The sequence below is a fragment of the Coptis chinensis genome, chromosome 6 (assembly GCF_015680905.1).
Source record: "Coptis chinensis isolate HL-2020 chromosome 6, ASM1568090v1, whole genome shotgun sequence".
NCBI classification, from domain to species: Eukaryota; Viridiplantae; Streptophyta; class Magnoliopsida; order Ranunculales; family Ranunculaceae; genus Coptis; species Coptis chinensis.
The window spans coordinates 30,570,207-30,699,739 of record NC_141461.1 but is presented as its reverse complement, the minus strand read 5'-3'; the positions used below and the strand labels follow the sequence as shown (position 1 = coordinate 30,699,739).

General features: G+C 37.7%; 6 protein-coding genes, 1 long non-coding RNA gene and 2 pseudogenes across 10 annotated transcripts; 7 read left to right on the top strand and 2 right to left on the bottom strand.

Annotated features, from left to right (window-relative positions):
- Positions 1 to 6,184: 6,184 nt before the first annotated feature.
- LOC147492551 (uncharacterized) lies at positions 6,185 to 6,910 on the bottom strand. Its single transcript, XM_086567542.1, has 2 exons — positions 6,785 to 6,910; positions 6,185 to 6,499 (listed from the first exon to the last, which is right to left on the bottom strand). Exons 1-2 carry the CDS (start codon positions 6,908 to 6,910, stop codon positions 6,185 to 6,187), a joined length of 441 nt encoding a protein of 146 aa, XP_086423668.1.
- Positions 6,911 to 36,637: 29,727 nt separating this feature from the next.
- On the top strand, positions 36,638 to 42,913 carry LOC147492550 (Transducin/WD40 repeat-like superfamily protein). Its single transcript, XM_086565768.1, has 10 exons — positions 36,638 to 36,923; positions 37,013 to 37,042; positions 37,112 to 37,416; positions 37,494 to 37,557; positions 37,662 to 37,769; positions 39,080 to 39,233; positions 39,873 to 39,962; positions 40,669 to 40,724; positions 42,022 to 42,079; positions 42,483 to 42,913. The coding sequence occupies exons 1-10, from the start codon at positions 36,738 to 36,740 to the stop codon at positions 42,635 to 42,637; spliced, it is 1,206 nt and encodes a 401-aa protein (XP_086421894.1). The 5' UTR covers positions 36,638 to 36,737; the 3' UTR covers positions 42,638 to 42,913.
- A 2,314-nt stretch (positions 42,914 to 45,227) lies between these two features.
- LOC147492549 (putative disease resistance protein At1g61300) lies at positions 45,228 to 55,342 on the top strand (the record flags this gene model as incomplete). The annotated part of the gene is given in 6 exon segments (XM_086567541.1): positions 45,228 to 46,211; positions 51,774 to 52,037; positions 52,039 to 52,283; positions 52,465 to 52,484; positions 53,087 to 54,474; positions 54,578 to 55,342. Coding segments are annotated over 6 exon segments (3,513 nt in total), but the record flags the coding sequence as incomplete, so codon positions are not given.
- Positions 55,343 to 61,069: 5,727 nt separating this feature from the next.
- LOC147492548 (zinc finger BED domain-containing protein RICESLEEPER 2-like) lies at positions 61,070 to 63,426 on the top strand. Its single transcript, XM_086565277.1, has 2 exons — positions 61,070 to 63,259; positions 63,361 to 63,426. The coding sequence occupies exon 1, from the start codon at positions 61,070 to 61,072 to the stop codon at positions 63,083 to 63,085; it is 2,016 nt and encodes a 671-aa protein (XP_086421403.1). The 3' UTR covers positions 63,086 to 63,259; positions 63,361 to 63,426.
- Positions 63,427 to 74,816: 11,390 nt separating this feature from the next.
- Positions 74,817 to 89,933, top strand: LOC147492547 (GATA transcription factor 28-like). 2 transcript variants are annotated; one of them, XM_086564642.1, is made up of 12 exons: positions 74,817 to 74,948; positions 75,036 to 75,409; positions 79,178 to 79,264; positions 79,338 to 79,471; positions 79,893 to 80,018; positions 80,097 to 80,211; positions 81,302 to 81,361; positions 81,521 to 81,577; positions 88,144 to 88,212; positions 88,939 to 89,010; positions 89,537 to 89,605; positions 89,702 to 89,933. In XM_086564642.1, exons 2-12 carry the CDS (start codon positions 75,086 to 75,088, stop codon positions 89,708 to 89,710), a joined length of 1,122 nt encoding a protein of 373 aa, XP_086420768.1. In that variant the 5' UTR covers positions 74,817 to 74,948; positions 75,036 to 75,085; the 3' UTR covers positions 89,711 to 89,933. The 2 variants fall into 2 exon arrangements, with proteins under 2 accessions (XP_086420768.1, XP_086420767.1); XM_086564641.1 differs by having other exon boundaries at positions 89,528 to 89,605.
- A 164-nt stretch (positions 89,934 to 90,097) lies between these two features.
- On the top strand, positions 90,098 to 94,160 carry LOC147492546 (uncharacterized protein At5g43822-like; annotated as a pseudogene). The gene is made up of 7 exons (XR_015199469.1): positions 90,098 to 90,311; positions 92,035 to 92,132; positions 92,213 to 92,306; positions 92,477 to 92,570; positions 93,025 to 93,081; positions 93,408 to 93,472; positions 93,594 to 94,160. The product of XR_015199469.1 is annotated as an uncharacterized protein At5g43822-like (transcript).
- A 7,780-nt stretch (positions 94,161 to 101,940) lies between these two features.
- Positions 101,941 to 106,252, top strand: LOC147492545 (uncharacterized). Its single transcript, XR_015199205.1, has 4 exons — positions 101,941 to 102,063; positions 102,156 to 102,271; positions 102,762 to 102,818; positions 104,174 to 106,252. It is a non-coding gene; the product is annotated as an uncharacterized LOC147492545 (long non-coding RNA).
- Positions 106,253 to 108,762: 2,510 nt separating this feature from the next.
- LOC147492544 (DNA-directed RNA polymerase V subunit 1-like) lies at positions 108,763 to 110,498 on the top strand (annotated as a pseudogene).
- Positions 108,857 to 114,429, bottom strand: LOC147492543 (F-box/LRR-repeat protein At4g14103-like). Of its 2 annotated transcripts, none has more exons than XM_086566740.1 (2): positions 111,973 to 114,429; positions 108,857 to 111,865 (listed from the first exon to the last, which is right to left on the bottom strand). In XM_086566740.1, the coding sequence occupies exon 1, from the start codon at positions 113,050 to 113,052 to the stop codon at positions 112,198 to 112,200; it is 855 nt and encodes a 284-aa protein (XP_086422866.1). In that variant the 5' UTR covers positions 113,053 to 114,429; the 3' UTR covers positions 108,857 to 111,865; positions 111,973 to 112,197. The 2 variants fall into 2 exon arrangements, with proteins under 2 accessions (XP_086422866.1, XP_086422867.1); XM_086566741.1 differs by having other exon boundaries at positions 108,857 to 111,855.
- Positions 114,430 to 129,533: the final 15,104 nt, after the last annotated feature.

Below are 129,533 nucleotides of genomic sequence, written 5' to 3'. Positions count from 1 at the left end.
TAGTAACGCATACTAAAGTTGAGAAGTAGTAACTAGCATCTCAGTGCCATATTTCACCACCGTTCCCACCCAACTCAGTTACAGCTTGACCATTGTTCAATATTTAAAAAGTTTTTTTTATACAAATAACCAAAATGTTTCGAAGTCCCACCCTTTGTAAAATTGACCAGAATTCGAAGTTGTTGATAGTTAGTACCTTGGAATATGTCTGTACGTAAATAAACTGGTGAGATGAAGAATTTAGTTTGGGCGGGAAAAATCTTTGCCACGTGTTAGGTACGATACGATAGCATTAATTATTTGCCGAACAGTTGAAGAAATAATGGTTTTTTAACCTTTAATTGGTACGTGTCGGTAGTAATATGTGTGTGCTATAAGGACTATTCAATGTTCATTTTCGGGCAAAAAAAACTGCCCAAATTGAAACCCTTGAAGCCCTAATTTTCCGACCATTTCCAATCTTTCAAAAATGAGAAAGCTTAATTTGACTGTTTGTATGTCACTCGATAAAATGCATAAATTTTTCAAGACATTCACTACTGCAGAGAAGTGAAGATTTTGAGAAGTCTTGCTTCGGGAAGTTCTTAAGCATTAACGAGAGAATACACACCACTACTACACTAGTCTATGCTGTAGTGGGACACCAAGTGGGTAAACTTTGCTACCGAATCTGTAAGAAGGATTTGGTGTTTAAAAAAAGTGATGTTGCTCTTATAATGGGTCTTAGTGTGAAGGCGGTTTCTAATTCATTTTACACGGTAGACGTGAAGATCATATCCCATCCCAATTTCGTGCAAGGTTTTTTAAAGGAACCACGGCTTATGAAACAGAAATATTGGAAACTAGAAAGTTGGCAAAATCAAGTGTTAGTGAAGAAAGTCAGAATGATGTGTTTAGGCTGAATAGGTTGTATGTGCTGTTGCAGGTTGTGCTTCCAAGATCTACTAGGACGTTTGATGGGAGGTATATTGATCTTGACGAGAATTTAAATGCATTTGACAACTTTCCTTAGGGCACACCTCTGTTTGAAATGTTGTAAGAGTCTTTGGAAGACATATCTAATCATGTGAGTGTCGGAAAGGATTATTTTGCAGTTTATGGTTGTTTAATTTGTTTTGTTATGTGGGTATATCTTCACATCCCATCTCTTGGGGCTCGGAGACAAGTTGATGGTAGGTTCCCAAGAATACTAGATTGGGTAGACTTGCCTTCCAGAAACATACATCTACATACTTATAAGAAAAAGATTTAGTCTCTTAAGGGGAAGGCAGTGGTGTTGGAAAGTCTAGATCTGTCTGAAGGAGAACTAAATGAATAAATGATAAAGGATGTTTTGGCGCAACAACCCATGCAAAGTGGTGCAACAGTTTCAGGGAAATACAATAATGATGAACTGTTTCAAAGACAGGCAAAAGTAATTAAAGGCCTTGTAAGTAACTTGTTTTCTTTATTGTTTTCAACAATATTGCATGTTGTATCCCCGAATATCTCAGCAATACTTATAAGAAGTACTGATAATATATATAGGTAACCAGTTTTTAACATTTGAAGTACTCATATAATCTTATAATGTTATAGAAGTTATAATATGATATGGGTACCCTATTATATAGTTTTGAATTGGAATTACAAACGTTAGAAACTGGTTTTATATGAAGCACTGATAATGTTTTGTTGTAGAACTACATGTCTCAGTATTTGTTCATATATGAAGCACTAATATGTTACGGTACCATGATTGATATATTGTTGAACAATATATGTCAGCAACAATGTATATATTGTTTTTCTGTTGTGGTTTACAAATAGTGAAGTGGGATCTTAATTATATTCTTTGTTATGTGCTATGATTAATCTAAAACAAGTTACTAAGGAGGTTAGGGTTGTTGGGGATATACTCCAGAGTGAAATAAGGACTGGCATGGAAACAATAATTCAAGAGATTGTTCATGGTGGGTTGAAAGGTGGTATAGAAAGTTCAGAGGTTGAGGTTGTGAAAGGGCCTAGAACAAGGGGTAGAACAAGGAGTATAAAAAGGAGTAGAAGTTTAGAGGTTGGGCCTAGAACAAGGGGTAGAACAAGGAGTATAACAAGGAGTAGAAGTTTAGAGGTTGAGGTTATGAAAGGAGCTAGAACTAGAAGGCCAAGGAAGGCAAGCAATGTAGGTGCTGATGTTATACTGAAAACACCAACAAGGTCTTCCGAGAAGAAGGTTCACTCAGAACCTAAGAAAGGGAGTTCATCTGCTTCTAAGAAAGTTACCTTTGAGGTTTATCCTAATTCCTCATATCAAAGAAAAAGAGCATTGGACAAGGATCAAAGCCTTGAAGTTATGGGAGATACTTCAATACTGCTCAGTATAAAATAAAGAAAAGGAAAGTGGTCAAAGGTTGTGGTACCGGAGTTCAACCATCAAGGGCAAGCAAAGATGAGCCTATAAAGGCTAGTGAGAGGCAAAACTTGAAGAAAAAATATCAAATCAGTAAGAGAACAAGGGAACGGGAGATGAAGCTTAAGGAAGAAGAGACACCCAAACAAAGAAGAAAGTTGATCCAGGTTGAGTCAGATGGAGATGTTGAACAACAACAAAGAGGGCAAAATGATTTGGAGTCAGGTGCTGTAAGTATTTTGCAAAAGATTAGTGAGGACATACCAAAGAGGACAGACCAAGAACATATTGTGGAGTTAGAGGAGGACCTGGTGGGGGTAGAGACTGCTATAATACCTTATGATGAATCTACAATGCTTGATCATGCACCCTTTTACTCTCCTTTAGCTTGTGCTTTAGTCCTTCCTCCTGGTGATCTTGATAGGGAAGCAATCCTTAATAAAGAAATGGAAAAAATTAGTTTTGCTTCACTATTGGCTGGAAGTGCAGAGCTCCCTGACATAACCGAATTGCCAGCCCTATCACCATCAAAAGGAGCAAGTACTGATAATGTTGTGGCATCTATAGATGGTAATCTGAACAGTGTGGGTCAGCATGAAATGGAGGCCCCTTATGTGGTACTCATTCACAATGAAATGGAGATGGAAATGGATAAGAAAACTGAAGAGAGTGGCCGTAGAAGGAAGAGGAGGGAAAAAAACTAGGAAAAGAAAGTAATAGTTTATGGGAAGAGAAAATGGGAAAGGAATGTGACTCATTGATCAAGGTTGCTCTGTCATCAACGTTTTACAAGAAAACAACTACCACAGGTGAGGTAAATATTGTCAATTATTACTGGAAAAAGTTCAGTAGGAAGAAGGATCAACATAGCTCTCCAAATATGAGAGTTTTTGGGTATGATCTAGTCATTTTAGTGCATAATTTTTATTCATTACATGGAAGATAGTGGGTGGATGGTGAGGTAATGAATCTACCCTTAGTAATTTGCTCTACAACTATCAACAACTTGTTATTAATGTGCAAAGTAAACTACTACAAAAAGTTAATTGTTATTAATTACTATATGATTCTTTTCTAGGTTCTCAACTTATATGTCAAGCTATTGATCAAGTGGTATAAGCAGCACTGTAAGGAACATGTCATTCCAGAATAAAAAGTGTATATTGTTGTGGAAGATGTTTACTTTGCTGTGAGTTCTCTATACTTTAATACTAAGTTTCTTTTGAAGCTTACTCACTATTCTTCCTTAAGTTTGATAAGCTTCATCATCACTTTGTGGATGTAGAAATTCATCATAAGAGAGTATGGGATATTCAAGAAAAAGCTACAAGACCTAAGTTTTCGAACTGCAAGCTCAGATGAGAGTGGATAATGGTTTGTACCATACAGATGAAATTGTTAAAGAGTATTTAGACCTCTTTGAAGGAAGGATTAGAAATCAACCGCACCCAGTACAGGGTAAGGGAGTAATTGTACCTCTTCAAGTTCATGGTAGTCACTAGATTGTTGATGTCTTTAACCTTAAAGAGATGAAAGTGTGCACCTATAATTCTCTTGGTGGAAACCAAATTTCTGATGAACAACTGGCTTTGAAGGGAATGATTCCTTATGTGCTCAGGTGTGTTGATCCAAACTCCACTGTTGATTTGAACATATCATGGGCTCGTGAATTTGTTAGTGTCACACAACAACCAGATTTTAACAGTTGTGGGTTGCATTGCCTTGCCTTTATAGATAGTCTTCTTAGAGGTGTTCCTGATAGGGTAAACCACATTGACATGCAACCATTTAGAATGCGGCTGAGGATTGGAATGGATATTATATCTTGTGGATTAAATCCAGATGAAGTGGCTAAGAAGTGAAACGAATTTGAAAAGAGGTTGACAGAAGGAAGTCAGAAAGCAGAGAGGACCAATGACACCCTTCAGTGTGAGCAAGAGGAGAAGGGTATTGAAAGCCAAGTGGCTAAGGATGCAGCTGCTACTGAGAAAGAGGTACTAAGGCAAGTTGACATTGGCATAGAGCTTCAGAGTGAAGCAGATTCAGCTGGAATTGACAAAGAGCCCAAGGATGCTGAAGCTACTACTGAGAACCATGTGGACATTGACCAAGACCAAGAGAGTCAAGCAGACGTAGCTGGAAGTGACCAAGTGAACAAAGATGTTGAAGCTGCTACTGAGAACCAAGTGGACATTGACCAAGACCAAGAGAGTCCAATAGATGCAACTGGAAGTGACTAAGTGAATAAGGATGCTGAAGCTGCTACTAAGAACCAACTCCACATTGACCAAGATGAAGAGAGTCATCATGATGTAGCTGGAAGTCAGGTACAGATAAAGGATGCATAAAATAACAAAGATAAAGATGGGAACACTGCTGAAAATGGTGAAGAATATGGGTCTGATGACCAGCAGGAGAACATAGCTACAGACAAGAACTAGTGGATATCGAAATGCTGATATATGGTGCCATTTAAGATGTCTGTTATTATTTTGGAACTTACGTGTCTCATTTTGCACTGCTTCATTTTGATAAATGTAATATTTTGATGTCAGTGGTTTGTTTTGATAACATCTCTTATTTTGAAGTTACAATCCTAAGTGTTTCAATTGTGGTGTTAATTTTATAGTATTTCTTTTCTTTGCTACCTTACATATTGATATCTTCAATAGACAAAACACCTGCCACTTTATAAACAACAAATACCATTACATTAATTCCCAAATAATTTTACAAGCGTAATTGCTGACATTACTTCTATATGTAGCTGATGGTTGACTCAAATGAAGTCTTCGTTGTTAAAATCTGGCGGAACCCTAGATGAAAAGTCAATCTAAGCAGCATCATATGTTGAAGTAGGGTAGGGTGCTCTGTTGTACGTGTCAAAGGGCATCACAACGGCTGCACCTTCTCCTTTGCACTGGCACACCCTCCCCTTTAGAATGTTTCCTCTTCTTTTGGGGCTTGCTAGGCATTACCTCATCTGTGGGAGGACGGACCAAGATGTTGCAACTTCCCCAATGCCACTATTCTTTGCCCTTCAAAGGTGTACAGTTCTCTCAATAGGTATTCATCATCGTTTCGTTTGAGTAGCACGGCAGGCAGCAGTCATACACACTGAACCGACCATCGTCAATGACCTTCATCACATGGCTGCAAGGAATACCAACTTGTTGAAAGAAACCACATATACAACATTTATTTAGTAATTCAACTATACCCGTGCACGGCCTACGCTAGTAACTGAGTACACGTACTCACTAGCCCTTATTGTAGTGAATGGCCGACTAACATAACGAGAGGAAATGATTACATCCTCAGCTGATTTTGTTACCTTTGAAGCCATAACCCGATAGTCATAAAAGTGCCTCATAATGTTCATTCGAATACCATTTAGCAGAGATGTAATTGGCATAGCTTGCTCCAGCATAATCATCTTATTCCAGCTCTCGATATGATTTGTATAACAATTCCATACCTTCTTATTTCAGCATAGGTAAATGACCACTGTTCCTTAGGAATCTTTATTATTTTTCTGTAACCTTTACTATCACTACACCAAATGCGACACATGATTTTCACAAAGTCAGCTTTATCATAAGTTTCTACTGCAGCCTTAACTCTACCTTTGGTGTCTTCTTTGCTTACATTGTTAGAGATATGTTGTGCACAAAAGCAATGATACGCATTTGGAAGGATTTTTGGCACGGCCTAGAGAATGCTTGCATGCTTATCTGATAATAGAACAAACTTATCTATAGGACCAACTACAACATCTCTGAGTTTCTGAAGAAACTAATCCCAATGTTCATTGTTCTCTTTTGGGACTACACCAACTACAATTAGAAAGCAATGACTATCTCCATCAACAGAAAGAGCAGTTAGGATGATAGACTTGTATCTACCCTTCATGAAAGTTCCATTGATCATAATCAACGGACGAAAGCACCTTCTGTAGGCACGAACAGTTACGCCATAACTCACAAACAAACGCTCAAACCTGTGCTTGCTTGTTGTTATTATATTAGTGTGGCAATCTGGATCAATTTTCCTCAGTTCTTTAAAATAAATTGGCAGCATCTGGTATGATTGACTGAAGCTTCCCCTTATCTATATTGAAACAAAATAGACCAGCTGAGGTTACACATGCCTAACAGTTACTGAATTAGTTGCTGACAGTTACAAGTCATTTAGCTTTCATAACGCCATGGCAGATACAAGTCAGTTACAAGTTAATCGGAAAGATGATACATGTTCTTCATAATATACTCTAAAGAATAATTTGGTGTACAAATAGATGTTCTTCATAGTATACCCTAAAAAAATAGTACTAAGACTTTACATATTCCTACTAGTTCTCCTCATAGTTGCTGACAGTTACAATAGTACTCTGACCTTTTCTAACGCAATTTCTCTGGCTCTCCACGCAACTTTATATGTCACATCAGTTAGTTGTGCCTGTTTCACCTCCAACTGCAAGTTCTTTGCAGTCACTTCTTCATTGTCCTTAAGCTTGGACATAACAATTTATGAAACCCACTTTGCATCTGCTTGTGAATTTTTTGAAATAGCCTTATCTTGTGCACAAATGTGTGCATCTCTAAAAGTTATAACCACCCACATATCAAACCCAGTTGCAGGTTTTGCATACAAATGAAATAGACAGTTAGTTATCTTACACTTCATTACCACCTTTTGGGAGGTAGTATTGCAACGACGTAAATCAAACATGTGTGCAATTGCATAAGATTTCATGTCTTTCATGAGATCATCTCGAGTGGCGTAATGCTGACCTACTTTAGGAGGTACAAACTTCAACCTCTCATTACAAGGATTTACAACCCCACTTTGGTTCGTATGGGTTTTTGGACTATGAGAACTGATAAATGTAAAATGAATAGTTTACCTACGAAATGAACGATGAATTCAATCCGTAAGTAAACTAAAACTAATCTTTTATCTCTTATGTTTATCAAAGCTTCTACTCTCGATGCGAATTGCACTAAGTGGAGTAGGAAGTTCGTTCCACTCCTAGTTCCCTAGCATGGATTGTTCTCTAAGTCTAAGAAATCAGTCTTAAGTCAATGAGAGCTTTATGAAGGGGAATTATACTATGATGCAATATGAAATTGATTATTTGAATTTAATCTACGAATGCTATGGAAATACGATTGTTTTTGAATCTAGATAAAAGATTAGAGGGGAATTGAATCCACCTCGAATCCAACTTAATATCCTAGTATAGATTCTTGTATCTCGATTCTCACGTTCTTACGGCAAGAAATTCGAGTTCTAATCCCTAGTGTTCATGGCCATTTTACCGAGTACTAACTAGCATGTGAGGGTCGTCCACCCATTCTCATGGCTAAACACGACCTTCTAGAGTGGAATAGAATCTACAAACAATTACATACTAACAACTAAGTTTTCATCAAGGCTTCATCAACCCTCTAACAGAGGTTTTAGCCTTGATTCATCAAACTAACATTTCCCATTGAATCTAAACTAAACATGATATAAAGAATTGAAATTTACTAATCTAATTTAAACAATAATTAAAATCTAATTACTAACTAATAATTGAATGACAAGCAATAAATGAAATCAGATCTAACACAAATGTAAATGACAAGAATCTAAATTTAACAACTAGCTATTTTATTAATCAACTAATTAAGAGTAATGATTCTAATAGTTTAATCTAAGACAAGAATTTGATTTGAAACTAAACTTAAGTAAAACAATTCAATAAAACTAGATCTAGAAGCTATTTTAATGGCTACTTTTTACTCTAACCTATCTTCCCTAATTCTCTACTAATTAATCTACTATTAACAAAGAGCTAAGCTTTTGTTTTTATACATCCAGATCCAAAAATTGTGCATGGGCTTGGAGCCATGCTTTGGGCCAGAGAATCAGGCCCAAAACCCAATTCTTTCAGTCCAAAAAGGCCTCTTCAGCTAGATTCGGCTTCAACAGACTTTTCGTCTACTTCTGCTCCTCTGATTGGGTCAAGGCTTGGACCATTGCAAAGCTCTTTCCGAGTCGGTCGTTTTGACATAAGGTAGGCCCAATTCCGAGGTCTGAATCCAAAGATATGGCATTCGGAAGTTCTGCTGACTTTTGCTCTTTTATCTCGCTAAAGTGGCACATTTACGCACATAATGGACTTTGAAGCCCTAAATGCATAAAAACACGTAATCAGTATTAACTCTTACTTATTATTCACATAATTGGTCTAAATTATGATTATTATTAAGGGGTTAAAACTATAGTTTTGGGCTCTTATCAAACCACCCCCAACAAAGATTTTGCTTGTCCTCAAGCAAAGATGAGAATTTAGAATAAGTGACCAAAAATGGAGTTCTAACTACTCTCGTTTTTGAGTGCGATTGCATTGACCAAATGCAACAAGGCCTTAAACCACTAGGAATTCCTAGTGGGCCGAGTTATAACCTCGTGAGAGTTTTCCAATGAAGGTACTCACAAACTTCATCTATACTTCAACGACTAAGAAAATAAAACTATTGTTTCCTTATTCATGCTCAACTATCTATACATCTCTAGCAATTGAATTGAATAAGAATAACCAAGTCGAAACCTAAGTTAATATATGCATAATAATCTATCATCTACAATAAACATATACACAATGATAGGTAGTCTATAAAAATGTTTAGCGGGTTTTGTTTTAGAACTCGGGATAAGCGTCCTTAAGTAGGTTCTCACAATAATAGTCAAGAAACAACACTCTGATTTTTCCTCAAGTTTAAGCTACTCCAAAGTATGCGGTGGGCACACTTTACCTTACAATCTCAATGACAACAAGGAAGCCGGAGTCGATCAAACACATCGCCACTTACTATCACACTAACCTATTCCTAATTGAGCTAGAGGTCTTTATTAGGTGTTACGGGATTAGGAGATGGTTTAAGAAGGAAGGAAATGGATATTCTAAAGGACAAGTCTGAGATAATAGAGTCTTCATATTACGTAACTAGAGAAACCTTGTTATTTACTTTTTTGCTTCTACACTTTGTTTCCATCCTTAGCCATATTTTTCTTTTTTTTTTTCTTTGGCTTTTGACTCCGCTTTTATTCTATTTTTGGAGTTTTATTTTATTTCTATTTTTATTTTTCTTTTCTTTGGATGGAAACTTCTTTTCTTTATTTTTTTCTCAAGCAACTAACTAATTTTTGTTTACCGCGGGTTTTTCTCTTCTTCTTTCTTCATCATTCTATTCTCGGACTTATTCTAAATTGGGTAGGTTGATTTTTTTTTTTTTATTTTGTTTTTGTAACAGGGGTAAAGGAATTGTGGTTTATGGAAAGGCTAATGAAAGGCTCGATTAAGGGCTTAATAGCGAAAAATATACTTAGGTCGAATTTCTAGCTATATCGATCCAAAAAGGGCCTAAATTCTCGCTTAGGATATGGTTTAGTGATCAAGCAAGTGGGCGTGTGATTTCTCTATCCGATTTTACTTCTCCCTTTGTGTCATTTCTCAAATGTTTTACTCTATAAGGGCTTTAGGCTATATTCTCACGGGATTTGTAGAATAAGTACTCTAGCTTAGATTTCGAAACTTACTGCTAACAATCATAGATACTCATGTAATATATTTATAGATAGATGTAAAGATTATTACCTATATATTAACCTAAGTTTCTAACAATTATTCTCGATGCAATAGCTCATTGAGACTTCTAGATTGTTAAGAGCATGGAGAAAGAAACAATACCAATATTCCTAAGTGTATAGCATAACTTATTTATTTATATTTTTTTGAATTTTTGAAATTTTAACTAGAAAACAAATGCATATTATACATATTTATATCCTAGCGGATGTCTTAATTACATGTTTTCTATGCCCCAAACAAGAAGCATGCTTTGTCCTCAAAGCATTTAAATAAATAGGGTAGGAAAAATACCATTGAAGGGGTGAAATTCGAAACATCTGCAAAACAATGTTAGAACGCACTAATATAGGAAATAAAACTGACGAAACTCTATAAGAGTTCCACCCATTATGGGGTTAACATAATTAAATTGCTTGGGACATAAGCGGCACACAACGTAAACTAAAACTTACCTCCACTCCCGCTGTTATTCGTCATCTTCGCCATCCTCTACTTCTATAAAGAAGTGAGGCTCTTCCTTCGATCCCCGCCATGCTATGATAATTTGCCGGGCTTCACGCCATTTATCATCTATGGTTGCTAACCTATTAAGTGCCACTTGGTCCGATGGGTGTAGGGTGCAACTTTGGTGGTGAGGTTGTATCCGCCACCCTTGCCAAGTCATTGCACGGAAAGATCGAATAATACTATTGGTGGGTCGCACCGCGTCTACCCTAATCCAATCCGGTGAAACGTGTACAAAAAAGCGGAAAGAAACATAGCATAATACGTGAAATTAGAACAGGCATAAGAAGGTACTTATGCCTCATGGTATGGGCTCGTGCTAAACTAGACATCAAAATTCGGGAAGGTCATAGAACCGGGCGCCCCGTGGCTAAAAGCAAGGAAAACGCGGCAAGTGGCGCCATTCACGTAAGAAAAACGCTATTCCCTAAAATGTTTAGCATAATCCAAAACATAACAGTTCTTATGTTCATGGACCCGGGCTACCAAGGGCAACGCGTTATAGTCCCCTTGGTCCTCAATCTGAAAAATGCCTCGCTCCATAAGCCTCGTGCAAAACTCATAAGTGTAGACATGCACATTATCGAATCTAATAGCACCATGGGTCTTGTATCTTAGCGGGCATAGCAAGTCCAAGAACAAATGCTAGCAAGAACACGGTAATTTCCATTGGTTCATCGTCAATGTTGATGGAGAACACTTGTTCTCCATCCGGTCTCTCAAAGAAAATGCAGTTATTATAAAAATAAGATGCAAGTCTTTGGAGAATAAAGTTCAGCCGGTCTTACCATAAGAGGTTCCCGGCCAACGTATGTGATCACCTCATGAAACCAAGCACCGTAAGTAGTGCTTTTGAACAAATCTTTGAAAGACTGTTCGGTATTATTATAGGAGATGTCATCTCAAAACTACGCTCTGGAACACTGCAAAACAACCGGCACAACTTCGCGGAAAACTGGAATTTTTCTGGTCCACGGAAGTCGAAGTCGCAGCGCTAACTAGGGCGCGAGTCGCTCTTTGTATTTTGGAATTCCGGTGTTTGGCGAAGTCGCTTGACTTGAAGCGTGATCCGAGCAAAATTTTCGTGTCGAAGTGTAGGCGGCGGCCTCCTCAGAGCGTAGGCCCGAAGTTCGCGATTTGCTAAAATGGAGACCGAAACGCGGGAATCGCGGGTGTGAAGGGTGCGTGATGGAAGTTAGATGTAGTGTGAGTTGTGAGTGTAGAATGTATGAAGTTTATATAGGTTTTAAGTTGCTAAAACGGATCGGAAGTTGCCAAAAAAGTATTTACGGCGCTTCCTCGAAATCCTAAAATTTCCAAACCAAAACTAAACAACTCATTTTCTTGATTCTAATTCAAACCCAAGATCTTTTAGGTTGATTTTATGATTGAATGTACCTATTTAATCTAGATTTCATCCTACAATGATTCTCAATCATAGATATGCCTAAACGACCATATTTTCACCTTACTCCAAATAAATTCTAACACTAGGGTTATATAAAAATAAAGCTTGAATTGATAAAACCACCCCCAAACAAGTTGGGAAGGTGGGATCAATATGAAACAACCACACATACTGAAAATAACCCCTTATATTAAAATTTTCATTGGAGTACCTTTCACTACAAAATTCAAATTCACGAAAATAAAAGTTACATTACAATAAAACAACAAAAAAATAAATAAAACAACAACCACTATCAATCCTCACACTCTCTAAACACCTGCGCCACTAGCCGGGCGGAGGGGCACTCTCTAGTGGTGGCTCCTGGGCTCCCGGGTCCAGCAGCAGTCGTCCTTCGTCGACGACGCCATGCCTCGTAAATGTCCGTGGTCCCCGAAGCGTAGTGTGAGGTGGGAAGCGTCTGTGCAAGCATATCCACTCTAACCGGGCGCTGGGCTTCCATCTCACCCTGCTTTGTTCCCGTCTCTCATCCTCTCTCGGGGTGCGGATCTCAAAGTTGTGATGAATAGTCGCTGTCGAGTCCGGAGGTCTGCATGATAGTGTGTTTAGTGAACGATGCCCCTATGAAGCCGCGACCCATGCGTCGCATCGGACCAACACCTCCGGGAAGGCATCCGTATCAAAAAGCAAGTCACGCCCTCCTCATCCTCCTCCGAATCATCCTCATCCTCCTCCTCTATCTCATCCTGTTTCCTATCCGCGGGCAATATCCAGCGTTGTTGGACACACTCCCTATAGATACGCGGGTTACGGTCGCGGGGTAATGTAAATCCTATCGACGAGAGAGCGGCTTTCATCTTCAAAGATGATCTTGGTAATTAACACGAAAGAGGTGCCAAAGACTTTCCGACCCCCTAATCATGCTCAAAGAAAACTCTAAGATACAGAAATCGCATTTCCGCTCCCCTGGAGTACCCATAAGATGTGAAGGCGGGCGGACCGATGTCACCGACCTTTGTCCTTCCCTAGGACATTCCGACCAATCCACGGAAATGCAGCCACCGGTTGGTCCCTGAGGATGTCTGGCGAACAACAATGGGAGTTTGTATTGTAGCTCCCATTGATGGCCGATCCCATCAAAGGCTCTACCCGTCAAACCGGGGCTCTGTAAAGTGGCATCGGATGGATTCTAGGCGGAATGCCTAGAATCTCGACAAACGATCGATGAAATCAACTCCTTCCTCTTCTTCCTTACCAACACAAAAAATCCTACTCCCTCCAACTCCCCGTGTTGTAGAACCGTCGGACCAAGTCTTAACGTGGTAGAAGGCTTCGGTCGAAAGTACCATAAACTACTCCATCTCTACTAGCCATTTTGTCACCGTAAAAGCGGTAGCGGCGAAGTGGTCGGCGGTGAAAAACTTGCTCCGGTAAAATTCGGCGTTGTTGAGCCATCTAGTGTTTGGAATGGAGTGAGGGTTGAAATGTGATGTGGTGGTGGGATTTTAATAGGCGGTTGAAAAACAGGTGTGGTGGTGGAGTGGTGGCATTAAACAAAAAATTATGAATTTTCGGTGGGTTTTAGTGATGGAAATCGGTGGGGTTGTGGTGGTATTGTTTTAGAAGATTTGGGTTGGGATTTGATTTTGGGCGTGGGTTTATTGTATTTTCTTTTTAATTTTTATTTTGTTTTAGGTTTTGGAGCTTTGTTAATGGCGGATTGGAGGAAGAAACGATGAACTGTAGGTGAAGGTAAGGGCACGAGCGCGCGGTCGCGCTGTCGGTGGGCGCGGGTTGGGCCCAAGCCCAAAATCGAAATTTTTGATTTTTTTCGATTTTTTCGCGAACTTCAAATCAAAATTGCCGCTTGCTATCGGGTCCGATTTTTAATGAGATATGGAAATGATCAGGAGAGAATTTCCTATCCAATGATCCATAAAACACTCTATTCCGACTTCAGAAGATATACGAGATAGTGGAAAATGCCTCGAAGTGCGTGCATGACGTAAGTTATGCGAACGAATGAACTCTAAATTAATAGATTATGTCAATCCGAATCGTAATACAATAAAACGGCCTAAGCAACTCTAATGGGACATAAAACATTTTAGTATGGAAATTTTAACACCCACCCCCAAACAAATTTTTTGTGACGGCTTAGAAAATTTGTTTTTAGCGATGGTCTTTTATAGTCGATTCCCAGACTTCCTAGATTACTGTGTTTATTTTTATTTTTTATTTATTTATTTATTTATTTATTTATTTTATTTTATTTTATTTTATTTTATTTTTATTTTATTTTTTTTTAGAAGGAAAAAATAAACAATTAAGACATAATTCACACCATAGAGAAACATGACTCAAAAAATCGAAAAACATGCAAGAGTGGAAAACGTGAACTATGTGAACCGTGGACTTAGGATCCGGTACTTTACAGCCACACACTCCATAGGAGGGCCCGTTACCTTAATGGTGCACTCACCAATATATTAAAGTGAAAGGAAGTGCACCAAAACACGTAAATTGAGTCGCTTTATAGTCGGATACTGAGACTTTATCTAAAACATATGTATGAATATGCAGTTGATCATATATCAACAACCTAAATAGTTGTGGATCATTCCATAAATAAATATCACAGAAAACATATCCAAACACAATCAAGCACCAAGATTTCCTACGACGCAAATTTTTAGTGGAATCCAAACGGAGTCGGATAACCCTATTGTGTAACCTATCATGCACCTTCTTTTTAATTTTTGAATGCGTGGGTGTTTTAGTAAATAAGTGTGGAAAAGTGAATGGTTGTGGAGAATATTGTGGATATGGATAAGTTGTAGAAAGACACTGCATACCAATGAGGGATGTGGTTTTAGCACCAACTCATTCATTGTGTGTGTAGGGACTTGCCTCAATTCTGAAAATGAAGGTGTCAAATAGTTTGTCCTTCCTCAAGTATCTCGTTTGCTGCTGGAGGATTTAAAAATTATGAAGCACGGGAGAAACAAAAAGGATCGAAAAGTAAAACTTCGAGATTCCTTTGAAAGGGTGGAAGGAGGGGAGTCGAGGTGGATGTTGTGCCGTTAGTTCTTGATAGGGTGAATTGTCACCTACTCGAAGAAACTCATCGAATTCCTCATCTAGATTGGTCATATCCACATTACTATGGTAGTCCTCTACATCTTTGAGAAAGTCATCTATCCCGGCCCTCATCAATAATATGTGTATCTAGTGTAGGAATGAAAATGTTGAGTCCGACTTTCCAAAGGAAAGAATTTTGGGAATATGATTATCGTGGAACGTGTTGTTGAAATAATCTCGGCTTAAGCTCGATCATGCTAACCTCTCCATCCATAGGCGATCTAATCGGGTAATCGCGGTCCTTGTTTTAAAAACATTGACTTCAAATGCAAGATGGCCAAAAGACATGGACATTGAACCATCCATGCAATTAATGAGCGATTGGCGGTTGCGGAAAAGGACCCTAAAATGATCGGACAGTCGTTAGCGACTTACGTATCGAGGACTACAAAATCAGCCGGATAGTAGAAATCTCGAACTTTTACCAAAGACATTTTCGACTACACCCTTAGGATACTTAATAGACCGATCGACTAATTGCAACGCCATTTTAGTGGGTTGCATCTTGTCTAGACCTATTTGTCTATACAAATAAAATGGGAGTAAGTTAACACTAGCCCCCGTGTCTAATAACGCTGGTCGTCAGATAAGAATCTCCTAAGGTACATTGTACTGATGGGGATCGACCGGGGGTCCTTGTACTTAACAATTCCATTATGTTCGATAAGGTTGGGAATTGTTACGCTAAAAGGCGCTTTGGTATATTTGTCTTACGCCTAGTAGTACACAATTCCTTAAGAAACTTAGCATGATGTGGTAGCTTTTAATAGCTTCGAGGGAAGGGAAGGTTTATAGTTAGATTCTTGAAAACGCCCCTAATCTCCTCGTAATTTGTATCCCTAGTTAACATGGCTAATTTTTTGTGGAAACGGTGGTTTCGCTCTATTTTAGCAATGGTATCACCGGATGTTTAACCGCGGCTTTCTGTTTCTTAGGTCAGGTTGTAACCGGGTACCTCTACGGTGGTAGGCTCTTCCCGTTTCTATTTCGGTATCTAATAAAATAGTAGGTGTAGGGTTATCTTGGTGGGGTAACTATAGGTATAGTTACCTTGTTATCAACCACTCTGCCAGAACGGAGAGTGGTGATGGCATTTATCTCACCTACATTTTCATATTCATTACTAGTATTATTGGTTACCTCAAAGGTGTGTTTGTTGTTTTAGGATTAGGTATTGCGTGATCTAGCAACACACCTTTGGTTTGGGCTTTATCTTGAGCCAACCGTTGGGTTAAATTATTAACGGATTGTAGAAGCCGTTGGTTAGATTGAGCCATGGTTTGGAAAAGTTTTGGCTCACTTGTATGAAGGTGTCAAGGCGATCCGGTTGTCCAGGTGTAGTAGTCACGGGTGGTGTGGATGGAACTATTTCACGAATTATTTATGGGTGGATTTTGATAATTATTATTGACCTAACGATACCTCTATTAACATTATAATTATTATAATTACCTTGACCTTGTGCTTGACCTTGTCGAGGTTGCACTTGGTTGTTATAATTATTAAAATTACCACGACCGCCCTCCTTGTCATAGTGGAGCTTGGTTAAAAGGCTGCGTGGGCCTAACATATTGATTATTGTACCCTTGAGGTGTGACTTGTTGGTTATTTCTCCACCGAGTTGGGATTTTGTCTCCAAGGGGTTAGGTTCACTATTAATGGAACAAGCCCGTTCATAGGCTATAGAGACGATGAAGTCGGGATGCTCGGGGACTCAAATCGAAACTACATGGGTTTGAATTTACATTCATGATGGGGATAGGCTTTTGTTGTCTGAAAATGGCCTCTACCTTTTAGTGAGTGATTCGATTAGAGTTTTAAGCTCGAATCGTGTTTAATTTCAAACATACCGGGCGCCTTAACTGTATTAGTAGAGCTAAGCGGAGCCGGGAGTAATCGTCACTACCCCCAATTATTATTTCGCTTAGTTTGGTCCTCTAAAATTTATAAGCCTCCGGGGCTCCTTTGCTTAAGAAACTACCCCATTCATTATGTCAAGGACTTCTTTATGGTGGTGTAGAAGTCCTTTGAAAAGGCACGAACTAACGTGTCTTTCGCTAAGTTATGATGTGGACACTCTATAAGGAGATCGGTGAAACGATTCCAAGCCTCTCAAAATGATTCATGAGGATTAAATGGGAAAAATGAATCTTGGAAAGCATCTCATCCGTCTTTAGGGGTGGGTAAAATGTTCCATAAACAAATTGAACAAGTTTAGCCCATGAGTCCACGAGAATTAGGGCGTTTGGGCGCTTAACCAAGACGCACCTTATCGGCTAAGGTGAAAGGGAATACCCTTAATTTAATTTGTTCCGCACTCAACCGTAGGATGGTGGAATGTTGTTAGGACTTGTTCAATCCTACTGACGTAATGTGATATAGGTTTTTCATGGTCTAAACCATGAAAAAACGGGTAACAAATTAAAATATTTGGAGGGATTCTCAAATCCCACTGGTCTGCTAGAACGATGCAAGATTTGGGGCTATCGCCTCAAGGGCTTTGTAGAAGTCCGAGAGAGGAGTCTCTTTCTTCCCCATTATATCGGGTGGTGTGTGTGAAATAGTAGTTAAAGGTGTAGTGGGTGGTATACTAGATAGATTTGATTGTTGATGTTGTTGTGTATTTACGTTCGGTGTTTTGTTCGGCCGGACCTTAATCTCATGCAAGACTAAGTCGAACTTAACTAAACATGCAACACTCCAAACAATTCTCGATATACTAGTAGAAAACCTCTAACCGGAAATGCGAGGTATGGAAGAAAGGAATACGATAAGCGCCCTTGCTTTCGCTTATGAATAGCGTCTTGTTTACGCTTGTTCGATTAGTATAGAGCGAGTTAGAACACCGAAAAATATGAAAGATCAAAGTTTGAATCAAAACTGCCGAAATCCGAAAAATTTAACATTTTATTTCCAAGGCCAGATAAGCCTGTCGCGCTCGAAAGTAATTTTCAAATTACGGTGTTTTTAGCGGTCGCGCTCCACATAAGGCGGGTCGCTCGGTGTAAATTCAATTACACGGTGTTTGAGCTGGTCGCGTGGTATGGTATGGCGGCTCGATGGTAAACGAAATTCCGGAACTTAGCTGGTCGCGCTCTCCTTGAAGAAGCGCTGGCGCTGCCCGGTGTATTTTCTCGAATTTGTCAAAGCTGAAATGGGCAACCACGGTATGAAACAACGAAGGGTGGGTGGGTTTAATGGGACTTAAAATGACTACTTCTACTATGAAAACAATGCTAAAGTGCAACTAAGATGGCGGCAAATACATTTGATAAATGTAAAATGAATAGTTTACCTAAAATGAACGATGAATTCAATCCGTAAAGTAAACTAAAACTAATCTTTTATCTCTTATGTTTATCAAAGCTTCTACTCTCGTCAAATTGCACTAACGGAGTAGGAAGTTAAGTTCCACTCCTAGTTCCCTAGCATGGATTGTTTTCTAAGTCTAAGAAATCGATCTTAAGTCAATGAGAGCTTTACTAAGGGGAATTATACTATGATGCAATATGAAATTGATTATTTGAATTTAATCTACGAAATGCTATGGAAATACGATTGTTTTGAATCTAGATAAAGGATTAGAGGGGAATTGAATCCACCTCGAATCCAACTTAATATCCTAGTATAGATTCTTGTATCTCGATTCTCACGCTTCTTACGGCAAGAAAAATTCGAGTTCTAATCCCTAGTGTTCATGGCATTTCTACCGGTACTAACTAGCATGTGAGGTCGTCCACCCATTCTCATGGCTTAAACCACGACCTTCTAGAGTGGAATAGAATCTACAAACAATTCTATACTAACAACTAAGTTTTCATCAAGGCATCATCAACCCCTCTAACAGAGGTTTTAGCCTTGATTCATCAAACTAACATTTCCCATTGAATCTAAACTAAACATGATATAAAGAATTGAAATTTACTAATCTAATTTAAACAATAATTAAAATCTAATTACTAACTAATAATTGAATGACAAGCAATAAATGAAATCAGATATAACACAAATGTAAATGACAAGAATCTAAATTTAACAACTAGCTATTTTATTAATCAACTAATTAAGAGTAATGATTCTAATAGTTTAATCTAAGATAAGAATTTGATTTGAAACTAAACTTAAGTAAAACAATTCAATAAAACTAGATCTAGAAGCTATTTTAATGGCTACTTTTTACTCTAACCTATCTTCCCTAATTCTCTACTAATTAATCTACTATTAACAAAGAGCTAAGCTTTTGTTTTTATACATCCAGATCCAAAAATCGTGCATGGGCTTGGAGCCATGCTTTGGGCCAGAGAATCAGGCCCAAAACCCAATTCTTCGATCCAAAAGGCCTCTTCACTAGATTCGGCTTCAACAGACTTTTCGTCCACTTCTGCTCCTCTGATTGGGTCAAGGCCTAGACCATTGCAAAGCTCTTTCCGAGCCGGTCGTTTTGACATAAGGTAGGCCCAATTCCGAGGTCTGAGTCCAAAGATATGGCATTCGGAAGTTCTGCTGACTTTTGCTCATTTATCTCGCTAAAGTGGCACATTTCTGCACATAATGGACTTTGAAGCCTGAAATGCATAAAAACACGTAATCAGTATTAATTCTTAGTTATTATTCACATAATTGGTCTAACAGTATGATTATTAAGGGGTTAAAACTACAGTTTTGGGCTCTTATCAAGAACCACACAAAGGATCATATCCTTGACGTAGGTCTTCGGAATTCAGATATTTAGCACCAAAAACCATAACATCAACCATTCCCTCCAATTCGAAATCAATCTCACCTTCCCCATCACCATCATTCACAACTGTCATAGGTGTGTCTCCCACAAATACTCTTGACTTCGGCTCGGAGTCGACCATATATCACCATCATCACGATCGTATTCTTCAACTTGATCATCATCTTCATCATCATCATCAACTACCACAACTTCACCCGCAACATCATCTTCATATTTATTTTGAAATTCAACCTCCTCATTACTTCGAGAACTGTCGATTATGTTTTCTTGAGGAATGTCAGCTATACCAACTAAATCATTTAGTATTTTAACTTCATCATCATCTTCATCTTCATTTTGAAATTCAACCTTCTCATTACTTCGAGAACTGACAATTATGTATTCTTCAGGATGTCAGCTGTATCTCCATATGGATTTTGCGATCAAACTCTTCATAGTCGGGTTGATCAGCATTTTCAACACCAGTGGGATCATCTTCTGCATTACAATAGCTCAACCATTAGTGCTTAGACTATCAACAACTTAAACTATATTATCCCTTGTAATATTTATACTACTCACCTTCAATGACAATTGCAAGAGGTATCCTTCCGTCTTTTGATTCCCAACTACCAACTGCACTTGAGCTTCCCTTTGGGAACAAATCTAAAGCAGTTACTAAATGTCAGTAATTTAACAGGGATATATCAGTAACTAATGCATTTACAAGTGTACAACAAAAATGTCATCCCTCACCTGCCATGACCTTTTCTAACGTCTCCAAGCTGTGCGGGACCTTTTCAACGACATTTTCATTTTCCACATATTACAATTGACAAGTCCCAGTTGAAGGTTGTTCTAGCGGACTGTCTGGGGAACACAATGTTTATAACCGTCAGCAACCAAACCACGTACTGGAACTAAGCATAACTAAAATAAAATTAGTCATTTACCTTTTGGTTCGACCAAAAGTTTAAATTGATTGAAAGAATATTTCTGTTGAGCTAGCACTTTTTCTTTAAAAAAAGATTGTTTTCTAAGAGAATCAGTTATTGGAATTTCTTCATTGAGTTTCTTCTTCATACAATGTTCTCCACCACTTGATCCAGGACTTGCACTCTTTGGCAGAGAAGGTTTAAATAGCTCACTACAAACTTGTTTCTTCTTCATACTAGGAACTCCATAACTTGATCCAAGACTTGCACTTCTAACCATTTCTTGTTTAAATAGCTCACTACCAACTGGTTTATTCTTCACACTAGGTTGTCCACTATCTTTTCCAGGAGTAACACTATCTTCTTTAAACAACTCAGTATGAATTTTTTTGTTCTTCACACTAGGTTGTCTATGACTTGATCTTCTAATTTGTCCTGCTCCCATACTACATGGTGTGATGATGATTGTTTCATTGATAACCCAAACTTTCATTGCTTTCATTGGAGTCTTCTTCTGCTTCTTAATCATGTTCAAGTAGTCAGTTTCTTCATCAATTCTACAAGGGTACTTGTTCATCAAATACCTAACAGAAAAACCTAATCTCATGCGCGATGACACAGCTTCAACAAGACACATGAATCCTTCAAAGGGAGTATCCACATCAAACACTCTCAATTTCACCTCACCCCTAGATACTTCATCACACCATGTTTGTCAGATTTCATCTCGCCATCATAATAAATAAGCATATCGAATGAACTTGCAAAAATACAAAGTTAGCACAATAAAAAGTAGGCGCTTCTAATGAAACGACAGTAAAGTTCTTTCATTTATTGTTCTACATTTATGACATTGTATAAATACTATAACTATGACAACAAAATCAACATGGAAATGGTAAACAACCATGGAAACCTTATAAAAAAACACTCACACTTTTATGTAAAACCACAAAGAAACAAACCGAAACATAAACATACGTAGAAACAAACCAACACTAAAGACAACAAAACAAACATCAAAACTGACCATTATCAAGATTTGTGTTGTTTTCATCCATCAAAATCCTTAGAAAAATCGAAAAGGAGAAGACAAAGTAGAGGAACAAAAAAGAAGAACCCGGAGAAAAAAGTGTAGCTTTAGAGCTTTGTAAAAACTTTTTGAGGTTGGCACAAAAAACGAGGTAAAAATATTGTCTTGTATTTGAATTACAAAAATAACGAAAAAGTTACTGATAGTAGATCCATAAGTTGCTGCTTCTTGATTCCCACAATAGCTAAAGTCCATTTTAATTTTTGCTAGGTTGAAATCCAACAGTCATTAATCGTTAGTACGTATCGCTAAGAGAATCTAACGGATAAATATTACTATGCATGTCACATCAGAAGTACGCAAAGAGAAAAAGTGTATTGCAGAGGAGAGAGAGTGTGGCAAGAGAAAACAGAGTGTTGTAAAGAAGGGCAAAAGAGTCAAAAACCCGTTGAAAATGTCAAAATTAAAAGGCATGGCCAGTCGGAGCACAATGTGCTTTTATCGTGGCTAAATTAGGCAATTACCCTTTATATGTTCTAGACGATAATTTATTCGTTTAATTAACTAGCCTTGTGCACGTGGCAAGCCACGTTTTTTTAACACATTTTTTATTACAAATTTTTTAGTGGAGCGGAGCCCACATGAGTTGACGAAATTATTTTTTTTGTTTTTTTGTGTGTGTGTGTGTTTTTTTTAAGATTTCAAACTTTGCCATCGTATTTGATGAAATATACAGAACTGCCACCGTTTTGCCCACAAAAAACAAATAACGAAACTATGAAATTGGCACGCGAACAAAAAATTTACGATTCTACCACTGTGACAGAAACAGAAACTACTATTGCTTAGACCCCATATTTTTTATATTGTTTAGATTTAAGTATTGTAATGGTGTAACCTTGTAAATTTACCATGTTCACTTGGTTTTATTTAGTTTATTAATTATTCAGAATAGTCCAACTTTTATTTAGTTTATTCCGTGCACATGATTATTATAATTTTGTTTTCCGCGTCCAACTCTAGTTAGAGAGAAACAACTTGGGTTGGGCTGTAGGTGACCCGTATCCAACCCAAGTACTCTTTCTCGCCTCTCACTCATCCTCTTCAACCAACGAACTTTCTCTTCTGATGCTTAAAATCTTTATAGTTTTTGATACACTCAAAAATAAATGCCTAGAACTGTGTTTATTTAGTTATGGAAGTATCAGTCGAGATATATAATATATATGGTTTACATGATCCTATTTATATTTATTGATTATTTTCCTTCTTTCTTTTTACCTTTCACATTCACCAACAACACAAGGGATGTCCAAATGGGTACCCAACCTGGCCCGAACCTGACTTTTTGGGTTTTGAACGGGTATCGGGTTACCTGAACCCAGACCGGTTTTCAACAAGTCGGGTATTTTATTGAGAAGTGTGACCAAACCCTACCCTAACTCTATATTTCGGGTACCCATCGGGCTCGGGTTCGGGTTTTGGGTAGGATAAAGCTCGGTATAAATGAAGAAAGAAGACAATAAGAAATTTTATTTGAAATATATATATACATTTTATTCTTTCTTCGGCTATCCACCAATCCTTCAAACAAAATAAAACTTCTAATGAACTTGGAAATAATTATCACCTATACTCGGACATAATTATTTGATATGATTTAAAAATAGATGGACTCGGAATAAACTATAGACACATGATCACGTGCAATTACTGAAAAAATTGGAAATCCCGACATAAATTTTTTCAGAATCCAATATATTAAATAACTCATCATTGTAAACATGAATGAGATCATAATCCAAATATTTATCTAACTCATTATTTTATATAAGATTAGTAGTATGTAATTGAAACCGGATTTGGGGTTCGATTTTGGTCCGGATTCGGTTTCGGGTTTTTTAGCCCTTTTAACGGGTTTAGGGCTAAATTATCGGGTCGGGCTCCGATCGATCTAGGCTTAGAGAGTGTGACCAAACCCTACCCTATGTATTTTGGTTTGGGTTTGGGTTTGGGTTTTGTCTGGTTCGGGCAAGGATCGATGCGGGTATTTTGGGCAGATTTTGGGCGGGTTTCGGGCAAGATGGACATCCCTTTACACACTACAACACTCTAGATCGATTTGCATTCTCGTTTTAATTAGAAGTGTTAGATTTTTCATTTTCAATAGCAGATAAACTTCCGTTTTAATAGGTTAAGGATTTCCATTTTAATTAGAAGCGTTAGAACTCTCCTTTTCAATAGGATAGGAGTTCTCGTTTTAATAATAGATGATGGAATTTTAACAGAGCTCCATGCGACAATTCCTACAAATGTAAGGGGGCTACACAATAAACTTAAAAAAAAAAAAAAAAAAAAAAAAAAATTGCGCTAAAGCTATCAAGGGCTAATGGGCTTAACTCCTAAGAAAATTTTGAGGGCGGGCCTCACATAAGTACCACTCCATGTTTCAATTTTTTTTTTCTTCAATATTCGATTGAACAAATAAAAATAAAACAAAAACCCAAAATGAAGCTAAAGTGAACTGAATATCTGATGTTTTTTGAAAAACCGCTTCAACACAACGAGAGCAATGGTAAAGAACGACTAAAAACGGATGAATTTGATGTTGGGGAGATGAAACTAACCAAATAATGGCTGCCCTCGCACCCAAGATCTGTTATCTAGGGGATCAAGTTTCCACGTAGTTCCTTATGAAAAATAGTTTGATATTTATAGAGGTAGAGTAGAGAGTCCTTGTAGCTCAAGTAATCTTGTATCTTGAGTAATTGTGATAAAGTATAACTGTCAACCGATAACTATCTCTTTGATGAAAATGAATCGGACATAAATCAACGTATATTGGTGGCAAGCCATGTGTCTAAGGTTCAGCCTTTAGACACATGAGTTAATGGGCCTATACATTGATCCATGATATTGCGAATTGGGCTTTAGCCCCGCTTGATTAAATGAATAAAATAGAGACCCCTACTAATGGGCGTTTTGCGTAGGTGGGGTCGAAACACCGCCTTCTTTGTCGCGAACAAAGTTCCGCGTGGGCAAAAGAAGAGAAGATAAATCCGCGGAAAACGTGAATTAATAAAAAAGAGTAGCGGAGTATATAACAAAGTGTCGTGTGAACGTAAATGATAAGAAAAATGGACAATCGGGAAAAATTAAAATGAATTAGCGGAAATGAAAAATGTCAAATTAACGCATTACCGGACTCAATGACGCGTAGTTAAATAAAAAGCGCCGAAACGCATAGATAGAATAAAAGATGCACATAAATACGGGCGAAAAATATCAAAAAAGAAATTGAGTGCGAATCTCGTACCGCAACGCATTTCGTGTAACAAGGCAAAGTGATGTCGATGGATGACGCCACTACCGAATAGCAATACTAGGATTAGGCCGTTGAAACCGGAGAAAAATCCGCAAAATTATCCGGCCAGACGGACATAAATCGGCGAATTACTGTGAACGAAATAATTGAAATTCGATATATGTCCGAAATAACGAGAAGATGTGTACGTGAAAATACCACAGAAACTAGGACTCCAAAATTAAATCCGGATTGGATAATGCTTATCATCAAGTCTTGCACATGAAGTCGGTTTGGCTAAATAGAATTACATACGAACTTAAACACTGGACCAACGTATATATAAACAGATGAACACAGAGAAATACATACTTAGCAGAAATCTTAGAGAGAAATCACGATTTAGCACTGACAAACGGTAGAAAACACCACCATGTTCTCCAAAGTACTAAACCCTTGTGACAGGAAGGGTCCGTCGTCTTGGGCGTTAGTGTCGCTGAAGAAAAGTTGTGGATAGACGAAGAAAAGGTAAGTATCGTTCTCATCCACCTATACGTTCCTATTGTTTCAGGCAACTCCTCTCCTCATCGTCTTCATCTATGCTTACTATCGCACCAGTAAAAAGTGATCGGAAAGATCACGAAAAACGGCTATTCACAAAGTCATCCTGTTACTGGCGCCGGCAAAAGATTTTGTTGTAGCTTTCGCTATAGCAAGATTTGAGAGCGGAATACGCACCCTTTAGCGCATCTTGGAGGCTGATGATACTGTGGTAAGTAACCCTTGCGCATTATGCTGTTTTTTTTTTTTTTTTTTTTTTTTTGTTTGTTTGTTTGCATGGGCGTTGAACTGTTGAACACCTTTATCAGGAATCATCTTTGTTGCGAACATGTGTAGACGCCGACAAAAAGGATACGTTTTGGTGTTGTGCACAACGTCTGCATAAGTTGCTGAAGAATGAAGACGATGATGGCACTGTAGCTAAAACAATATAGATCAAACACGATATGGTGCAACGCCTTCTAAGGAAGGGCATCGTAACCACTATTTTATAATCCGGCTTGGTGCATGCGGAAATTATCAACACACATGATACGGTGAAACGCCCTTTAAGGAAGGGCACCGTACCTGTGTCCCATGAGTTGGCCTGGTTCGTCCTTGTGGACTTAGTGAACCCAGTTTTCGAGCAATCTGACCCGATTTTTCTCTTCATTTTTTGTAGGTAGAACTACTGTACTATACTGGCGAAAAATACTTTCGAAGGAAACTTCGATGACAACCGCAGACTTGGTGAGGTGGAAAGAAGGTGACCGATCTGGCTGACACGGAACCGCGTCGATGGTCGCTTAAGGAAATACGAAAAATACTAGGACTTCGAAATTTGAGATGGAGGAAGTGTACGAATTTGAAATGAAAGTCGAAGAAGATGAAGTAGTAATGACTTACACACAATTAAATTGCGGGAATGCAATTCCGTTGAAAGCAAAGAAATAGTGCAATTATCGGAGTGGTGGCAAATTTGCCGGGACAACCGCCAATATCATTCGTTTAATCTTTACGAGCGACCGCTTACAAAATGAATTTAACGAAGGTTGTTCGGGCTCAAGAAATCTTCGCGTTGATACGGAATGACCGAAAGCCATACCGATGAAAGGGTACATAAAATTTGAAGTTGAATTCAAGGATTCAAACAGAAGTTTTAAAAGGTTTCCAAAAGTATACACCGGATGGAATAGATTTACATACGCCATGCGAGGGAAGTGGAATCCGACAGAGTTTAAAGTGCCGAACAAATTTCGAGGTAAGCCAAAACATAAGTATTGAAAATAGTACTATGAGTAAACTGTTGACTAACACGAGTTATTTTTTGTGTCTAACAGAAAACGCGAGTACACTACCAGATATTGAATTGGACAAAGAAGTAGAGAACAACCTTCGTTTCTTCTTTCATGAATGCTCTGACGAAAGATTGGTAGATCTGAGCTACTTTGATGATATCGTTGATTTCCGACATTATGGGGGTATCGAACAACGGCCCGATAGGTCCAAGGTTCGGCAGTAAACTGCTTCAACACAACGAGAGCAATGGTAAAGAACGCACTAAGAAACAGATGAATTTGATGTTGGGGGAGATGAAACTGAACCAGCGTAATGCTTCTCCCTTTAGAGTCGATGGAAAATAGCTTACATATGAGCGGATCATCTCCACCCCATAACACCAACTTATTTTTGAACGATAGAACATGCAAGCCAGGATCTCCTTCCGACTCATCATAAAGTTCAAAATCGGGTTGTTTGAAGTCGGGATGGTGGTAAGCTTCTTGAATGTCGACCGAAAACTTATCAAGTACGCCATCATTGACTGTTAAGTTTTTCGTTCTTACATCCATTGACTCTCTATCGTTAAGTTCTTTTGCAATCAACTCTTTCACCGTTTATTACATTAGAGTTAAAGTATTGGCTCGAACAACCGGGCCCCGTCGTGCCCATGTGGAGACGGATACCTTCCATTATCTCTTATTGGAGTTAGAGATCTTTGGCGGTACCCACGATCAACTCAACCGGTGATTGTCTTTGTCTATCCACAGTAACCAGACGCCTTTGCAGGGTAGTCACCCCCTGGCCGGTGGTCGGAATAATTATACCACTTCTCCATGTTTTGTTGCTCTTTATGCGGGATGCCCGCCTTCCGATTATCGTGTTGACATATCTCGGATGGCGGTCTTCCCGAAATTGCTTCTCGAGGTAAATCTTCCCTTTGAGATCGGACATGTCTAGGGTAGTAGTTATCCCCGCCAATCCGATTCTCCCCATAAGTGCGGGTAATAGGGTCATTACTCCTCTGAGCGCAGTAATTTGGTTGATTATTACTTGAGAAATAGCACGTTCTTTGAGGGCGGCGAAGTGGATCGTCAAGACGGTCCCATACACCGGAATGGCTTGCATCCGCCTTAATTATTCCTTGATGTTGTTGAATTTGCAACATCGCCCACCGCCTTTGCCTCTTTGCGGCTTCCTTCTCAAATTCCTATTTAAATTTTTTTGACTCGTCGTAACTCCCCTCCAACCGTTATTAGGGGTGAATTGGTCATTACTATCACCTTTTCCGCTAGTTGGCGTGAGAGTGATGTCCACGTCCATATCCATGTCAACTGGAAGGATCGACATGACGAATGGACGGACCACCATGGGAGGATTCTTGACTTGTCGATTTTCTTGTTGCAAGGTCATTAAGGGTGGCGGCACTTATCTTGCCTTTTCTGGGAGGCCGGAGGAAGGTGGCGGGTCTTGTTTACTTCTGATCGGATGTTGAGAATTGATCCTACTACTAGGAGCAACTTGATTGTTCAACGGTTCATGCATCGGCCGATTTGAATTTCGAGGGTTGCGATTCTTGTTAGTAGGAGGAATATGTTAACTATTTGGTCTACTTCTCGTGCTTACCATATTGATTGTTTCACGTGATAATGAATTCTCTGTCCCCACAGGCGGCCCAATTATGTTTCGCAAGAAACCTGCTTCAACACAACGAGAGCAATGGTAAAGAACGCACTAAAGAAACGGATGAATTTGATGTTGGGGAGATGAAACCGAACCAAATAATGGTCCCACGCACTCCCAGATCCGTTCTCTAGGGATCAAGTTTCCACGTAGTTCCTTATGAAAAATAGTTTGATATTTATAGAGGTAGAGTAGAGAGTCCTTGTAGCTCAAGTAATCTTGTATCTTGAGTAATTGTGATAGAGTATAACTGTCAACTGATAACTATCTCTTTGATGAGAAATGAATCTGGACATAAATCAACGTATATTGGTGGCAAGCCATGTGGCTAAGGTTCAGCCTTAGACACATGAGTTAATGGGCCTGTACATTAATCCATGATATTGCGAATTGGGTTTTAGCCCTGTTGATTAAATGAATAAAATAGAGACCCCTACTAATGGACGTTTGCCACGTAGGTGGGGGTCGAAACATACAGCATAGGGCTAGATTTCTCGAATCCAGGCTGAAGTTAGGGCATCACCAATGGGGCCTCTATACTGGGCTTTATCTTTAAATTTGAAAAACTCATTAAAAAATAAGTCCTATTAATTATTGGCTGAAAACCCAAGTTACAATCCTTCGTCTCCATCTCCTTCTACTCCACCAAAAACCCTTAATAATAATGGCTAGCCATTTCGCCTATTAGCAATAATGAACATGACCCAGCCATGCCTTTTGTGATTGATTCATAAGGCTCTGATTCACCTACTATCTTAAAAATATATGACACTAATTTACCGAACATAAACATTTAGCTTCCAAAAGGCCTGCGTGTGCTTTGTAGGGTGGGTTCAAAAGGCCTAACCTGGCTTTGTGCGTCAGTTTGATAAGGTCAAGTTATGCTAAATAAACTTGTTTATTAAGGCCCAATTTGGTCATTTAAAGATTTTTTTTTTCTTAACCGAACATACATACATCCAAACCAAGCAAAGGATCCCAATTGTTTAATGATGTATTACACTCCAAAGGATCCCAATTGTTTAGTAATGTAGTAGTAGCTGGTTTACCTTATTAATTAGTCTTGGTCGTATTTAAGATAAATGTTTACCAAAAACAATTTTTTTTGCTAGATGGAGTCATGGAGAAGAAGATAAGTATTTTCTCATATCTTAAATCACTAATCACAAGTTCACAACACACAAATCAACTAGCTGGAAACAACTAGATCTCAAAAATATTTTACAAGTTTCTAGATGGAGTTTTTTTTTGCTAGATGGAGAAAAAGGTCATAATCGGTATTAAACAAAAGTAAATTGCTGACGTCATCCCAAAAATGTCCTAAAATCGAAATTATTAATGATAGCTGCTTATGTTTTTTGTCCTAAAACCGAAATTACTGTTCATCTGAGCCTATAACCGAAATTCTTGGTCAATTTATTTATGTGTGTGGGCCTAAATTTGTCTAGTGTGAGAAATAACTCGGGGTGGGCTGGGTTGTGTTTTAGGTGCCGACTCGTAAATCCAACCCAAGGACCTATTTCTCGACTCTCGCTCTTGCTCCTCTCTTTCTTAAAAATATGTATTTCTGAATACACAAAAAAGTAAAATAACTCGAACAATAGCGGCAGTGGAGAGGAAGCTGTTAATGGAGACTATTCACCGCTGCTATTATTCGAGGCATATTTATGTTTGTGTGCTCAGAGGAAGTTGTTAATGGAGACTATTCACATGGAAAACTTGTAGATACTTGTCTCATGCTCCTTGTACCAGATCTACATACATAATATCTGATTTATATGTTATAGATAGGGGTATAATACGGGGCGGGCCGGGTCAACCGTGGGTCAAATAGTGATGGGTCGGGGCGGGGCGGGTCTAGGGGATACAAATTCAGTGATCCCCGACGGGGAGGGGTGGGGCGGGTTGAAGTGTCATGTCTTAGTACCATCACCCAGCCCGTTGGGTCAGCTTACGGGGCGGGTTTTGGGCGGGTCATCTGGGTCGGGTGGAAATTATCATTTTAACCCAATTTCACTAAAAAAAAAACCTTTCTAATTCTGCAAGTAATATATTTCCAATTCACAGCATAGAGAAAAAATGGAATCAATCAATAAAAAATAAACAAAACTAAAAAAACCTGAATTTGAACCCAAAACCATATCTATAAATTTGAAACTTATTTATCGTGATTTACCATTTGTAAATTGATTATTTTCCATAGTATGATAAAATGAAGATGGGAGCAAGAATCTATAGTCCAAAATAATAAAATATAAACTAAAAGAATTCGAAATTAATACAAGGATGAATGATTTATCTTCTCCAAAATTCGAAAGTTGAATTTGAACTTTTGATATTTTTCAATGTTCAAACTTGAATATGTGAAATTGATGTTGAACTCATAAGTTTGTATTCATATCTCTCAAATTCCTACAAAAGTTAAAAGAAATTATAAACAAAATACAAAAATATTAGAGTTAGAGTCTTGAAATTGTGCGGGTCAACGGGGTTGGGTCAACGGCTTTTGACACGGTACGGGTCGGGCGGTTTGACGGGTCGGGTTTGAGCATAGAACCTACACCCATAGCCTGACCGCATAAAAATGGTGGCGGGGCGGGGTAGGTCTATTTTCGGGTCAGTGCGGGTTTGGATGGCGGGTGAAGACCGGGTACCCTACCGGATGATGGGTCAACGATTTTTTTTTTACACTCCTAGTTATAGACGATAACTTATTCGTTTAATTAATTGAAGTACTGTAACTTTGTAAATTTACCGTGTAAACTTGGCTTTATTTAGTTTATTATAATTCCGAGTGCGTCAATTATTCAGAACCGTTAGGGCCGGCTCTACCCCATAGCATAATAAGCAGCCGCTTGGGCCCCGCAGCCCAAGGGGCCCCAATATATTTTAGCCCACTGTCTACTATTGTTTTATTAGCTAAAAAAATTGTTATTATTTTTCATTTATTTTAATCCGTTAGATAAACGTTTTTACATTGTTTATCTTTCGCATAATCCGTTTTTACATTATTTATTTCGCATTTATATTTTTACATTGGAAAATTAGAAACTAGAAAATCACGTTAAACCCCTTTGTTTCTTTCGCATTTTCGAATTCTCCAACAAAAAAAACATACACGCCTCTATAATTTATTAAAGTTCTTCATCACTCTAAAACAAATAATCAAATATATATGAGCAAGGCATTAAAGCCAACACTTTAACCTTACCTCTATCATTCTTTTGTCTTGTTTGGTTTTTCCTTATAATCCCCCATTCTTTCCATATATATTGTTTTATTTGGTGTAGAATTCTTCTTCTCTCTCTTATGCATTTTTTCGTTAAATAAATCTATTGAAGTTTCAAGTTTATGAGATGACTATTCAAGAAAGAAAAAAAAATGTTGGGATCAATTTTTACAATAATTGTTATCTTTTAATTTTTTTTGTTAAATAAATTGAGGTTTGCATTCATATAAAAGAACGTACACAAATCCATAAGATGCAACAATTTTATTGGTATATATTAATACTAGAAGACCCCATATTTGAACTTTGCTTAGGGCCCCGATTGCCTTGAGCCGCCCCTGAGAACCGTCCAATTATTTAGTGGTTGTTTGTTTTTTCATTTTTCAGCATTAAGAGGCGCTGAAACATTTGTTTTCAGCGTTTAGTGGTTTCGATTGTTGTTTGTTTTCCAAGAGTCCATTCAGCGGCAAAACGTCTTTAGCGTTCCACAACAAAATTCATGTTGAATTTTTTATTCTTGTCGAAGCATCATGACAAACATGTCATTCATCTTCCCAAACTCATCTATTCTATTTAGACATAGCATATATATAGAGAGAAAGTTCTCTAATAGCCGCAAGAGGGAGAGATCGAGAGAGAAATAGAGAGTGAGGAGTTGTTTTGAAACTAACCAGTGTTGGTAGGTTTAAGACAAAGAATTGATGTAGTAGTAGCAAGGACTACACAAAACTCAGTATGTTGGGTATTATTCTTTGCTACAGCTAGACCCATCACATCTTTTTTGTCAAGGGCCTTTACATGTTACAACCAAACAAAAAATTACACTTCAAAATTGAAAATTAATGTAAAAAACGAAATCAATTTTAATTTTTAAAATTACTATGATATGCTTTATTTAGATTGTATCAAAGTCTTACTAAATATCATAGCTTGTTGAGTTTCATCCTCGTATGTAGCTTCTACAATCAAAATACATACAAATTTCAAATCCAAATAATTTGATAGAAACACAAGGGTAAAGTGGGCAAAATGATTTGTATTTAGCATTCATAGGTTAGTTCACTTGACAGAAAACAAACATATTTTTCTGAGTTCAACAATCAGAGCATGGGCCAATTCAGGATTCAGCACTCAGAGGCTACTATATAGTTAGAGAGAAACAACCTGGGCTGGGCTGGGCTGTGGGTGACCCATATCCAACCCAATTAGTTAACCCTGCTCTTTCTCGCGTCACTCATCCTTTTCAAAGCAACGAGCTTTCTCTTGTGCCACTTAAACCCGGCCTAAAATATTTATTTCTAATACACTAAAAAATAAATATGCCTCGAACAATAGCAGCGATGGAGAGTCCAAGTTGTCCATTAATAAGAGCTCTCTCTTGCTTCTCTCTTCTGTCGCTTAAACCCCAAGAATTCTTTTTTGCCCTTTCTTAAAAAAATTGTATTTCTGAATACACAAAAAAAAGTAAATGATGAGTCCAGGTTGTCCAGTCATAAAAACGCTCAACCATACCTTTCACTGCATCGGACATTTTTCGATTTGGCTTTAGGTGGTTTCTTTTTTAGGGTGATACAAAAGAGTGATTATATATGCTCGTCACAAAACTTCCTAACCTCCCATTTCATTGTGGTTCGAATGAGCTTAATATACATTTGTGCTTTGCATTCCCCTCTTTGTGTTGAGGTAGGTATTCAATCATGGCCTTGACACCTCCTCATTAAACTTTTTTTTTGTAAGACCCGAAATGCGAGCATGCAAAAGATATGTTTGTCACTTTATCACAATTACTCCATGATTTGTTATGATTTGTTAGACGATCTTTTAATGATTGAAAACCCATTGCTAAGACCATACTTTTCGTAGTATTCTTTCGCCTCCTCGCTTGAATCAAACCCCATGCCCACAAATAGTGTTTGAATATTATGTTCATCATCCTCATCAGGAAATCTGGTGACCTGCCTCATATCTTCAAACAATTATGTACATAATTCTTCCATTTTTAACAACACCGCACCTGTAGTAAAATGTTAGTGATTAGTCACTTAATAATCCAAAAACTCAACTAATTTTGTTTATCTCAAATATTGCTTATTTCTTTAAATTAAGAAAAGAAGAAAAATAAAAATAAATAAATCATAACTAAAACACTATAAAGAATAAAAAAAATATAATACAAGTAAATTAAAGGAAACAAAAAAAAAAATCAAATTGAAAATCTTAATAAATCTTGTAAATGAAAGTGTAGGTTGTCCTAAAAAAGTGTAAACTAGAAGATAGTGTGTCTGTGAGCACCGAATTTTTGGTAGATTTTTTTTAACGAATGGAAGAGAGAGAGAGAGAGAGAGAGGAGAGAGTTTGGTTAATGGTTTGCTTGCCCATTAGTTGAGCCGAGCCGTTATTTTCAATTTTTGAGAGTAAATTATGAAAGCTGGACTCTCTTGAGGACCTTAGGATTTGATGTATTGTAAGCTAAGGCCACATTCATTGTAAGATCTGTTGTACAAAATCTGTTGTATACTGATCACTTAAAAATCCAACATGTCGATCACTAAAAAATGTCAAAATTCTATCACTTGAAATAATAAGTTTCAACTGTTCTAGGAACCAAAACCAGTTTGCATAAGTTTCACTAACCACTATAGCAATGGCCAACAGAAACATCCCTTCAAGAATAACCAAAATAGAAAATAAAAATAAAAATGGTTAGTTTAATATGCAGTAACAAACATTATTACTAGCTAAGCTTCTCAATAACAATATAATACTATTTCACGATTATATAGATAACAAATAATCAATGCATTCTAAACGATATGATATACTACTTTGATTTCCATTTTTGGCGTTTGCAGCTAACAAGCATCCCTTATGCTTATTCTTAAAAAAAGTACCATCTAAGTACATCATAGGACGACAATTAATGGTTAAAACCATAGCTGGAACTCCATTGTTCTAAAAATCAGTTTAGGCGGTCTCTAGGCGCTAGGCGGTGCCCAACCGACTCGCCTAGGCCCTAGTCATTTAAAAAATCAGTGGACCGACTAGGCGGGTCTAGGCAGACCGATTAGGCAGGCTAGGCGGGTCTAGGCGGTCCAGTCTTTTTTTTTTTTTGAATGATTAAATGTCGAAAAATAAAGGCCCGTGTAGGCTTAAGATTTGAATGAGTTTAAAAGACTTAAGTCTAATGTAAATTATATGCCACTATAACAAAGAGTATGTTTTTATATGAAGTCAATATTCTTCAACTATTACACATTTTTGTAATAAGTGTCTTTGTTTGTGTTTATTTTTTGAGTTATGGTAAATGATTTTCTTCATTTCTTATAGTATATGTGTGTATTACTATATATATATTGGAAAAAAAAACTGCCTAGCGCCTAGCCCGTTTAGGCACTGCCTAGAAGGCCTAGGCGCTCTCCCACCGCCCGACTACCGCCTAGCGTTTTTTAGAACACTGGCTGGAAGCCTCAAAACATATGAACATTCTTTCAAACTTTTTCGCAGAGTCAATATCCATAATAGCACGACTTCCAGGATTACTTTCTACGATTGCATTCTTCAACCATTTAAGCAACTGGTGAAAACACAGTCCATCTATATCAAGAATCTCCTCCAAACCCTTCTTTTTAGCCATATATACGCATAGGAATATGTAATGTCAATCCCATATACGTAGTCAGTCTTCAATGTAGTCATCAAATATTTTGGCTTTACCAAAGGCATACCGTACCGCACACAATCTCTAAAATAAGATTTTCTACTAGCTTTGTCGACATCAAACAACTATTAACATCTTTGTAGACGAATCCACAAGAGTGCTCAGAATACATAGTTTTTATCACAAAAGAGTCAAACTCAGAAACTACATGTACACGCCACGAACAACCAGTACTCTCCATATTAGCACAATAAACGGTAACTCTCCTCGGATCATTCTTTGAAAACTGATATTTATACCCAGTCTCAATAGAATATTGCAATACTTTAACATGGAAATCATTAACATCAACAAATGTTTGACCAACATGTTTGAGATTAAAAGCCCACAATCTACTCCTCAATTCTTTAGTAGGCACTCTTTCACTGACAATACTACCAGAAGCACAAGAGCTACTATAAGAATTAGAAGAACTACCACCAGATGTACTACTCTCACCTACTCCATAAGAACACAACAAGTTTCAAAGAAACGTCAATGTTAAATGTAGAGAAGCCCTTTGCAAAACTGTAGCACGCTAAAGATTGAAGCTCTGCATCATTTTGTATAACAAATGATTTTCCATCGTGAGTGAAAAAATATCAAAGCACGATGGATTTAACTCTCCATAATTGACGAAGACGGACCAATATGACTCGCAAGAGTCAAATTTTTGTAGGATATAATTGTAAGAACAATGAAATCCTTCCTACACAAAATTGAAATAAAACTATAAATTACAACAATTCCATCTTTCAAAAGAGTGCAGGTATTATTATATAATGAAAAAATTTATCTAAAAAATACCTAGTTAACCGTCAAAAGGAGAAAGGAGAAAACATGATCTCAATTTCATTCCAAATTCATGATATGAGAAATCACCATCAGCAATTTCTTTCCAAATTCACGATAATAAAAACCTGAATTGAGTAACAAGTTTCATATAAAAGGGTATATACGGTATTTTGAAAAAATAAATAAGGTACCGTTGGTTTTTTCTCACAACTTAGCAAAAATGGAACTTTTATTTCACACTTAAAAAAACTGGGTGGGCTTTTTAGACGTAATTCATAAAGTCAATGGGGTTTGGGCTAATAAAGACTGGAATAAGTTTAAACCTAGTTTTATGTAAAAATAAAACAAAAACACAAAAAGTGGTCACTCCAAAGAATTGACGTGGGCCTGGGTTTTACCTAACTCGCTCCTGCTCCTCTCATCCTTAGAAAATAAAATGGCGGCGGTGGAGAGTCGAGATTGTCCAGTAATAAGAGCTTTAACATTTGACGTACTTGGTCTAATCAAAGCCATCCAATCGTCATATGCTAGTACTAGTCCTAAAATTGTTGAAACGTGGGGCCACCCTGATTCTTCTAATTCTATTCTCTCCGCTTCTCTCAACGACTCCAAATTTAACCCCGTCCGTATATCAATTCACTTTCACTTTTGACTTAACTCAACTCACTTGACATATAATTTTTAACCTCTTTTTCTTCTTCTTCATTGCAGTTGCTAGCTGTTGCAAGAAAAAATGGTCATGTAAGTAATGTTTCATTTTATTTTATTTTGTGGGTTTATATGTATTTTACTAATTAATTAATTATACAGATTGAATTGGTTAATCCTTTAAATGGAGATATTCACTCGTCTAGAATAATTGAAAACGGTGTGGAAGATCCTATTGTTGCTCTTCATTTATTCAAAAAAGACCCAACGGACTCATTGTCTAGGGAGTGCACATTGGTTACGTGTACTAGGAAAGGAAATGCGGCTTTAAGGTCACTTGAAGTGGATAAAACACCTAGTGAGGATTCTACGTGTAATGATTCTGTTACGACCTGGAATGTGTGTTCTTCTGGTGAAGTTTTATGTTCTGCTGTCCATGGAAATGAAAGCCAGGCATTATTTGGAGGGTAAGTTCTTGATATTTCGTTCCCACAAGTGTAAATTATTATTCTGCATTGATGGTTTTAACTTGTTTATATCACAGGAAGGGTGTTGAAGTTAATCTTTGGGATCTTGAAACACGTAGTAAGACTTGGAGTTCAAAAGCTGTAAGTTATATACTATTACTACTTTAAGATACACCTGTTTTTCTAATTTCTTAGTTTTGAAGTAAAGCTATCTGATGCTGTTTTGTTGTTTTGCCTTTATGAAGCCTCCAAAGAGCAGCCTTGGTATATTCACTCCTACTTGTTTCACTGCTGCAACGTTCCTTAATAAAGAAGATCATCATAAAATTGTAGCTGGTACCGATAATCATCAGGTGTCTATCTCCACTAGTTTCACTAGGATTACTGTGAAATGTTTTGATTGATATCTGCTGTTGATAACTCCCTGTTAATTGCTTGTTGCTATTATCTATGCATATGGAATCCTGGGTAGATTCTAGAATGTTTTTTCATGTACAGTTTTTTTGCATTGCTATTTTGAGGGCCAATATGCTCTCTATTTGTTCACGACTCAAAGCTATTCTATGACTATGTTGTGGAGAAGACATACACAATTGTGTTGGTCATGGACATGGGTACGAGGGTACTTGGAAAGCCATGAGACTGACATGTCGATATATGAAGCATTACATAAAATATAGTTTGGTATTTTAGCTTTTTAGCCAAGTTCAGCTCATGAATCATTGTGGTATATTAGGTTTTTACATTTTTAGCTAAGTCCAGCTCATGAATCAAAGTATTTGAGAAGAAGCTAAGACCATGTCATGGACATGGACACATGGTACAAGGTATCAGACGTCATAATCCACGTCTTTACTTTTTAATGTGGTGGTTTTGCCGAGCTAAAAAATAATAATTGATGGATGTAAAATACAGGAGTCCTGTTAATGTGCTAGCAGGTGACTGTCATGTTTGGTATGATGGTGTTTAAAAAATTAAGTTCCACAAAAATGGTACTTTTGACACAGGAAAATGTAAAAGAAAAACTTATTTGTAATCATAGTTAAAAAAAAAAAAAGATTTCCGATACGACAACTGGTTTGTGTTAAACTAATTAGCAACAAAGTGTGCTAGGGCTGTCGCTTAGGTTTGGGGGAGTTTGTGGCTCTTTTGTTATAAAGCATCAAATCCGCTAAAAACAAATTACATGGAGCCATGCAGGTTATGAGGTGTATTAAATCAGTTAATCAGGTGAAAGGTGGGTTTGTGCACTATGTATGGATGTAGTCTTGTTTTTCATGAATTTGGATGTTAATTTAAATTTTGGAATAGGTAGAAGTTTTCCCCCTCACTCTTTCTAATTATTTAAAAGCTTGTTCATGATACCTCCTACATGTAACATGTTGGTTTATACTCTTGGCTTTAGCAAGTCAAATATGTAGCCCTCACACTTTAATGTTTAAACAACTACATGCTGAGGTAAATGAATTGGTTTTGTCTTTCACGCGAACAGGTCTCATACCCATGAAATTGATCCTATTGGTTGTTCTGCGGCTTGTATTATGATTTAATGCTGAAATGACGCAGTGGATTAACTAAGTTGATTTGTATGTAATAATATCAATTGAAATGGTGCTTCTTCTATAGTTACTTGGTTGATAATGACTCTTCAGACATTTTACAGGTTCGTCTCTATGACATTTCTGCACAGAGAAGACCTGTAATTTCTGTTGATTTTCGGGAGGCTCCTATTAAAGCAGTCACTGAGGATATAGATGGACATACAATATATATAGGAACTGGATCGGGTGACCTTGCTTCTATAGATATCCGAACAGGTACACATTCCAAATTTTGAAGCAAGAGAATTCAGGCTTCTTTGTTTACCCCCATTTATCTTTATTCCTACTGGTAATTGCAATTCTTTGTGGTTGCTTCTCAAAAGAAAAGAAAAAGAAATTTGCAGTTGTGGCTGTAACTTATAATTCTTTCTTTACTACAAAGAAAAGAGGAGAACAAACAAAGCAAAAAACAGAACATTTTGTTACAATGGTTCTTGTCCAAGTTGATACAAATGTTTACTACAGCCCTGAAGAAAAAAATAATACTAGGAAGTGCTCCTAAGCGGATTGGTTAAATGAGGCAAAAACGTAAGCTTCAAGGAAGTATTAGTTTAGGCATAGGCCTGAAGCCCATCATTGTTATTGCAAACATTGTGATTTCTACTTCCCGTTGTTCTTTTGTATCTTTCTTTTTTATTGCTTCATATGGGCCCCACTTGTAATTACAGTGTTTTGAGGGATAAAACCATAGAAAAGTAAATGTTGGAGCTATTTATCTGGTTTTGTAATAAATCTTATTTTAAGGAAATTAGATTATAAAGTTAATTGATATCATGCTGGTGATTTCATGAGCCTCTAGAGTTCTTTGGTAGGAACATGACAACCAAATAGATTAATCATTCTTTTTTATTACAGGCAAATTGTTAGGATGCTTTCTGGGGAAGTGCTCGGGGAGCATTAGATCCATAGTACGGCATCCAGAGATTCCATTGATCGTTTCAGTTGGTTAGTTCATTTATAGTAATAGGTTTTTTTTTTTTTTTTTTTTTTATATATATATATATATAGTTGTGTCCTGTGTCCTACTTGTATGCCTTATCCTTGTCGAACACTGAAACACGTATCTGTGTCAATGTGACTTACGTATCTTGAAGTTGATAGTATTTTGTATATCTAGATCATCTAGGTGTGAGATGTAAATGGATGCTTGGTTGACTGAAAACATTTCATGAAGATTAATTTCTCTCTGACTTGCAATCAGAAAACATTGTTCTTTATCTAATAGCTGGACCCATTAACATTTTTGCTCTGGATATAAAGAAAACTGTTTTCGACCATCAATATCATCTGCATTGTAGCGAGTGTTAAAATATATTCATCGAGTATGCGGAGTAGCTAACAGGGCTTTAATAGTTTCTGTTCCTTGTACAAAGTCATCCTAGGGCATCAAAGAATGCATGAAAGTATCCTGCCTTATAATTTTTATTGCTGTCCATATGTTTGGATAAGAACACTCTTTGCAGAAATGGATATTTATCATCTAATGTGTCTCCGTTGGCATACTCATTAAAGTCATAAATTTCTTTGCTTATTTGAGGGTTTTGTGGGTGCATATTTCAGTAAAGTGCTTACTCTGAAAGTTAGGGTTCTATACTTTGTAGTAGATTCTCTCTTAATTCTCGTATACTGAAGAACTCAATTTGTCATCTAGGACTGGATCGCTATTTACGTGTTTGGGATGTAAAGACACGGCAACTTCTTTCAGCGGTGAGTATGCTGAATTTGTCACTTTGTTAAGCATTTTAGGAGGATTTTGAAAGTGCTACTTTTGCACCAATTGTAAAGAGCTCCAGGATTTATGGCCTCTTATTATTTGGGCAAGTTATCTACTTCATCACATGGTTAAAACATTGGATTGGTGATATTTTTGTTGCAAATATCTTTTATAATTTGATTGACGGTAATAGGGATGTGATGTATCATGTATGTCACTATATTCTCAACCTCTCAAATGAATTGATCTGTATTTGCTGCGAGATATAATTATCCCTCCAATTAAGTTTAGTTTAACTCATCCAATTCACGTTGGAATGTATGAACCACTGTAAATAGTATCTAAATATTTGTTGTGCAAAATGATATCATGGATATCGATCTTAGATAGGCACTCAATTATTGGGATTTTGATGGTTTAGTTGCTTTGTTGGTGAGATAGGACCTCCACCTTCACTTAAGTATTATCAGGAAGACCAACACGTCTAGGCTGATGACCCCAAAGGTATGCGGCCTTGCTCCATTTTTTTCCAAACAACCTCACCTTAGTTCTAGTGGGATAAGAAACCGTATGAAGCAATCTATTGTTTTGGAATTAGGTATTTAGACCAGTCAACAGACATTCTATCTGGGACTTGTTCTTGAAAAGCTTTAAATGTAGTACCGCTTATGATGACTTCTTGTTGGACAACTTACAAAATACAGGTTGGAGATTTCTCATCTTTCAATCCTTGCTAATAAGTTTTGGAAGTTACTACGTCACGCTATATGTTGGAGGTTGTGGAAAGAAAGGAGCCATAGGATATCCCCCCTAGTCCTCATTTAACAAATTACTTGAGATGCAAGATCTTTATTGCGGAAATAAGCATCCTCAGACATTCGAATGTGTTTTATTTTTGGGTGGGGTAACCTTATTTTGGAATAATTTATTGTTATCTTGCGGTTCGTAATTAGACTTTACTACACTTTACTTTTTTTATAATCAAATAAAATTCATTTTGTGCTTGCCATTAAGAAGTATTATTATCAACTTTTTATCCATGTCATGGATTTAAAAGAAACTTTGTCCTTGGTATTATGCATTTAGGGCCAAGCTCTTTAAGCAATTGTTTCATTAACTTGTGAGGTACTAGTAATTTAATTTATTTTAGCTGCTGTGACAAATACGTAGATCTCTTAAAGCAAATGAGTGGGAGCTGTAAATTGTTAGCTAATTTTTTTTTCTCACTATTACATTGTGTATGAACTTGTCAGATAATACTGTTTTTACAGTATGTGGAATTGGTTGCAGGTTTTCTTGAAGCAGCATCTCACGAATGTTGTAATTGATTCAAATTTCTCTGACCTAGGTTGGTGCTTCTGTTATGTGTATCTTAGAAATATTTTCATGTCTATTAGCATCAGCATAAACATCAAGAAAACCTCTTCTTAAATGTGTGGAGTCATCTCATCCAAATTTCATTTTCCCTGTTTAGTGAGATGGGATTGCTCAATTTTTGCAGTTATTTTTCACTTTCTGCACTTCATTGCACAAATGTTATTTTTGGAAATCGTGGTGGTATGTCGTACAGGGCCAAACTTGTCTGGAAAAACGAGAACCAAACCATAAGTCAATTCAATTGATAATTTTGATTGTGTTTTTTGCTCCTAATTTGTCAGTTCATTCGTTTTAGTTAGACCTAGGATGATAGGAGGATCGTGTTTTGCTTAGCAAACATTATTACCTGTTTATTTGCTTCGATTGCCAAACAGGAACAACTGGTATTGCAGTGGATGCACTGTCAGATGAGGCACAGTTGAACCAGAATGAAGTTGATGCATCCCCTCCAGTGAAAAGGAAAAAGGGAGACAAAAAACTCAAGTCCAAGAAGAAGAGTAAGAAGATAGTCGAAGAGGAAGATGATTAATCTATGCTTATCAACCATACTTGGTGCACTTATGAGTGAGAAAGCAGAGGGTGTGATGGCGGCAAGTTTTATTAGATCACATTGGATTCCGTTGGACACTTTCAAGCGGAATCTGCAGTTCTGTCAAAGTGGCAAAATTTTGATGTTTACCTTACAGGGTATTTTTTGTTGTTTTTTTGTTTGTATGTGTTTATCAAATTAAAACATAGTGATTGTAATCTTGGGGCTATATTTCTATTTTAGTTAGTAATCTTCCAAGTCCCCGTTTGGTAAGCATGATCCATTGCTCTCTGGCTAGGTTAAAGTCCTAATTCGGTTCAGCCACACGAAGTGAGAATATAGGGTCCTCAGTCCTCACAATTAACTTTCCTATTGGAACTAATCCTGACCTTCTTAGCCAATTCATAGGACTTACTATTAAGGGACTTTGAAACATGTCTAAAATTACAGGATTAGTTCACTAGTGGTTGATTCTCCATCAGTAATTTCCCAAACAGACCAAGATAATGTCAAGTTGTTCCCAATTCGATCAATGTCAGCCTGACATAACTCTATTAGTTGCTGGTAAACTGTGGTTTGGTGCTGATATGTACCTAATTGGGAAAAAATTGACATTATCGTGGACTGTTTGAGAAATTACACATCCTCCATTCCACACTTGACTTGAGTGTTTTGAAGACAGCACCATTATTGCCTTCTATGATGACCTTCAACGTTAAATTGCTTTCCTATCTGTACATGTTCCACTTCTATAGATCCAGCTTGCTTTGCCGACTGTGGTTGTAGCAATTGAATGGTATCTATTGTAGTAGCCACATTAGTACACAAGTAAGGTGGCATGCAATCGGCCCGAAACAGAACATAGTTATGGGCAGTGGCGGAGCCAAAAAATTGAGTGAGGGTGAGCCAACCCGCACAATCAAACATATAAAAAATAAAAAGAAAAAAAACTCATTTTTTTTTTAACTAGCTGGTTCCAAAAAAAATTCAATCAGGCAAAAGTACACTAATTACAACTTTTTTCAGTTTATCTTCTACCATCTAATGGTTAATGATTTCATTGCGGGTCATGTTGCTTCCTTTTACTATGGATTCGAAGATAAATTTTACAAAGAATGGAGCACGCATATGCACCTAGTACCTACCTATATCTTCATCGGAAAATCGTGGGAGATATTCAGCGAAAGTAATGGCTCCATCGTTATCGTTATCCTTATTGTGTTCATTCATCTCCTTTTGAGTCCTATAAATTAACTGGTCAGGGCATCACCAATGTAGGCCCTCAAAATAGAGAGCCACATCACCATTTTAAATGTGAGGTTGAAGAAGAGACTGGGTATGAAGGATCTCTAAATCAACGCAACTTTTATAATCAAAATTAAAATCCAAAGGCAATGAGAATCTGGTTTTCAATGGACTAGTGGCAAAGTTTGTGACCAGAATAATCTCGAGGGTGGGCACGGTGTGGGTTCAACTCTTAGCAAGAACATTTTTTTTATTTCTACAATTCCAGCCTTTTGTAACTCAAAACAGTTAAATTTTTTTTTTTATACAATTCCAGCTGGGCGTGGGATTCGAACATGGAAGTTACCCATTCCAGAAACCCCTTCTACCAACTACGTTGAGTTTTCACCCATTGAAATGTTTTTAGACGTATTTCTGTTTAAGTCACAAAACAAAACGGACCGGACCTCAATAAATGTGATAGGAATAGAGACATTTTTAAAGGATGATAACTAAGAGCATTTCTAGGTGGACGTATCCGTGGTCGCATTCTTCAAATTTGAAAAAATGCGTCGGAATTTTCCGGAATTCCAACTCTAGGTGGTCGCGATAACCCGCCCTTTCGCATTCTTGTTACTCGCGAAATCCGGAGGTTTGGATGCGGATCGCGAGCGATAATAGTAATGTCGCTACCGTTTTGTCGCCCAAGTTTTTTGACTTTGACCAACACCACCACGCGTCCACTACTAATGTCGCACAAAGTTATTTTTTTTTTTTTTTCAATTTGGTGCGGCGGTTGGGAATGTCAGCGTGAGTTTTTTTGAATTTGGGCGGCATGGGGTGTCGCGGCGGCAAAGGATATCTTGGGCGGCGTGATAGTGATAATGTCGCCAGGGTCATCTCCAATGAATTTTGCGACCATTAAATTTGCAAACCACCTGAGTTGGTCGAATGAAATTTGCTTCTGGATTCTTCTTTAAATTCTTCAAATTTGAAGAGTATGCTACCACCACCTAGAGATGCTCTAAAGAGAGCCACATAGAGCTTGCATTGGAAGCCCATTTTCATATTGTTCTTTTAAATTTGAAGATAGAAAACCATATAGAGGTCCCATTGGTGATGCCCTCAGTTGCTAGTTATACATTCCGCATTTAAAGCAAATATTAGTTCTTTAAAGCAAAATAGAGTTTCGGCAAATATGTATATCTCATCAAGCAAACAACTAATAAGCTCTTCCTTTCCAAACATTCTTCCATTTCATCATTTGTATTCTTTGTAGTTCTTAATCACACCAGATAACTACAATGGAGCCCGTTACTGGAGAAGTGGCCAAGTCTTTTATTACTCATGGTGAACGTCTGCTTAATTATATTTTCCGTTTCAAAAGAAATATAAAAACCTCGGTGACAATATTGCTGCACTAGAAGCAAATAGAAGAGATGTTCGGTCCTTGGTCGATGCAGCACAGAATAATAACCATTTGATAAGGAACACTGTGGAGACATGGCTGCGACAGGCAGATCGTTTATTTGAAGAGGCAACACAGCTAAATAGTGAAGCAGGACATATTAATAGCTGGTGGGAAGGGTGGTTTAGTTGCTCTCGTTTCAGTCTTGGTAGACAAGCAGCAAAGAAGATTGTAGACATCCAGCAACTCTTGGTAGAGAGGTCTAAGTTTGGCGACATTGTGTCCGACCCAAAGCGTGCTCAAAGCTTTGGACATGAGCCTGTTGTTGATTTTGAAACTTTTGCATCAAGGGAGGCGAGTAAATCGGAAGTCATTGCGGCAGTGACAACTGATGAAAACAGCTTAGTCGGGATATATGGGATGCCGGGAGTTGGCAAGACCGTGTTGATGAAAGAAATAATGGCACAACTGAAAGAGGAGAAACTCTTTGATGAGTTTGTGATGGTTGTCGTGTCTCAGAATCCCAGCTTGATAAAGATCCAAGATGCTATTGCACAGAGATTGGACCTAAAATTTGAAGTAGGAGATGAAGATGTTTCTATAAGAGCAGCAAAACTGTCGAAGAGACTTAAACAAGGGAAAAAGACTCTTTTGCTCTTGGATGATGTATGGGAGCCTATGGACTTCATTAAAGTAGGCATTCCTTACAAAAATGTGGGAAATCGCTGCAAGGTTATTTTCACAACAAGGATCCAAGAAGTGTGCGAAAGAATGAAAATGGACAAAAAGATTGAAGTTAGAGTCTTATCGGAAGTAGACTCATGGAATCTATTTCGAAGTAAAGCTGGTGTTGTGGTCGACTTGGCTCCTTTCAAAACGGCTGCTAGAGAAATTCTAAATGAATGTAAAGGTTTGCCCTTAGCAATCACTGTTAGAATAGTTGTATGAACACAGCAACTAAAGTAGAACAGAAGGAACAGTAGCAATAAAGAAACAATGACAAAGATGGCGGGAATAACCAAGGCGCGGATTAGAACATCCTTAAGGAAAGATTTAAGCCCCTTCCAATGGTGCGAGAAAGGCAACAATGGCGCCTTCCTCCACGAGGATTCAATGGTTAACAAAGCAAATGACTTTGCACTAGAAACGGACTACCTCTAGAAACGGCAATATAACTCTCTCCTCGGCGGTGGCGGGAAGAAGAAGAGAAGAAGAAAAGGGATGGTTTTAGTTTTACGTTTCTCGAGTTGAGTTCGATCAAGTCTATTTTCTCTATGGACTCACAAATCCTATTTATAGAGGTTAGGAGAAAGAGAGACCAACTCCTAATAGAACACTCAAACTTGTTTGCTTTCAAGAAAAAGGCAAAACAAGTTTAGGCTATTGGTCAAACCACTACCCACAACAGTAAGCCCAAGCCCAGGCCCGAACCCTACCCGATGTGGTGGATAACCAATGTGGGACTATCTACTATGCACTAAAGTGGCGAGAATACCATTTGTTCATCTCCTCCACTTTGCACACACACACACTAGTATTTAGAAATACACAAGAGATTCCAACAATCCCCCACTATTTCAAAATACTAATAGTCCCCACTATTTTGGGAATAGGATATTACAAAAGAAATGGGTTAACGAAAATGCCGGGAGAGAATCGAAAAACAATGCATAAGATAATTGGTGGTGCTTTTACGGGCTTGAACCGGTCCATAGGGTAACATGTCTTATAATCGTGAAAGTGGTGGATTAAAAAATTTTGAACCAACATTCCCTTGTAGTAAAATAGAGGACATGCACCCACATTGCTCTTTCATTATATGCCCGTTTACTGCGGTGTTTAATGCTTTGGCCCTTACGCCTTTGTGTTATGTGAATGCTCTGTGAGTACTTGCACGAATACTCATAAGAACCGACCAGTTCTACATTCACGTGGTGGATATCCATCAAGTGTACATAGCGGTTAGAATACACTATCTCATAAAAATAATGGACTATGGATTCCATTAAGAGTAAAATAACTTCAGCCTTTTCTCATTGCTATTCAAGTTATACAAAGTATACAATAATGCTATCTAGTCATAGGGTGGGGCGTCTCAAAGAAAGACAATAGCATACCGGGCGGCGAGGTGACTTGTTTTTCCCTTTAAACCTACTTCATGGGATCTCCAATCACATGGGTGGGGTTGCCGTCGATGTAAGCCCTCTATCTAAGGCAAAAAGTCCCATCCCCTCGACGATATAACCACTTGCCTCCAAAGAAGTGGTGCGGTTAGACATGTGGCCAAACGAGTCCAACCTAACATAATCTCTAGCGGTTGCTTGATTAAGTTATATCTCAACTTACATGTATTCTTTTCCCATTGCACATAAGTTAACATGTCTTAGCTATTGCAATGAGACAGTTTTAAAGCATATACACATTAGGAGGTCATTAGAGCCAATGGGAAGATTTGCCAAGAGGTTGCTAACCCACTCAAAGATCATCACATGCCTTTTCTAAAGGCGATTAAACTTGGATGATATCCAAGACACTCAATTTCCACCAAAGGTAAACACATAAACATTCTTTGGATCCAGTTTATAACATATTACCCTTCTAACAATGATGGAAATCTACTAAATATCGATCCATAATCAATGGCTCGCTTATAGTACTTGGATAATCCGACAATATACATCAAAGTTCCTTATAAGGATACAATGGGTTATCATTTCGGTATGCCATTAATGTAGGCAATGTCATGTCTCACATGCATTATCCATCAAGTACAATTGGCTACCATTGATATTGACATATTTAGTATGAGAAAACACAATGAGATTATTTTTCATAAGATGGATATTTGCCACAAAAGGTGTTAACACATGCTTACTATCATAATATCCATACTTTTCAATGAAAAATATTTCTACTAAGTGCTATAACAATATAATGAGACCAACATGAGTTTTAATTCCTATATTCACGGTCATTCAATTAAGTAGTGCCCGAAATTCCCTATACCATCCGGCGGTCCGGTTTAAGGTACGGCCAGGTTTTCAACCATATTCAAATGTCAATATCTTGACAACTGAATATAGCACTTACAGAAATAAGTTTAACAACATAATAAACTATCATTTTCAATGACGGTTTATGGCGTGTTTCAAATAGGAATTTCTCTGTCTCATACACATTCTCAATGCTAGCACTCATGATATTAAATCATCTAAACAAAGAGAGATTAACACATATGTCTTGCTTTGCTCTAAAGAAAGTACACATTTTTTTTTTTTTTATCAACAACGGTACTTTGACATCCATATGACACTAATATGTTGTTGAATTGCTCATGCCATTTATAGGCGCTTGAATCAACTCATACAAAGATTTAACTAAATTGTATACCTTCAGCTCATCACCTGGTACTACTTGGTATTGTAGTTCCGCACAACTACTCAACTAGAGTCTTTAGAATTCTGTAGAAGAAATTCTAGTTATATGAGCAAGGTTTCAAAATAGTATAAATTTTGTCTCTGATTGAAACCCCTTGGCTATTATTATTAACATTGTATTTTGCAATACAACTATCACGTTTTAGTTTTCTCTTGAAGATCCAATTCAACCTATAGATCCCCCAATAAATCAAGAGTCCAATTTAGAGGAGTTGTATCCTTCAAAAAAGACACTTCTCATAGATAGACAACTTCCTTATAGGTTAATGAATCTTCCTTAAGAAACATATAAACACCATCACCGTTAATGGTGGAAATACTCATTGATAGTCTTCCAAATTTCTTGTGCAGAAATAATGGGATTATCTTATGTAGTTCATTATGAACATTCAACCACTCTATGCCAATTTCTCAGAAAGCACAACCTTAAATAAAATTAGCATATAAGACATTCAATAATAGTGTGGTATCTACAAAATTGTTATCACTCATGACAACTGAAAACAAACATCACTATTATGAGTTTCACTAATGAACATCTACTTGATAATTCTAGGTCTAAAAAAATATATATATATATTTATCTTGTGAGATGAACTATGGTAAAACAGTGTCATGCATATGGGTCACTACCCCCCACAGTTCAATGGTTACTCAACCTAATCAAACTTACATGCAAAACACATTATACCGCTACAAACACTAAAAGAAACAACAACAATAAAATGCACTCTTATGACAAGAATATACTTTACTCAAGTCTATGATTCTAGATCATATTAAATATAGTAATATTATGTTCATGCTATCTATATGAAAGGAAATCCACAAGTGATTCAAATGAATTTTAAAGAATAGAAGAATTAGATGAAAAAGGTTTTACCCGAGATAATATCATTATCATCCTTCTTTTCATCATTCAACATTCCAACTGTCATAGGGAGACAATCCACGCACTTGTACATCACCTTGGCTATTTATCCATAGTCATAGGAGGATAATGCCTAATAAGACAATCTACAAGCGTTACATCTCCTTGTCTAAAATAGTCACTGGAGGATATTGTCTAAGAAGACAAACCATTACCTTACATCTCCTTGACTAAATTAGGTTTAAGAGGATATTGATTGTTTCCCATATTGTTTCCTCTCGTAGACAACGATGCTCATTACTTAATAATATATGACATGGTTAAACTTCATGTCAATGTTAAATAATGCATTTATGCCAAAACATGGTAAATATCATATCATAGGTTCGGGGAAAAGTAAACTTTAACCGTACCCCTCACAACAAAAAGTATACAATATTTAAGCAAATCTAGCCACCTGAATATGCAAAACAACCGAGGACTCCACCTCCTCTTTTTATATGAGCTCAAGTAAGATAGAATACCCTATCAACAAGACCTCAAAGTACTACCACAACATCTAATGGCTCAATCCATTAATGTCTTCAACTAGAAAAATTTACCAATAAACTATTATCAAGTTTAAAGTAAATCCACGATGATTAATATCCAAAACTAGCATGCTACACAGCTTTAACATATGCTATATTGGATATAAGCTACAAGTTACTTCATCTAACATGTATTTTCACAACAATACAATTATAACCATCGTCCTAACAACACGCGTTCACTCAATAAAGATAAGCAATTATGCATTGAATACATTATAATTACTATCCAAGATTTGAGTGTGGTTGATATTAACTATCTTAAGGTCTCTCTTAGACCATCTACATACATCTACATATGTACAAAGAAAATTAATATCAAACTACTTCTAGTCAAACCAATTAATTTCTCGATTGATAAACGATAATTTGTTGACTAGGTTATTAAAGAAGTTTAAGCTTAGGATTTCCCTCCTAAGAAAAACTAGCATGCAACTCAAGGCAAGAATATCACCATATAATCAAACCAAAAGAATTGCAAAAAGTGAAAGAATACGATACCTAACCGATTGAAAAATCGGATTACCATATTTTCCTCCTAGAAAAAACAGTTCAAAAGAACTGTAATTCTGAACCAGCTCATGAAGAATTGGGTATCAAGCCTTATACCACTGGAAAGCTCTTTGAATCAGCTATCCAACACAAAAAGCGGATTGCAAAACCGAGCTCTGAGCTGAAAGTTATGGCAGTTTCCGTAACGAGTGACGCAGCTGTCAAAAAGACGAACTTTGACGTTTTTCTTGATAGAAATCTCATATTTGACTCCCACAAACGTAGGAGAAAGATCTACAACCATATAGGGTTTGATAAACCACAAAAGATCAATAAATATTCAATCTTTAATTGGTTTCCCTATCAAAACGAAATTATTAGAAAATTTCTAAAGTCATAACCCATAACACAAACAATAACTCAAAGTAAAATACTTATCTTTTTGATTGTCATTATTAAAGCACTCTCTCCTTTGTTCTACTACAAAACTCTTTCCTTAAGATTGTTAGAATAGTTGTATGAACCACGGCAACTAAAGTAGAAACGTAAGGAACGATGCAATAAAGAAACAATGACAAAGATGGCTCGAATAACCAAGGCGCTGGATTAGGGTCGTCTTAAGGAAAGATTTAAGCCCCTTCCAATGGTGCGAAGAAGGCAACAATTGGCGTCTTCCTCACAGGATTCAATGGTTAACAAAGACTGACTTTGCACTAGAACGCACTACCCTCTAGAACGACAATATAACTCTCTCAAGGCCGACGGAAGAAGAGAAGAAGAAAAGGATTTTTAGTTTTACGTTTCTCGAGTTGAGTTTCGATCAAGTCTATTTTCTCTATGGACTCACAGTCCTATTTATAGAGGTTAGGAGAAAGAGAGACCAACTCCTAATAGAACACCTAAACTTCTTTGCCAAGAAAAAGGCAAAACAAGTTTAAATTTATTGGTCAAACCACTACCCACAACAAGTAAGCCCAAGCCCAGGGCCCGAACCCTACCCGTGTGGTGGATAACCAATGTGGGACTATCTACTATGCACTAAAGTGGCGAGAACACCATTTGTTCATCTCCTCCACTTTGCACACACACACTAGTATTTAGAAATACGCAAGAGATTCCAACAATCACTACCTTGGGTTTGGCTTTAAGAAACAAGGACGAAATTGCTGTTTGGGACGATACACTAGCACAACTAAAGAAGTCAATCTCTGAAGAGATGGAGCCTGTCAAAGTTTCCATAAGATTGAGCTATAACTTTCTGCAAAATGAGACAACCAAAATGTGCTTCTTACTTTGTTGTTTGTTTCCAGAAGACTCTGAGATCACAACTGATGTGCTGTTTGGTTACATGATGGGAGAAAAGCTGATTAGAGATGTAGACACTTTTCGAGGAAGCAAGGAATAGATTGCGGGCCACAGTTGAGAAGCTTACATCTGCGTGTTTGTTGTTGAAAAACGACGTTGGACACATTATGATGCATGATGTCGTCCGAGACGTGGCAGTATCAATTGCATCAGAACAAGGAAATGAATTTATAGTAAAAGCTAAAATAAGTTTCGACGAGTGGCCAAATATGGAGTTGGAAAAATGCAAGCGATTATCATTGATGGATACAAAAATCAGGTATCATTTCCCCTCTCAGATAAAAGCTCCAAACCTCTTAACCTTATCTTTGAATAGCTTTAATGATTTAGGGGTCGTTTGTTTTTCTGAGCCTATGAATGCTGAATGCTGAATGGCTCATCCTCTGAATGCTAAATCTTTGATTCTTTGAATTCTAAAAACATGTTTGTTTTACTGTTAGAATAACACAGCTCAAGAAGAGTGAATATAAATCATTAGGACAATTTTACTCATGCTATCTATTTTAAACACTAACTTGATTTCTTGTTAAACAAAATATATATTATATTTGAGGAGAAGAGATGGATTATCAAAAAAAATAAATGATAAATAAATTTATTTAAAATATGCTTTCACAAATATATTTTAACGGTTTATTTTCATATTTTGTTTATTTTCATAATATATATATATATATATATATATATATATATATATATATATATATGTAATTCTATTTTTAACAAAGTGGATATCATTCACCAAAAAAAAAATGAAAAAACCCGTGATGCCAACATCAAATTTTGAAGAACCTATTTTGAAACCATAAAAGTTAAGGTAGGAAAGTAGATGGGTTCTTAAGATTGGGTTCTTAAAAAAAGACAAGAAGAGACTTTTTTGTTTCAAGTATTAAATTCAAAGATTCAGAAGAAATTTTGGTGCTGAATGCTGAATGCTAAAAGTACCACTTAATGCTTAAACTACTTAAAAAAAACAAACAAGTTTTGAGCCTCTGAATGCTTAAAACTTAAGTTTAAGAGGATCTGAATGCTGAATTCAAAAAAAAACAAACAACCCCTTAGATGAGATTCCTTCTATGTTTTTTCAAGAAATGACAAACCTTTTGACTCTAGATTTAAGTAGCACAAATATTAGATTGCTTCCATCATCACTCTCAAGCCTTACAAACCTCCGTACCCTTCGCATGAATCTTTGTTATATCCTGAAGAATATATCCCCAGTTGAAAATCTCGGCCGCCTAGAAATACTTTGTCTTCATACTTCTGGAATTACAAGATTTCCAGAAGAGATGGGAATGTTAACTAGTCTAAAGTCGTTGGACTTGTCAAATACACGCCCAACTTCCCTGCCAAATACAACCATCTCACCGAAAGTTATATCAAGGTTGTTTCGGTTAGAAGAATTCGATGGAAATGATGTAGAAAATCTCGAATTCATTTCAGAAAATGATGCTAGTCCATGGAAAAAGATGACAAGATTTAGAATTACGGTCAGTCCAATATACAAGGATAGATTCCATTGGAAAAAAAAGTGGAAATTCCAGAGAAGTTTGATCCTTACATTCCCATCAAGTTCCATTTCACATTGGATCCTATTATTGTTACCGAAAACAAACTTCTTGTATCTACTCGAATGGAAGGGGCTTGAGAGTGTGGTACAGCTTGATCCAATGGATGAGCTGAAATACCATTTAAGGTGTCTTAAACTTAAAAAATGTCACGAACTAAAATATATGATCAGTGCAACAAGGGAGAACTACGCATTCAGTAATTTGGTGGCATTAAAACTTCTATACTTGAGCAACTTTGAAGCATTCAGAGATGGAACAATTTCAGAGGTGGCATTCCCTAGATTAAAGGAGTTAATAGTACATGAGTGCGGCAAGTCAGTCACTCTTATACCTTGTCCTGATTTTGAGGGAGAAGGGGTGGAGCAGGCCTCGCCATCGACCCTATCAAAAGCAGCCAGGAGGAGGACCCGACTCTGTCACTTGCCACCTTCTCCAATTTTCCGTAATTTAACAGATCTGTTTATTGCAAATTGCATGAAGTTGAAGCACCTCTTCCCATTGAGAGTATTTCAACATCTTTCCAAGTTGGAAAGGATGTTTGTGGTATGGTGCTCAGCTTTGGAGATACTGTTTCCAGACGACAGTGATATAGAGAGCGGAGATGTAGAGAAAGACAAGGCCAGTCACCCTCTTCTGAAGGAATTCGGTCTTTTCCGTTTACCAAAACTGTCAAGTTTCAGTGCAAGCGATTCACTTGTTGTTGATTGGCCCTCCGCAAAATCTCTAGCTGTGGGTGAATGCCCGAATTTGAAGAGACTATCCCTGGGTTCTCACAGTGTACCCAAACTAGAAACTTTTACTATTACGGACCACGAGTTGTTCAATAAGCTGGAGTGGGACGACCAAAACATCATGGCCGATTTGCTAACCCTTTTGGAGGTGAAGTGCTAAACCTTGTTTTCTTTATTCATGTTTCATCCACCTCAATTTTCTTTTTGGCACAAAATATGCTTCTTTTAATTCATACCAGATGACATTATAGGTAACTCGTGAATTCAGTGATGCCGATGCCATGTTTGCTCAGTATGACGCTTTGAAAAAAGACGACGCATATGCTGAATCAGAAGATTTGAATGAAGCGGCAGGGGAGATTGAAGATTACAATAAAGCAACAGAGGCAGAGGATTCCAAAGAAGCAGAAGATGCAGCAACGGAGGCAGGGGATTCCATAGAAGTGAGAGAAGGTTCCAATGAAGCAGAAGATGCAAATGCTGAATTAGAAGATTTGAATGGAACGACAGAGGATTCCAAAGAAGTAAGAGAAATTTTTAATGAAACAGAAGATGCAGCAACGGAGGCAGGGGATTCCATAGAAGTGAGAGAAAGTTTCAATGAAGCAGAAGATCCAGCAACAGAGGCAGAGGCAGGGAATTCCATAGAAGTGAGAGAAGGTTCCAATGAAGCAAATGATGCAGATGCTGAATTAGAAGATTTGAATGAAACGGTAGGAGATTCCAAAGAGGTAAGAGAAAATTCTAATGAAGCAGAAGATGCTGCAATGGAGGCAGGGAATTCCAAGGAAGTGAGAGAAGGCTCCCATGAAGCAGAAGATGCAGATGCAGATGCAGATTCCACCAGACCTCCAGAAATTTAACCATCTACTTCATGCAAATTTATTTACTTCGGCCTCGTCGTGTTCTGCCTATGGCGGCCAAATGACAAAGAATTTGCATAGCAATTCTGCGAAATGAAGAGGAATAATTTAGCATCTCTCTACAACTATATGATAGCCGGGCACAATTCTAAACCGAAGTGTGTATTTCAAATCTCACTATTTTACAATTTTAAAACCACCTCTCTTAATTATTCTAATCAGCTATCTCTTTTTTAAACAATTTATCAAAAAAATTCTCACTTTACTAAAATTATAATTAGCTTCATATTATTTAAAATAATTTAGAAAACCTCATTCACATCACTGAAATTATATTCAACCCTCTTAATATTTTTATATTATTTTTTAGATTATAACTAAAATTCAAAAAATCATACTATCCGAAAAATGTTAGAGCGACAAGTTTAAAAACTTGAAAAAACATTGATGCGTAGCACGATTCACATACTCGTTCCACCACTATACTACCTACCTATTTTAGATTTGTCAATTAAATTCTCGTACTAGGCAAAAGTACCAATGCCGAGCCTGGGACAGTCCACACATGCAGCTTGCTGGGCCCCCCAAACGTTTGGCCCATAATAGGCCCCCACCTATGCCAATCCAAATATTTGTATACTGTTTCATTCTATTTCTTAATCAAATTACCCACTACATCTAGGTCCAAGATAAGCCTTTTATCAGCCTATCCCACTTAATGCCCACTTTAACTTGAATTTTTTCATTTTTTTTATTTTATACTGACAATTAATTAAAAAGAAAAACTAAATCTTGACTATTTAATTTAAAAATCCCACCTCCACCTACATTACTACAATAGTACTTTAATAATTTTTTATTTGCGAATCTTGGTCATTTTTTTATTACCAGATTTACCCCTATAGAAATTTGCATATTACAATTTTGTCCTTAATCTAAATTTCGACAGTTTTATATTTTAAATTACCAGGTAAAATTTCAAATAAATTTCAACATTTTCTAATCGAGATTCCAAACAAACTTTTTAAACCAATAATTATTTTGTGGGCCCACATGCGGATCCCACACATAGTTGTGTGTTTTTTTTTGTTTTTGTTTTTATTTTATTTTATTTTAGAAACGTGTATTGTATAACACACATGCGTATATCATAGTAGTATAAGTAAGCAAAGTGGTTCTAACCAACAACCCTAAGGAAATATATAACATCACACCAATTTGACAAACAAACTTGTAGTGTACATTATTATTTTATGACTTTTCGCTTCTTGTTGTATTTTCTAATTTTAAGTTGAGTTTTATACTATTTTAACATGGAAAAAATACATCATTTTCTCATTTAAAATAGTACTTATTTTTCTCTCTTTTACATAAGTTTTATTTTAGGAACTCGCCTAGGCCCCTTGAAACTTTGGACTGCCCCTAAAAGGTACACATATGATATCCTTCCTAAGCAATTCCTAAACCTCCCATTTACTTTTAGTTCAAATAGGCATCATGACCATAAAGTTCTTCTTAAGAGAGTGTGGAATGTTAGAACTTTCAATGAGAATAAACAATATTTGGGAGTACCTATTGTCTTGTCTGCTAAAAGAAGTGAAAATTTTGATTTCTTAGTAGATAAAGTTCAGAGGAAGATTTATGGGTGGAAGACTAAGGTATTGTCTCAGGCAGGAAGGGGAATACTTGTGAAGACAGTGGCACAGGCTATACCAATCTATACTATGAGCACTTACTATATTCCAATCAAGGTATGTGATAAGTTAGATCATTTAGCTAGAGACTTTTGGTGGAATGGAAGAGAAGATTCTAAGTTAGTTCACACTGCAAGCTGGGATAAGTTGTGTCTTCCTATATCTATGGGGGCATGAGCTTTAGAAAATCAAGAGACATGAATGCTGCACTCCTAGCAAAGCATTGCTGAAAGTTACTTAAAGGTCCGGATTCGTTATGGGCATATTTATTTAGAGCTATATATAGTAAGTGGTGGAGGCTAAAAGATGTTGATAAACTACCTTATGACTGTTCTTATTTTTGGAAGGGAGTATGTAGATATTTGCAATTTATCTCGGATAACTCATGTTGGTCTGTGGGTGATGGATCAAAGATATTCCTTTTTTATGACAAGTGGCTCTCTCTCAATGGTAAACCTTTGTCTTTAGATGATTTCAAACCAAATTACATCACTCTACACCATCTTTATGTCAAACACCTCATCCTTCCAGCCTCTTAGTCTTGGAATCTTACTAAGATTGGAGAATTGTTTCCAACCTTTATCAAAAACATCATTAGTAGAATTCATCTTAGGCCATGTGTCACCTCTGATAGTTTAAGATGGCTTGGTAATAGAAAAGGTGAGTTTTCTGTTAAAAAAGTTTATCATCTTATTAGCAAGCATGAGAATCAAGCACATTGCTCTACTTTCAATTTCAGAACTGTGAAGCTGATTTGGAAGCTCAGAGTAAATGCTAGTCTGCAGCTTTTTATTTAGAAGCTCTATCTTCATTATCTCTCCACTGGAGATAAACTTCTTGACATAAAATTTAATGGTGATCTAACATGTTGTTTATGTTACAAGCATCTGGAATCAGATTATCATTTATTCTTTGAATGTGAGTGGATCAAAGCTGTGTGATTTGCATCCATTGTTTATCTCAGAGTAGCAGTGTAACGCCCGTATTTAAAATATATATTTATTAATTAATTTAATTTAATTATTTATTTAAAATTTGCTTGATTTGGATTTGGGATATGTGGGCATGATTTCTGGGCCTGAGTCTATGTTGGGTTTGGGTTTCAAACCCAAGTATATATTCATATTGTTCTGGAGAATAGGGTTATTAGATAATAAAATATAATAAAAATGGAGGCAGAGATAGAAGCTGGATTGCTAGAGTGTTGGAGCGCGACGATTTGAACTATGATGAATTCGTAGGAGCTGTTAATACAGGTGAGTAGTTAGTTTTTCTACTTCACCGTATACAGAAACAGTTTTACTGTCCAATGTTTTCACTCAATTTTTACTGTTCATTATTCGGCGTCCTGTCTGTCGTGTTGTTAAAACTCTGTTGAAATCTGTTGTGTTGTTAAAACTCGAAACTCTGAAATTTGAGATTGGAACTGTCGAACCTAGTTTGGGCCAGTTAATGGCGTCCCGAGCCCAAGATAAAGAAAACAACCTGCCATTTAGTTTGACCTCATCTTTTGTTGTGGTTTTGAATGGGTTCACTACTACAAAAAAGTCAATAGATAGCACTTTTAAGATAGCAAATGTAAAAAAACGTTATGGTGTGACTGTTCTAATTTGATTCATTGCGTTTCCTGGAGAAGTGCTACCCTTCAGCATCGTTGGTGGCCAGTTTAATTGCGTTTAGGGGTTACACGCTAAAAGTGAAATATGACTAGCGCTATCTAATAAAACACGTGTGAAGGCCGGCCTTATTTTGTGTTCCACACGTGAACATAAAGAAAAAGAATAAAACCCAACTTCGCAATTAAGGACATAACTCAATTTAGAAAAACTCTAAAACATGGAGGCGGCAAGTTATTTTCAAGAAATTTTTTGAGGTAGTTTATCTCGCAAAGACAAATAACTCCTCTTTCTGGATTTTCTTCTATTTTTAGGTTTTTATATAAAAAACAAAATCAAATTTTATTGATTGGGTTTGGTGTGATTGAAGGTTCGATGGGTGTGAAACCAGCAATGAACGATGGGTCTGTAAGGATTGATGAAATTCACTAGTTACTCAATCTAAAATTAGGCGAAAAATTTCCCTTTAATCACAATCTATGGGCAGGTATCAATCCATTCCTTTTAATTTCTTACGTCCACTTTTCGTTTGCTAGAACTAGGGTTAGCTATACATGCCTTTCCCATCCACCGTTTTGTTTTGAATGCTGCATTTATTCTCTTCTTTGTAGGTGTTGAAGACGATTTATTGAACCTTGAGAACAAGAATTGATTTTTATTGGTGTTTAGTTTATTTTTTGATCACTTAGGGTACACTTCATTCCCATCTCTCTGCAACTTCAAATCTCTCTACAGATTAGAGATGATAAGGGTATAATTATTTTTAAGAACGACGAATTTTGCATCAATCCCTATAAATCATGAGTAAACATTGGGCACTGCACAAATTAAATAGTGTCAATCCATTGACTATCTCATGATTGGTGTGTTACTGATTAATGGTAATTCTCATTTCTCCTGTGTCCATTTATTTTTAGTTTTGTTTGTTGGTTTGCTTGTTAGTAACACAAAAATATTAGTAACACAAACAAAAATGTTCAACACTACGAATAAGAAAGAGTCTCGGTCAGTCACTTAGTGCCAGTGAGGGAATAATGGAGCAAGCAATTCCATCGGTAGAACCCTGATTTTTGTTTGCTTGTTGTGTCCTTACACAGGAACGGCTAAAAGTTAGTAGTTCTCTCAATTTCAAGCTGATTGCTAAAATTTTGGAGCCACATAATAGTAAGTACTCAACCTGCTAACCTTAATCCATTTGTATGGTAAAGTATATATAGGTTATAGGAGCTGGTGCATAGGGGTTTAACACTAATTTTGATTCTTTACAGTACCATCTTATTTGGGAGAAGTTTTGAGGGAACAAATTGTCGAGAGACATTCTAGGCAAAAAAGAACCATAGAAGAAGATAATCGAATTTTGGAAGGAATTTACATCATGGAAGGAGATGAGACATGGATATGTAATAGGGGTGATAATTTGGCCCTCAGGCCCTCAACTCGGCCCGACCCGGCCCTCAAAAATGCGCGTCAAAACCCTCAAAAGTTGGCCCTCACAGATTTGAGGGGCGGGCTGGCTCGGCCCTCATGCTTGTTAGGGCGGGTTAGGGTCTAGGTTTTGGAGCATAGGCCCGGCCCTCATTTGGCCCTCACTTGGCCCTCACTCATATGGGCTATTTTGTAATTTGGCCCTCAGTCAAATATAAAAAGAAAAGTGAACCCTAAATCCTTAAATCCCTAAATGAGTGCCGCCATGGATAAGAATCTGACTTCCACAGTTCCACCATCCCACGCTCTTTCTCAAAGGTGAGCTTACACATGAGATAGAATCGCTTGAAGACAGAATATTAAAGATTGGGGGAGTTTCCACCTTTGAAGCTTATCACAAAAAGCACCTGCAGGAAAAAGTGAGACTTCGTTCAGAGGTACGTACAAGATAACAAGACCCTTGTATATTTATTTCAATGAATGATTGAATGGAAATGGAGCTACCAAAATGAATTACGTATCAATGAATGCTTGGTCTGTGTCTAATGTTTGACCAAATCCAGATCTAAAGAAGTTTCCTATAGCAGATATTGCAATTTATGACTATGTCTATCAAAGTGAGCTGATATCATTTAGTGTCATTGCCTTGGTCCTAGTCAGCATGACACATGCCTCTTTTCATTTCCTTACGAGTATTAATGCCAGTATAGAAACTTGGTATAAACAAGATTACAAACAATTAATGTAGGATAATCAGAATTTCAATTACAAAAACATAAAAGACCACCAGAAGAAGCTAATAATAAGACTTGTGATGAATCAAGAGAACATCGATCATATAAAGGAATATTATTCCATTTGTATGATAAACAAGAAACCATAAACCTCTATTATGTGGTTTCTTTCAAGCTTTAACTGTATTTTATTAGTTTATTTTGTTGTTGTTGTTGTTTGTTTTATTTTATATTTTACTTGTGATAGATCTGATATTGGTATTAAATACTAAATGTTCTTTCACTTCTATGGACAGGGTTTAAGACTTTGAAGTAGCATTTCAAGTTTTCAACCATTCCTCTGTTTCTGATATTTTCTGCTGCTACATTAAGGTTTGCCTATTCTGTCTTTGTCTACCGTTATTAACTGTGATGGAAGGTATACCTTTGATGGGTTCTGATCCAGATAGTGATGTGGATATGGTTGTAGGCAATCCACCGGTTGTAACCCCTAGAATTCCAAGGAAAACATCTCATGTATGGAAACAATTTGACAAAGTTACCGAAAAAAATGATGATGGAACAATTATGAAACAACCTAATGGGAAGGATGTTATGAAGGCTGTTTGTAAAATTTGTAGTGAAAAGCTTGTTTTTGGGGGTAGAAGTGGGACCAGTCACCTTAGTAGGCACGCAACAAGTTGTTTGAAGAGAACCACATCTGATGTAGGGCAAACGATCATAGGTAGAACTCCAACTGGTGGGATTTACAGTTTTACTTTTAGTCAAGTAAGAGCTCGTCGAGAAACGGTTAGGTACTTTATTCGCGAAGAATTACCATTTAACAAAGTAGAAAAACCGGCTTTTCGTAGGTGGATCCAAAAGTCTTTTGGACCTCAATTCAAACCTCCTGGTCGTCTCACATTAAGAGCCGACATATTTCTGATTTTGGAAGAAGAAAAAGCTGTTTTGAAAGACCTTCTTAGAAGTGTTCCTGGTAAGATATGCCTTACGTCTGATTTGTGGACTTCAAATCAGAAATTGGGATACATGTGCATTACTGCCCATTTCATTTGCACTGATTGGAAATTGCATAAAAGAGTGATTAGCTTTCCTATGCTTCCATGTCCTCACACGGGTAAAATAATTAGTGATGCTATCTATGCAAACCTATTAGGATGGAACATTAGTGACAAGATAGGGACATTAACATTGGATAACGCATCCAATAATGATGTATGTGTGTCACGTTTGAAAGATCAACTCTTTGGCCATGATATGTTGAGCAGGGAACTATTCCATCTTCGTTGCAATGCTCATATAACTAATCTGTTGGTAAAAGATGGGTTGAAACATGTTGAAAGCTCACTTGAGAATATAAGAGAAAGTGTAAGACACGTCAAATATTCTCCGTCAAAGCTTCAAAAGTTTTTTGAAACTTGTCAAAGTTTGAACATGAAAGAGAAGAGGTTACCAATAGATATTCAGACTAGGTGGAACTCGACTTACCTCATGTTAGAAGCTACTATTCCATACCAAAAAGTGTTTGATCTGTTCTTTTATGATTCTGATTTTGCATATAAGCCTGATCTTGTTGATTGGCAGAATGCTATTGTTATTAAAGAATTCTTTGAAATATTTTATGTGTCTACAAAGTCGTTTTCTTGTTCTAACTCTGTCACATCCAGTACATTTTTCTTTCAGTTAAGCAAGATTGTATTGATCTTGAAAAGGGTTGAAAATGTGCCTAGTTTTAAGCCTTTGTATGATAGCATCAAATGGAAGTATGATAAATATTGGAAAGATGTTCCAATGCTTCTTGGATTAGCTTCTTGCATGGATCCTTGTTTCAAGTTCACTGCCTTAGAGTTGTGTTTGGACTTCAATTATGATTATGACTCTCAATCCCAACCTGAATCTCAGTCTCCATCTGTTTCTAATGAGAACCCATGGTTGTTACCCTATAAAACCAAATTAAATGAACTTTTTGAGGTGTACTTGCAAAAGATGAGTAGTGGTGTTACTGGTATGAATGAGACAAGTTCAAATGCTCCTCAAGAAGAGGACATGGTGCTTGCAATGCTATCAAAGCGTAGAGAAGCAGCAATTAAGAAATGCAAATCTGAGTTGCAACGTTACCTAGATCAGCCAACAATCATTACTTCCAGCGAGACATTTGATGTTTTGGACTGGTGGAGGACCCAAGCAAATACATATCCTGTTCTCTCTGCAATGGCACGTGATTTGCTGACTATACCGGTTTCCACAGTTCCTTCTGAATCTGCCTTCAGCGGAAGTGAAAGAGTAGTTAGCAAATGCCGAAGTTGTTTGCTTCCGGAGACTGTGGAGGCTTTAATGTGCTTGAAAGACTGGTTCCAAGCTGAGGAAGGGCTTCAAGATGAAGATCTGACGGAGCTAGAGGAAATTATGGGAGAAATGGAACTATAATCTTGGTACTTTTTTTTGGGAGAACCTAGCATCTTGATGCTGACTTTTGGTATATATTATTAGGTATATATTAGCGTAAGGGACGTGACTTGATATATATTGCTAACTTAGAAGATCTGGCTTCCTTGCTATATTTTGAGATCGACATCTTGTTGATTAAACGCGATCTAATTGGTAAGCATATGTCAAAATTTGCTTAGTATACATGTTATATATGTTTATTGACATTGTGATGCTAGTGCTAATATTTTTTCACTCGTGGTGATGTGTAACAGATCATCTTTTGGATATTTTTGCTAATCACTTTTGGACAGTCTTGCCTGTGTTACATGTCGCTCCGGTTTGTACTGATAGTCTTTGTTTGAATTTTTGTTGTTTAAAGTGTAATAGGTGTGGTGTTTTCCCATGACAAAGACTGCATGCTTAACTAGTATGAATTTTTGTTGTTTAAAGTGTAATAGGGTGTGGTGTTTTCCCATGACAAAGACTGCATACTTAACTAGTCTGAATTTTTGTTGTTTAAAGTGTAATAGGGTGTGGTGTTTGAATTTCAGTTCATGAACATATCGACATCCTCTCATCTTGTGTCCTGGTCGAGTATGTACATGTTGATTGGTAAGGCAAGTACTTCATTTTTCAATAGCTTTTTTTTCCCTACACATGCATGGTAAGAATGGAAAGCCTTTTATAAATATGTTGTAATTGTTAAGGCAAGGAATTGTATTTGTGTTTCATAGGTTATGCATATGATTGGGGAGCTTTGATCACTGGGAAAATGGATGTCATTGGCTGACTTGTCAAAGGAAGTTTTCTGCAATACCATTCTCATTTCCAAAAGAGATGAAAAAACAAATGCTCTTGACTCCTGTACTTCAATAGTTCAATATATAGTTATATTGTGAATTGTGAGGATCCCAGATTGTATGCCTTTTGTATTTAATTTTATGAGATCATCAAGTTACTTAACTTGTAGTATGACACTGAATATTTTATGTTGATTAGATTATCAGAATGATTGTAGAAATATATGAACTAGGACTGTATCGTATATGAAAATCAAAATTTGACAAGAAACTTACTACTACCAAAATGAAGTCAAAGTCTGATTGGGCCCGGCCCGGCCCTCTAACTTGGCCCGCAAAAGGAGGGCTGAGGGGCGGGTTAGGGTGTTATATTATATGGTCTGACCCGATATGGCCCGGCCCTCAAACCATAAGGGCTTTATAGTTTGAGGGCCGAGTTAGCCCGGCCCGGCCCATTTATCACCCCTAATATGTAAGTAATAATTTCAAAGCGTTGGATTTTACAATGTGAAAAACCACATGTTTGCTTGTTTGTGAATGGAATAGATATGATGATTAACATGTCCTTTTACAAACGCTAGTTGCCTTTTGAAAACTGTCATATTCTTTAAGTTTATTAGGTGACAACATGAAGTCATCTATTGTAGAAACTTGTAGGCAACCAAGGAATTACTTCGGCGTTGAAGGGTTGTGGCTGTGTACTGTCTTTCAGTACCAAAATTTCCAGGAGACACATAGAATCCGTATACTAGCAAGAAAGCCGCTTAAGCTAGAAGGTGACATTCCCTCCCTTATTTAATTACTCCTTTGTTTGAGCTGGTTTAATTTGAGTTGATGTTTTAGATCTTGTTTTGTTTGTTAAGTTCCCTTTTTTCCCTTCTTTCCATATTAAGTTTTGATCACTTGATGAAAGTTTTAGCATGAGCCATGAACTCACTACACACATGCTGGCAACTCACAACATTTTAGACTCATTAACCCATATTTTTAATTTGTTGGAAGAAGTTAAGTTTTTATCTAGTGGTCATAGCCATTGTGGAATCTCATTTCTTGCTGCGCTATTATGTATTTAAATATTGTATAAGCATATGAACTAGCTTTATTGGACTGGGAACCATCAAAAGTTAACTATCAAAGGGTGTATCTATCAATTTGAATCTTAGTAGTGGACAAGAGGACCTAATTTGAACAATCAATGTTAAGGTCTATATTAGTTTGTGGTAGGTTGACAGAATTAATGATGGTTTGACATTCTTCCTCAGACATCTTGAATATAATGCATGGTCAAGTGCAGGTCACAATTTGATATAGGGCTACTGCCAAGGAGTAAGTTTCTGTTAGAACTCATGTTAGTTATATTGGGATGCAAGTTGTGTTTATAGCTATACAAAATATATTCAATCAGCATCCAACACCTCAAAGGGTAGTAATTGATTGTGCAATTACTACTATTAGAGCAGGGGTGTGGAGGGATTATAAGCAGATAAGGTGCTATCTTTATGGGCTTATAAGCACATCATGCTAGGTACTAATTTTCAATATCTTTCCTTGAATTTCAAGATAAGGGATTTGCCTAATTCTATTTATCTTTTAGTTAGTTAGAACTAGGGTCTTTCTACCCGACATTAACGATATCTTCAAATTTTTAATTATCTTTGATAGTTCATTTTTATCTTTTGGAATTTCCTAAAGTGATCTAAACTGGAAGTGGACTACCTAAAATATGATAACGGTCACAAACTCACAATATTGGTACAAGTTTTGGTGCCTTTTTATTTTCAAGGAATATAACTACATTGTCCATAGCCCCTAAAAATGTTCATGACCCGAGACGGTATGTTTACTTTCTTATTGCATCAACTAGTTAGAAAGATTTAACCCTTTTAAACTGATCTCTTAACGCATTGTTGGAGAACTGGCTTGAGCCTTAAATCACACACGTGTTAAGGCTGCAGTTTTTCAATTGATATTTTCTTAAATCAGTCATAAAACTATCAATTGCATTGCATCCTCAAGATTTGCTTATCTTATTGGTACTGATCAGGTTTATTTTTCTCTTTGCTTGCGGTGAAGATGGTATACTACTTTTCGAGGTCAACAAGATTTTCTAAGCTGGAGGATATGTTTAGAAGCATGAAGAGAATCTTCAGGAGCAACGGAGAGGTACCCAACACTAGCTTTTTGATATATTGTTGTTAGTCTTTGTTGGCAACTTGTAAAGGATGGATATATCGGTATATGGCAGAAGCCTTTGAATAATAGTTGTTATGTTAATCGTGATGTTGGTACTCGACCTAGAAGTAGTATTTACAACTTATTGCATGTCTTTCTGGAAGCAAATTTTCTTTTGGTTATGGTAGTTGATTTGGTGCTGGACTGCTGGTGAAGATGGTAGCATAAGGAAACAATACATTTTAATTTCTTTTCTTCCTTTTTTCAAATAGTTTGCTATACATTTTGTTTCCATGAATTGAGTCCCACAAGAGTGGCTATCTTGATGACTTATATCTAGGTTGAATGAAGTTTGGAATCAGAGACCCTTGGCAATTCAAGGTCTCATTTTTCTCCTTGTCCTTATTAATTGTTTATAGAATAAGAGAGTTTTGTTAGTGTTTTTCTGTACTCGGGTTTTCCAAGAATTCAAGAGCGCTTTGGAAGGTGAGAGAAATATCTTCAAAAAGTTCAAAATATTTGAGTTGTTGAATTCTATTTTAAGTTCTTAAGTGCTATTTCTTTATTCTCCAATTGACATAGTTATACTGTTTTTGTAGAGTTGCTACTTGCTAGAGTGTAAGGTATCATACTCCAAATCCTTCTAACTACATTTTCATTAACTTCCTTAACATTATATTCCAAATGCATGATCCTTATATTTTTTTAGTAGTATTTTCATGAGAAAGAATATATATTATATTGACTATATATTGACTACAACTGTCTTTTTACATTCCTACATATAGTATATATCTTTCATTCCTATGTATTAGTTCCATACATAACGTATATTGTGTATCTTTATAGATGATCACATGTACGTTGTTACTTTATGTTAAAAAAATGAGTATAACCACAAGGCCACTAGTGATTTCTTCCTTTTAAATCAAATGTATGTTGTATGTTTTTTTTTCTTGTGGATCTATAAGCTCAAAATAGGAAGAGTGCTCACTCAATGAGAGTGAGAGGTTGATGGTTCGAATCCATCTAGATCCAAATCAGAATTAATTCTGTTTCACAAAATGAAATAAAAATCGAAATTCATGAAATAGAGAAGGATGACATTTCTTAAACGCTATCAAGAGATAATAGTGTGTACTCTAAATGCAATAAAAAGCATAACGTTTTTTCCAAAATGCTATCAATGGGGTTATAGCGTTTGTGAAAAATGCAATCAAATTGGATAGCGTTTATAGAAAAGTGCAATCATTTTAATAGCGTTTTAACCTTAAATGCTATCGTTAAAAGCATAGCATGCTCATAGATAGCGTTTGTGAAAACGCTATAGTATTATTTTCATAGCATTTTCTGAGCGCTATCTATAGACTTTTTTGTAGTAGTGGTTGTTTGATGTCGGGGGTTATATGTTTGATGTTGGTTATTGGTGTTTGGGTGGGTGCTTTTGCAGGTGGAAGAAGGCGTTAATGGCGCCGATAGAGAGTTTTGGGAAAACTTGGTTGGGCTGTTTTTGGTTTAATTTGAGTTGTGGGGCTTGCATCTAGACTAAAATCGATGGGTTTATAGTTGATTGTAGGTGATGGGGTAGCTAGGGTATTGTGTGTGGGGCTGTCGAATGGGGGCTGACAAAGCTCGGAGAGGTTGTTAATGGCGGTCGAGATCTTGATTGGGGAGAGATCTCGACCGTCGTTGAAAGGGGGTGGTGGGTTACTTAAAGTGGTTTGGTTTTTCAAAAGGAGTCAAACCGATGTGATGAAGTTGGAGGAGGAGGAGCTCATGGTGGCTGGTGATGGAAACAAATGCGTTGGTGAGGAAGACAACCGAGAGCACGATCCGGTGCTCCCGGACGTATTTTAGATACACTAGATCGGTTTCAGTTTTGGGCTTTGGGCCAATTTCTTTGGTTTGTTGGTTGGGCCGGACCACATTAGTTATTTTGGGCCAGTTCTATTTGTTTTGTTTGGGCCAGTTTGGTTTAAAGTTTTTGGGCCGGTTTAGTTTAAGTTGTTTGGGCCAAAACTAATTAGTTTTCTTTGGGTCGGTTTCTAATTTTATGTAGGTTGGTCCTTATGTCCCCAATTGGGTCAGGTTGAATAATAAGTTGGTTTAGACTTTTGGGGTCGAGTTCTAAAGTTTGGGCTTGACTAGTTGGGTCTGAGCCATTACCTTAGTCATGAGCCCACGAGTCATGCACCTTTGACCTTAGCCATGAACCATGGCTATGACCATGAACTTGTTGAACATGGAAATGACGTGTTGACTTTGGCTTTGACCGTTGACCATTGCCTGTTGACCGTTGACTATGGAATGTTGACTTTTTCTAGTTTTTCACATATTTAAGAATATGGACAAATGTAGTAATAAAATATTGTCGGAAATTGTATAACTTTGTTTGTCATTATCTAATTAAGATTTGACATAAGTAGTGTGTAAAGCATATAAATATTGGCACGTAACAAACGGGAAATTCTTATAAGACTTATATATATACATTTTTATGAGAATTAAATTATATATAGACTTAGATTCATGGACTTTAGTATTGGGCTTTGATGGTGACTTGAGTTCACATAAATATATTAAACGAATACGTTACATGATTGATTACTATTATGAGTTGCTACTTAAATGAATTATAGTATTTATGAAGGCTTGATACCTTCTATATGGTGTAGTGCAATATATGATTGGCACGTGAAATAATAAGTTTTGAGATTTGATATAGAGATGCTTGGATATCATACAATGAATAGTATTGGCACGTGATAATGTGGATTGTATTATAACGAGAAACGTTGAGCTTCAGTACAATTTAGTATACTGACATGGGATAGAATAAGAATTATTATGAGATATATATGTCTGACACTTGAATAAATTACGTAACGAAAATCCTAGAACCTAGCTACCACAACTCATGGGATTTGCCTTGATGGGCTGGGCGATGATATGATTGGCCCTTCGGGCGTTTCGAAGAATCTGAATGACCCTTCCGGGCGTAAGTAATGTGATTGGCCCTTCCGGCGCTTCGAAAGTTTGAATGGCCCTTCGGGCGTAATTTAATGGTGGTTTAATTATTCCGTTCGCAAAATTAGAACGAGATGCGCGATATTTTATGCCGAATAGTGGCGGTACTTACATAATAGCTTTTGTGTGAGGGTTACATAGTGTGCGGCATCCCGCTCAGGGTAGTTACGCACAGAGTGGTTCATTATGTGAGGGGAGGCATGTGGATGTACATGTTCGGCGTTGGAAAGCGATTGTGGTAGCCAGGAAAACTAGGTAAGACATAGTTACGACGTGATTTTAGGGACACGCAAATAAAGCCTTAATTAATATAATTATGGTAATATGTTGGTTAATGATATATTTTTAGATAGATGATTGTATATGGTTTTGCAGAAGGGTGGGTCAAACTAATTATTTGTGCAGTGACGACCCACTCTGTAATTGAGCATGAAATCACGGTAAGTATAGAATATGCTTGGTCGGGTTATTAATTTAGTTAGAACCTAAAGACGCTTGTGGAGGAACTAAATGCCTTTTTATTATGTGTATGGTTTGTTGTGTGGTTAGTGGGAAGTTAAGGCGCCTCAGTGGAGGAACTACCTGCCTTACTTATTGTAGTTATGAATGTTGTATTAGTTGTTGGAAGTTAAGGCTCCTCGGTGGATAAACTAACTGCCTTATAGATTGTGTATGTATATGTATAAATATATGTTGTATTTTAGAGCTACTCACACCAAAGATTTTATAATGTCAATCTAATTTGCATGTTTGCTTATCGGGTGTGTTCATTAAATGAACATAATTGATAAGTCTTGACAAGTTTAATGTTGAAGAAGGTTGGTTGCTGCTTGTGGTTTGCGTTAGCATTGCATTTCATGATATGTTTTGTTTTCCCTTGAGGTGATATAGATTTTCAGTTGAGACAAGGTTATTTGTATTTTCATTTGTAAATTTAAATAAAGAGTTATTGAAAAGAGATTTGTAACCTAATCTTATTTGTAAATTTTTGTAATGAAGAGGACTTTTGTTTAAGTTAAAATTTTTATTGATTTTTAATTATCCGCATATTTAAACTGTTTATGAGTTTTTGGGAGTTGAGAGTGCGTCACACCTCGAAGATCAAAGAGTCGGGAACAAATATTGTTTTTCCGAATTTTGTCGAAATTCCGGGTGTGACAAGCAGATTACATATACACTGACTGTAGGCAATGGATATAACTCTTTATTAGTTGGATGAAAGCTAATTGTGAGGATCTCAGTAGAAGGGGACTGTTCTGTCTTTGCTTTCTATATGAGATATGGAAACACACAGTGCCGGCTCGTCCGTTAGGCGGTCGCCTAAGGCCACATATTTGGGAAGGCCTCCAAATTTCTAAATTAGCCTTACAGCAATCCTCTTATTTCTGTTTTCAATGTGGTATTATGGCAATAAATGGTAGATATAAATGGTAAATGTCATTTTGAGGTAACTAAATCCTTTCACTCCACGCACTAATTTTCGGAAGAGAATTAATTAACCATGGTACACATTCTAGTGCTCTTCTATCAGGTGCTAATCCCGAAGTTTATCAAGGATCCAATAATCAGAAATAAGTCATAAACTTTGTATTTTGTGAATACGTCTTTAGTTAATCAATTTCTCAAAAAAGAATAAACGAAAAAAGAAAAAGAAAAATTATAACCAAAGAGACCACATTATCTGTTTGTCACACCCCGAATTTCGACAGAATTCGGAAAAACATTATTTGTTCCCGACTCTTCGATTTCCGAGGTGTGACGCACTCTCAACTCCCAAAAACCCATAAACAGTTTAAATATGCGGATAATTAAAAACCAATAAAATTTTAACTTAAACAAAAGTCATTTTCATTACAGAAATTTACAAATGAAAATGCAAATAACCTTATCTCAACTGAAAATCTATATCACCTCAAAGGAAAACAAGGCATATCTTGAAATGCGACGCTAACGCAAACCACAAGCAGCAACCAATCTTCTTCACCACTAAACCTGTCAAGACTTATCAACTATGTTCATTTAATGAATACACTCGATAAGCAAACATGCAAATCGGGTCAGCATTATAAAAATGCTGGTGTGAGTAACCCTAAAATACAACCTATAATTTTACATATATATACAAAATCCATAAGGCTGTTAGTTCCTCCACCGAGGCGCCTTAACTTTCAACAACTAATACAACATCCTTAAGTACAATAATTAAGGTAGGTAGTTCCTCCACTGAGGCGCCTTAACTTTCCACTAACCACACAACAAACCATACGCATAATAAAAAGACATTTAGTTCCTCCACGAGGCGCCTTAGGTTCTAACTAAATTATAACCAGCAAAGCATATACAATCATCTATCTAAAGATATATCATTAACCAACATATTACCATAATTATATTATTTACGGCTTTCTTTGTGTGTCCGGCCCTAAAATTCACGTCGTATCTATGTCTTACCTAGTTTCCCTGGCTACCACAATCGCTTCCCAACGCCGAACATGTACATCCACATGCCTCCCCTTACATAATGTACCACTTCGTATGTAATACTTCCGGAAATGATGCCGCGACATCGTAACCCTCACACGAAATCCATTATGTAAATACTGCCACTATTCGACATAAAATATCGCGCGTCTCGTTCTATTACTGCGAACGGAATAATCAAGCCACAATTCGGCTATGATTGCCCAACATATGGGTCAATCAACATCTTATATATACACCCTACACAAGGGCCAATCACATGAGTTGTGGTAGTCAGGTTCTAAGATTTTCGTTACGTAATTTATTCAAGTGTCATACATTAATGACTCATAATAATTCCACTATATCACGTGCAGGTCAAATACCTTATTGCACTAAGCCACAATATTCCAAAATATCTCAATTATATCTCATAACCACTTTCATTCTTTCACGTGCCAATATATTATTGCACTACGCCACAATCCCGTGGGAAATAACCACAAATACTCTACTAGCATCTCACAGATAAAATAATGGAGTGTCTATACATTTATTTCTCCAAAACTATTGCATTTAATACATATATACCAACATATGATATAATGTCACAATATCAACGTCAAATCTTAATTAGATAATGACCACCAAATTTATACAAGCTTCCACATCATTTTAGCATTTGATTTGTCCATACAATTTACAACATAAAATATAGCACAATTAAACAATCCACACTCCACAATCAAAGCCCAATATATATATGCTTTACACACTATTCACGTCAAATCTTAATTAGATAATGACAAATAAAGTTATACAATGTTCGACAATCTTTTATTACTATATTTGTCCATATTCTTAAATATGAGAAAAACTGGAAAAAGTCAACATTTCATAGTCAACGGTCAAAGTCAACAATTCAAAGTCAAAGTCAACAGTTAATGGTCACAGTCAATGGTCAACGGTCAAAGTCAATGGTCAAAGTCAAAGTCAAAGTCAACACATCATGTCGAAGTCAAATTGTTAGTGTCAAAGTCAAACTGCGTCGTTTCTATGTTCAATAGGTTCAGGGTCATAGCCATGGTTCATGGCTAAGGTCAATGTGCATGGCTCATGGGCTCATGACCAAGGTAATGGTTCGGACCCAACTGGCCAAACCCAAATATTAGAACCCGAAAGTCTAAATGTTGAAAGACCCCTTTGGATCTCTATTTTAAGTCCTATGGACTGGCCCCAAACAATATTAGAAATTGGCCAAAAACAGTTAAGTGGTTCGGCCCAAAAATTTAACTGAAACCGGCCCAAAAACACCAATAGAATTCGGCCCAAGACAAAATAGAAACTGGCCCATCCATTAATAAAATTCGGCCCAAAACAAAAACAAAACCGGGCCCAAGCCTCAAGCCCAACCCAACAGATCTAGTGAAACTAGAATATGTCCGGGAGCACCGGATTGCACACACCTTCTTCTTCCTCCAACAGATCCTCCACCACCAGCCACCAAGTTTCGGCCACCACAATCTCACCTCCTCCTCACATCGGGTTGACTCCCCATCATAAACCAACCAACTTTAATTAAGGCAAACACCTCAAATCATTCAATCCAAACTTCATCAACCTAGATCTAAAATTCGCGCCGCCATTAATAGCTTCTACCACCTCCGACAGCCCCCATTCGAACATCAATACCCACACCTCAACCCCTTACTACCCAATCTTCAATCAACACAAAAAAACAACAACCACAGTTCACCTAACTTTTACTGTCGATTTTCCTTAAGGCCGCCATTAACGACCTCTAAAAGTGTCAACAGCACCCATGACAACCTCCAAGCTCACAACTGTCGACGCCATTAACGTCTCCTTCCAACCTCAATCAATCCTTCTAACCCTATTACCAACAACCCATAAACAAAATACAACAGTTTAACATCACAATTAAAAACATAGTTTAAACAAATATGAACAGGACGACTCCGTTCCTTTGGCTGGGCGACGCCATTGACGCCCATTCCGAGCTTGAACAGCTTAAGTTCAGAGTTTCCAAAACCACGACCAAACAGAGTTTAAACGAAACACAAGCCGACATCTTGCTGTGGGGATTGCGCCGCCATTAACAGCTTGTCGATCTCCGAGTCTCAACAGAGTTTCAAAATACAGTTTAACCAATTTTTGACAACTACAGGATGAATGCTAATAACAAAATAATGAACCGAAAATATAAGCAGAAACTTTTTAACAAGATATCGGCATTAATTTTAAAAAACTATAAATTCGGTGAAATAGTAAAAATAGCTACTCACCTGTATTAAAACTCAACTCGACGAATCCCTCCTCGTCCGAATCGTCACGCTCCACCCTCCAGCAAACGAGTTTCTAGTTCTTCCTCCATTTTTATTATTTTATTTTTCTTGGAACCCTATTCTCCAGAACAATACGAATATATACTTGGGTTTGAAACCCAAGCCCAACACATACTCGGGCCCAGAAATCAGGCCCATATATCCCAAATCCAATCCAGCTGATTTTTAAATAAATAATTAAATTAATAAATTAATAAATAAAATACGTATTTTAAATACGGGTGTTACACTGTTCTTCTCCATATTTCCCACACTTTTCTTTTACTTCTCCCCTCTCTTTCTATAATACTTCCACTGTTTATACTTTATTTTTTTGAGTTCAACATCATTTTCAAATAATAAAAAAATATATTTTTCTCTATTTTTTCTGTTTGGATCTACACAATAGTAAATTTGGTGTTTTATTTTCCAATTATGTATAACAATTACATAGCTGATTTCAATTATTTGGTAATTTGAATTTTACATGATACTTTTCTAATATGAGGCCACAAATTTTGTTTTCGCCTTAGGCCTCTGGAGCGGGCCCTGCCCTGAGGACCGAAGTCTTTTCCGTATCCATAATTCCATACAGCCCAACTGAAAAAAGCTACCCAGAATCCAGAATTGTACTGAGAAGAAGGGTCCCACAAACTGAATCCCGACAACTCCCAACTTTCAACCGTCTTCCACGTTTCCCTTTTCCTCTTTTTTATTCCCCCGCCCTTTTCGTAATTTCCACTCGATTCCTCATTTCTTTACTCACTCAACTTGCTCACCAACCTCACCCACGCTCACATTGATTTAACTCCCACCATCATCAAATACCGGTGCCCTTCGGGTCCCACAACTGTCCCCACTTTAAAAACAAACATCACGTGTCCCCAACGGCTCATATTTCTTATATAAAATTACATCCGGTATCACCAGATAAAAAGTTCTAACATATATTTTGACAAAAATGAGTCGTTCGTACAATCCCTTTTTCTGGATTATCCTCAAAAAAGAACATTTTTTTTTTACTCAATTTGCCAACAAAATTATTAAAATTCCCAGGTTAATTTTCTTACCTCTCAATTTCATTTTGCGTAAAATTAGGCTTTATTTGTCTAATTTTGATAATTATTGCATTTTTTTTTCCAGGTTTATGAGGTGATTATTGTAATTATAATTAATTAAAAAATAAAAATAAAATGGCATCAATGAATCCAAAACCAATACAAGCGCGACCACCATTTAATGATTATGAAGATGATTATGAAGATAGTGATGATGAAGAAGAAGAAGATGATGATGAAAATGAAGGTGGTGATGAGGATATGGATGACGTTGAAGATGATGGTGCTCAAGGAATTACTACTTCAGCTAATCATCACCATCATAGTAATAATAATAGAGGAGAACATAGTAATAGTAATAATAATAATAGTACGGTGGCTTTGCGGCCCAGGACTAGTGAGCTTACTCTTTCATTTGAAGGAGAGGTTTATGTTTTTCACGCCGTGACTCCCGAAAAGGTCTGTTTTTCTTACTTTTATTATTATGATGAATTAAATAATTTTGTTATGTGTTGATTAGTTGTACTGACCAGTAAGCCAGTTGAATTGGGAAATGGGGGCATAGGATTAGTTGGACCATCAGCTTACACACTGTAAAGTCGTGCATGTTAATGTTTGTATTGCTTGGATTCCTCACGTACAATTATTGTCGCCCACTTTCTTTATAACCGGCTTTTAGATTGAAATGTATTATTTAGCAATTCTCATATTTGAAGGCTTGTAATAGAGCACTGTACAACGGTTTTTAATGGTCAAATTTAAATTTAGGATAGAGGTTGTATAGGAGATGCCCTTATAGTTGATAGAGAGCATGAGTTTTGAAGCCATCAATTGCATTAGAAAGAGGACTTATTGAAAATCTGTCTCACGAGTTTGGTTGAGATTCATGTGTTTTAGGGGTTTTAAGTTCGGTTTTTAAAATCACGAAGTGAATACAAATTGCTTAAGGTATTATGATCTGTTTGTTGAGACACCTATTTAGTCTTTTTGAAGTTTTAGGATACCTATTTCTATTTTCTGTGCAATACGATTATTAGAAGTCTAGTTAGTTTTTTTTTTTTTAGGAAAGTAGAAATTAATTAGAACCCGTTTTCAATTTCACTTGTCTATACTTTAAAGATAGTTAATGCAGTGTAATGGATAGTTGTAATTACATAATAAGACTTGATTGAATTGGATGAGAGGAGTTCTGGTTGATGCAGTCTATGGTTGCTCTGTATGGAGAGGGATCATGAATAACAGGGAAGAACTCTTGACACATACAAGATTAAAGGGTGGTAATAGTGAGAAGACCCTTTCATAGGGAGATGCATGGTGTAAAGATAAGCTCCTTTGTGCTAATGCTTATAAAACATATTTACCAAGAGGAAGACTCACATGGAGCAACCCTTCCTTGTAAACACTGGGGGCATGTCTTGGGACCTTGAGCTTCAGAGACCTCTAAATGATTGGGAGAATATAAAAATGGTCTGATACTGCTCACTTACTAAATCAGGTTACCATAAGCCCACAAGTGCTGTCACTGTTAGAAGAGTGTGGGGTAATAACAACTATACCTTTTCGGTCAAGTCATGCTATTGTGCGCTCGAAAAAAGGAGAATAGCTGATTTCAAACTTGGGTATGCAAAGTGGCATTGGAAGATGATTTGGAAAGGGAAGTTTCATTTAAGGTCTGTTTCTTCACATGGACTTTGTTTCATCGGCGTGTACTGCCTATCCATAACCTGCAAACGTGTGGGAAATTATGATTACGTGATGTCTCATGTGTCGGCTTGAAGAAGAGAATATCCAACATCTATCTAGAGACTGCCCATCTACAAAAGCAATGCGATTTTCTATTGGCGATTTGGAAGCTTTTAGGATCTCTTGAGACAAAATTTCTTCCAGTGACAGTCATGTGTACTATGAAGTCGTGTCTATGGTTTTGGGTGTCTAAAGATTCTACAGAGAGGGGACACAGATTAGAAGACCTTGTCTTTGAGTGGGATAATGAAAATTTAGCCGAGCTTCCCTTGCATTTTGAAGCCAATCTTATAATTGGCATCAAACCTTCCCTAGTACATTGCTAAGGAGATTGTTTCATTCTGTTATTTGTTTCACCGGTAAATAGAAGAGTAAAAGAAAAATGGATTGGAGATGTTTCTTTTTCCCATTGTCCGTGACTTTTTCTGTGAGAATCAACAAGCCTTAGATGCGAACTAATTTCCGTCACTTTCGTAGAGAAAAAATGATGTTTAATTGAAGGTTTTCAATCCGCTGCCGGTAAATTGTACTTTGCATTAATCCTTGGTGCAGTTATGGGTGCATGCCAGTAGGTGCTGTCGAACCTTTTCTCGTGATATACAATATCTATCACTATAAGATTCTGTGAAGTGCACGTCTTATCTTGAATGAGACTACAATATGCTTGTAGCTTGGTGTGGTTTAGAAATGTTTTACGACTTGTTCAGCAGATGCGCTTGGAATGTTGTACAATGTCAATTGATGTCTAAAAGCTATCCGTTGCCGAGAAAAGTTGCGTGTAAGTGGCCGACTTATTGCCTTCCAAACTGGAGTAATTCGAATTCAAGTTACTATAATAAGCCCATGCACGTACTCATTTTTTACATTAGATGATCGTATGATAAAAGCATCTTGAAGTAGGACCCTGGACTTGGCAAAGAAGCATAAGTTCACACTATAGGTTGGCAAGTTCAATCAATGTTTTGAGAATTGATCAATGTTTGCAGGCATAAAGATTTGAGTAGTGAGTGTGAAGTTAATGAATGATGATTGTTTCTTAGATCAAAATGATTTCATGGGAAAAGAATGTTAGTCAAATTACCAGAAAATGAAAAGAAGTGATGGGCGTTTTTACATTTAGAATACTAAATGTAAAAGGTAATTCATAGATGATTACATTTAGAATACTAAATGTAAAAGGTAATTCATAGATGATTTTTGAGTGGGTTCATGTATTATTATGTACTTCCAATCTGGATTCTGTGAAATATGGGCGTTTCATTTTTTTTGGGGGGTTTGTTAGGTAGGGAGTTATTGAGATTTATATCCCATATTGGGCATCGAAATCCTCGCCTAAAAATATTTAAATCCTGGGGCCGCTTGGTCTTGAGTTGGATCTCCAAATTTAATATGATATCTTAGCGGGCTATTTTTCTAACCCAAAAGGCCCATGTACTCAATGTCACACATTTAAAACTGTCCATGTGTTTGGCTTGTCTCAGATAAAAATATTAAAATCCTGGTGCCAGTTTAGACCATTCAACGCTTTGGGGGGTATGGAGTTGTTGATATTTATAATCCCATATTGGGATTCTAAAGCCCCACATATAAATATTTAAATCATGTGGCGGCCCTACTCATTGCCAATTGTTGTGCTGAAGAAGTAGCATATTAAAATATGGGTTTTAGTCTCATATCGAGTCGGTAGGTAGGTAGCACTAGTAGTATGTCTCACAATCTTCCCTTCCTCAAAAGCTAAACCATCAATGGCAGCAACATACGATAAACTCCTTAACAAGAAGGCTAAAACAAAAAGAAAACACAGAAAATTATACCAGAGAACTCGGCACCACGACATAAAAAATTAGTCAAACTCTTACAAGCTGAACCATAAAAGAGAGTCAAACCCTTACAAATGAAAGTGCTTATCAACTAACCAATAATCATCAGGGATTCTTACTAAATTGCGAGAGGAGGGAAAAATTGCATAACAAACATTGAACTTCAGTATTTTTGTGGAAATTTGGTAGTTAAAAAAAAAAAAAAATTTCACGTTAGGTTTCTTACTAATTAAATTTTTGCATCTAACTTAAAAGTAATTGGTAATAATAAGTGGAAAGGCTCAAAGACTTATATACTTTTGTGTGGGGCTTAACATATACCATGTGGGGATAAACATCTCAAGACGCCCCTTACGTGTGACATTACTTGAGCCTAACACGTGGACAAACATATTTGGGTTACGTGGAGTAACAAACAATGTCCTTTGGGCCAAACACAATAGTCCGCTCTAATACCATATTTAATTTGGGCATCCAACTTAAAACAAATTGGTAAATAAGTGGGGAGCCTCCAAGACTTATAGATTTTTATGTTTGGCTTAACATATCCCATGTGGGACTAAGTATCTCAATACTACCAAATATGGAATATAGACATAAGGTAGGTTTTACTATTATGCTTTTTTTGCATCTACTCATCTTTGTTAAGATGTTAATATAACAGGTGCAAGCGGTGCTACTACTTTTGGGAGGGCCGGAAATTCCTACTGGCGTGCCCAGCGTAGACGTTGCCTACCATCAAAACAATAGGGTACAATTCCTTTTGTTCACTTCTAGTAATTTTACTTTTTGCACATTTTAAATTTTCTCTGTGGCTTTTCCAGCCTACAGGAGATACACCTCGGCGTTCGAATGTTTCACGAAGAGTTGCTTCCTTAGTCAGGTTTCGCGAAAAGCGGAAAGAACGATGTTTCGAGAAAAAAATTCGCTATACTTGCCGCAAAGAAGTAGCTCTGCGGTAAGGAGGATTTCTTTTGTTGTATGTGCTTATTGATCTTGTTGAGCTGTGGTTTTCTCTTTAAAATGTTTAAACTTCTGCCGCTCTGCACTTGAAAATGACCAAAATGGCCTTCAAATTTGACTGAGAATTTGAGTTTGATATAGGTTTGGGGCGATATATGTAGTCCATTGGAAGTATATATGATCCAAATAAAACTCAAAATAGTTTTTAAGTACACCATTGGGGATGGTTCTTAGCCCCTGTACTTGTATTCTTGATTAAGGTTACACATTGTGATTGTTGATAAGTATACCCTTATAGGGTAGTGCAAGTTATCTGTTGGTTTTGCATTTGATTTTCTGATGGTATTTTACATTACTTGATATTCAGTGTTGTGCTAGAATGAGCTATTGTTTGAACTTCATATTTGTTCATATAGACAGCACCGGAAGAAAGGCCAGTTTGTATCTGTAAAACAGAGCTACAAGGAAGGGTTATCAGCGGCTTCAAGTTGGGATCCCTCACAGGGCACCTTCAAGGATGATAGCACTCGCCCCGAAACTTCGTGAGTTGCATTAGTAGCTTGATGTAGAGACTGTCTGACTGCTAAGTGTGGATTCTAACATTTCTGTTTCAAATGTAGTTTACGGAAATGTCAACATTGTGGGACCAATGAGAACTCCACACCAGCTATGCGTCGTGGCCCAGCCGGTCCAAGGACTTTATGCAATGCATGTGGGTTAATGTGGGCAAATAAGGTTTGTTTATGGTCAGTAATTTGTTTTTGTCGTTTTGTCCTTACTCTGTGTACGTTCAATAATTTCTTCAAGGATTCTACATCCAGTGAAAAAGATGTGATGTAGTTCTTTGGTCAGTTCAGGAGGAAGTCATATTATAATTTAATAAATATAGTAGACTGAGATGAGAACTTGATATAATATTTTCTACGTATTGGTGGCTGATCCTCTAATTTATATTTCGTTTAAATTTGATTGCATTTGCTGTTTTTAATCATGAATATGAATATGTTGGGAAAAGGCGTGGTATTTCCAATATAGTAAGTTCTGTACTTGTTGGATTTACGAATTTTATTGTCAAATCAGCTGATTTTTAGATTCTGTTAGGAAAAAGATGTCATTTAAGATGTTTAGGAACTGAAGCATCCTTAGCATCTCTATTGATGATGTCGAGAATCTCTACATACTATTTTATAGTTTATGAATGCTGAATATCCTGCTTTTAACTTACCTATGAACTGCACCTGCTCGTCTCTTTCAAGTTAAATTTAATCCTTGGAAAGTGCTCTTTGGGGGAACCTTGTGCTGTTGACAATTATATTGTGGTTATTTCTGGTTAGAATTGTGTAGTTGTTGCCTATCTGCTTGTGAAGTTTCCAGGAATATCACATTTTTTTTATTACAATATTCTTGCGTCCCCCTGCGCGTAGTTTGGAAAACAGAAAAATGTACACAATTAAAAGTTGTAGAGCAGAAAAAAGCAAATGATATTGGATGACAACTCTAATACTTCTGTACTTGGTAATTAACTGACATTATGTTTACAAGCTGTAAATTTTTTTCATAATTTTTCTTGGGAACGCTCCAATTAGGGCGAAACTTTATATAGAATATCGAAAGTAAAAACACGAACATAATATATAACAGTAGATCAATTAGCAACTGAATTGAAACTGCAGTTAACTTCCTAATTGGCACTTTCATAGCGTGCCTTTGCAGATCTTAAGTTCGTTTAAGTTTCTTAACATGAATTCAACTTCTTCCTTGCCATAAATGATTTGTACATGGTTTCGCCATGATGAATTGGATCTCCATCCTTTTTGATTTGCAGGGGACTTTAAGAGATCTTACCAAGAGTGGAAGGAGTGTTCCTGTCAATCAAAATGAGCAGGTGTTTATTCTGTGAAATCTAGAAATGCTTTGCAGAAGTCTGACTCTTACCAACAGAAATATGCTCTATAAAAACTAGTAATATGACCTTTCAGCTCAGAAATCAATTATGTCTTCTTGTGCGGTTGATTCTATTTTTCTCTTTGACTGGGTTATTCAGGAGATTAAAACGTTAACCATGGGAACTGAAATTTCCTCAGCTGATCCTGATGAACAGGTACTATAATTTTCCCTTTGTCAAACAGAATTACTTTAGGACAGAGAGACAAAAACGTCTGTGAAGTGCTTCAGGCTTTTCCTCTTCTGATTAGATTGGTCATGAAAAAACTTGAAGATGCTACGTACTTTGGATAATGATAAATTTATAATCTTAACTTGGATGAGCAGGTATAAATCTATTACATCCGGGATGCTTCAACCCTGTTGGGAAATTTGTTATGTATTTCCATTGCTACTTTAAAGAAAGAAAAATCAAATCAAAAGCGGTCTGTATATGTAGTTTTATCTAATGAACTGAGCGAAGTATGTGCTAAGAGTCCGAATCCAGTGGCGGCTGAACTTGGATAAGAAATCCAAGTCCTTCGAGTTTAACACCACTCCTCCTGACAGTTCAATAACATATCCAATCAACACAGAGTGAGTAGGAGATGTGCAACAAAAAAAAAAAAAAAAAAAAAAAAAATCGACAAGTTGTATCTGGATTTAAATCCAAGGATTTTCAACTACTAGATACTTTGGAAATATATCTGATGTGTCTTTGTCACGGAAGCAAGAACAATAGATACACAATGTATGAAAATACCCAAAACTAGGGTTTATTGAATAAAAATGAATTTCACAAATTCAATCTAATAATAAATCAAGTCCGATCATCTCTTGTTTACAATGGTATTTATAAACAATCAATGAAACCTAAATAGAAACCAAACTCTATTTCTAAATCCTAATTAGAAACTAATAATAATTGAAATAGAAACCAAGCTAAAAAGAAACAATTAGTCTAAATAATAGAAATATTTAAGCATGTGCAACACACATGCTAACCATAATGTGTCCTCACATCAATCCCCCCAGCTTGAGAAGAGCTCGTCCTCGAGATTAAGTCTTTGTACTTATGGTAGAAAGTAGGATCTATGTGTTGAAATGCAACATCAGAAATCCATGTATTTTTTGAAGATGGACGGTTACACCACTTCGCTAAATAACAATCATAAGTACCCTGGCTAGTTGTAGTGGAAGAGACCTCAATGGCAGTTTCAATTCGATCTTAGTAGCGGTAGCAGGAACCACAGTATTATCGACAGGCAAGGGAATACACTATCGCCAAGAAAAAGAGTGAGATTAGCCACATTATGAGTGCAAGATATATGCATCTCGGGAGGGAGGTCCACCTCATAAACATTATTTCCATGACGGGCAACAATAGGAAATGGGCCAAAACGTCACATCATTAACTTGTGAGATGAAGGTCGACATTCTTTTCTCAAATAAACCATGACTAAATCACCAACTTGAAAAGTCACTAAATGTTTGTGTTTGACCTTGTGTACATTAGTCTTATATATGACATATGATTTCTCCAAACTCTTCTTGACATCCTCATGAATAATTGTAATCCGAGAAGCAAATTCCTCAATAGAAGCACAAACTGGAATAGTTGATGGAATAGGAGCAAGATCAAGAATGGTAAGAGGATTCATGCCAGTAACAATCATGAAGGGAGAAAGACCTGTAGAACGGTTGCCAGAGTTATTATAGGCAAACTCTGCTTGAGCTAAAACAAACTCCCAAGATTTGGGATTATCATCAATCAAGCACCTCAGTAGATCTCCCAAACTACGATTGACAACCTCGGTTTGCCTATCAGTCTGTGGGTGAAAAACGGTAGAAAGTTGGAGTTTACTCTTAAAAAGCTTCCATAATGTTTCCCAAAAATAGCTAGTAAACCTGACATCTCTGTCAGAAGTGATAGTGTGAGGTAAGCCATGCAAACACATAATCTCATGAAAGTATAAATGAGCAACCTGTGGAGCATCTGTAGTACGTGTGCAAGGAATGAAATGGGCCATTTTGGAGAAACGATCCACAACCACAAAAATGGAATCCTTGCCATGCGTAGAACGAGGTAAGCCCAACACAAAGTCCATGGAGACATCAATCCAAAGTATGTCAGGAATTGGAAGTGGAGTATATAAACCAGCATTAGTGTGCTTACCTTTCGCTGTTTGGCAAACATAACATCGCTCAATAAACCGGTTAATATCTCTACGCATAGTAGGCCAAAAGTACTTCTCTCTGATAGAGACAATGGTCTTTATAATCCTAAAGTGACCACTCAACCCCCCAACATGCATTTCAGTCATAATCTAATCACGGAGGGAAGAAACAGGAATACAAAGTTGTGAACCCTGAAATATGAAAACCATCATGGAGAAAAAACTCACTAGATACACAATTATGTATCAAACAATCGGCATGGATAGGACCAAAATAGGCATCTTGGGAATATAAGTCACATAACGCATCAAAGCCAAACCAAGATGTACGGAGAGTAACAAAGAGATGAGAATGACGACTCAAAGCATCGACAACTCGATTATCCTTTCCAACCTGAAACTGTAAATGGAAAGTATACTTCTGTAAAAATGAGTTCTACTTAATATATCGAGCACTGACATCCTTCTGGGTATTAAGATAGCGAAGAGAGCTTCATGGTCAGACTTGATGATAAACTCACGATGAATAAGATAATGATGCCAATGTCGTATAGCTTGTACAACTGCATAGTACTCCAAGTTATTTGTAGAATAATTTAGTTTAGCACCAGTAAGTTTCTCACTGTAGAAAGCAACTTGCTTGCCATTTTGATTCAAAACAACACCAATGCCATGCTTACAAGCATCACATGTCACCTCAAATAGTTGGGTGAAATCTGGCAAAGCTAAAACAGGAGCAGAAGTCATCTTCTTCTTAATTAAGTCAAATGCTTCATGAGCTTCAGTAGTCCATTTGAAATTTTTTTCACTTGTCAAAGCAGTAAGAGGAGCCATAATACTGCTAAAATTATGAATGAACTTCATATAGAAAGAAGCTAGCCCATGAAAACTACGTACTTGAGTCACTGTAGTAGGAATAGGCCACTCAATAATAGCCTGGACTTTGGAGTCGTCAACACGAATACCATTAGCCAAAACCACAACCCCAAGAATACCACAGAGTCAACCATGAAAGAACATTTCTTAAGCTGTAAATAAAGCTTTTCAGTACACAAAACACCTAAAAGAGTCTTAATATGTTGTAGATGTTCAGACTCAGAAGAACTGTATATCAAAATATCGTCAAAGTAGACAACACAGAACTTGTTCAAATAAGGCCTCAAAACTTGAGTCATAAGACGCATGAAAGTAGAGGGAGCATTAGAAAGACTGAAGGGCATGACCGACCACTCATAAACTATCATTCGTCTTAAACGCAATTTTCCATTCATCTCCAAGGCGGATCCGAATATGATGAAAACTAGATCTCAAATCAAGCTTGGAAAACACCTTAGCACCATGCAAAGAATCTAGCATATCCTCAAGGCGTGGAATAGGAAAACGATATTTCACAATAATCTTGTTAATAGTCCTGCTATCAACACACATCATCCAACTCCCATCTTTCTTAGGAGTGAGTAAAGCTGACACAGCACAAGGGGACATACTCTCGTGAACAAATCCCTTAGCCAATAACTTAGAAACTTGCCTCTGTAATTCGGCATGTTCAGAAAGAGCCATGCGGTAATGTAGCAGATTAGGAAGAGGTGCCCCAGGAATTAAATCAATTGCATGTTGGATGTCACGCAAAGGAGGCAATCCTCCGTCAGTAGGCTCATTACATATCAGAAAAGGAGTCTAATAATGGTTGTAACACGTGGGATAGTAGTCAGACATGAAACAAATGATTCAATAATTGCAACAAACATACCACAGTCACGCCCTATTGCTAGAAAACCCGACTTCACTGGTGGGCGTGGAGAAGAGATAGGCCGCACTGGAGCCCATGGTGTTGTTAAAACAATCGTCTTACCATGAGAGTGAATGTATAAGTGTTATCGCGCCCATTATGAAGGACAATGATATCATATTGCCATGGTCGACCAAGTAGCAAATGGCAAGCATCTATAGGTGCAACTGAACACCATACTTTATCGTTGTATGTGAGACCAATAGAGAAAGGAACCAAGTATCAGCAAGTAACTTTGACCGTAGCACCATCCTATAACCAAGAAAAGGTATAAAGTTTAGGGTGTGGTTCATCCTTGAGTTTCAATTGTCCACCATATCTGTAGAGGCAATATTGTCACTAGAACCACTGTCAATGATAACATTACACAACTTGCCATCCGATGTGCACTGTGTACGGAAAATATTATAACGAAGCCATGATATAGGATCTTGCTTAACAACTGGAGTGATTAAAGAATGGCGAACAATCAACATGAGACAACTGGAATCTGCGGGAGTCAAAGTTCCACAAATCTCAATGGGTTCTGCCTCAAGAGGAGTGAGATTCTCCTCATCCTGTGTTAAACCAACACACTTGCGGTTAGGGCAGTCGCTGCGAACATGTCCAATCTCCTTGCACTCGTAGCATGTAGCAGGACCCAGTCGAGTAGGAGGGGGTGGTTTGGAAGAAGAGGCAACAGGAGTGGCACTAGCAGTAGCAGAATGAGAAGAGCGAAACAATTCTTTAGCTTTGAGAGCATATCTAATGGCGTCAGACATATCATAAATATCCTTGAAAGCTAATTCCTCTCGAATTGAGTTCTGTAAACCATTCAAATATCTCCCAACTTTTTGATCCACAAACTCAAACAAGTCAGCTCGTGTACACAACAAAAGAAACTCCTCATTATACGCAGTCACTGTCTGAAGTCTTTGTTTCAAGTTCTGAAGACGCATGAAGAAATCCCTTTCATAGTCATAAGGAATAAATTCTTTCTTTAACTCACGGCGCATCTTGATCCATGTAGTAATTTTGTGACGGCTTGTTTGTTCACGAGTTAAATTCATCCCACCAAACAAGTGCATAACCCGTTAATTTACACCAATTTAACACACTTGGGATTCGTCATGTTTTTATAATCAAAGACTTTCTCAATCTTATTTAACCAATCCACAAAACTGTTGGGCTTTAATTTGCCATCAAATTCAGGCACATCTAAGCGTATATCACCCATTTGATTTTTCTCCAAAATTCGCAAAAAACGATTAGTATCAAAATTACCTGCATTAATTTGCCAATTTTGTTGTGGTCCGCGCCTTTGGTTTTGATTAGTGCGGTTACCATGACGCGGTGGAGAAGGACCAGATGAAGAATCAGAAGGATCTGGCAGATCAAAATCACGGGCATTATGGCGTGGTTGGCGGCGATTTCTTCGCGGTGTACTTGGTGGAGAATCAGACGTATCAAGTGTGTAGGGTGCATCGTGTTGCCCACGACCATTAGTTGCTGGACCCTTGACATACTGATTGGTAGGCCTCAAATTGTCTTGTTTGGCATTATAACCAGACCCATAAGTTGCTTAACGTCTGTGGGCTGGGTGGTTAGAAGCCCGTTGGTTATTCCCTAATTGAGCCCGACCAATTAGGGAAAGTCATCACCACTTCGAACGCCTCTTCCTGGTTTCACTGCTTCTCTGTCTCTCTCGAGTTGGAGTCAAACCACGATGTTGATTAGCGGGAAACTTAGTTCTACCCTGAAGAAGGTTAGTTGTTGGTAGCAAACCACTTTTGTGCTTCCAATTTCAAACTCGAAGTGGTGGTTGGGGATTTTTATCACCACCTCTATGTTGATAGTAGAGCTAAGTGTCCAAGGCCTTGCCTTGAGATGGAGTAATAGGAGGAAGATGACGCCAATCTTTTCGAATAGGAGATGATGGAGTCGAAGGCGATTCCTCTCTGCTGTGATTGTCCATGTGTTGCTGTTTGGGGTTGTGAGAAGCACCCAAATCGACAGCTTTAGAATGGGAAGTTGAAGCTGAAGAGTTATGTCGCGAGGGTGCATGATGGCGACGATGTGAGAGTTGAGGAAGTGAGGAGCTAGACGAATTGTCAGTCATAGGCAGGCAAGTTTGCTTCTGGGACCTTCTCAACCTCTAAAGTTTGCTCAACGTCAATTGTTTTTCCTTTTCCTTTCGGATTCTGCATCATCTTTTGCATATCCAATATCGCGTCTTCTACTTGATCCAGCCTTGTATTAACTCTGGGAGGTCAACCACGACCTCGTTCTTGATTTGCCATAGCAAATTAACCAAGAAAGTTGTCGAAATCTGATACCAATTTGATGTATCTTTGTCGTGGAAGTAAGAACAATAGATACACAATGTATGAAAATACCCAAAACTAGGGTTTACGGAATAAAAACGAATTTAATAAATTTAATCTAATAATAAATCAAGTTCGATTATCTCTTGTTTACAATGGTATTTATAAACAAATCAATGAAACCCAAATAGAAACCAGACTCTATTCCTAAATCCTAATTAGAAGCTACTAATAATCGAAATAGAAACCAAGCTAAAAAGAAACAACTAGTCTAAACGATAGAAATATGTAAGCATGTGCAACACACATGCTAATCATCATGTGTCCTCACATCAATATCATGCGGCCCCTGCTTAAAATAATAATAATAATTGATCTTAAGCAGCCTATGCGCATGATATGATGCTAGTGACTAAACATGAAATGTCTTTGTTTTTTGTTTTTCGGGGTCTGATTCTTTGATTGTGGTCATCAGGGAAGTCCAGAAGATTTGAAGCCTTTAACTTCAGAGACCGTGAATCATTGTCACGGTCGGGATGAACAGGTAATATTTATATCTTCCAAACAAGGATAAAATACAAATTTCACTTTGCAACTGTGTTTTCTTCAACCGAAGTCTGTTGGGAGCTTGTTTGTATTTTCTTCTTGACAATTTCCATGTTTTAAAATTTGTATTACTTTGGCACCATAGGCCTGCCGGTATGTAAAGTATTTTCTCTTACCAGTTTGGTAGTACTGTTGTTACCACCCGTAAGTACCATGCAAGCATGAGAAGTATATTCCTCCTGACGATTACTCTGATGTTTAAATTTATACTATTTTTATTACATAAATCTATCCTGACGGCGTGAAGTGTAACTATAAGTCCCATTTGTAACTACAAGTTGGGCACAGATTCCTGAGACACTTATTATGAGTTACATTATGCATTTCAAATGTCTCAGAAAAATCACCTAATGATTTTCTTTGGAATTAGTATATTTTCACCATTTCTTTTGTACCAAATAATGATAACTAAATTACTGTTTATAATGTATACAGTTGTTAATTCTTCAGTTGTATAATTACTTTTTTCATACAAAATCAGCTGATGATTTTCATTGGAAATAGTATTTTTTTTTCATCATTGCTTTGTACTGAATGATGAGTGGACTAGGCTGTATGCATGCAAAGTTTTATGTGCCTTGGTAATCATATCACTTTTTCTACTGTGTATATATATATATATTTTTTTTTATTTTTTTCTGAATTTGGGGTTGTGATTTGGCAGGAGACTCGACGGGATCATACTAGGCCTTTACCAATGAGAATGGAGAATCTCACTACCAACACTGAAGAGCAGGTATGGCCCTTAGGAACTGTTGGTTTTGTGCAAATAATCGCAGGGCTCTTCAACCTATAATGCTAATGTAATAAATGTGAAAGCAGTACCATAATATGTCTGGAGCTGTGTCGAGGAAGGCCTAACAGCTATGTTGAAATGGCATGCATTTCTCATTCTCGCATGGATTACAATTAAAAAGCATTTGACATTTGATGGTGTTCCGTGAACTACATTTTGATTTTTTTATCGATGCTATAAGCTCATCTGCAGTCATTTTTGTTATTTTAGTTAGTTAATTTCTCTATGCCTTAGTGCCTTATTTGTGAAGGCAACATTCTGGATGTTATTAAGTTGTGCGTTCTTAGTTATGCGCATTATATCTCAATGACTGAACCATAACTTCGGCATTTCCGTGAGCATTTTCATCTTAATGAGGAAGTGATATATTTGACTTTTGAAAAGAGATGGTTATTCTTATTCATCCGACTGCATGTTGATTTGCAATTTGGTATCCCCTTCTCTGATTTAAGGGTAGTCCTTGCAGGCAACTCTGTTTGATACTGCTGTCGTTTCGGCTGCCAAAATTGAGACTTCTGCAAATTTAGATAAACAGGTAACAATCTGCTGGTAACTTATCTGAGTTGAGAGGGTTTGAAAATTCTCTCAGAAGTTGCCTTTTTAACATGCTCTCATAATCCATGTTTGACAGAGATATTGACTTGCACATGAGAGCAACCAGCGGGGGGACTGACAGCAGTTCGAAGCCATATACCAAATTATCGGTCCATAGCTGGATACGAGGCTCACATCTGGTCCCTACTGACATAAGTTTTCGTGGAGTTGGTTTATGTTTATAAAACTCAGATTTTGTGTGTATTGGATTTGGTGGATATTTTACAGTGTTTTACTGATCAATCTATAGTATATGACTTTTCAAATCATTTTTCATGTTGACAGTTTTAAAGGGAATAATGCTGAAAGTTTACTGCACTTCCGAGGAATTTATTATATTTCATACCTGGAAACAAAATTCATCAATGCAAATATCATCTCTCTAAAGACTAACCCCCTTGTGGTTGTGGGTTTGAGGCCAAGAGGAGCCCACATGGTTTTGGGGGTTGGAGGAGTAACCGCGCAAGTATTAGTTGCTGACTTGCTGTTGTCTTTCTTCTCTGGACGAATTGTTGGAGTCACAGTTGGACGTGTAATGAGAGGTGTTTTTGAGTACGTTGGAGATATAGAAGCACTTAGTGGGATTGATATGATCGAAACTAGGGTGCAAAAAGCAGCTAATAAAGATGGACCGCGTGTAATGAGAGGTATTTTTGAGTACGATGGAGATATAGCACTTAGTGGGATTGATATGATCGAACTTAGGGTGCAAAAAGCAGCTAATAAAGATGGGCCGCGGCATATAGATATACAGTTTTCTAACTTTAACACCCAAAGACTTCGTTGTCTTTGCTTTTTTAATAATTTTCTAGTTTTACCCCCAAGAACTTAGGCCAATTAGTTTTATTCCCTCAGTTATTTTATTTAGAGGTTTACCACCCATAATTTAGGCCAATTAGTTTTATCCTCGTAGTTTTTTCATCTAGAGGTTTACCCCCAAGACCACAACACATCCAAGTCAATTGAGTTTGACTGTGATGTTTTTGGTCAAGACAAATGAAAAGACTCTAATGCCCTTTTCTAGGTATAATTACATAAATACTCTATGACTTTGGCGAAGACAAAATTGGAATTCAAATCATTTATATCACATGTCATGATCTTGTGAATTTTATCCGACGGCTACCACCAATTCTTCTCAAATGACATTCACACCCTTAACATTATGAAATTACATAATTAATCTCACAGTTGTTAAAAGCTACATGTATGCTAGGAGAAAACCAACCGTAAAAGGGCAATGAACTCTTTTTATGTGGTGTGGTAGTGGTGTATGACTTGGAGAAGATAATGTTATAGTGATGATAGTGATGGTGTCTGGCCGTCGGATAGAGTTCACAAGATCATGACAGCCATTAATTCTGGGGGTAAATCTCTAGATGAAAGAACTGGGGGGATAAAGCTAATTGGCTTAAGTTTTGGAGGGTTAAAGCTAGAAAACTATTAAAAGGGCAAGGAAGTTTTTTAACATGCATTGACCAAAAAGATAACAGTTGACTTAGATGTGGTGTGATCTTGGGGGGTAAAACCTCTAGATGAAAGAATTGGGAAGTAAAGCTAATTGGCTTGGCCTAAGTGTAAAAAGTAAGAAAAAACTGATAGATATATGACATATATCATCCAAAAGGGGGCGCTAGTCCCATTTTATGGGGTGTCAATACCGCTGCCCATAAAGATACCCAGGACCAAAACCCTAAACCCTAAACCAAGGACCAAAATAGCATCGATATATCTGATATATATCATTTTTTGGTACACCGACATCGATATTTCCGACATATATCCATCGAATATTGAACTTTTTTTTTTTTTTGATATATATTGGAATTTCCGATATAAAATTTTATATATATCGTTTGACTTTTTGACCATTTTTTAATATAAATCCGATATTTTCAATATATTTCCGATATTATATTTTCGATAAATCTGATATTTTTGATATTTTAAATAATTTGGACTGGTCACAAAAAAAAAATAGATATATCCGATATATATCGGTTTTTGGGTACACCGATATATTATATTTTGGTCCATGGGTTAAACAACTTTGTTAAGTTGACGTTGCCCAAGTAGTGACGTCAGTCCTGAGATTTGCGTACCATGGCAGTTAGCCATGTTAGGAACCTTTGGTTGAAAATGATCTGCTTACGTGGTTTGTTCCATTGTTTATCCAATTCAAAGGCAGAATTTATATACGATAAGATCTAATATAAAATTATAACCGGTTGAACCAAAAAGCCTATTAATATCTTCTTCTTCTTCTTCTTTAGTTTGTGACTGAATAAATGCCACATCAGTGATTAGTTTTATGTCTCACTATTGGATTCCAGAATAATATATACCGTCAAAAACTTGATTCTTAGGCAGTGGAAGTGTTGGTAAAGAAATATCAGCAAAAGTAGAGAAAAATCAGAGATGAAATGGACCGATGGGACCAACTTCAATCTCGTCTGGAGAGGTTGCAGGTATTCTTTAACTTCACATCAATATATATTTTTCCAATTTGTAATATTGATGGTATAAGCATTTGTTGATTCATGATTAGGTGCTCCAAGAGCCCAAAAGTTATGGTGTATTAAAGTGGAGATCCCTCAAGGACACTGTGAGTTTCAATCCTCCATTTGGCAAACAACAAAAAGGTTTTAAAATTCTTCTTAAACAGTTTTGTGTAATTTCTACTGCAATTTGATTCTAGTAAGCCTACTGCACTGGGCTTAATGGTTATATTGTATATATACTGGTATAAAATTTGGTTTAAATTCAAATGTGATTAGACTTGTTTCATAGTTTTCTACATTTGAAAATGCAGGAGCGACTTTCAAGGAATTGCGAATAGGGATTTGACCAAGTATTGCAGTTTGTATAGAGGGTCTTAAAGTTGTTTATGAAATGCACGAGTCTGAGTAAGTTGAAAGCCAATGTGTTCTCTCCGAATGATTCCCGCTTTTGTTTCGTGTAATTCTTTTGAGCCTCTTGAAAAATCTAAGAAATGTTTCATAATATGTTAAAACTATCATTGTGATGCTAGAAGATGTATCACAAGAATTGGTTAGTGGGTGTGGTGCACAAAACCATCTATTATACTATGTCTGGAGCTCCTATTACAGCTTATTATCAACATTCTCTCTTATTCAGAGGACTGCCTTTAACCCTATCGAACCAATAGACAAATACAAGTTTCTGTTTACTTTCTTTTATACAAATACCTATTTTAGGAAATTTTTGTACTCTCACTGTTCTCTGTTCCAAAATGACAGTTGTCTAATTTTGTTCATTTTCTTGGACTTTTTTTTTTGGGAGAAAAGAAACAGAATTTAATTCCGATTGTCAGTTTCTGACTTCAGTTATGGTTTTCAGATACCTCCTCAAATTATCTATTGTCTCTTCTCTTACGTCAAAGATACCACCACCTAGGTACGTCCCTTCAATTGTATTATTTAACTTGTTCATTTTCAGCGTATTAGTTTTGTTGACATTGTGGAGCTTCAAGAAAATAAGATGGTTTTGTGGGGCATATCTGTTAGATTTTTCTTCTTGTTTATTCTTCTATTAGAATTGAGCCAGTCAGATTTTTTGCAATGCATATCTTCTAGTTTTGAATCTATGTACCAGGCAGAGCTCCGAATGTGCTTCTCTAACCATCTTCCTAGTTTGTTAAGAACTTAAGATCCTGTGTAATGCTTCTTAGTCCTTTGCGCGGCTTGTAATTTTTTTTTATCACCTGGACTGTTTCCTTCCAGTGCTGGTGATGTTGGTGCACTCCGACAGCTCTTGATTGATCAGCCAAATATACCCAAAGAAGAAGGTTTGAAATAAGTATTTATATCCAATCCTTTGAACCTTGTAGTACTGACACACTTTATAGTTACCATCAATTGGACAGTATGGTGATCATTTTTCTTTTGACAACCATTTTTTTTTTGCAGTGCGATCTATTTTTGACATTATTTTTGCTGAAGAGTTATGTTGACTTTGTTCACATACAATCAGTTAGCAGCCATATGGTTTTATTAGAAAGTGTGGAAGTCACCTAAGAAAGTAAAGGTTCTGATTTTTCAAAGGTTACAAGATTATATGTGCTCATGACGAGCTGAAAATATACTGCAAAATTGCCTGCACAGAGGGATAGTCAACCGTAGCAGCACACTTGAACCAACTAAATCGGCATGCTATGTCTTCCCAGAAGTACAATATATGAATTGAATCTAATGAATGCATGAGGTCAGGACTCAGGTGAGTATCGAGTTAATTCACTGTATCACTATGATTTGTCGGCTAGGAGTATACAACAATTTTAATTTTTTGTATAATCACTGTAAGGGTAGTATAGATCAAGTGCACTATGATTGCCACTGTAGGTGGTAGCATAGTACAAAATATCCCGATATTTAGGGATATCTATCCATATTTCAGAAAAAGATATTTAAATATCATGATATGTTTAGAGATATATACGACTGCAAATATCAGTTATATTTCGATAATATTTGCGATATTTGTGATATTTAGAGATATTTTGCGATATTTGGCGATATTTTGTATATATAACAATTTTATTTAATATTTACCATTATATTTCAAATAAATATAAATAATGTATCATAATATATCAAGAAATATCTACGATATCCATGATATTTGTCGATATTTTGGATATATCTACGATATTTGCATGTGAAACAATGTCAAATATCCCCAAAGAGGGGGATATATCCACGATACATATCCAGAAATTGAATATCGATAAATACCCATATCCTGATATTTTGTACTATGGGTGGTAGTATGGATCAAATGCAAAATGACTGCTGCTGTAAATGATATTATATAAATTAATTGAAAGTTTGAATCACCCCGACTAAAAGAACATGCATTCATTGGAAAAAATAAACTTTGTCTGGATGATAGATATCTATCAGATAATGTTCTTGTAAAAAATAGTCAATTTGATCATGTTTTCTTGTAAGCTTCTCAGGCATGTACACCCGAAGTATCAAAACTATGCAAATGTCTCCAAAAGTTGCACTTCAATAATTTAAAGTGGCTCAAGTTAGGGACTGAATACAGTGTTGGTCAGATTCTTGTAATAAAAAATGTGCTGAAGCACTCGCCTAAATTTGAAGCTCTAGTCTTGGAGAACCGTATGATAATCGATAGCACAAAAAAGTTTCACTTAATTATGCTGAAGGGTAACCGTACTGTTCCGCCTTTGTCTCAAGGGCATTGGAGTCGTGGCTGAGCACTCAAGCGTGGGGCCAGGGTAAAGAATTTCTAGTTTGTAACCCTTCCGACTAGAGTTCTCAGATCTTTAAATTATATAAACAGTCAATCTCCTTGATGACTTGATTAGATTATCTGATGAGGATCTAACTTGGTTGATGATAAACAAGGGTGATGGCTGTTCTTCTTCTAAGCAGTAAGCATTCTAAGCAGTAAGCATCTGTACACAGCAAAATGTTCTCACAGAATGTGACCATGCAACTTCGGAAGGTCCTTAGGCAAAGCGCCCCTAAAACTACAAACATGGTAAAACGCAGAATGAGTGTAGATCAAGAACAGTCTGCTTTGCAACTTTCCTTTGATTCAAGTACAAAAGTATAGCATTTGACTACTTCCCATAGTACAAAAGAAAAACACATGAAAATATTTACTCTATAAAACATGTTGCACGGTTCAGGGAATTATGAAAACAATTTTTTTAAAGTAATGTGAATGTATGTGTATCAATAATGTTGTACAGAAAAAAAAAAGTTTCTGTATCAATAATGTGTCCAGGCCAGCACAGTTATTGTAGCTACAAAAATAGACGGGAAAGACAGAGAAGCAGGATAAAAGAAACTGCTCGCGCATCACTTCAGTAACCATTTGCTATTTTTAGCTACAGAAGAAGCCAAAGACTTGTAACGGCAAATAAACCTGAATCCCATTGGCCTGAATTGGAAGTATTCACATTCACTTCTCTATATATACCTTCAGAGTTGTTTACCAAACATTAACACTTACAGACTAAACACAAACACATACAAGTTGCAAGAATACAAGTACATTACAGAAAAGATGCAGAAGGTAGCCATATGTGTTGTGCTGGTCTTAGCCATGGTCCAAGTGATGGTCAAGCCAGGCCAGGCCTTCACTTGTGTCGATGTTGACAAGTGCTTGATGCAATGCATCCCGTTCTTGACTGGTGGAGTAAATGAGCCAGGTGCTTCGTGTTGCGCTGGAGTCAAACAAATTAAAACGATCGTGGTTTCTACTGATGAGAAACGTCAAGCATGTACCTGCGTTAAGCAAGCGGCCACTCACTATCAGAACATAAAGGATGACGCCGTCGGTGCACTCCCTACCAAATGTGGCACCCCACTGTCGTTCCCCATAACCAAGAACATCAACTGTGACACGTTAGTATTATGAAATTTCTTTTAACAGGCTTATTGCAAATCCTTTTAATAATGTCTACCAAATTTGTTCATGCAGGATTTCATAAGCAGGAGGCTTTAGGAGGAGAACAAATTACAGAGAGGAGCATACATATATATATATGTGGAGCAGCTACGTACCCTTCGATATGATTCCTAATTAGTGTTTTTGGTAATATAATAAAGGTGTTCTTCTCAGTGCGACTATTGTGAATGTAACAGGTTGCAGTCTGCCATAACTGCTTATATTACGAATAAACAATCTATCTTTTGGTTTCGATCAGTCACATAAACCATGATTGCCGCAGTTATCTGTTGTTCTTCATGCGTTGGTTCTTAATCAAGACACTTGAATACTAATATATAACCAGTAAGTAATCCATCATCGTCGAAAATAAATAAATAACTCATTAAATATAATAATGCGCTGTTGTTGAGTTTTAAGTTAGATCACAATCAAGCAGGGGCATTCCCAAGGATGAAACACCACCACCGTAGTTAGACTAGTCATAATTAACTGATTCATCCAATTGAGCTTTACAGAATTACAGTTATAACTAATGTATTATGCAGCATGCACAACATAATTCCTAGCTACTAATGAGATGCCATGCATGGTGGACTTCAGCACCTAAAAACTACTAGAAAATCAACATGTAGGTGCACATTTTTTGAGGGGGAGACGCCCGGAGTAATATGGGCTTTTTTGGATCAGCGAAATAGCCTGTTCTAATACCAGATTGAATATGGGTACCACCACATAGACAAAACAAGGCTTCCTACACAAATGGGCACCCAAATTCGCCTATGTCCCCAAAGACTAGGTGAGGTCCCACCTATGTCCCCAAACTCCCACCTAATATATTAATAGAATTGTCCATTCACATAAATTCGAATTTGTATAAGAAGACCTTACATAATTTCTTATACACCTAATTCGCTTTTTGCGAGGGTCAAAACAAACTAAACTTTGGTGCGTAATACTTTAGTAATACTCTAGCAGAATATCTCCATTCATCAAGAGATACAACAAGTGAAATGAATGTATCCACTTAATTAAATGAGAACGCTAGCACATATTGCTTAGTCCAAGTCATTTCTCCTTCATGGCTCATCGAGCTAGGGGTGCTAATTAATTTGCAATTTATTTGGTTGGGTCTGGTTTCGTATCTAGGCTTAAGAGCAAGTCTAATGGGGGCTATATGGGCTACTCAAGGCAAATATAGCACCCCAACCACAAAAATGTCATTCCAATGGGGCTGCTAAAAAGGTCTTAAATTTGGAAAGAGTAAAAACCCAGCCAAAGTTAAGACCTTCACTAGCAACCATAATAAGTTCCGAGAGACGGACGACATAATTTATGCCGTCTGTTGGTTATTTATGTACAGACGGCATAAACGTCTGTCTCCCGTTTTAATTAAATGGATGGACGTCAGATACTGTGTCATCCGTACCTTCCAGACACTCAACACGATTTAGACTTAGCCAAATTCAACCAATTTTTCACTCACATGCATATACTTGTCATCAAAGCCTCAACCCTCAACTCTTCAACCATCAACTTTTCAACCACCAACCTCATTTCTTGTGTCAACTTTATAGACCACAAATTTCTCAACTTTGCCTTTACTTACACTTTTTGTATTACTATTCTCAACTTTGCAATCTTTCTTCTCACATTCATTCTCAACTTTGCAACTTTTCTTCTCACATTCAAAATGATTTCTTTTTCTCACTATGTTGAATCAAGCTCCTCATCCGAAGATGAGAACATGATGAATGACGATGAGAACATGTTCATACCTATTTTTTCGTTGTTGCAGGACATGCACGAAGCTACTCGTGATCATCGAGGCTCGGTCATCGATAGAAAGGTAGAAAGTACATTTATCGTGATCGAATTGATGCTTACAATAGGATTATGAGGGATTATTTCGTGCAATACCCAAAGTATCTACTTAATATCTTCCGTATGAGGTTTAGGATGCACCACCATCTCTTCCTTCGAATATTGAAAGTTGTCTCCGACCATGACAAGTACTTCACATACAAGGTTGATGACATTGGAAAACCATGTTTAACGGGTATACAAAAGGTGGTTGCTTGCATTCGTTTGCTTGCATATAGTTGTGGTGCGGATGCGTAGGATGAATACGTTCAAATCGCAAATAGCACCCTTTTCGAAAGCTTGAGGCATTTTTGTAATGCCATGTTGGAGGTCTTCGAGGAAGAATATTTGAGGCTCCAAACGAAGAAGACATTTAACGTCTACTTGCACAAGGTGAAAATCGTGGCTTCTCAGGTATGCTTGGAAGTTTGGATTGTATGCATTGACAATGTGAAATGTGTCATACGACATGACAAAATACATATGTAGGACATAAGAAGAAACCTACAATCATTTTGGAAGCCGTTGCCGATCAAGACTTGTGGATTTGGCACACTTTTTTTGGTATGACGGGTTCAAACAACGACGACAACGTGCTTCAACGTTCTCACCTTTTTGACAATCTTATGTGTGGTGATGCTCCTCGTTGCAATTACATCATGAATGGTTGCTAATACAAAATGGGTTAATATCTAACCGATGAGATTTATCCTAAATGGGCTACACTTGAACAAACAATCCCTCACCCAACAACTCAATTAGAGGGATTTTTTGCTAAGATGCAAGAAGCGTGTCGCAAAGATGTGGAGCGTGCATTTGGTGTCTTACAAGTTAGATGGGGGATAATCAAGAGGCCGATGCAAATGTGGAGTAGGGATGACATTAATCGGATAATAAAGATGTGTATAATTTTACATAATATGATTATCGAGATGAATGAGAGATTGATATCAAAGATTGACAAATTGACATGGATTGGGAGCCACCAGTAGCATTGCATGTTGTTGGGAATCGAAATAAGGAAGTTGCAAGAAGACTCAACACACTTCGTCACATTAAGAGCAGAGAAACTAATGTTCAACTAAGAGTTGACCTCATCATCACCTTTGGCAATTTCGTGCGGATCAAGAAATGTAGTATGAATATTTCTATGTTTATAATTTGAGTATTATCTATGTTTGTTTTATAGTTTGAGTATTATCTATGCTTGACTTTATGTTGTTTTAAGACAATTAAAATTAAAATTGAAATTACAATATTATTGGAAATGAACTAACAACAACAATGGAAATGAAATAACTAAAACAACATTGAAATTAATCTAAGTAGTAGAAGCACCACCCTCACTAGAAGCACCACTTAGAGTTCCAAACGTTCCACTCTCTCTCCTTTGGCGAATTATCTCTATTTTCATCATCTTGAAATATTCGGCAACTTCCGGCTCAAGAGTAAAAGTATCTTGTACTAATATTTTGTTGTCTTATTTCCACTTCTTGAGCTCCATCTTCACCCTATCGGCGGTGGCATTCGTCATTTATGCCAAATACTTCTCTATCATCTTGTAATTCTCTCATCCTTTCTTTCTCACTCTTTGTACGTTCCCGGTGGTTGTTTTTTCTTGGTTCCACTTCCACTTGCACTTCCATCCCCAACTTGTGTAGGAAATGTATCAATTGGAACGCCACCAAGAGTTGCCAACGGCATTGTGGGTGTTGAAGACACGACTTCGTCATCTACATCATCAAGAATGACATTGGTTTGTCTCCTCGATGTAGTTGTAGACTGGCTCTCCAATTCTTCATTCTATTTTGGGCTATCCTTGAGGAGGGCCCAACAATGCTCAAATTGAAAGTGTGTGTTATGAGCCAACATATATGTTGTTTTTACCTTGACCAACCGATCTTGGATCGTTATGCCACTTTTTGCGGTCCTCTCAGAAGAGGAGATAATTCCCGCTCACCGGTTGCAAGCTTTTTGGATGTGTCCAAATTGAGTGGACACTGAATCCTTGCTTCTCTTGTTGTTTTCGCCAACTCTCTCTCTATCGAAATTTCTCTAATATTCTCTCTCAATAGTGTGTGACTTGTTTCCCCACACCAACAATTGGGTCTTTATTAATATATATCCACGCTTTGCAAAGAGCATCGTCTTCTTGAATTGAAAAATTGGCGGACCTTGTAGATTTCTTTCCTTTTGAATGTGGTTGCATGTTCATTTGGATCCATTGTCGTACTTGGAGTAGTGATTGTTGTAGTTGGAGTAGATATAAATTGTATGAGAATTGGGAGCAAATGGTGAGAGAGTTGTGTGAAGTAGTTGCTACAAATTTGCAATTTCAGAAAAACTAGCCGTTGGGATGTCTAGACTAGACAGATGACAAAGTTTATGCTGTCCGTTGCAATTTAACGTATAGACGGCAGAAACTCTGCCGTCTGTATCCCGAATTTAACAACTGCTAAAAGTCCCTATTAGACTGGTTTTTCGAATTTGGGCTGCCAAATTTGGCTGGGCTGCTAAATGGCCTATGGGGCACTTTTTAGAAGCCCATTATAGCTTGCTCCCCATTTGACTTGCTCTAATTGGTTAGATGAGGAATGCCATACGTCTTTGCTGTGTCACACTATACGTGGTGAAATTAAAAGAGCCATGGGCCCCACACTTATTTTTACCATCCCCTTTTCTTCAATGTTCAACTCAACACACTCCACACTCTCTCTGCTTTTCTCCTTGAAAGGGTAACATTTTTTTACTTTTTAGTATCCGCTTCTTTAACGTTGTTGCATGTTTTTGTTATATTTATTTTAGGTCTAAGTAGTAAATATATGGAAAGTCATTATTTCCCTCTGTGGTTGCATTGCATGTATGATAATTTCCTTCATTGGAGCTGTATACATTTTTCAAAGTCCCCCTTTCTACTTAATGACTCACACAGAAATAATAAATGGGGCAAACAAAATTTTGAGTTTTCCTTTGTTAGTGTTCTTGGTTGAGATTTATTTGTTGTAAATGCAATGCATGTTCATTTAAGCTGACGTTGACATATTGTTTGTCATTTTTGTGTCTTGTTGTGTAAATGTCTAAAGTTATTCTTTTGGATTATTAGGACATTACACCAAAATAAGACTTAGCTCTTAAGTTAAGATGAAGTTAGGGGATGGTTTTGTGTGTTGTTAATGGCTGCTCTTCATGTGGATGAAGATGCCTATGTATCCAGTCTATATCTTGAGAAATAGTAATGAGGTGAGGGTTAATAACTCAAGTTAGGGTTAATTGACCAGACTGGAATCAAGCCACACGTAGTTCTTGATGGTGGTTTTATAGGCATTAGGAGTGTGCATCGGATGTGACACGTATACTGATGAGTACAACTATGCGGTCAAGATAAATAATAGGCTTCTATAAGGGGCACATGGGTAGCAGCTGTAGGTGTTTAGGCTTATCTGAGTTGGCATAGGATGTAATGATGGTGAGTGGCTGTAATGATGCATGTATTACGGTGGGAAGGAGGCTTAGGGATAAAATTAGTAATGATGACAGTAGCAGGTGATGATGTCATGAGATGGGGTCGAGTGACGAGTCGCTGGGGCTGCGAGTCTTCTAATATATCGAGTGCTTGGAATCGTCTACGAGTGTGACGGGTATCCGTATGTCTGGGGTCACGTTATATTGTAGGAGTCGTTGCATGTGAGTCTTGTGCATATCACGTGACTAGTGGGATGTCCCTTACATGTTGCATAGAGAGAAATGGAAGAGAATCATTTACTGTCTCCTATTGTTGATGCAAGGGTTACAGATATTCGATTTAGTGTAGCAACACATGATGAAATTGTGAGTTGCCATTAGACCATTTTTCAGTTATAGTGTTTTTTAGCCTTATATACCAATATTGGACTTGTTTACTGTGTTATCTTACAGTTTTTGAAGGCTGTGTATGACAATGTGTTTTTTTTTAATGTTCTATGTAGTGTACATCATCTATCAGTGAGTGTTCTATTTCCCATCCCAATCAACTTAGGAACCCTTTTCTTGGTCTGCCCCTCGAAACGGGAACGTGTGAATCTTACGGGACAGCAGAACCTGGAAAGTGTGATGGTATGGATGATGTTACTTGTTGTTATGGCTTCCCACATGTTGAGTTTTTGTTTGTTGTTTCTCTTTGATGATACATCTTCTTTCTAATGCAGGTCATTTTGGGTATATTGAGCTCCCAACTAAAATTTATCATCCAAGCCACGTGACTGAGCTGAAAAGGCTTCTAAGCTCCGTTTGCTTGAAGTGCCTAAAATTGAAGAGGGGCAAGGTAGCTTCATGTTTCCACGTTATATGAAACTCCTAAATAAACCAAATCTGTATTCTACTAATATTAAAATCGAATAATGCTACTTTCTAAAACCATGCTTCTTGTCTTACATCATTCCCTTCTGTTTTAATGTGACTTTTCTAGCCTGTTGATGGGATTCCATCTTGTAAGAATAGGTTATAGAGAATACAACCTAATCTTTCTAAGTCGAATTGAGAAAAATAATTACATGTGGTGTGCGCCTTAGAGTAAAGTTCGTTTTGTTGCATACAATTGCAAGCGAAAATGAAGCTTCATGGTTAACTCAGAGTGGTTTTGGAGAATCATTTGAAATTTTGTAGTGGTACATATTTATACATCTGTACTTACTAAATTCTAATTTTTGTGCTTGATATATGTTAGAATTCTAAGAGGACATCTCCTCTTAGAACTCTAACAATATGTTTGTGTTTGTTGTTTTTAATGGTTTATGATTCTTTCTTTTTTCCAGATTAGGCAGAACGTTGGGAGTGATAGATTATCAACTATACCATGTTCTTATTGTCCGGTAAGCAATAGAACATGTTATAGGAACATACTCTCCTTTTCCCCGTTAGTGATTCTGTTTTCAATCCTTTATCTCATTTTGGTGTGCTTGCGTTGCCTGCAATCTAAGGTTAAACTGTATTATAGGAAGATGGATGGCCAACACGGATCCATCTATTCTGTTGTTTCTAGCATAAGAAACTCTCTGTTATTGTCAACCTTGTATAACTTCATTGACCTGTACAACACCATCCACAAACTACAAAAACCTAGGTCCTTGGATACGAGCAGATGATTATCCACTACCAAGTACCCGGAATGAAGTTTAGGAGTAGTATATTTATGGGAAGTGTTCTGTAACTTGAAAACCACTTTATCACCTCATTTTGTTCTTGTGCTAGCAGTTGATTTTGCATATAAGACCTTAATAGTCTCATTTTTATATGCACTAACGTGGTATCATATGTTTATACAACATACAAACAATGAATATATATAGCACATTTTGCATGATCTTTCTCAGGAAAATGTTTGACATGGTCATAATTTCTATTTGAAGTCTTCTGGTATGGTTGGTAATATGGGTTTGCAGCAATCATGACAATTGATAAGATGTGTGAGTTGGGACTTTAGAAAAAGGTTTTGACTGTGTGAATTCTTCGTGTGAGGGTTATGTGTTCTTCATGAGGAACAAGGTTGTGAAGCCCCAAAATCAACATAAGCTTTGGAGTTAGGTTCCACAGTCATATCTTTGGACATACTTTATATCAAATCATTTCTCCTTGATGACAGCCTTTAACCTGTTAACCTGCCCAGAAGAGGACATAAAAAAAGCATAACCTTTCTTAGTGCAGTGGAAATGTGGACATACGGATTCGGTAGGGTTCACCATCTAAATGGTTTTCTTGTTATCAAAAGGCAAAGAAATCTTGTTTGCACAAGCCCTCAAACTGTATGCGTCCTGCTTTTAAAAGTTCGATCTAGGTTATAGATACAAATATGGAAAGAAATACTAGATCTAGGTTTACGTAGGTAATTAGGTGAGATCCGACTCCCTATTATGTTGTTAGTGAACTTTATGCAATCATTTATCCTTTATTGCAGTAACTTTACAATTGTTTGAATAGTCAATTTTTCAAAAAATTTATGTGTATTCATTCCATAGTGGTTTGTTTTGGTTTCAATAAGTTTTTAAAGCGGTTAGGTTTAACTTGCAAGTATGCTGGGAGCTACTTTATTTTTCAGAATGCTTGTGTTTCTATTTGTGTTGAAGAACACAAATCAAGTTTTGTTAATTTATAGAATGTTGAAAAGGAATTTTCACTTATACCTTTGATTATGGATCTCACTATCGGATCATAATGTGTTGTTTTGCAGGAATTTCCCCAAATTCTTGTAAACGAATTTAAAACAACTGATGGTGTTATTTTCTTAGAACTGAAAGTTGCGACCAGGTCAATCCCACACAACGGTTTCTGGAATTTCTTGAATAGATATAGTGGTTACCGCTGGAGAGGGAAAGAGTTGCATTTTACTCCCTCGTGAGGTATTTTTTATGCTGCATTCTAGATTATTATATTTATATCTACTTGGCTACGTTCCCCCTCTCTCCATTCATATACATTTTCATTTTGCTCCAAAGTAAGAGTTCATTGAAAATAAGCAAATTTAGGCCGAATCTCATCTTGCCATCAAATCCTCAATAGTGGGGGTACGCCAAAGCCAAGACCACATGATCGTCTTTTAATTACATAATAAATAATATATAAAAAATTACATAAGGTTTGTTAAAAAATTTGTCTGGTCATTATCTTTCTTAAATTATTCATGCAATTCTTATTGCAGTATCAAATACATTTTTTATTTTATTTTATTTTATTATTATCCTGGCATATTATTTAGTGATTGAGTTTGGTGCGTTTGATATTGAGCTGTTCCTGATTTTGGCTAAGTGTAATATATAACAAAATCATTGACCTCGAAACTGGATGGCTCGGATCTACATGCTTTGGCATACTGCATACTCATAGGTTGAGCATTTACTATCATCAACACTAATGAAGTGCCTGAAAACTGACTGCACTTTCCTTTAGTTTCTAATGTTATATTCATCTCAAAAATTCTTTATTTAAGAAAACGCTATGGCTTATGTCTTGAGGAGCATATCAAGGCCTTACCAGCAACTGTCTCCTTGAGGCTTAAGGTTTAGTAAGAGTATAATAGGCTTACACTTCATGTGATTGTGGCACACACCTTATGGCTATAACTTCACTATGCGAACTCTGAGCTACTATAATTTATAGGTTATACATAGGTTGCATTGACACTCCGTATCGGACACGGATAAGAATTGTCGGACACGACAAAATATCAAAATTTGAGATAAATTACATGCAATATGTGTCCGACACGATTTTTTTTCAAAATATGGCGTGTCCACGTAACCTAGGGTTATACGCAGTAGAGAAGAAAGCTCTGAACTGTTTAGTAGTTAGTGGTAATGATAATCATTATAGTTGTCTATGTTTACCAGCTGATGCATTCAGCACATAGTGTCGAAAGACATACCATCTATGATACAAGAAACACTTCTATGCAGATTCCTGCACTAATTGTTACTTTTTTAACGAGCACGTTGCTCTTATAGTCTAATAAATCAATAAATAGTACTGCGTTTAGGTAGCATTAGAGGCAGTGTGAGTGTGTCCTGGTGGGGGGTTGAGTTTGCTCACTTGTTGGAGGTAAGGTCCAGTCTCTTTAATCAGGTAAGCGGGTTTCACCTTTAGCCATCATGTGGGGCATGTGCCTCTGGGATTTTGTGGCTAGAGGATCTATTGCTTTGGTTTGTCGGTGATAAACTGATATATTTAGGCTGTTTGGTATTGCTTGGTTTTATTGTTTTTGCTATCAGTTCGTACTCTTGTAGATCTTCTCGATCTACTTTGCTTTGATTGTTAAAATTTTACTTTTACTGAGCGAAACAAATAGGCGGCAAGTTTATTTTGACACTAGCTGTAACGTGTTTCAAATACCATTTGTAAGAATGATGTTTCTGTTAATCCTTATTATATGTCAGAGTATATCATCTTATAACTTTTTGAAAATATGATTGTTAACTCGCATGTATTCAGAATTATAAAATCCTTTTTGTTTTCTCCTCTTTAGTTATACTCAAACCCCCAAAGGCTGAAAGGCTTCTTGATGTGTTGTTTGTTTTCCAACTATAACAGGTATTAAAAATTCTGAATAACTGTTATAAAAACATTACTTAGTTTTTAATATGTATGAAACATGTCTTTGGTTGGGTTTGAACTAATGACCTTTTCTCTTTTACTACACTTAAGTGTGGGACTTTAGTCCCACATTGGAGAAAAAACTTGAGGTTCATATGTTTATATGGCTTATGTCTTTGCATAGGTGTAGTGGTGTAGAGAGATATAAGGGTGCTCACGCGCCCACAAGGCCACATGGGTCTAGAGCCTCCCAAACCCTGGAGCTCCCAAAAAACAATATATTTGCCGCACGCGTTGCATATACCGGCAAAATCACTTTGCATTTCTTCTAATGCAAGCTTACATGTAGATGCCCTCAATCAAGTGTTTTACATTCATTCTAATGCAATATCATTTGTAGATGCGTTCATTCAATCAATCAAGTATTTTGCATCTTTATCTTCTTCTATAAGATCAACAGTCGAACTACACAAAAAAAAGAAATTACTTTTCTTCTCTTTTTACAAACTATGGTTTTATGTATGCTAAAGTGTGTCTGAGAGTTCCTAGAGCCCACTAGAGTGTTGTCTTGTGGGATCATTGGTCATTGAATCCTGGGAGGTGTGTGCCAGAGGTCGTCAGCATATACCGGCAGCAATTTCACCTTAAGGACATTGTGATTTCACAAACCTTGATTGTTTGTTGCTACTATTCTAATTTATTGGTTCTTTATATATTATTGTTGCTGGACATCAGGTAACAAAGTATTAGTTTTCCAACAATCTGAAGGCGAAATTATTACTCTTTTACTTCGTTACTAATTGATGGAAAAGCATGGTAAGTTGTCTGTCAATTCTGAAATTTTCGCTGGAAAGAATTTTAAGATTTAGCAGATGAAAATGAAGTTTTATTTGATTACCTTGAAACTTATTCTTGCTGAAAATGAACATGAGCCTACACCTGTGTTGCATGGGTACGCTGAAATTCCCTGCGTGTCCCGTGTCGTGTCGTACCAACACCGACACGATACAGATTCATGGTCGGAGTCGAAGGAAAAAAAAAAACTTATTCAAAGAGAGAGAGGAGAAATAGAGAGGAGAAGTAGGAATATTGACCGGTGAGTCTCCCTTGCACAAATTTTCTTATTTTTCTTTCTTCTCTTTCTATATCTTGCTTGGTAATGGCGGCTGTACAACCAGATCTAGGATTTTGGAAAATAGAAGGAAGAAGATCTAATTAAGTTGCTGATGTCAGCAACTTAAAATGGGTGGAAATAACAAATGGGACAGTCTTGAAACAAAAAATGCGGGTTGGGCTTTTCTAGAATGGGTGTTTAAACCTCTAATTAGTAATAATTGTTAAATGTTTCAAACTTTCAAAGCCCAATGAGCCTTGTCATGTGGATACAACTAAATTTCTAGGTACAATTTCAAACATTATCATTATAGAATCCAACTACCTTACTCCCTTAACAGTGTGCTTTTCAAGATTCAATATTTTAGATTTAAAATAATTTTTTTTTAGAAAAATTATAATATTAGCCGTGTCTCTGTGTTTTGATTTTCAGACTTTGCCGTGTCCAAATTGTCGTACCCGTGTCCAAACCCGACACTCGTATCCGTACCCATGCAACACAGCCCTGCACGCTTTGATAGACTTGAAAAATGGGATAAGAAAGACTACTTATGCCACAATTATATGCTTGATTGCTAAACTCATGAGTTTTTGGGCTTTTTCTTTCTTGCATTAGAAATAGTCAAACCACGGTTTTCTTCCACGCACAATCTCCTCAATCACACTGCGTGATTAGTGGATCTGGCTAACGTTCGTCTTTATCTTAATCTATAAGATCAACAGTCGAACTACACAAAAAACTTAGGGTTTGAAAGGAAAATAAGAGTGGTCCACCTTTTCCATACAAATGGAAAAAGGGTTTTGGTTTTAGCTAACCCCTCGAAAATTTTGTGGAAAGGAAAGGAAAGGAAATAGATAAATAGGGACTTACTACTAATACACTCCACTCAACAATACAATTATTCTTTCCATAGCTTTTGCAAATGATTATTTTTTCCCCAGCTTTTACTTTCCTTTTTCCCAGATGGGTTTAAAATTATTTCCTTTTTCCATTCCATGGAATTTATTTCTATTATGTCTTCTAACAAACAAGTTCTTATTTACAAACTATGGTTTTACGTATTTTACTGAGGATGGGTATATCGGAGATTTATGATGGAATTACTATTATGTCTTCTGTAATGGATACAGATATGTCACTGACTATGATTTCACAAGTACTGCTACAGTGCTTTCAGGTCTTGGTGATCGAACGTTGTGATCGTTTCCATTGCATCTGATTTCCAGGATATATCTGTATCCATACTCGGGAAAGTTCTTAAACAAGTTGAAATGATAAAGCGCTCAAGATCGGGTCTTCCAAATTTCGAGTCTCATGAGGTTGAGGTGAATGATTTGTAGTCAATGGTTGTGGAATGCAAATGGTGAATCATGAATTCTAATCCCAACTGCAATAACTCATTGCATTTTATCCTGCGGAAACGTAAATACAGAACTCACTCCACACAACTGATAACCATTTGATTTTGACAAATAATTAGAGCTGAAAAATGTTATAAGGAGTTGATTTACATATTCTTAGATCCAAAATTTGGGATGACTTTCATCTCATACTCGTGTTGTTTACTTTTATAACGTCAAGGATTCTCTTGATATCATATTGAGACCTGGAATCAGTAAATGAAATCTTGGTTTTATCAGCAAGGGTTCAGGATTACTGGTGATGCCTACAAAAGGGTGAATGAAATTGGCCTGCCACTCGAAATTGCTCAAAGGATTACATTTGAAGAGAAGGTAACTGAATGTAACAAGGTTCACCTACAAGAATTGGTCGACAACAAGTTGTGCTTAATGTACAGTGATGGCGCTTCCAAGTATTCCTTATGGGAAGGTTCGAAGGGCCATACAGTTCTAAGGTTACAAGTTGTACATAGAAGAATACTGGACGAGGATGTCGTGTTCATTGATAGGCCACCACGTACACACAAACACTCACTTCAAACACTATTTGTTTATGTTCACGAAGATCACACCGTTAAGATCAATCCACTAATTTGTGGACCGATGCTGACTTTGACGGTGACTATTCATATATTTTACCCTCATTCTCTTGCTGTAAGAGCAGAGATGTTGGAGTTATTTGCTGTAGAACAACAACTGCTAAGCTCTCACACTGGTAGCCTGAACTTGCAGTTAGCAAATGATGCATTGCTGACACTGAAGCTTATGTTCAAGAACTTTTTCTTTGATAAGGCAACAGCTCAGGAGCTAGCCATGGCTGTTTCAACTAGTTTAGCACAACCTGCACTGTTGAAGGCTAATTCTGTTGGATCTCGATGGACAAGTTTACAAATACTTCAGTCTGTATTACCATATCATTTTGACTGTTTGGGGTAGAGATACTTTGTTAGTCAAAGGAAGATACTGAAATTTGATTTTAACAGGGATATGCTGGAATTTTTGTTCAATGAAATAATCAGTTTTGTTTTTTTCCGAAAATGGTGCGAAAGAGGCACTTGATGTTTTTGACTGTGTACAACCACTCTTGCTGGAAAATTTGTTTTTGGAAGGTTATAGTATTTGCTTAAAAGACTTCTCAAGTTCTCAGTTCCAAAGTCTTTTTTGGAAGATCTTCCAACTAGTATTCAAGAGGGTTCATCCCTGCTGCATCGCTTGAGATGTAGGTACAATGAGCTGGTGGAGTTGCAAGTAAGGAATAACCTGACCAGTGTAAAAGCACCTGCTGCAAATTTCCTTCTTAAACATTCTGGCCTGGGCAATTTGATAGATTCCGAAAGTGAGTCTTCCATTAACAAGGTGGTTGAACAGATTGGCTTCTGAGGTATTCAACTTGCTGATAGAGGGAAAGTTTACTCGAGGAATTTGGTTGAGGACATGACTTCACTTTTCCTTCCTAAGTATGCTTCTAATGGAGTCAAATACCAGTCTGAGGCATTTGGAGATCAAGAGTTGTTTTTTCATGGTCTTGAACCCCTATGAGGATTTGGTACATTGTATCTATTCAAGAGAAGTGATTGTTTTACCAGGAACCTTATTTAAGAACTTAATGACTGTTCTTCGAGATGTTGTCCTGTGCTATGATGGGACTGAGAAATATCTGTAGTAATTCCATAATCCAGTTTAAATACGAAGCAGAGTCTAGGATTAATGGCGATAGATTTTATCCTCCTGGTGAGGCTGTAGGTGCTTTAGCAGCAACCACAATATCAAACCCTTCATTTAAGGCAGTTCTTGATTCATCAGCAAGTAGCAATGCATCATGGGAGCTAATGAAGATATTCATGTTTATGAAAATTTCTTCTGTTTTGCGTTTCTCATTTACTCTTTGGGTATATAATCCTCATTTACATTTACTTTGTTTTTCAGGAAATCCTATTTCTGAAAATCAATTTTAAAAATGATCTCAATGACTGGCGGGTTCTTTTGTACTAGAATGATTGCAGCATTTTGTGAAACGCAAAATAGGATTTCTTTGCATCTACTTTGGATCATGAGATATCAAAAATTTTCAGGATATCCTGCAAATGTTTTTAAATGTTACAAATGCATATCCAAAGAAATCTTCACAAAGGTTCTTTTTTTGAATAAGTCAAAGCATATATAAACAAAGAGAGTTACATAACGGGGTGTGATCAGGGGAGGACCTAACAACATGTAACCAACCATCTATCGTTTGCCACCAAATAAAAGCTTATCCCTCAAGGTCAGATGGTCTGTCCTTAAAAGTTTTTGTGCATGCTCAAAATCATAGAAAAAGGTCCCACATTCACAGCAAGCATACGTTAAACCAAGAGTGTCCTCCCAAATCTCCTTAATGTATCCATCAAGGTTCTTACCTTTATATTTTGCCTTGGATGCTTGCTTCATCTAGCTAAGGTAGGACTGATTTCACCAGGTGAACGTCCCTTGACCACACTTGGAGGGGGTTCTTTACATTCATTCCTAGACTCCTAGTAGCTCTTTTTGGCCTACTCACCGTAGTCCGTTCATCGACTTGTTTTACAGTGTTAATTGGTCTTCTACCATCTCTATGCATGTTGCCTGTTGTGTACATTTCCCATAGCACTCGACCAGCCTCTGCATCTATCTTGAACGCGGCACAGCCTTATTCTCTTAGTCATTTTTGGTTTTCTTTATTAAATTATATAATTTGTGTTTAGTTAAGTTGTGATTGTGATTTTTATTAAGAAAGAGAAGTCCACTCTGCTAATTTCATGCAGCAGTCTTATCCTTCCAGTCAATAATTGAATATCGAATTGATTGTCTCGAATGTGAAGAATCCCATTTTGAAATCTGGCAATTAGAGACCGCTCATTACTTGGGGGCTCACCATCAAAAGAAAAAAAGTTACTTGGGGATAAGTTGTGGTTGTTCAGTGATCCATGATCCAAAATAAAAGTACAAAACAAGTACTAATTCTACTAACGCAAAGTATAAACAATGGTCAGACATTAGAAGTTCAAGTTCCATTCTACATGAACAAAATCCCCACGCTCGCAGAGGCTCGTGGAGACGTTAGCAGCCTTTCCCCAGTTTTCATCACCTCTTTTTTAGCCATGGAAACAGCCTCAGATGAAGTACCAGCAACAATGATCATTTTCTCCAGAACCACTGCACTCTTAAGTAGAAATTGTACAAATTTGACTTCGTTCTCGTGTCCTCCAAAGTTCTGAATTCTGACTAACTTGAGATGAGGCAGGCTGTTGTTTGACCCTAGTTCTTCTGCTTTTAGATAAGGTCCTCTATATCTCCCTGGATGATACTTAGCAGTGACCAACACCGTAAGTGTACGGTTAGAACTTCAGACATAATAGAATGATTTAGGAAGAAAGCAACTTAAATGAACTTCTTTATATGCTTGTCACTTACCACAATGGTGTCCAAGAGAAGAGTTTCGAGGTTGGGTGAGTGCTTCAACAAATTTGTAGTCACAACGATATCAGAATTTTTGTATGTAATTCCCAACTTAAGCAGCTTCAAATTATTTTTTTTGGGTAAAATGCATTCTAATTATTCACTTACCTAAAGGTACGAAAAGTACAAGTAGCAGCCGAGTCATTTAACAAAAGACTATTTACAGAGTTAGGTGGCCTATCACACCAAATAGAGATAACACCCAATTGCATTGGCCAGTGAGATAAGATTGTCTAGAGCACACTCTTCTGTTAAGTATTCCAGGTATATTTCGATGGATACTAGAGAAGGAGCAGAAACTTTTATACCGAAAGGAAGGAGTAATTGATGGCCATTTTTTGGACATTGTTTTATGATCAAAATCTTTAGTTGCTGAGCTGTTATCTTCAATAACTTGTGATTCCTAAAATCACAATCATCAAGAATCAAAGTTTTCAAGACAGGTAAAGCAGAAGAGAAAAGAGTATTGGTTTGATCGTTATCCACAAAAGTGACATGTTCTAGATGCAGGTCTTGGAGAGAAGATATGCATGCTATGGTAAGTGGATTTGCTATCGCGTAATTGAAACTCAGTTTGAGCTCTCTTAGTGAGTTACAAATGTGAAGACGAGTTAATTCAAAGGAATCCACATTAATTATTTCAAGATCAAGAGATTCGACATTACGTCTGGCAGCAGCGATGATCCACAGATTTATACGAGATAGATCGTCTTTGATATGTCCCCATGAATGACGAAGTTTTGGTAAATTAGAATAATCGCGTAAAAGTAGTACAGTGTATATGAAATTAGAGAAGTTTATAGGTCCTTCTATATTTTGGTTTGATCCATTGGGAACAAGGAACTCAGTCTGATCAAAGTCTAATGTGGGAATAGAATGCCAGAGATCTTTCCATCTCTTGGACAAAACACAGGTTTGAACTACATAGTTGGTTGGGACAAAACACAGGTTTGAACTACAATCAGGCAAACCACTTATCCTACCAGCACTTGTCCTCATTGCTTTCACACCCGTAAGTTGGTTTGCCATCGCCATGAAGTGGCTGACTTGAGAGAACTGGTTCTTGAAAAAAAAGAAGGTAGGGAGTTACTTTTTTTATGCGACCTCGTTTTATATACCCAAAAGTTTCAGCAGAACATAAACTTCTATTTTAAAAGGGGCTTAATTAATGAAGTTTTGCAAACACTAAAATAAGGCAAGGTATTACAAAACCCGGCCTAGAGTCTTCATCATACAAGAAATGGGCCTCAACTTCCTATTCTGATCCGGCTACTTAAAAAACACCCTCCCATTCGGCCCGCACTACATCTACTATCTACTATCTATATACTAAAGCAGAGACCTCCCAGAACACGTCCAAGTTGATGGTGTTTGTAATTGGCAGAGCTTACAGTAGCATCTGTACTGCCATAACTCAATTAGCCAAATATGTGTATGTTTTGTTTTGTAAAGATTCATTATATATAAGCTACTTGGATGTCAATGTAATCAATCTGATTGAAAGTAAGATACTTCGGCAAGCATTTTCAGACTTCCTTAATATTGAAATTATTTATCTTTGTTTGAGTCCTAGATAAGGGTTTGTTTTAGTAGGGTGAAAAAATGTGGATTTACTGCTAAGTTGAATGTTGTTGGTGCATGGTTGTCAACATTTATAGAATATGTGAGCATTCAATACAGATCTGACGAGGACATGTTTGAAGTTATATCAAGTGCAGCTTTTAATCCATCACTTATAACAGTTCAAATTTTTTTTTGCATGTATAGTTGGGCAGAAGCCGAGCAAGGCCAGATATACTATTTAAATGATACTACTGAAGTGGTAAGGATGCTTCAAAGACTTGCATATGCTTCCTGTCAAAAGCCAAGATATAGTTCTAACACTGAAGCCTCTTTTGAGTGTTGCATGAAATACACCTGAATCATAAATATTTTGTTCTTTAGTTGCATACAAGTGCGATGATGTCGATATGGTATGGATTAGACCACATCCCAATAGTATACCTTGGATTGCGTACTTGCATGCCCTCTGGAATAGGCTCTGGCCAGAATGTCATGTTGCTAGAACCAGCAATTTTTGAATAATAATTGATGGGATCAGTGCTACTCCCAATCTTTAGGTCTAGAGAAAACCCGCGACGCAAGCATTCGCTAGAAGGTGCTACTAGGTGCCATACTCTTTCATCGACAACCTGACTACTTATTGCAACATGAACAATAATAATCCAAAACTAGAAATAAAACCCCTTAAAAAAATTAGAAAAACATAAACTCTTCAAACAAAGTATACATATATTGTAAGCAATGAATCATTAGCTATCAATATACATATATTATTTATTCAAATAGACTTTAGGCTTTTGAGTCATTAGCTATATATGTAGCAAGTCCGGCCATAGGCCAGGCCAAATGGCTAGTTTTTTCTAAAAAATGGGGAGGTTATTTAATGCAGCGTGAATATAGGGAGGTTACTAGATTTTGGACCTGGGCATACGCCCGAGATATATTAAATATTGTGTGTGCTGAAAAGGCTTTACAAAATGTCTCACACAAATTTTCGAATCAGAATATATTTTTATTGAAAATAAATCGAAATACGTTAATGAGTAGGGATTATGGTGCATAAGTACTTGGAAACTAAGGGATCAAATTGAGATAGCTTCTTCACTTTGTGGTTTAGGATATTAATCCATAATTTTCAAATAGAATTATCTTAAACTCGATCTAGCTTGTATAATAGTTTTCTTAGATTTATGGTGATTTAGTGGCAAATTTTCGAATCATAATTTATTTTTATTGAAAATAAACCGAAATATGTTAATGAGTAGCGATTATGATGCATAAGTACTTGGAAACTAAGGGATCAAATTGAGATAGCCTCTTCACTTTGTGGTTTAGGATATTAATCCATAATTTTCAAATAGAATTATCTTAAACTCGATCTAGCTTGTATAATAATTTTCTTAGATTTATGGTGATTTAGCGGCAAATTTTCAAATTAGAATATATTTTTATTGAAAATAAATCGATTGAAATACGTTAATGAGCAGCGATTATAGTGCATAAGTACTTGGAAAATAAGGGACCGAATTGAGATAGCCTTTTCACTTCATGGTTTAGGATATTAATCCGTAATTTTCAAATAGAATTATCTTAAACTCGATCTAGCTTGTATAATAGTTTTCTTATATTTATGATGATTTAGCGGCAAATTTTCGAATCAGAATATATTTTTATTGAAAATAAACCGAAAGACGTTAATGAGTAGCGATTATGTAGTGGCAGTATGTATCAACTGAATAGGAGTAGCGAGTTGGGCAACAGAAGCCCGAGGTCCGCGATCCACCGTGATTAGGGTCGATAGCATGGGGTCGCTGATACGAAACCCTACACATGGAGTTAATAGGACCGTGAGATGGAGGAGGATAGGTGGAGGGCCATGATGGATGGAAAGAAAGGTATAAAGGGAATAGTGGGTGAGAGAGAGAGAAGAGGGGATGATTCATTAACCTAAAGGGGTGAGGGGACCCGAGAGAGAGAGAGGGAAAAAGTTGAGGGAGAGAATAGTGGGGTAGGGTTGGAGAACCGCCTCTTAAGTGAGTAGGTTGTAACATTTGGCTCGTCCTGGGGAACTAGAAGAAATGGCACCAAAGAAGCGCGGGTAGGCCACGTAAGATAAAGGTCCCGCAACAGATGCCTGAAGCCGGGCGAGAAAGAAGGAGAAGGACAAGAGGAGGGAAGAGCGAAGAGGAGACGCCGACTTATGCGGGAAGAGATTGAAAGGTTGAGGGAGGAAAACGAGGAGCCGAGAAGAGAGAGAAGGAGAGGGTGGAGGAGGGGACCGAGGAAGAAACAGAGAATGAAAAGGAATGAAAGGTGGAGGGCGAGGAGGGGGAAAGGACCAACCTTGGTGGATAATCCGGTGATCGGGTTAACGGCCGAACAAGTGCAACAAATGATCAACAGTGACCGAAAGTGGCGAATCTTCATCGATTAAAAGGGTCCAAACAGCGCCGCCCAAGTGGTGGCGGGGGCTGAACCGCGAACCCACTGGCAGATGCGATATGGGCTTCGGATGTACCAAAACGCTTCAACCAGCCGAGATTCGAGAGATATGATGGAACGGGGGACCCGGCGGATCACATCCACCATTTCAGACGGCGAGATGCCTCTTTGGCAAGAGGCGAGGTATGATGGTCTCGGTGCATGATGTTCCCGCCATCTTAAGGGTGGAGCTTCCGACTGGTACTACCGGTTGCCTTCGAAGAGTATAACCAATTTCCAAGAGTTAGAGCAGGCGTTCGTTGACCACTTTATACATCAGAAAAGGAGGGTTGTGGATATCACGACCCTATTCAACGCCGAATGAGGTCCGCTGAATCGGTCGAATAATACAATGTCGTTTCAAAAGGTAGAGACCCTAAAGATAGAGAATCTGGATGAGAGGACGGCGTAATAGCATTCGAAGGGGTGCGACACGAACGGCGGCATTCACCAATCCGTGGCAAAGAACGAGATAAGCGACCGCACGAAGTTATATCCGAGGGTAGAAAGTATATAAGATATGAAGACACCATGCGAAGGAGTCGAAGAAAGGAGCCAAGACAAGATCGGCGGTAGAAAAGGGGGTGAACGCAAAGGGCGAGGGAAATAGCCGAGGGGGAGAGATACCGCGACATGATCCTCGAGGCCGAAAGAGGGAAGAGGAGATAGCGGAGAGAGCAAAAGGAGCGGAAGCCGCATCACGAGGTGGAGCACGCCCCGTTGGTGAAACCGTTGAGTGAGATACTACCGCTGATTAAGAATGTGCGAGGTATATGAAGGGTCACGAACCATTCCGCAGAAAATGCCAAACAAGCCCTACGTGAATATCACCAAGCGCGCAATCACGAAACCAATGATTGTTATGCCCTCGAAATGGTTAGTCCGGAGGTTAGTAGAGAAAGGGATGCTTTGGGAATTCATGGGGAAAACCCAAACCGGGGAGCCCGGCCTGCAGCGGGGACGGATATTGGGGACCATAAATGTTATCTTCAAGGGAAGTCTTTGAGTCCCAATGCCCACCGAGATAAGGTTAGAAGGGCGGCGAGTATCCAGCAGTCAACGAGACCCATAAATGGACGAGAGATACGAGCGGATTCAATGAGCGGGAAGAGAAAAAATCACGTTCTCCAAGGCAGACCTCCGAGGCATGGGATACGCCACACGAGGATCGTTGGTCATTATAGTGGGCGATGGGCAATTATGTGGTCAAAAGGGTCCGATAGGCGGTATGCGCCCGTGGATCTGCTATTCGAGGAGCTCTTTGAGGAGATGGGGATCAACCCGGGGCAACTTAGGCCTCCGCGAACAAATTTGTATGGATTCAATGGGAGTGTGACAGAGCCTATGGGAGAACTTCACGCTGCCGGTAACAACGGGCCCGTGATGATATTCTCAAGGTTCATGGTGGTCGACTCCAATTCTCAATACAACGCAATCTTGGGAAGGAGATGGATACATGAGAGATGAGGGTCTGTGCCGCGAATTTTATTATCAAGTTATCCGATTCCCCACCCCAACGGGAATATATGAGGTCCGCGGAGATCAGGTGGCATCCAAGAACAGTCATCAGAATACAATCAAGAGGATGGCCCGCGGACCAGAAGAGGAGTCGACGGGCTTTAGAAAGAGGCCAGCATAGCAATTACAGTGCGGGGCCGCGGAGGAGGGAGGGGAGGTCGAGGAGGATCCCAAGACTTTAGATGAGATAGAGATAGTAAACTTGGGAGAGGGCGAGGTGGAAAAGTTCACATCGATAGGGTCGAGTCTTTCAGGAGAATGGAAGGAACAGTTGGTTCAATGCTTGAGGAGGAACGGAGACGTCTTTGCGTGGGGAATAGAGGATGTCACTGGGTTAGATCCGGAGTTTGCGTGTCATCGCTGCAATATGAGGGAGGATGCGCGAAGCCGTGAGACGAAGATGAGAAGCATGAGGCCCAAATATGCGAGAATGAACTGGAGAAGAGGTGGCGAGGCTAAAGAGAGGTGGAGTTCACGTTCCGTCTGGTTGTCAATGTGGTTGTGGTGCGAAGAAAAAAATGGAAAGGTACGGATGTGTGTGGACTTCACGGATGTAAATTCAGAATGTCCGGGATAGTTATCCAATGCCGCGAGTGGATGAGTTGGTAGACGGGACGGGCGGGTTTAGTTTCTTCGTTTATGGATGCATCCATGGGTACAACCAGTGGGCAATGTATGGGCCCGATCGGGAAAAACGGCCTTCAGTAGTGGAGGGGGCACCTATTGCTATACCGAATGCCATTCGATTAAAAATCACGGGGGGCCACCTTCCGGTAGCAGGGAGAAGATGTTTGAGGGCAAGATCCGAAAGGGCATTGAGGTATACATTGATGATATGGTGGAGAAAGAGTATGTCCCAACAGAGCATTTGGAAGGGTTGGAGGAGACATTTCGGATACTACTTAACGCGACAATTTGAAACTCAACCCCGAGAAGTCGTTTGGAGTCACCACGGGAAATTTCTGGGGTATATTGTGACACAACCGAGGTATAGAGGCCAACCCGGAGCGGATAAGAGCGTTGGTGGAGATGCCATCACCCAAGACGATGAAGGAGGTGCGCCGTTGTTGGAAGGGTCGCTGCTCTCAACAGGTTCATATCAAAATCATCCGACAAATGTAGGCATTTGATGCATTTGTTGAGAAACACCACAGATTTCGGATGAACGGCGGAGTGTGAAAGTGCATTTCGTGATCTTAAAAGGTATTTAGAAGATATGCCTCTGTTGTCGCGGCCAAGAGGGAGAAAAAATTGTATTTATACACGGGGTCTCGGATTATGCAATCAGCTTTCGGTCCTCGCTCGAAAGTAGTGGATAAGATAGAAATGCCAAGATACTTCCGAGTAAGACGTTGTTGGGCAGAAACCAGATCTGATCCGGATGGAGAAATGCGCCCTTTGATATTTTCAGCTCGGAGCTGAAACCCTACTTTGAAGCCCACGCAGCGGTCGTGGGTCACTTAACTTGCCGGGGCGTGCTTTGAGAGCGCGAGAAGTCGGGAGAATGCTGAAATGGGCCGTGATGCTAAGTTCGTATGACATCCAATATCGGTGAGAACAAAGAGAAGGCTCAGGCGGTGGCGGAGTTCTTGGCAGAGTTTCCCGCAGAGGATCCGACATGGGGAGAGGAGATGGTTTTGGAATCAGAGAGGGAAGAGGAGCCGGATAGCTTTAACCCATGGGACGAACGAAACGGTTGGAGAGTGTTTGTGGATGGGTCCGCGACGGATGCGGGCAGCGGGATTAGGGTAGTATTGGTCACGCCGGACAACAACAGGCTAGAGCTGACAATGAAATTGGGTTTCGCGGCATCCAACAACGAAGCGGAGTATGAGGCGGTAATCGCCGGCATGAGAATGGCCGAGGGCCTGGGGGTAAAGGAACTCGTCGTATACTCCGACTCTAATTTGGTAGTATGCCAGGCGAATGGAGGGTTCACAAATGAGGTGCCCTGTGATGATGGCGAGATATTTGGGAGTCTTGCGAGGCTCAAGGCCGAGGTTCACAAGAATCCGCTTTGCACATTTAAATCGAGGGGAGAATCGCCACGCAGACGCCTCGGCGCGACGTGAAGGGCGCCATGCCGGATCCGGCGGAAAGGACCCTCCAAGTGAAGAAGTTGGACGACCCGAGTGTCGAGGAGGCATGGGGAGTGATGAGCACCGCGGAGTGTGACGAGGGATGGGTAAGGCCAATCAAACGGTTTTTGACAGGGGATGAGGGGATTTGCCCCAGAGAAAGACGAAAGCTGGAACAGACATCACGTAGATACGTACTGGTGGGAGGGGAATTATATCGGAGGAACTTCAATGGACCTTTGTTAAGATGCTTGGGGCCGGAGCGGACTCAAGAGGGACTCAGTGAGTTGCCGAAGGGAACCGTGGGAGCCACTCGGTAGGCGGACAACGGTACCGCGGGTTGCTAACACAACATTACCGCCTCACATGAAAAGAGACGCCGGAATTTGCCAAAAATGTGAGAAATGCCGAGGTTTTCTCACTTAATATTGGCCCCAGAAGAGAGCCGCCGACAAGCGTGTCTAGCCCGCGGACCGCTCACAATGTGGGCCCTTGACATAGTGGGACCGCTGCCCATGGCTCGTGGTAAAAGGAGATTCTTGTTGGCCGCGACGGATTATTTTACGAAGTGGATCTAAGCGGTGCCATTGCAGCAGGTAAAAGAGGTGCAAGTGATCAAGTTCTTGTGGGAAAACATCATATACCGTTTCGCGCCCTACACTATCATTGCGGATAATGGAACCCAGTTCACGGATCAAGGGCTAAGAAATTTCTGCAAACATATCATATCAAACAGGGTTCGGCCCCTACAACCCCGAGGGGGAACGGGCAAGCGAGTCCTCTAACAAAACCATACTCAACAATCTTAAGAGAAAATTGGAAGGCAAGAAGGGGCCCGGGCCGACGGTAATTAAATCGGTGCTTTGGGCGCATCGGACAACCCCGCGGACCTCGACCCAGGAGACCCCTTTGCGTTGGGCGTATGGAGTAGAGGCGCGGATACCGACGGAAATGATGGCAGCAAACCACTAGGACCGCGGCTGTAAATGATGGATCAAACCGGGGCATCCCGCCGAGACATGAATCTAACGGAAGAGAGGAGAGACACCGCCGCTGGTCAAACCGAAAGAGTATCAGCGCCGCTTGCAAAGGCAATACAACAAGAAATTGAGAGTGAGGAAATTTGTGGTGGGAGACAAGGTGCTTAGGCGAGTGACACCCAAAGACTAAGAAGCCAGGCGGACACGGAAGGGGCCATATGTGGTGATCGAGGTGGGGGAAACAGGCACTTACAGGTTACAAATTGTGGAGGGCACAGATGTGGATAGGCCATGGAATGTAAGGTTGCTGAAAAAATTTCACGAGTAGATGTAATGGGGGAAAGGGGGGATGGTTTGAGCTACCTGTACATATATAAAACTGTAGCACTTTTGAGTTAAATATTGTTACTTGAGTTTTCTTTGCCCCTCGAGTGAAGGGAAGGGAGGGGTGAGCCCTCCAAGGACGGGCGAGAGAGGTCCAAACTTTAGTGAGGCACAATTAGGTGCCTCGCGGAGATGAAGTTCCCCCGCGCAGCCCGGGGTGAGAGGAGTTGCCCGGACCTATATGGGATAAAGGCGAATGGAAGCAAAGAGGCTTCCACACGCCGCAGGGAGAGTGCCTGACATAGTTAGAGAAAGTGGCGGATACCTGGTCTGGGCGTGGGGCAAGCAAATCAAACATTCCCTACCAATGGGGTCGAATACACTAATAGGGTCTTGCTATTGTTCACACATGAGTAAGAGTAGCAGAAGAAACACCCCAGACAATCAAACATAACATAATATAAACATCTCAACAAAAGGGGGTGGAAAGACAGAAAAAAATTGTAGCAAAAGTAGTGTTACAAAATAGAGTCAAGGGAAGCCTAGCCAGGGCAAAAAACAAGCTAATTTTCATCTGCAGTGCTTTCACGGACCACGGACTCGGCGGCCTCGGCTATGATTACATCCGCCGCCTCATTTATAGCCTCAGAGACCAGCTTAGCGGCATCTTGCATGGCAGGAGGGGAGTCCGGGATGGGCACGGAGACCTCGGGTAGTGGAGCCGCGGCAGGGGCTTCAGGAAGGAGACGACCCTCTTTGGTGAGCCGGTCAAATTCCTCCTTGACCTTCTTGGCCACCCTCTTTTCGGCCTGGGCCCGAAAACTATCCCGGAGCTCGTCCATATCAGCTTCATGTTGATTCAGAAGAGCCGACACCTCCTCTTGATGCTTCCGGGAGAGGGCATCCAGAAAGGCGGCGGCATGCGCCGCTTGGAGGGTCTCGCTGATTGATTACTCAGCGGTCATTAACCTTGTCCATGTAAGCAAGGTGGGCGGTTTCTCGCAACTTTCAGCATCATCCCGGGCCCTCGGTGTGTCCATTTCACGGCGGACTTATCCTTTTCCAGGTAATTGGCGACCTCCTTGTCCCGATTCCATTCATCGATCCGGCGCCGGCACCAAATAGGCCGCGGATCATGAAGGAGATGTCCAAACTCATCCGTGGAAGAGAATAGAAGTTAGAATACTCAAAGAAAGGGAAGGGGAGACACTAGAATGAAAAGAGAGGGTTACCTTCTCCCACCGATGTAGAATGAGGTCCGATGAGACTTCGGTTGCCACCCTCGGATATGCCATGTCTTTGGGGAGATGAGACCCGAAGAACGGGGAGGAAGCCGCCGGATTTTCCAAGGCGAGTCGTTGATGGTTAGGTGGCGGTTCACGGTTTGAAAGTGGGGCGTAGGGGAACGGGCATCGCGCCCCCTTTAAGTCCGGCGCCGCCTCCTTTCCGGGCAGCTATCACCGCTGAAGAAGTCGCGGTAGGTGGAGGGCATTGGTAAGCGGGGACCCTCTTCAGAGCCGAGGGCCGTGGAACGCGTTTGGAGGCGGTGGAAGGAGAGGAGGAGCCGCAGCTAGGGGGCAGAATGGGGGCGACATCGTCATCCGAAGTCGTCAAAGAGCTTGCGTTTGTGGGAACCCATATCTGAGTCTTGAGAGGCGGTGGAAGGAGAATGAGAGGATGAGTATTGGTCCTCCCAGGCGGTCGGGGATCGAAAAAAGGAGTAGGGGGCGGGGAGAAGGGTTCTTATGAGCGCGACTTGGGGGGGTGGGGGTTTCGTGGGTGCGGCTTTTTCCCTTGGTGGGGGGATTGTTACGTGGTTTTCTTTCTTTGGGAGGAGGGGGACGGAAAAAGGGGGCATAATATTTCCCTATGGATCGCAGTTCGGGATCGGCCAATAGCGGGGTGGCGGTGGCAGGGTCAATACCAAGTATCACGGCCTGAGCAGGTCCCAGGTCGCGGAGCTTTTGAAATGTGGTGGAGGAAATGTTGTCGTAAGGTCGCGACTTTGAGTCGGGGCGCCAACCTGAAAAAGAGAGCCGACAAGTCAGTTGAGAAAACAAAAGATATGCATCTAGGGGGCGAAGGTAAAGAGAGAGACTCACCACTAGGAAGAAAAGCCAAATGGTTAAGGTTCGAGCCTGAGGGAAGATCGTCGGAGAGGAAGTTGCCCGAGATATAAAGAGGGTAGTGGTGCCACGGTTTGTCGAGGAAGTGATACGAAGAATAAAGTGACGCCTCCTAGGACGGACCACGTATGAGTGATAGCCGACAATCGACCTCCTTGGTGCTCTTTTGATGAAGAAGTGAGCGGTCATGTCGCGAACCGCTATCTTGGGTACTTTCGAACGGTTGTAGTGGTTCGCGGCATACATGACCCTCCGTGGTTGCCGATGCCTTGGCAAGGGGGATGTTAAAGTGATTGCACACCTCGACATCGAAAGGGAGAGGGCAATCACAGGTAAAGCAACGATTTGTCCTACCGTGGCCCTCCTTACAGGCACCCGCCCGTAGGGAACTAGGTGGGGGAAGTAAGTTAGGTCAGGCACATGCTCTAGGATGATGTCAGCGGGTATTCCATAAGCCGCTTTAACAGCTTCAAGGTTAGGTCTACGGCCGCGCGGCGGAGGCGGCGGGAGGGTAAAAGCTTGTCCAGAGGTTGAAGGGGCCTCGGTCTGGTCGAGGAGAGGGGGGGAAGCACGGCTACGGGACTGGGAAGAGGAAGAGGTGGCGGATCTTGCTGTCGACATCGTGGTCGGAGTGGAAGACACACAGTTACAACAAGGCGGAGAAGGAAGGGAAAATAAACAGACTCTAACGCCAAGAACCAAGGAGAAATGCGCAATATAGCAAGTAAAGGGAGCTAGAGAGAAGAGAAAACAAACCGAGGTAGGAGAAAAGCAGGCGTAAGAATTCCCCGAGGAAACCGGAGAAACGACGCGACCACAAGAGCAAACCAATGTTGAAAAATAAGAAGAAAGGTAGAAGGAGAGGTTGAAAGAAACCGAAAGACAAGAGAAAAGCAAAGTGAGAGAAGAAAAAATCGAAATGGCTTTTTTATAAGAGGAGGGGGTAAAAAGGTAATTTGAGGGGAGCTGAAATCGAGGGGACACCAAAAGGATCCAAACCAATGAAGGACGCTGGGATGCACAAGAATCGAAGGCGCTACCTGCAGTCCATGGGAACTCGTGAATCCAAAGCAGTGAAAGGAAGATGGAAGGCTACGGGGAAAAGATTAATGTAGGGCTCTCGACTCCCCGATCGACATACCATCGCGGACTCGAGGGGGCATCTGTAGTGGCGAGTATGTATCAACCGAATAGAGTAGCGAAGTTGGGCGAACCAGAAGCTTCGAGGTCTCAAGGGTCCACCGAGATCAGCCGACAAAGATGGGGTCGCAATCTGGGAAACCCTACACATGGAGTTAATAGGACCGCGAGATGGAGGGACAGGTGGAGGGCCATGATGGATGGAAAGAAAGGTATAAAGGGGAATAGTGGGTGAGAGAGAAGAGGAGGGCGGATTCATTAACCTAAAGGGTGAGGGGGACCCGAGAGAGGAGAGAGGAAAAAAGTTGAGGGAGAGAATAGTGGGTAAGGGTTGGAGAACTGCCTCTTAAGTGAGTAGGTTGTAACAGATTATGATGCATAAGTACTTGGAAACTAAGAGATCAAATTGAGATAGCCTCTTCACTTTGTGGTTTAGGATATTAATCCGTAATTTTCAAATGGAATTATCTTAAACTCGATCTAGCTTGTATACTAGTTTTATTAGATTTAGGGTGATTTAGCGGTAAATCATCACCACTCAGCTTACGTACTAATGTGTACAAATCACTAAAACAGATTGATTATTTCCATATCATCAAAGAATACACTACTCCCACTTAAAAAGATTTATCACATGAACGTGTCCTACGAAAGGGTGCCGTTATATTAAATTATTCTAAAAAATATTAGTAACTATGTATAGCTATGAGATATGAAAATTATATTAATTACTCATTTAAATTTCTTGCACCGCTCTCTATAAAAAGGAAGCATCAAACCTTGATAAAATTCATCGACTTCTTTTTATTGTTAGGTTTAACAATAGAAGTTTGATTGAAGTTTTATGAGAATACCCAATGTGGCGAAGATAATATTGAAGCTACTTGAATAGCAAGACATTCCCAATCACAATAAAAGAATTATGATAAACACTACTTAAAATGCAAAACTATATTTGTCGAGACATTTATTCCCCCTCATATAATACAAATATGTTTTAGGGTTATTAGTTCAATGTATTTGCATCAAGTTTCTAATTTTCTATTAATTATTCTTTGATGTTAGTTTAATGTAGTACGTTGCATCCAGTTTCCAAATTCTAATTAATTATTCTTTGAGGTTAGTTCAATGCAGTTGCATAAAGTTTCTGTTTTTCCCTTAATTATTATTTGAGGTTAGTTTAGTGCAATTGCATCCATTTTATGATTTTCTGTTAGTTATTTATTAAGGTTAATTCAGTACAGTTGCATCCAGTTTTCAATATTTCGTTAATTAGTATTTGAGATTAGTTAATTGCATTTGCATTCAGGTTCCAATCTCCTATTAATTACTCTTTGAGGTTAGTTCAATACATATGCATCCAGTTTTTGATTTCCCGTTAATTGTTTTTCTAGGTTAGTTCGATAGTTTACAATTTCTATACAGTTTGCATACATGTAAGAGTCTATTTTTATAAACTCAATCACTTTCGTTTTGAGTTCCTAATTACTTGTAATTACTCATGTGAGAAGGCTAAAAAAGCGGACATTTATGCTTTGAGGTCAGTGTGATGCAGTTACATCCGATTTCCAGTTAACTATTTTTTGAGGTTATTTTAATGCATTTGCATCCAGTTTCTGATTTTTAGGTAGTTAATATCTAATTTTAGTTTAATGCAGTTGCATCCAGTATTTTATTTTCTGTTAATTATTTTTTGAGGTTAATTCAATGCAGTTGTATTCAATTTCCGATTTTATGTTAATTGCTCTTTGAGGTTAGTTCAATGCATTTGCATCAAGTTTCCGATTTCCTATTAAGTATTTTTTGAGGTTAGTTCAATGTAGTTACATCAAATTTATAATTTCCCGTTAATTATTCATTTAGGTTAGCTCAGTGCAGTTTCATGCATTTTTCAATGTTTCGTTAATTAGTCTTTGAGATTAGTTCATTGCATTTGGATCTAGTTTCATATATCTCATTAATAACTCTTTAAGGTTAGTTCAATACATCTGCATATAGTTTCCGATTATTATGCTTTGAGGTTAATTCAATGCAATTATTATATCCGGTTTCTGATTTCCCGTTAATTATTCTTTTAGATTATTTCAATGCATTTGCATTTAGTTTCCGATTTCCCACCAATTATTCTATGAGGTTAGTTCAATGCAGTTGCATTCGGTTTTTGATTATCTATTAATTATTTTTTGAGTTTAGTTCAATGCATTTGCATCCAGTTTCCAGTTAATTATTATATGAGGTTTGTTTGATGTATTTGCATACCGTTTCCGATTTCCTGTTAAATATTTTTCAAGGATTTGCATTTAATTTCTAATTTCCCGTTAGTTATTATCTGACATTAGTTTAATGCAATTGCACCCAGTTTTCGATTTCTAGTTAATTACTTTTTTGAGTTTAGTTTATTGCATTTGCATAAAGTTTTCGATTTTCCGTTAATTACTCTTTGAGCTCAGTTATGTATTTGAATCCAGTTTCTAATTTCTTTTTAATTATCCAATGTGGTGTGTAATACCAACTTCTACTGATCTATCTGTATTGTCCTTGCAAGCATGACATAAAAAGTAAATTATGCTTGATTTACTATGTCGGATCATCGAAGATTATCTAGTTCTTGATTTCTCATTAATTATTCTTTAAATTATGCATGACTCACTACGTGGAATCTTTAAAGATTATCTATGAACGGGTGTTATTATATTAATTATTCTGAAAAAATATTTGCAAATATGCAGAACTATTATATTTTAATATTATATTGATCACTCAACCAAATTTCTTATAACGTGAAAACCTCACTCTCCATTAAATAAAAAGAACTCACATTTGATAAAACCCTTCAACTTCGTTTTGTTGTTTAATAATAGAAGTTTGATTTAAGTTTTGTGAGATTGCCTAATAAGGTGAAGTTCATATATATTGAAGCTACTTGAATAGCAAAGAGTTCCTAATCATACGGAAAGAGATAAGATAAACAAAATTTTAAATGCAAAACTATACTTATCGAGATATTTCCACAACATATAACTCAACTATGTTTTGAGGTTAGTTCAATGCATTTGCATCCAGTTTCTGATTTTTCGTTATTTATATTTTGAGGTTATTTCAATACAGTTGCATCCAATTTCCAATTCCCGTTATTTAATTTTTGAAATCAGTTCAATGCAGTTCCATCCAGTTTCTAATTTCTCGTTAATTATTCTTTTCGATTAGTTCAATACATTTGCATCCAATTTCCAATTTCCTATTAATTGTTCTTTGAGGTCAGTTCATTGCATTTGCATCCAGTTTTTTATTTCACGTTAATTATTCTGTGAGATTAGTTTAATGCATTTGCATCCAGTTTTCAGTTTCCAGTTTCCGATTTCTCGTTTATTATTTGATAAAGTTGCATTTGCATCTGGTTTCCGATTTCCCGTTAATTATTGTTTGAAGTTAGTTCAATGAATTTGCATCCAGTTTCCGATTTCCCATTAATTATTTCTTGAGATTAGTTCAATGCATTTGCATCAAGTTTATTTTTTGAGATTAGGTCAGTGCAGTTGCATCCGGTTTCCTATTTCCTTTAATTATTTTTTAAGATTAGTTCCACGCATTTGCATCATGTTTCCAATTTATAATTAATTTTTTTGAGGTTAGTTTAATGCAGTTGCATCCAGTCTTCAATTTCCCGTTAATTTAATCTTTGAGGATTAGCTTAATGCATTTGCATCCAGTTTTAATTTTCCGACAATTAATTTTTTATGTTAATTTGATGTATTTGCATCCAAGTTTTGATTTTTCGTTAATTATTTTTTGAGGTTAGTTTAGTGCAGTTGTATCTATATTCCAATTTTCTATTAATTACTTTTTAAGATTAGTTTAATGTTTGCATTTGCATCCAGTTTCTGATTTCCCGTTAAATATTATTTGAGGTTAGTTCAATGCATTTGCATTCAGTTTTTGGTTTCCTATTATTTTTTTTTGACGTTAGTTTCATTCAATATTATATATTTTCTCTCTCCTATGTGGCACTCTAATATGAGAGTTAGTTTTTTTTTTCTCTCATATGTGGTACTCTAATATGAAAGATAGTCATTTCTAATAGCCTACAATCTCACGTACATGGAACTTCTTTGGAGAGTTTGAGTGTATTTCTAATTCTTATATTTTAGGAGTTTGAGTATATTTCAAATTCTTATATATTTTATCAAATAAAAAAAATTGTTAAAAAATAGGTGATTTGTAAAAGGTAATTTTCTATTACGAATCAAACACTTTTAGTGTTCTAATTCTTATATATTTGATCAAATAAAAAAAATTGATAAAAAATAGGTGATTTGTATAAACTAATCCCCTATTACAAATCATGCAATTTTAGTGTCTATGATAAAACACCGACTTATTTCGAATATATCCTTAACATGGCCTCAAAACATAGTTAAAAACAATTATACAAAAAATAACATCACAAAATATATATATAATAGAAAATGAAAAAAACTAAAATAATGGCAAAGCAATAATGACAAATATTAAGAAAAAAAAAATATAATACTGAATGAAACTAACGTCAAAAAACAATTAATGGGGAACCGAAAACTGGATGCAAATGCATCGAACTAATCTCAAATAATATTTAACGGAAAATCGAAAACTGGATGCAAATGCAAGCACTAAACTAATCTTAAAAAGTAATTAATAGAAAATTAGAATATGGATACAATTGCATTAAACTAACCTCAAATAATAATTAACGGAAAATCAAAACTTAGATGCAAATACATCAAACTAACATAAAAAATTAATTGTCGGAAAATCGGAAACTGGATGCAAATGCATTGAGCTAACCCTCAAAGATTAAATTAACGGGAAATCGGAAACTGGATGCAACTGCATTGAACTAACCTTAAAGAAAAATTAATTATAAATTGGAAACATGATGCAAATGCGTTGAACTAATCTTAAAAAATAATTAACGGGAAATCAAAAATTGGATACAACTGCACTGATCTAATCTCAAAAAATAAACTGGATGCAAATGCATTGAACTAACCTCAAGAAATAATTAATGGAAAATCGGAAACTAGATGCAAATTCATTGAACTAACCTCAAACAATAATTAACGGGAAATCGAAAACTATATGCAAATGCAACTTTATCAAATAATAAACGGAAAATCAGAAACTAGATGCAAATGCATTAAACTAATCTTAAAGAATAATTAACTGGAAATCAGAAACTAGATGCAAATGCATTGAACTGACATCAAAGAACAATTAACAGGAAATTGGAAATTGGATGCAAATGTATTGAACTAATTAAAAAGAAT

Excerpts from the sequence above, each read along its gene's own strand:
- LOC147492551 (XM_086567542.1), bottom strand. The coding sequence starts at position 6,910 with ATGTCCAAGCTTAAGGACAATGAAGAAGTGACTGCAAAGAACTTGCAG. Across the intron at positions 6,500-6,784 it reads GAGAAATTGCGTTAGAAAAG|ATAAGGGGAAGCTTCAGTCA; the intron begins GTCAGAGTACTA and ends GTTTCAATATAG.
- LOC147492550 (XM_086565768.1), top strand. The coding sequence starts at position 36,738 with ATGGCGGCGGTGGAGAGTCGAGATTGTCCAGTAATAAGAGCTTTAACA. Across the intron at positions 37,043-37,111 it reads TTGCAAGAAAAAATGGTCAT|ATTGAATTGGTTAATCCTTT; the intron begins GTAAGTAATGTT and ends TTAATTATACAG. Across the intron at positions 39,234-39,872 it reads TTCTATAGATATCCGAACAG|GCAAATTGTTAGGATGCTTT; the intron begins GTACACATTCCA and ends TTTTTATTACAG.
- LOC147492548 (XM_086565277.1), top strand. The coding sequence starts at position 61,070 with ATGGAAGGTATACCTTTGATGGGTTCTGATCCAGATAGTGATGTGGAT.
- LOC147492547 (XM_086564641.1), top strand. The coding sequence starts at position 75,086 with ATGGCATCAATGAATCCAAAACCAATACAAGCGCGACCACCATTTAAT. Across the intron at positions 79,472-79,892 it reads CGCAAAGAAGTAGCTCTGCG|ACAGCACCGGAAGAAAGGCC; the intron begins GTAAGGAGGATT and ends TTGTTCATATAG. Across the intron at positions 81,578-88,143 it reads CAGCTGATCCTGATGAACAG|GGAAGTCCAGAAGATTTGAA; the intron begins GTACTATAATTT and ends TGTGGTCATCAG.
- LOC147492543 (XM_086566740.1), bottom strand. The coding sequence starts at position 113,052 with ATGGCGATGGCAAACCAACTTACGGGTGTGAAAGCAATGAGGACAAGT.